The sequence below is a fragment of the Camelus bactrianus genome, chromosome 5 (genome assembly GCF_048773025.1).
Source record: "Camelus bactrianus isolate YW-2024 breed Bactrian camel chromosome 5, ASM4877302v1, whole genome shotgun sequence".
NCBI classification, from domain to species: Eukaryota; Metazoa; Chordata; class Mammalia; order Artiodactyla; family Camelidae; genus Camelus; species Camelus bactrianus.
In genome coordinates, this window is record NC_133543.1 from 95,279,587 (window position 1) to 95,423,765 (window position 144,179).

Sequence of the window (144,179 nt, forward strand, 5' to 3'; positions counted from 1 at the left end):
CTTGTGGTTAAAGGCCCGGGATGCTGTTCAGTATCCGACAATGCATAGGATAGCCCCCACTCCCCAAAATTATCTACTCCAAAATGTCGGTAGGGGTACGGTTGAGAAACCCTGCTGTAGAGGGAACAGGAAGGGCAAGGGTACTGAGTCCCAAGTAATGTGCTTGGCACTGTCAGCGTCGCAGCAGTAACTCCTCCTGGCCAGCAGGGGGCGCCATCCGATGCTTGGCCTCCGGCCGCCCGGGGCGGGCCTCCTCTTGCCGTCCCCCTTCCTCGTCTTTTCCCCTCAGGAGAAGTCGGGAAGGTGGCGGCGGTGGCGGCGGTTGTCCCGGCCGGGCCGGTTGGTGTGGCCCGTCAGCCCGCGCTCCGCAGCGCTCGCGCCGCTTCGCCCCGCGCCGCGCCCAGCGCAGTCGAGTCGAGCCGCGGCGGCCGGTACCGCGCGGGCGGCGCGCGCTGACGGAGGGCGGCGGCCGCGGCCAGGGCGGCCGGTGGGACCGCGGGTCCCCGGCGCAGCGCCGCCCGGCTCCCGGCCCTGCCGGCCTCCTCCCTCGGCGCCGCGGCCATGGCGGCCAGCGCGAAGCGGAAGCAGGAGGAGAAGCACCTGAAGATGCTGCGGGACATGACCGGCCTCCCGCACAACCGAAAGTGCTTTGACTGCGACCAGCGCGGCCCCACCTACGTGAACATGACGGTCGGCTCCTTCGTGTGTACCTCCTGCTCCGGCAGCCTGTGAGTGCGGGGCCGCCGGGAAAGGCGGGGGGCCCTTCCCCGGGCGTGGGGCGCGGGCGGCGGGCGGCGGGGCGGAGGCCCTGCGGGGGTCGGGCCGGGGCGGCGGTTGGGGCGCGGGCTCGCGGAGGCGGGGGCGGCCGGGGCCGGGGCCGGGGCCGGGGCCGGGGGGCGGGATGCGTTGGGCCCGGGCCGCCGGGCCGGGGATGCGCTTTCGATTTCTCCGGGCGAGGGTCCAGGCCCGGCAGCCTTTGTGGGTGGGGCGTGGGGGTGGAGTGGGGTCAGGCGGGGGCGCCCCGGGTCAGTCTCTAAGGTCCCCGCGGAGCCCTCGCCGCCTCCCTCGGGCCTCGGGCCTCGGCTCTCCCTGGCGCTGACTCGGCGGGGCTGCAGGGGAGAGACGGGAGGAGGCTGGGGAGGGCTGTGCGGGTCCTTTGTGTGCCCCGCCTCTCGGCGCAGGGGCGCGGCGGTCCCGAGCGAGGCACCTGCCGGGCGCCGGTAGTGGGGGTCGGGGGAGAAGTTGGGGTGAGAGAGCAGGGACGCTTAGCCTGGGTTTTTTCCTTCGGGTCGCGAGTGAGAACGCCGGCGCTTAGAAATAGTAGAGGGTTAAAATGTTTTGATGGCAGAGATGTGAATCCCAAGGGAAAAGTTAGGCTTAATTGCAGGAGAGGGAGGCAGAGAAAGCAGAGGTTAGGTTGTGGGGGCTTTAGCTTTGTGGTCTAAAGAGAGTCTTGAGGAGTTTGGGGAAAGTTTTAATGGAAATAAGTGGGAGCTGTGTCATTGTTAATATGGTGGGAATATCTGTGAGATTTCTCCATCAATGCCCAAGTGTCCTGGCCGTGTACAGGAATGGGGAGAGATGAAAAGACAACATTATTTTAAGACTACCGTCTTGAAGTACTGGAACGGTTTGTATTTGTTCTTCTTTGCTTCATTAAGCTTTATTTTGATAAGACTTTTTTTTTTTTTTTTGCTGTGATTGAAGTTTTTTTTTTTTTTGGAGAGTTTACAGATGATTTTCGAACCTTATATGTTGTTTTTATGTACTAATTATCTTGTAATCAAAGTAAGTTATTGACGAAGTGGTAGTTGCTAAATTAATAAAATTCAGGCTTCTAAATTAAAATCTTTGTTGTGCCAAACATCTACTTAACTTCTTTCATTTGTACCATTTCTTCAAATAATGGTACCCTCCCCCCAAAAAAAACTTTATAAGGTTAATACTGAGACAAAGTATATAATATATAAAACTCATACTTGGAAAATGCGAGGCATGCCCAGTAGTACGATTTGCTTTTTTCTTAAGTTGGGCAAGTTATTAGTTTTAAACCCTGTTATTTTTTCTCAGTGAACATTTATTGGGTACCTACTAGGTTCTTTGTGAAGCCTTGGGATGAATACAGCAAAATCATTCTCTTGGTGCTTACATTCTAGTGGGGGAGATGGTGACACAATGAATAAATGAGAAAAATGTCACGGGTAAGTATGCACTAAAATAGTATGATAGGAGAGACCTTGTCTAAGAGGTTACTTATAGATTGTAGAGTCATGAAAGCACTCAGAGAAGCTGATAATCACTGATGTTACTGAATTACAGCAGAATTACAGAGCGAGGTGGTATCTAGGAGATAGTCCGGTTCATGCTCTTCATTTACAAATAAAGGTGGTGTTGGGCAACTTTATTTCTAAAATGAAGCCAGTAGTCCAATTTGTTTAAAGTACACTTGACTTTTATTATGAGAGTAATAAGTATGTCCTGTTTTTACTAAACACAAGGTCCTTTGATACATTTAAAGTATTTGCTTTGAAAAAATATATATATCCATTGATCTGGGATTTCTGACATTTCTTTGTAGCCCTTTATAATGATAAATTTAGTTTTTTACAGCAAATATGTAATATCAAGAAATATTTACAAATTGCTTCCTAGATTCTACATTTCAGAAACATATGCAAAAGGATATCTCAGTATAATGACAATTGTTCATTTTAATGGAATTTCATCTCTAATAGATGGGACTCCATATCTCTGTTGACTGGTGGGTCAACAAGTATCTTTGCTCACTTGGCCTGTGTCACCATACTGTGGGAGGCGTTAGTTCTATTTGGATCCGGCTATCCTTAAGGAGCTTGATTCTAAGTATGTAAACATAGTCATGATACATTGTAGAATTTCATTTCTTTGAATGAGCTATCCCTGAAATACATAAATAGTTAGGGAAAGCTTCAGAGATTTGATGCCTGAGCAAAGACCTTTAAAGACAAGATCCACATGGCAGGCAGTTTCATGTAGTTGAAAGAACAAGTTTTTAGGAGCAAGATAAACCTGGTTTTGAATCCCGACCCCACTTACTAGCTGAGTAGTATTGAGAATGTTGCTCAGTCTCTTTCAGTTTGAATTTTCTCATGAAAAGATGAGGATAAGGTTTACCTTACACATTTTGGATGTAGATTAGTTAGGTTGGTTTGTTTATTTTAATGGAAGTACTGGGGATTGAACCCATGACCTGGTGCATGCTAAGCACATGCTCTACCACTGAGCTCTCCCATCCCCTCTATTGTTTGTTTTTAAAGAGTTTATCCAGTGGCTTTGTGATGTTGCCTAGATTTCCCTCATATGGCTGCCTTGAACCAGTGCCCTCAGTGAACTCATGTTCTGTGATGATATCATTGGAACAATAGGGATCCCCTATCAGAGTTCCCAAATCAGAAATCTGGGATCCTAGTGAAGGAAAGATTGGATGCCAGATCAAATGTCTACTGTAGAAATACTGAAGGGATGATACATCCTGAAGATTTTTTCTTTGAAAAGCAATAATGCAGGAAAATAATTGAAGAATAATACAACTATTGAATTTAAGAATAATTATGCTTTTGTTATTTAGATGACATGGTATAATTGAAAGAATATGAATTTTGAAGTCAGATTTTGACACCACTAGCTTTGTGACTTTGGGCAAAGTATTAAACAGGGCTGCTGTCTGTAGGTTGACTTGGATCCATTCTCTCAACCTCACTTTATTTGTGATAAGATGACAATAAATAGCTTAAGGTTGTTCTGAGGATTAAGTGGTACAATTCATTGAATATTGAACATGTATTATTTTGAGGATGGGGCTAAGCAGTGTATACACAAATATGAAATAAGGTATGCGAGCTGCCACTCAGAAACCTTAATGTGCCAGGAAAATGCTGATACACAGTAAATGGTATCTACTATTAAGAATTTTAGATTTTAGGATAGTCATATCTACTGTTAAGAATTTTAGGATGGTCACATGCCTTTTATCATTTATTTAGTAGTATCATTGTTTAAATAAATTGAACAAGCATCTTGTTTATATTACTAGACTCCGCTAATCTTTTTTTTTTCAGATGACTGTACTCCATGCTTGTATGATGTTCATTCTGAATATGTAACTGAATTCATATTGTGAAACTTTAAAATAGACCTTAGATTTAGATGCAGTTAAACTGTCACTGAGGTAGAATGAGGGTGTTCTAACATTGACTTATCACTCTTTTTCTGTCTACAGAAGTACTTAGAATTATGAATGGCACTCCATTACAGCCAACAATAAAATACTGCCTTCATGTAAAAGAACTTTTAGTTAATTTAAGTACTAGGTTTAGGCCAAATTATTTGTTTTGTGGAGATTGTTAACATTAGTGTAATTCGTAAATAACAAGATAATTGTCTTATCCTTAAAGAATGATTCATAAACTTTTCAGAGAGAATTTAAATAACATTTGAGAAACACATTTTCCTCCTTAATACCAGCTATTTTATGTGGACAGTGAGTGCATTCAAACTTGGAATTTCACAGGTGGATAAAAGTAACCAGATAGTAACTTACACTCTATTAGTTTTGTGTGCATTTTGACTCTATAGTGAGTCTTTATTATAAGAATTTAAACTTAAAAATTAAAGTTGGAGAGATGGAAAGAGGCATTTAATTTGTTTTTATGCCATTACGAATGTTAGAGTGGATTGCAATATTCAGTACCACATGAGGTCACAGTGGGCAGTGATTTATATTCTTAATTCCTTTTTTTTTTTTAGTACTCATAACGTGACTATATTCAGTGAGAGATTTTGACAGCATAGTACAATTTCAATTTAGTGTAAGTGGGAAAACTTTTTGATACTGTTTGAATTGTGCAGGATAGAGGTTTTTTTTTTTTTTTTTTTTTAAAACAGTTACTCATTTAAGTCCAGGCACTAGTACATGTGTTGGGGATACAATAAAATATTTATTGAAATGAAAAATAAGGTAATAATTACTGGTTACAGTTACTGAATGTTTGCTATGTGTCAGACATTATTCTAGTAAGAAACATATGAGAAAAGGGGAGGGTGTAGTTCAGTAGTAGAGTGTGTGCTTAGCATGCACAAAGTCCTGGATTCAATCCCCAGTACCTCCATTAAAATAAATAAGCCAACAAACAAAGAAATAAACCAACCTAACCCCCCCCCCCAATTAAGATACTAAAAAAAAAATCCTATTAGGAATGTACTGTTACCTACCAAAACTTTAAATTATAAAATTAGCTTATATTCTTATTTACAATATTTATTGTAAATTGTTGTGAATTCTGTACTTGAGGGATTTAAATGGTAGATTTTACTTCATTGGGTTTTCAAATGCAGGACAGGTAGTTTATGGGTGTATCATGCATTTTTGTTTTATGGTTATGTCATGCTTTTTTAAAATTGTAGCTTTGATTAGCTTCAAATGTATATTATTTACTTTGAATTTTATTCAGAAGCTACTGTTATGTATTGTGAGTGGAATGAGATATGGTGCTGACCAGTTCTGTTACTGATTTTTTTTAATTTGGCACATCTGTACTGCCATGAATTATTTTGCTATTTTCTGTGTTGAACTGTAATTAAAACCCCTTATCCTATGCATTCAGGGTTGATAGTGGTTAGATTTATCAAAAAAGGCAACGAAGGCAAGCAGTCATAAGAAAGATAACATACACACACACATCAAACTTAGATTTTTAGATTTTAACATATAATTGTCAATTTTGCAGAGCTCTTATGTAACACTTAGGGCATTTCTTTGAATATGGTTCTGCTGATTAGATGCTCTGTCCCCGCAATATAACTTAGATTTACTTTGTGTTACATAAGATTTTTAGAATGTTAAGTTACTTTTAAAGCCATTTTCTGAGTGTAGAATTGTTCTTGATCTTTTTTTTTCAGTGTAGATCTTTTATAGTTTTTGTTAATATCAGTTAAATATCAGTTTTTCATAGTGACTCAGTTTTTAAAAGACTTCACTTAGTTTTCATGGAAACAATTCTCACTCATGTGTCATTGTTTTACATAATATTTAATTAATTTATGTGTTTACCAAATACTATACGAACTGTATTACCAAGTATTATACCAGACTGCCCTTGATAGGCATAAAACTCAGTCGGAAGGAACAGGAGAGAGGGCCTTCTAGCATGAATGTTTATTGTGCAGTAGGTGTTTGCTGGAGGTTTTTCAGCAGGAAGGACAAACATGGATTCATCCAGCAAACTGATTAAGAGAGACTCTTCTGAGGTACTTGTGAACACCTTCTGTCCTTGGAAGACTTTGACAAATGGGTTGGTGACATCGTTTGATCTTAACTTGTTACCAAGGCATTTCCTCTCAAGTTCATCTCTTTTCTTCTCTCATTTGTCTATGATTGTGGCTCAGTGTGATTGTAAACACTGACCTTTAGTCAGTTTTAAAGTAGTGGTTGTACAACTTACCTGGATTAAATTTGTGTTAAAAGTTTAAATATTATTAGCATGTTGGATTAGAAGTAAAAAGAATTGAAACATTCTTTTAAGGAACCTGCCGACCTCTGGACCTCAATTTAAAACTTATTGCCTCTTTAGACCTCTGTGTCTATTTCAGTACACTGGAAGACAAGCAAAACCCCAGGCTGATCATTTTTAGTCTTTTCTGTGCAACGTGCATAATGCTCACATTTTTTTTTTAATGTAATCCGTACCTTTATTTATTGATGACGTTTGGTGGATTAATGATGGCCATGGTTGCCTTGTTTGTAACTCTCAATAATGCTCACAGTCTTGAGAAGCTTCTGTGCAAATAATCGGGACGAGGTGCCGTTACCCTTCCCATGTTTTCTCCCACTCAGTAATGCATTTCCCAGTCCCTGTAGTCAGATCATGATTGTCCAGGAATATACATTTTGGATTCCTCTAGTGTGTATAAAAAATTCATAATCTCAGGTACTTTGTTAATAGCAGGTTCCTCGTGACAACCTTAACAGCCTCACACATGAGAGCTGTTGCCATAGAGACACCTGGTTGGACAGTGATTAGAATCAAATTCTTTAACTTAGAATAGGGATGGGAACCTTATTTGATTTGTTTGAAATACGATGAATGAGTTTTTGTTTGTTTTTTAAGTTAGAACGTTGTATTTTTCCAAAGACTCTTGAGTAAGACAGTCTCTTTTTGATTGGTACCATAGCTGTTTTTTAGAGGGAGGGAAGTCATAATAATTACACTTTGCTTGTATTCTAGTTGCTTATTTTATGAGTGAATTAACAAACTAGATCATTGTGTAAGGAATTTGATTAGGATGATGAGGAGAGTTGAAATTCTGTGTAACAGGAATATTTGCAGGGACCAGAGTATTGTTAGCTTAAAAAAGAAAAGACTATGGGGTGGGGATGGGGAGCGGTACATATGGTCACTATCTTTGGGTAGTTTAAGGCCTTTATGTGGAAGAGGTAATAGGTTTGTTCTGCAGGGGGAGATATAAGACCAGATGTGGAAGTTATAGAGAAACATAGATGTTTAGAAAAGGAAGAGGACTTTTCCTTGTGTCAGATTCTAAAAATTCTTGTTCTTCCCCCATTTTTTTGGTTAATTTTGCAAGATCTTTGATGGGGGAAGTACGAAAATCAGCAGAACTAATAATGTGGGAAGATGTGAAAACTTCCTCTTTTTTTCTTCAAATTTTTCTTTATGAATCTTGGCTCTAACTTGGAACAGTTGTTTTCAGTTAGGTACTTCTATAAAAAACATTACTAGTGTCAGTAAAGTCTAGATATTTTTGAAATTTAAAAAATTTCTCATGTTTTAAGAAAACAGCCTCCCCCCCATATATATGTCAGTTAAATTTGATTTTGAAAAGAAAGAACTTTATTTTTTATTCTTTTTTATGTTTACTTTTTAATTCAGTTTTTTAGTTTTAATCAGAAGAATACATGCACATAAAGCAAGTGCCTTTAAAAATCAAAGGCTTACAATGATCAACAGCATTCACCTGTTTTCTTCCTCCATTTCTGATAACCATAGACAGTGACTTTGAACTCTTGTCTGTTCCCTTCTATATTTACCTTAGTATTTCTAACATGCTTACAGCTATTTATTTATTTATTTATTTATTTATTTATTTATTTATTTATTTATTTATTTATTTATTTATTTAATTTTGGCTTTTATCTGTTGACTTCTGTACTGTACAAGGGGAAAGATAAGGCTTTGGCCCTCTTAACATTCTTCTCACCCTCTCCAGCTATACTCTGCATCTGTTCCTTCAATATACTATCACAATTTTTGATTAAATACTTAGTTTTTATTGCATTATGTGCATACTGTTCTCAGCTAAGTTATGTAGTATATTACTGATATGTTTTCTTTCTTGTACAACCCTTTCCCCCTGAAGTTTATAATTGTGTAGTTTTCTTCATTTGCTCTGTTTTCCATGCACATATCATTAATGTATCCTCAGGTAAGTTATCCCTGGCTGAGGTAGAAAACTTTTTCAGTATGATCAGATGCGTCAGGTGTTTGGTTTTCCTGTGTCCTGGGTACTTCTGTCATCCTCTGGTCTGGAAGTGCTGCTCTCTGGGCCTGCTCTGCAGCTGTCATCCTGAGACTTTTCTTCTGCCTTCTTTCTGGAAATTCCCTTTATGCCTAACCTGTGTTGAACCCTCTCTTTCCAGGACCCCCACATTTCCATTAGCCTCCTGATTAAAGGTTAATGGGAGATCATTTTTGAGAGCTGGATGGCTGAAAATGTCTTATTCTGCCTTCATTTTTAAATTACCAGTTTGTCTGCATTCACAAAGGTGAAAATATTTTACCCTTGGAATTTTTATGGCATCGCTTCATTGTCTTTAAACCTTCAGTATTGCTATTGAGAAATTTGATGCCGTTCTTATTACTCATCTTTTGTGCCCCATTTTCCACTCCTTCTTTGGGAGTATATAGCCCCTGCTATTCTGAAACTTACATTGAATTATTTTGGTTTAAGTCTTTTTGTTCAATGACTTAGACATTTTTTTGTACTTGTTCGCTTGGAAACTCACACATTTTTTTTAGTTCAGAGATGTTTTCTCCAACTTCTTGTGTTTTATTAAAAAGCCTGGCTGCCATTTTTCTAGGAACCAAGATGAGGGAGGCAACTGGGGGCATAGAATCTGTCATTCAGTGCGCAGGGTCTCAGATAAGCCCCCGTTTTCAGCGTAGCGCCCAGCAGCAGTCCGCAGCTGTGCTTGAGTCCAGAGTCTACTTGGTATAGTCTCTTCAGATTAAGTTTTCCCTCAGACTTCTGCCTGGTGCTTGGAGGAGTCTTTTGGATGTTGGGGAGCTGGGAATCTACTTTTGACCCTATGTAAATCCCCCCAGCCTGTGGCTTGATTCCTTTTGTGAATCTTTCAGGGGCTCTGTGGTGGGAGTTACCTTTTAGTTGGCTTCTCCCACCTCTGCAAGGGCTTATACTTTGGCTTTCTCTTCTTTGCAAATTCAGTTACTGCTGCTGTATTTTCTAGGTTTTGTTATGAGAGAACTGTAGTGTGCCTTTGGGTTGCTCCCTTGTTCTCTGTCACTCTTTGTGGGTTACTGCTGTTTTATTTCTTTACTATCAGCTCAGTGGAGTTTAGCGAGGTAGTGGAGACATTTTTGGCTTTTATCTGGAATACCTTAATTAGGTTTAAATTGTTACTTGGGTATTATTTTTTTAGGTGCTTGCCCTAAATGTTACAAGGACCTTACAGTGTAGTATTTCTGACTTTCAAAAATAAAACCCCAGAATAACAATTATGGCTTGCACATAGATTATGTGTGTGTATTTTCAGTGTTTTAACTTTGGGGTCTGGAAGATTAATATTTTGGACTATCTAACACATGCAGTATCTTGTCATCAAAAGTCTGTAGATTTTTGATAACCTGTTAAAGGCGTCTTCTATCTGTTGTAGATTTTAAATGTATTATTTTTATAATGTGAAACATCGTATGTAATATTTTTACTAAGTAACTAGGATTGGGATAGATCTAAATGTCAAATTAGCTTTATTACTTTATGCCAACATTAACAGTCACATAAATTTCCACAGCTTAATAAAAAATTTAACTGGCTTTTCCCCCGGCAGGAGAAAAACAGTTAATAAAACTAGCTAAATAAATAAGCTTTCTTATTCATCCAGCATGCATTGTTATTTGAGTTGAACAAATGGCTATTTGCAAGAGTGTTTGAGACATAGTTAAGAGTAGCATACTGGTGTACATATGGAATGAGTCACACCATCTGGTTGCAGTCGTACCTGGGTGGTGGTCGTTAAAACTAAAACTCGTGGGGATCTGCATATGACTTAATTATACTGCAAAAACATATTGGGCTCCACCAGTAGGTGACTTTGGAATTTCTTGAAACCAATTAACTGGGAAACATGCTTTCAAAATATCAATACTGCTGTTATTAAATGAGTCATTAATTTATTTTTTTCACAAAACTGGAGACTTAGAATGTGTGTTTTAGGATACAGAATGGGTGGTACTTCAGTATTGGCACTGTAAAAATGATGTGGTTTACTTGCCTAACACTTTCATCCAATAGTTATGACTAATGTCATTACAGTAGAGTGTTTTATAAACACTGAATTCACATGACAGCTAGACTAGGCTTAGCAAAAAAAGAGGAAGTGGCACCAACTTCCAGGAATACACCTTACAAATAACTAGATAAATAATTCAGTTTTGATTGAGGATTTCATTCAAGTGATCAAACTTGGTAGATGGAGAATATGATCTGCTAATGAGAAAAATTTATTGTAATTTGTGTAAAAAATGTGGTTACTGTAGATAGTAACATTGAATCTTAAGTTGACATACGTTAACACTGACTTTTGTTGCACAGTTCTGAGTCTTAACACCTGTATAGATTCATGTAACTACCACCACAGTCAGAACGTGGAACAGAACTGTTCAGTCACTCCTCAAGACTCTTCTTAACCCTTGTCTTTTCTTAACCCCTGGCCACTACTGGTCTGTTTTCTAACAATATAGTTTTTCTTTCTGGAAGTTTCATGTAAATGGAATCATACAGTATATATAGCCTTTTTAGACTGCCTTCTTTACTTAGCATAGTACCTTTAAGATTAATTCAGGTTAGTTGTTATATATTCTAGTAGTTCATTTCTCCTTATTGCTGAGTAATATTTCATTGTGTGTTTACTCATTTTTCATTTGAGGGACATTTGGGCTATCTGTAGTTTTTGATGTACATAATAAAACAACTCAGTTGTTTCATACAGCTATTTATATACAGATTTCTGGGTGAACACGTTTTTGTTTCACCTGGGTAAATATTAGGGGTAGAATTATTAGGTCATATGGTAAGTTTAATTTTATTTTAAAAATGAAAGTGTTATTGTTTGATTTGATGTCCCCTTTATACTGGTTTGGAAGATATAAATTCCGTGTTATTTTATGATCAGCATTGAAATTTTTTTTCTCCATAATAACATTCTATAGTTAATCAGTATTTTAACCTTCCCCTAATAATACAAGTGCTTTAAAAATACAAGGTAGTCTCCCTTATATACTATTGTGGTCAGAATGTTAAATTTACTCCCTCTCTGCCACCATAAATAGGATGTTTTGAAATCAGGTGATTTTTGTTTAGGTTTGCCAACACATTCCCAGTTTCTTTGCTCTTTTCTTTGCTCACTTCTTTGCATCTCAGGGCCTTCTTGTCATTTTTCTTCTTAAAATGTATACAGTATACAGTTATCCCTCGGTACGTGTGGGGGATTGATTCTAGGATGCCCCACAGACGTCCAAATTCAAGGATACTCAAGTGCCTTATGTAAGGTGCATATAATTTACACACTTTGTTCTGTATACTTTAAATCATTTCTAATTATAGTTCCTAGCACACTGTGAATACTAAGTAAATAGTTGTAAATGTAAAGTGAATTCTGTGTAAATAGTTGCCAGGCACATGGAAAAATCAAAATTTGCTTTTTGGAACTTTCTGGAGTTTTTTTCTACAATATTTTGATCTACAGTTAGTTGAATCCCTGGATACCGAGGGCCAACTGTATGTTTCCTTAGTGAAGATCTCCTGGGGGCACACTGCAGTTTCTGTTTATCTGAAAATAACATTTTTATCCTACACTTCAAAGGTATTTTTGCTGGGCTCACAACTGTCATTTTTTTCTTACCACTTAAAGATAATTTTCCACTGTTCTCTTGTTTCTGTTGAGAAGTCCACTTTCAGTCAGATCTTGTTTCCTTTGTCTTTTCTTTCTGATTGCTTTTAAGGTGTTCTCTTTATCTTTGAAGTTTCAACAAAATGTTTCTAAGTATGAATTTTATTTGTCCTGATTTTGATAAGCTGTTCTTCCTGCATCTATAGATGCATGACTTTCATTTGCTCTGAAAAATCTCAGCCAGTTGTCTCTTCAAATATTGCCTCTCCTTCATTATTTCAGTTCTGTCTCTCAAAAGCAAAATTATTTATTAGACCTTGTAATAGCCACCCCTCCCCCCTGTTTTTTTTTTTTTTTTTTTTTTCTAAAAACCCTTGTCTCTTCTGTCTCCTTATGTGCCTTTGCAGCTTTTTGGATTATTTCCTCTTTCTGTCTTCTAATTCACCAGTTCTCTCTTTTTGTGTGTCTAATCTGCTCTTTAACTGATGTGTTGAATTTTTAATTTCCACATTAATAATTTTTCATTTCTAAAAGTTCTGACTTTTAAATTTGCCTGTTTATTCTGATAATCACATATTTTTGTTCCATCTTTTGTTTATTTTAACATTTCCTATATGCTGTGTTTATATTTTGTATTTGATTACTAAAGCCTTAGGGAGAGGTGATATAAATCGATTATTTCTACTGATGTAAGCTTAGTGATTTGTTGTTTTGTGATGATTTTTATTGTTAATCTCATCTTTTATTGAATTTAGTATTTCCAGAGCCTGATAGCAGAAATTAGAAATTAGAAATGCATTTCTTTTGAGTGAATTTTCATTTTCTTTTGCTGGAAGCTAGGGATACTACCAACCTGAAGCTACTTAATTCTCCATCCAGGGTCTTAGGTTTAACAGGGATTTCTCAGGTTTACCTCTCTCATCTTGTCTTAGCTATTGTTGTTAATTGCCATCTGAGCAACATTAAAATTTTTGTATAACATGGGCTACTCTTCCGTTTTCAGCTCAGTTTTTTATTTTTTTGTCTTTTTTTCTTTTACTAAGAGGGGGTCCTTAGAGATTTCCCTTACTTTCTAGAAATGTTAACAATTATGATTTTCTTTTCTTTTTTAATTATTTATGAAGTATCATTTTAGCAGAGGAACCTTTTCAAAATATTTAGTCTGCCGAAAGTACCAGTCTAGGTATTTTATAAATATTAATGTCCTTCTGCCTTATTAACTTATATTTTGCCTACCAATTTGTGTTAAGTGTCTTTGATATTATATAGTTTATTCTTGGTTATTTTTTGTGGACACTTTCCTTAGTCTTTTCTAGTTTAAATTTTAACATATACAATGTAAACTTTAAATTGTGTACTTTGTTATTTATACTTTTATAGAAAGAAGTATTCATTTCTATTTTCTGTTATTCTGGAAATAATAAAGTTATGGGAAAATGTAAAATTTTTGTTGGAATTGGGGTGAATTTTTCATTATCTCGCTGGCATGGGAATGCCACCAGCATTTAGTGGGTAGAGGCTGGGGTGCTGCCCTGCATCCTACAGTGCCCAGGACAGCCCCCTCATGATAAAGAATTCTCTGGCCCAAAATGTCAGTAGTGCCTGATTTTAGAGAAATGAAGTGAATATAAATTGTTGATGCTGGTAGGTATATTTGGGAGGAAAGTTTTCTAGGGTTTTTTTAAAAAAACTGAGAGAAAGCCTTGGAAAGGAAAAAATTCTCTTTCATTTTCTTTCTTTAATTCTTCAAGAGACATTCATATCCAGTGCTAAAAGTCCATATTTTTTGACTACAAATAGTTAATTGAATTGTCCATTTTTTTTTTTTGCTTTTTTTTCTGTTACAGAATAATGTAAATTCATTGTGGAAAACTTGGAGAGAATAGAAAATTATAAGTAGAAAAAAAGTCATTCAGTCCCATCATCTATAGGCAAAGACTTAACATTTTGGGATGTTTGATTTCTTTGCAGTTATTTTAATACAGTTTTGAGAAAACTATAATTCTCATCTTTAAAAAATTAAAGCATAAGCATAAGTATGCATAGTTACTCAGTTTTGCTGTCACTTATTTAACCACTTCCCCTTTGATAATGAAATGTTTATTATTTTTCTATCATGGATAATGTTTGATGAACATCTTGTACATAGTTAAGCTTAAGATTCTAAAGAATAGATTCGTAAAAGGCTGTTACTTGATCATAAGGCATGAATGAGGTTTTTGATACAGGTTGGTGAATTTTTCCTACTGTCATAATAGTGTATGAGGCTATTCATTTTCACTGCAGACTCATTCTGCATTCTTAAGAGATTGATATAGAGATGGCCTTTGATTTTTTTTATTTTAACTAAACTTTTATAAACATGTAGTATCCATGTACAAAGCTTTTGGAGGCTAAAAAAGGAACAATTCTTGCCCTGAAAATACAATTAATCTACCAGAATTAATGGAATATAAAAGAGCAATTAGAGAAAGCAACATGAACAAATGTAAAAGTTTGGAGTTACTCAATTTATGTAAGTATGTGGCCTTGCAAAATCATCTACCAGTTTTGTAAATTGATTCCTGTTTTGAGTGCACTGAAAGAGCTCATTTAAAGAAACTGTAATAAGTGTTCCTGTTACTTTGGAAAAATATCCTTTCATATTTTGGTTATGAATATGTTCCGGTTGTGTTTGTTTCATAACTGCAAAATTTTGTTCACTTATTTAAGTAATATGAATACATTCTTTATGCAGAAATGGACCTTGTGACATGGATGGGCCTTGAGATGTAAGAGGGAATGAGCTCTACACTGCTGTGCTTTCATGAGATTACATCTGTAGAGTACAACTTGACAAGAGTCCAGGAGTTCCCTCATGTAATGATTTGAGAAGTAAAGGGATACAACTCAATTGTTCCAGAATTTCTTACCCAAAACAAACATCCTTGTAGCAGTGCTTGACACTTCCTGATTAGAAAGTTATTCCTTTGCGTTTTCCATTTTTTAAAAGGATACTCTAAGGGAGGTGGAAGAGTAGAGAGTTGGCTGGAACAAGGAGTTGGTATCAGGGAATAAGGAAAGACAAAGTTGCTAATTGATAGGGAGGGAGCAGAGGAATGAGAGAACGCTAATAAGTTAATTCCTTCTTAAATTGTAAGATAGGACATAAATAAATAAATATCATAAATTAATAAGCTTCCCTGAAAATGATGAATTTAATCTTATTCCCATGATACGGATGAATTGGAAAACAAAATGTCATGCTTTAAAGGAATAATGACTTTCCCAAGTTTTCACTTTTGGAAGTTTAGAAGATACCTTTAAAGTCTTAATTTGTGATTGCTAGTTGTAAAGGTACTTGAAAGTAATTCATACTGTACTTTTTTTCTTTATAGTTAAGCTTGAAAGTTTTACTGGGATGAAATTACTGTGTTCATTTTCTTGTACTGTGCAGTCTTGTGTTTCTGTATTTTGTGACTTACCAGGAGCTGGAAGGAAAGTAATTTATCAGTTTAAAACTTATAGCAGAACGACAAAACCCAATGTTTCTCTGCTTTGAAATGTAAAACGGATAAGGTGCAACTTGTAATTTAAAGCATGATCTGAAAGGTGTGCCTACCTCTGACAGAAGGGAGGAGAGTCAGCAGGATATAAAAACTGAGGAGCTTCTGTTAATTCTGAAATACTGTTTTGAGTTAAAATATTTTTAATTTCTAGATTATTACTTATTTAATTATTCAAAAATGTTTCTAGATTATTTTTGGAAGAATTTTGGTTTATTTATTATTACATATCAATGTTAACTCTCATTATCATGGATGATTGCAAAATGACTATGACAAATTCTGTAAAAATATTAATAATCTGCTCTAGAACCTGCATTCCAAATGAGGTCTTTAATGGAGGATATGACTCCAAATTGATTTTATGAAACTTTGCATAGATCCCTTCTTACTATGCATAGATTTTTTTTTTAACCCTTATTCTTGTGGGTAGAGTAGGCCACTTAGTGACAGACAAAATGTAAATAGTTCTTACTCTCTGAGCACATTTCTATTTAGTTCTTCATATGCATGATAAAACATCAAGAAACTTAGAGATACTATCTTCTTAAGGCCATTTATACAGAAAAGGTTTCAAGGTTGTAAAGGGCCTTAAAAGTCATTTAGTCATGTGTCTAGGTATTTCTTTAATCCCTTCGTGTCCCCTACAATTTCCTTTTAAACACTTAAGAGCTCCTGAGGTGATTGAAAATGTTCTTTATTATGAACCCTTATTTGAATCAGTGGAGAGATGGAACTTTTTTTTTTATTGGTTAATAACTTCAAGGTTCTTTGGGTTAATTTTCAGTTTTTTAAAATCAGCCTCAAATTTAAAGGTAGTGACTGTTTGATTAAAATATTTGTATAGCTCCAAACTTGACACGTCATAGACACTTTCTTAGGAAACTTTTTGAATTCTTTACCATTGAGCTGGTCATAGATACATATTCTGCTTCTGTCAGACGTAATCTAAAACAGTGTTTCTGTTGCCTAGAAGCTCATGTGTTACAGGTACTGTGTGTTTCTAACTAGGTGGTTACTTGAGTTTATCTTTCAATATTTAGTGTGGGTCTAACCAAATTTACCTTGCCATATTTATTGTGAGGATTACTAGTTTAAAATAATTTTTAAATACTTTTAGTTTATGGATTGGAAGCACTGTTCCAAGTTTAAATATACTAATTAAAAATGTTTTACATTGATATGTAATTTTTTAAATACTACAGTATGTAATAGTAAATCTGTAAAATATTTTATCTTTTAGGCGAGGGTTAAATCCACCACACAGGGTGAAATCCATCTCCATGACAACATTCACACAACAGGAAATTGAATTCCTTCAAAAACATGGAAATGAAGTAAGTTTTTTTTTTTTTTTAACAGTTTTCAACTTTTGTTGGCAGTCATTTTAATAAAGAATAAGTTGTTTAAAATGGTGCATTTTCACTGTCTAAAAAAGTTACTTTTGTATTCAGTATTTAGGTATTTTAGAATGTACTCATTTAATAACATTTAGAATTAATGTCTACTACATAAATACTTTACCTTAAACCTGAGGTGAAACCTGTATTTAAAATTTGTCAGTATTGAATATAAAAGGCACTTTTGGAGGATGTCTAGTATTGAAGTAATTGTTAGTCTATGCTTTAAAAGACAAAAGAGAGAGAAAAAGAGAATAAACTTTGTGGTACTGTGGTACACTTTCGTTAGGGTGTTTGATCAGCTTTCACTTGAGGTCCCCTCCTTCCTTTTTGTTATAACTTCTTTGTACTCTGCTTTCATGGGCTTCCAGGAATTCCATTCTGGTTTTTGCTTTCTTACTTTAGTTCCATGTTTTGCCTTTAGTAAAAGTGGTGGTCTGGTATTAAAAAAAAAAAAAAAAAAGATTAACAAAGAAAGCAGGCTTATTTTATAATCTTGGGTCAAGGATGAACCAGTTGACCCAATTGATTAACAATAGCCCCTATTTTTTAATAGGAAAGTTTTATCACTTCCTAGAAAGGAAATATTACTTTATTGTACTATTGTGGTTGCATGTGTTTGATAGGAGACAGAAAAGAAGTTAAGTCTTAAGATTGTATTAGATTCAGTCTTTTTGCCATCAGAAGATGTATGCAGGCATTTTGTACTCTACCTCTCTTTCTTCCTAATACTTTGATAGTGATGATATCTTAAAGTTGCTTGCCTACTTGTGATGCATGTGTGTATTTGGTTCTAAAATAGTAAAGAAGTGTAAATTCAAGATATGAAATATTTTTAAACAAATGATTTAGGGAAGTGAGCGTACACTTTGAAGTTTCCAAATTTTGCCCATAAGAATTATTTTGAGTAATCAAGTTTCAGACTGATGTAGGTGCCTTATAGGAAAAGCTAAAACAAAATGAAAGGGCAGAAGGTGTGTAATGATAATAAGAGTAGAAATATATTTTCAGATTAAAAGACAATTTGAACTGTTTGTCTAAAGTTTGGGATTAGCCTGAAAGTGCAAACTTTAAATTACTTTTTAGAATTTTGGCCTGTAGGCAAAATTTTGGACATCAGAATGGAGTCTGAAATGAAAGAATATTACCCTATCCTTAGATTAAAAATCCAGTAATCGTAGTTAAAGTCAAAGTTAATAGAACTGGAAAGATAACAAACAGTCCATTGGAGAATTAAGTAAAAAACATTCAAACCTATCAGTAGATAAAAGTTAGGTGGAGACTGCCCCAAACATACTATGATTAAAGGAACTTTTTTTAATAGTAAATTCTTAACATGAGATTTACTCTCAAAAACTTTTTAAGTATACATGTAGTATTGTTAACTATCGGCAAAGCGTTATAAATAGAGCTCTATAACTTACTCATCTTGTGTAATTGGACTTTATGTCCATTGCATAGTAACCACCATTCTACTTTCTGTTGCCATGAGTGTGACTCTTAGATACCTCATGTCAGTGGAATCATTTAGTGTTTATTCTTCTGTGACTTGCCTACATCACTTAGTATAATGTTCTCAGAGTTCATCCATGTTGTTGTATATGACAGGAATTCTGAAGGAACAGTTTTTAAGACTAACGTCAAAATAAATTTAGAATATATAAAAGAAAATACTTGATTTTAGGCAACTCATTATATCAAAAAGTAGAAACAAAATACGGACAATAGAGATGACTTCAATGGATTTATGAATTTTAAGTCCTAAAAAGAGTCAAGAAAATTGATAGGCCATTTAAAGCCCTTACCATGACAGTCACTGCCCTAGATACTTGGGTGAAGTTTACAGAAGTGTCACACAGGCTTAGCTGACGTAGAACGCATCGTCTAGTTACGGAAGCAGATAAGTAACAAGCAGTTATAACACTGTTAGATAATGAATGATAAGAATAAGAAGTTTCAGAAGTAATAAGGAAGAGGAACTCAATCTTCTGGTGAAAAAGAGAGGATTGGGAAGATCTCACAGAAGAGTAAAAACATTTGTTGGCTTTTAAGGATGACTAGAACTTAGCCCGGCAGGAAAAGATATTGAAGGCAGAGCAAACAAAAGTACACAAAGAAAAAGAAATTTACAGTGGTTCTGACTGCTGGAAAGTATACCAACCACTTAATTACTTGTTAAGGAGGACAAATATACTTTCTTGTGTCCCTAAGGACATATTAGAATCAAAATATTGGACTAGGTATATTTGATTCTTTATAATATTAACAGAATCTGTGTTCTTAAAAATTTAAGAGATGTGTGGAAGGTGAGGATTGATACTATGAAATGCAGGACGATTGGCACAACTTGATAAAAAAAAGTTACAGATCTCAAGTGCTTTATTTTCAGTGTATCTTAAACATTTAAATCTTAAGTGTAACATGCGTAGAGAAAAGTATCTAGATCTTTATTTTTCATTTCAAATTATGTTGCCATATTTGCACTATGTGTTATACTTAAGTAGTTTGCAAAGGACCACACTCAGTCATGTCAATTTTGGATTAAAAAGGCACTATCATACGTCTTGGCATGAATGAGTGCATGCCGAAGTTAAAAGATTGGACAGTATATACTGACTGGCAGAAGTCTTGGATCTTCTACCCACACAAGGGAGTTTTAATGTTCTGAGGGGCACATTTGGTTGTCACTGGGGAGTGTTGCTGCTTAAGCAGTCAAGCACCATGATTGCTGGATGACTCACAATATGTTGAACAGAATTAACCTACATTCCACATGCTCCGAATATTCCTACAGATGTTTGTATGTGGGGAAACCTGCTTACCATCATCTGCATGTATAGCTTAAATCTGTTTCACGTGCTTTCATTACAGTTGTGAGCTACTTACTGCCAGAGAAAGTCATGCTGCCATGTCCAGAATCCAGTGTGGGAGAGTACTACCAATTTACAGGGCAAAGGGCAAGGATACAGGGAGGCCATTAATTGAGACTGTCAGTGCAATGACTTAGCACATTTGGTGTACAGATACGGTTTACAAGTAACTTGAGTACTACTTTAGTATTCTCAGACTAATATGGAGCAGACATATACATTATTAGATTATAAAACATATATGCCGGATGTTAGTATTTTACAGCAAAAGTACTTTGTATTTATTTATTATTTACTGAGATGGTTTTGATGTTTTTTCCAAAAGTAAAATATTTCGCAAAAAATTTCTGCATAATTGCCTTGTAATGCTTTTTTTGTATCATGTTACTTTAGGGAAAAAAATCTTTAGTGTTTTCTTGCATATATCCTCTTTTGTGATAGTGTGGGTAAATCATGGTCCTATAGTTAAAGGACTTTCACTATTGGGTTAACTTGTGATTATCAAACTTAATGGAAGGAAGACTGGCAAATAGTGCTGTAGATTAAAGTCAATAAAAGGAAAATGTAGAAGCAGACTGAGAGTAAAAGGGTTACTCCTGATGCTCCACAGACATACAGTGTACATGTAGAAATAAAACCATGCATTGACTGACAGTATTTGATCATCTTTATGCTAGACTAGAATAACCCCCAAACCAGAAACTATAGCTTTAAAAAAAATCCTTCTTAAACAGCAGATCCTCAGATGTGCTCTTCCTCTGTTGACGTTCATGACTGACTCGTTCTTCCTTCTTAAAGCAAAGATTTGTTAACCACCTACCGTGTGCCAGGGATTGTCCTTGGGTGGTGGGGACACTGCCCGTGATTCCTGCCCTTGTGTGCAGCTTGTAGCCTGAGGGGGAGAGAGACAATAGGAATTATTTTTTTCAGTTCCATTTTGGTGTAAGTGTGAGAAGGAGCTTCAGTTTGGAATTGTAGATACATGGGATTATGGAGACAGTATTTTTCAAGAAGTTGTGCTTTATGGTTTAAATAGGCCTTATCTTATGAGATAACTCTTCAGGCATTTTGGGCAGTTGAATTGCATCTTTCAGAAAGATTGGAACCATTTTATAATCAGAAACAAGCACTGCCACAAAGAAAATTATTATTTTTTAAAATAATTTTTAAAAAGCTGCATTTAATTATAGTAGCATTTAATTACTTAGTTAATTGTGATTAGATTTATTTTTAGTGGAGGTACTGGGGATTGAACCCAGGACCTCATGCATGGTAAGCATGTACTCTACCACTGAGCTATATCCTCCCCCCAAAATTATTTTTATATCTAAATTTAAAATACCAACTTCACATGCTGTGACAGTTTTGCTGAAATATTTAGCCACCATTTTATATGTTATATACTCAGTCTATTATGAGGTTAAACAAGACGCTAGTTATTTCCTAAATCATCCTGTATTATAAACTGTAATAAGTGATGGTCGTTCTCAGTACAGAATCTCTATAAAGTGGAAGGCCAGTATAGAAAGAATCTAAGCTATTCTCAGAGCAAAGACAATGAGCTTTTGAATGAATCTCGAGTCACTGCATGGAACTATCATGTAGTTTCAAAGTGTGTTGTATTAATTCCTTTTAAGTTCAATTAAAAATGAAACAGTCTAACTTAAACTGCAGCTCTGTAGGGAAATTGATAAAATTAGCACCAGGCTTGTAAAATATTACTTGAAGTGCAGTGGTCTTGTGAAGAAAGGTTCAGATTTGGACTTGATGAATTGAGAATATTGGACAAGGATGCCTCTGAGCCTTAATTCTACTGCTATAAAATAGTAACACTATCTTAATATAGAAAGGCTGGAATGCTTTGAGCTCAGGCAACCTGTGAACGTTCCCAGCGTATTTCTTGTCGAATGATAGAGATACTCAAATATTTGTTAAATCAGAATCTAAGATAGTTGTAGGAGAAGGATCAATATATTTTTTTAAACTTCTTGCTTAGAGTGGTTTCATTAGGGATTTTTCAGTCTTTATAGAATGCAGTAGTGTCATTGACATTAATATTCAGGTTATATATTTAAACTCTTGGAGCATTTTAACTACATGCTGAGCTTTAATAATACTAGTAAAATTTGGCAGTTATTTTAGTAACAGCATATTAAATGTTATTCTTGAGTGGCCAAGTCTCATTATTCCAGGGTCTATAATTACCTTGTTGTTTGTAGCAGAGGTTGGGGAAACTGTTCTTGTAAAGGGCCAGATAGTAAATATTGTAGTTTTTGTAAGCCACTTGCATAAAAGTCTTTGTTGCATATCCTTGTTTGGAAAAAAACTTAAAAAAAAAAACCCTTTAAACATGTATAAACCAAATGATCAGGGGAAGTACAAAAACAGGCCTGTGGCCCAGTTTGATCTGCAGGTGATTGAAGACTCCTGGTCTGCGGAATTCCAAAGTTTTCAGTGCTCAGTATAAATCCTTTTATAACCTTAGTTTTTTTTCCTAGTTAATCTTTTTCTTGCTTCATTCCCAGCAGAAATGTTTAAACTATAGTGCTCTCTCGTTTGTTTTCTGTATGTGCTGTCTGTATCCCAGTTTTCTTGCCATTTTGCTCAAACCATTTATCATGAATTTTTTTTTTTTTAGTTTCTTTTTAATTGCCCTCATAGTTTTTCTGTATTGGTCTTATTAATCTCAAAACATAGACATTATTTAAGAGGATATTTATTAAATTTCTGCATGTTTATGAAGAAACACTTTAAGTCTGGCTTCTATTTTGAAAGATGAGGTGTTCTTTTTTAATTCTGCTGAATCTAATCGGTGGTAACATAGTAATCTTTAAAATGTTCAGAGTGCATTCTTTGATATTAGTTCTTGGCTTTCAGAGAAGTATCTTACAATACTAATTAACAAAAAGAATGTAGAAAATGTTATCTTTGTTTTGTACATATTGTAACATGTGGATCTTTTTGAAAGATGACTGAAAACCCAGAGTATTGTAGAAGGAGCTGGATGATGGTTTGTAACTATTCTGAGCATTTATTTAACTTTTTGTTGCATTGATATCCCATGTCACATTATTTATTTCTTATACCTTTTGTTGTGGAAGTGTTCATATATCTATATCTACACAGGTAGACAGAAAAATATAACAAACTCTTATCCCTTTTTTATTACATGAAGCAAATGTGAGTATACAATTTCCTCTGTAAATTCATGAACTAGCTGTTATCTCTAGAAAAGGACTTTAAAAATATATATATAACCCATACCATTTTTACATCCATAAAAATTAATAGTAATCTAGTTACCTAGCCAGTGTTCAAGTTTCCATTCATTCCAAAATTTCCTTTTTTCTGTTCCCTTAAGAGTTCGAATCGAGATGCAAGTAAGGCTCACATATTACAGGTGGTTAAATGGGTTTGAAATTCTGACAAAGGATTGGAGGCTAAATGGGTCAGAGTCCCGCCTGCACAGGCCTGGCTGGGACCAGGCAACTTCCTGGGTCCTGTAACACTTGGTCTGTGGGATAGAACTAGATTTGTCCCGGGACAGTGGGGGCCTCAGACCAGGTGATTACTCCAGGACTAGGTACCCTGTATCGTGGGGGCCCTGCCAGCTCAAGTCTCTGGGAAACACAGCAGTTCAGGTGAATTCTAGGCCTGGTAATCAGACTGTCAGTACAAGTTCCCCCTGGTACACATCTGAGTTGCAGTCTTTCACATGCCTCTCTTCCACTCCTCCAGCATCAGCTGCTACCAGGCACCTGAAAATTGTTGAGTTCTTGCTACAGAGCAAGAATGCTAGTTGGTTGCTAGCACAGCAGCTGGCATTTACCTTGTCAACAGAGGATGCCATCTGGATGTTGGGTGCTTTTTTGACCTGGTAAGAAGAAACTTGAAACAAGCTCTAAGATCATAGATTCTTGAGGAATTGGTGATGACATTGAAGGTTTCTTGGTTCTGTTTCATGAAAGTCAAGCCATCCTGCACAGGCAGGATCAGCTTTGGGTAGGAGTAGCCAAAGGTCGTGCCCGGCAGGAACTTCTTGGAGATTTAGGTGGTATCTTTGTCATTCTTCTACGGGGTCATGAACTCCACCAGTTCCCCAGGGATGATCTTATACTGGCCTATGATGCTAGAATCTTTGCAAGGATGGAGCCAGTCATCTTCTGGCACCAGAACTTGTCCTGCTTTGTGCCATCTAACTGCAGCATGGTGCCATGAGTCTTACTGCGGGTGAGCAGGGACTCCTGGTAGTGTGAGTGCAGCAGCTGCTCTGTTTGAGGGGGTCCTGGTTGGGCTACCTGCTGCGTTGTCTTAGAACCCTCTCTCATGGGTGGCCATAGCTAGATCTTGTCCCTGGCAGAGGCTTCTCAAAGCCACAGCACAGTGGCCATATCTGCCTGTCTTCTACCTTCCACCTCCCAACATTTTATTATGAGGAGTGCAAATACACATACAAGTTTAAAAATTTAAAACTGCAGGGTACTTTAAACGTTTTGCTATATATGTGCTAGCGGGTATCTGTGGATCTCTCCATTTGTCCATACATCTTACTTTTCTTGTATTTCAAAGTAAGTTGCAAACATTAGCTTATATTACCCCTAAAATCTTTTGTATATCATTAATTAGAATTCAATATTTGTTAAAAACTTTCTGAAGTATAATTTACATACAGTAAATGTAAAAATCTTAAGAGTACCTTTGGAAGAATTTTGATAAATGCATCCAGTCTGGTAACACCAAGCCTTATAAAGGTATAAAGTTTCTTGACATCTCTTCCTATTCAGTCCTTCCCCCTTCCAGAGGCTACCACTGTTTTGATTTTTATTCATACTTACATAAATAAAATGATTAAGAATGTCCTTTTGTGTAAAACTACTTTTGAGAGTTATGTATGGGGATGCATGTAGCTTTCCTTTTTTATTATATGAATATATCAGAATTTGTTCATTCTTCTGTGTCAGATACATGTTTAGTGAATATTTTCTCCCAGTCTGTATCTTTCTCATTTATTTTCTTATTGGTATCTTGACAAACAAGTTTATCTTTTTGATGAAATGTGTGAATTTTTAGTTTTATAGTTACTTGCTTTTTCCTCTCTTTAAGGAATCTTTGCCTACTCCCAAATTATGAGAATAATAGCATTTTGGAAGTTTTGAAAACTTTAACTTTTACATCTTTGATGCATCTCAAATTAATTTTAGTGTATGCTGTGATAGAGGTTGAGGTTTATATTTTTCCATGAATATATACAGTTGTTCCAGCTCCATTTGTTGAAAACATTTTGTTCAGTGGATTGCTTTGGAGCCTTTGTCAAAAATGAAATGACCACTGAATTATGGGTATGTTTCTGTGCCTTCTTTTTGATTTCATTTATGTATTTGTTGGCGTTATGCTTGTACCATACTGTCTTGAAGTAAGTCTTTTTTTTTTTTTAATTGAAGGATAGTCAGTTTACAATATTGTGTTAATTTCTGGTGTACAGCATAGTGATTCAGTTATACATATATGTATATATTCCTTTTCATATTCTTTTCCATTATAGGCTATTACAAGGTATTGAATATAGTTCCCTGTGCTAAACAGTAGGACCTAGCTGTTTATCTGTTTTATATATAGTGTGTATCTTCAAATCCTGAACTCTCAGTTTATCTCCTCACTCCCCCTCTTCCTTCCATGGTAACCACAAGTTTTGTTTTCATTCTCTTCTGTAAGTAAGTTCATTTGTCTCATTTTTTTAGATTCCACATAAAAGTGATACATGGTATTTTTCTTTTTCTGGCTTATTGAGGTAAATCTTGAAGTCAGGTAGTGCAAGTCATTTTAATTTCCCTTTTTTTTTTTTTTAAAGATTGCTTTACATATTGCAGGTCAGGTGTTGGCAAACTCTGGCCCCCTAGTCAAATCTGATCAGTTGCGTGTTTTTACACGGCCTATTTGAGTGATTTACTGGAGTGACATGGAGACCAAGCCTGTTTGTCCCCCTCTGCCCCTGTGTCCAGCACCCCCACCCCGTCCCCATGCTTCCACTATTGGCAGTGAGTACCAGGTGATGGAATCTTATTTGGAAGTTGATGACTCATCTTTGGCTAGCAGCTCAAATTGAGATGACTAGACTCTAGGAGGATGGAAAGGAGCATTGGGATCTGAAATGTCACTGGGACAGAGAATGAAAGTGACCGTGGTGGCTATTTAGATTATCGTTTGTTTCTTACATCAGTTTTGATGAATTGCAGTTTTCAGGGAATTTGTCCACTGTATCTAAGTTGTCATGTTTATTGACATTGTTACTCATAATAGTCTCTTTTTTAATGTGTATACATTCTATAATTTGCTTTTTGTTATTTTTTTCTTCTATTTACTCTGGATTATTTGTTTTTTCTTAGCTTGTTAAAGTGAAACCTAAGGTTACTGATTTTAAAGCTTTTTTTTCCTTATATTTTATTATTATTTTTAGTCTAATAATATTTTAAAGAAATCTCTAAGATCTGCTTTAACTGCTTTGTGCAAATTTTGTTATGTTGTATTCTGTCATTCAGTTCAAAGTATTTTCTAGTGTCTCTTGTGATGTCTTCTTTGATCGATGGATTATACAAAAGTGATTGATTTCCACATTGGGTTTTTCCAGGTCACTTACTGTAGTCAATTTCTAATTTACCTGTTATTTTTAGTGAACATTCTTTGTATACTTTAAACCCTTGTTTAGTTTTTGAGACCTTTTAGTGTTTTAGTTTTTGTTGTATGGTTTTAACACATAGTGTGTCTTGGTGAACATTGCTGTATGTACTTGTAAAGACTGTGTTTTCTGAAGTTGTTGGGTATAGTGTTCTATAAATGCCAATGTATAGGTTTTTTTTTTTTTTTTTTAATTGAAGTGTACTCAGTTACAATGTGTCAATTTCTGGTGTACGGCATGTTTCAGTCATATATATACATACACCCTTTTTCATATTCTTTTTCATTATAGGTTGCTACAAGATAGTGAATATAGTTCCCTGTGCTATACAGAATAAATTTGTTTTTTTAAATTGATTTTTTTATATAGTAGTTAATATTTGCAAATCTTGAACTCCCAATTTATCCCTTCCCACCTCCTTTCCCCTGGTAACTGTAAGATTGTTTACTATGTCTGTGAGTCTGTTTCTGTTTTGTAGATGAGTTCATTAGTATCTTTTTTCTTATTTTAGATTCCACATATGAGTGATATCATGTGGTGTTTTTGTTTCTTTCTGGTTTACTTCACTTAGAACAACAATCTCCAGGTCTATCCATGGTGCTGCAAATGGCATTATTTTATTCTTTTTTATGGCAGGGTAGTATTCCATTGTATAAATATACCACAACTTCTTTATTCAGTCATCTGTCCATGGATATTTAGGTCATTTCCATGTCTTGGCTATTGTATTTAGTGCTACTATGAACATTGGGGTGCATGTATCTTTTTGCATTAGAATTCCCTCTGGATATATGCCCAGGAGTGGGATTGCTGGATCATATGGTAAGCCAATTTTTAGTGTTTTGAGGAATCTCCATACTGTTTTCCAAAATGGCTGCACCAAATTACATTCCCGTCAGCAGTATAGGAGAATTTCCATTTCTCCACACCCTGTCCAGCATTCATCTTTTGTGGACATTTTACTGATGGCCATTCTGACTGATGTGAGATGATACCTCATTGCAGTTTTGATTTGCATTTCTCTGATAATTACTGATATTGAGCATTTTTTCATGTGCCTATTGGCCATTTGTATGTCTTCTTTGGAGAATTAATTGTTTAGGTCTTCTGCCAATTTTGGGATTGGATTTTTTGTTGTTGTTGTTATTAAGTTGTATGAGCTGTCTGTATATTCTGGAAATTAAACCTTTGTCAGTTGCATTATTTGCAAATATCTTCTCCCATTCCATACGTTGTCATTTTGTTTTGCTTGTGGTTTCCTTTGCTGTGCAAAAGCTTATATGTTTAATTAGGTCCCATATGTTTATTTTTGCTTTTATTTCTCTTGCCTTGATAAACTGCCCCAGGAGAACATTGCTAAGATTTATGTCAGAGAATGTTTTACCTATGTTTTCTTCTAGGAGGTTTATAGTATCTTGTTTTATATTTAAGTCTTTAAGCTATTTTGAGTTTATTTTTGTGTGTGGTATGAGGGAGTGTTCTGACTTCATTGATTGACAAGTGATTGTCCAGTTTTCCCCACACCACTTGTTGAAGAGACTGTCTTTTCTCCATTGTATATTCTTGCCTCCCTTGTCGAAGATTAATTTAATTGACTGTAAGTGTGTGGGTTTATTTCTGGGTGCTGTATTCTGTTCCATTGATCCATATGTTTGTTTTTGTGCCAATACCACGCTGTTTTGATTAGTTCTATTAATTTATATTCAGGCTTACTATTTTTTTTCATCTGTAATCTCTAGTCATCAGATTAAATAATTTCTGTTTATCCCCACCTGACTCTTCTGTTATCTCCAACCTCCAGTTTTTTATTTGGAGTTAATTTGGTATTATCTTTTCCAGATTTAGAAATACATTTGGTTCCTTTTTATAGTTTCATTTCTCTTCTGAGGTTTCATACTGTTTTATTCATTGTAAGCATTTTTTTCCTTTATGCCCTTGAATATAGGGATACTAGCTGCTTTAAATTGTTGTCAGCTAATTCCAAAGTCTTACTGTTTCAGATATGTCTCCCTGATTGCCTTTTCTTTTGATTATGGATGACGCTTTCCTGTTTCTTTGTGTATCTAGTGGCTTTGGATTGCATCTGGAACATGGGAATGGTAGGTTGTAGAGCTTCTGGATTCTGTTTTGTTTATTCAAAAAATACTGGTTTTGTTTGTTCACTTTTTACTTTAGCAGACTCTGCTTCTTTTGGTGGGTGCCAGTTGAAACCTCTGCTCAGTTCTTTTAGTCTTTAACTGCTTTGAGTCAGCCCTGCACGTGCCTAGGTCATGGATGAGCCAGAGATTTGGGCAAAGTTGTTGTGCAAATTTTGCAGCTTTCCTTTTTTGGATGTATCTCTCGCTTTCTAGTTACTGTGGTTGTGAACTCTGCCTTTAGCATTTGTGTATTTCTTTTTGAGTCTTAGCAGCTCTGCTTGGCACAGGCCTGCTTTGAAATGATGATCCTTAAAAAGAGAGCAAATATCTAGAGCTGTTTCTTTCTTACAAGTGGTGACTCCACTGCAGTTTCTGTTTACTTGTGGTTGCTCTCTGGTGTCCTCCTATAGTTTTTATAACGTCCACTGAGTGTGTAGTTGTTATAGTTGTATTTGGGTTTTAATATGAGCTACTCTGACATTACTGTAAGTGGAACCTGCCCTGTATGCCTTTTAAGTCTTTTTTATTCTATAAGTGTCCCCTTCAGTTGTTTACTCCTATTCTCTCTCCTGCTCCCTTCTCCCCTCTCCCAGTTCAGTCACTTGTTCAGTAGTTTTCCTACTGCCGGAATTTTGCTGATTACATCCAGGTACTGTCAGTGCTCCTCTGTCATCTCAGTTACCTGCAAATAGGTAGTTGGATCTAGTAGCTTCCTAAGGTTCACATTTAATTTAGGCAAGGGGGAGGACTCAGTGTTTCATAGGTTGGGTGGTATGTTCTTTTGTGGAGAGAGACACATTTTTGTGTGTTTGTGTATGTTGGGGGTGGGGTCCTAATACTGTATGCCTACATCAGTTAGTAGAAATTGTGAAATAATGATAACTTTGTGATTTTCCAGGTCTGGGGACCTGTGAGGGGATCCTTGAGACCTTTACAGTGGTTCTATAAAGACAAACAATTTTTAATAATAATTCTTAAACTCAGTTTGGTGTATTTACTCCCATTCTCATCATTCTCATGAGTATATAGCAGAACTTTCTAGAAGCTGCATAACATAAAAATACAGAAGCTGATGAGAAATCAGCTGTCTTCTGTTTGAACAGGTATTAATGAAATTTGCAAAATGTGAAGCACTTTTTCACTAATTTTTTGTTTTAGAAAATATAGCTATTTTTACAGTTTAAAGTCATTTACATTACCGTGCAATAGTTTCATCGTTAAGAGTATATTAAAACTGGGGGAGGGTATAGCTTAAGTGGTAGAGTGCATGCTTAGCATGCATGAGTCCTGGGTTCAGTCTCCAGTACCTCCTCTAAAAGTAAATAAACCTAATTACCTCTCCTTGCCCATCAAAATAAAATAATTAAGTAGTACAATAATAAATAAACTATTTTTAAAAAGTGTATTAAAACTATTTCTCATAAATATCATGTACATAAACAAAGCCATTTGTGGTCCTAAATACTTAACTGTTTTCAAAATGAGTTAGTTCCATAGCATCTTCCAACAATGACCAGTTAGGGTGTGGGTGTGAGTGTATATGTATAATTACATATGATATATATATATATGTATGTATATCAGTAGCAGTTTCTTATTGATGTTCAGCTGTCCTCACTGGACAAAGGAATAATCTGTTTTGGAAACCTACATAAAACTTACCTATTCTGCAGATCTCCTTTTTACTTAGAAGAGCTTTGCCTAAATATTCCTTTTTTTTTCCCTCTATTAACATGTAAGCCATCTGTATTTTGCAAATATTCAAAGAAAACTAAATGTTTCTTCTTCTCATGATTGATTTATGTAGAATATGGCACATACCAAGTTTACTTCAGAGACTTGTTTTGCATTTGGGCCTGTTAGTCTCTCTGTTCCTTTGCCAAGGGCTACATTCCCAACCTTAGTCAGCTGCCTGGCAAATGCATGCCTTCGGTCACCAGGACAACCAGACAATAGAGTGTCAGTCCAAATCAATCACTATCATTGAGCCTTAGATGGAGCTAAACAATGGGTGAGTAGTGCTCATGTTAGAGGTGGCATTCTGGTATTGACGATTCCCCTAAACCATTGATAATTCACAAACAGTTCTTACTTCATATCAAGACAAGTGAATAAAACTGTTTTTAATTTTTAGTTCTGAAGGAAATATCAGGCCAACTTGCCCATTCTACTCACTTGCTTACCTCCTCATTTTTACTAGCTACATTCCGGAAAATGTAAAAAATGTAAAACTTGCTCTGTAGAGAAACAAACACAAACCTTTGGTAATTTTCCCTTCTTGGCGAGTTTCCTTGTTAGATTCTTACTGTCTCAGGGAATGAGAATACTTTGCTTTAAGAGACTTCACAAATTAAGTTTAGAACAAATGTAACCAAAACATTGGTGGGAATTTTTTTTTCTTTGTATAGAAAATGGTCCAAAGCTCATCCAAAAGATCAAAGAAGTAAAACTAGCTGGGAAGAATTTGTAAAGCAAAGAGTAAATAGGATTGGCTCTGGTGGACACCAAATATCTGTTTATAGGCAGTAATTTGCAAAATAAACTTGAAGTAATTAATTACAACAATCTGAAACTAGTGCAATAATAGGCCAAGATCTGTAGACTGTATCCCGGGATATACTATAATCTTTATATGTATTATATATATGTATGGAGTTACTATAAAATAAATGAAGTTTGGCAGTCCAGTGTGGAAAGAATTGGTTATTCAATAAATGGAGGTTCAATTAGAATGTACTGATAAGATATACCAAAATAAATTTCAGAAAAATTTTAGAGTTATAATTTAAAAGCCATAAAGGAAGCCATAAAATATAGAAAATAGCATCAGAGTATTTTCTACAAGATACTTATTCATCTTAAAGGGAAAAATGGTGACTTTACTATGGAGAAATCTGACCTATATCATTTTAACCAAGTGATTAAAATGAACATCACCAGGAATGGGACAAATTGACATGTGCCTCCTGATGTGATACACTGAGGAGGATACAACATCACTTACGTGGTATTCCTCCCCCAAATGCATAAATTTAATTATGAGGGAACCTAAATTAAGGGACATACTATAAAATAACTGGGCTGTACTTTCCAAAGATGTGAAGGTCATTGAAAACAAAAACAGACTAAGAAATTGTTCCCAATTAAAGAAGACTAAGGAGATAAGACAGTGATGGAATCCGTATCAGGAGAACCTTTTCCTTTTGCTATAAGGAATATTGTTAAGCTAATTGGTTAGTCTCTGGATTGGATAAAAACAGTATGATTTCCTGATTTTGATAATTGTGTTATGGTTATATAAAAGAATGTCCTTATTTTTAGGAGATACACATTTAGGGGTAAAAGGTCATGTCTCTAAATGGGTTCCAAAAATGTTTTTGGAGAGAGAATGATAAAGCAAATGTTAACCTTAGAGATTCTTGGTAAATAGAATATGGGACTTCTTTCCACTGCAGTTGCAACTTTTCTGTAAAACAGATCATTTCACAACTGAAAAATAGGCAAAACTAAATGGTAGTGTTTAAGGATGTATACACTTGGGAGTCAATGTTCAAAAGAGCACAAAGAAGTGATTACTATAAAAATTAATAGCAAATAATAGCTGACTACATATTTAACATTTAAATGTGCGAGGACTTTATGGACTAAAAGCAATGGAAGAAATCACAAAGGTAAAAATTAATAAACTAGCAAAAACATGGAAACTTGTTAAAGACATAGCATACAAAATTAAAAGACAGAGCAATTGTTTTGTTACACATACAGGGTACAGGGTAATTTACGAATGTCATTTTAGTTTGATAAAATAATAATCTTTCTCCAAACTACTGCCACTTCGCTAATGTAATAAATCTTATATTTTGAAGTTCTTTGTAATTTATAAAGCATATTCATGAATAAACGTGTGTTTAGGAAGTGGGGGTTGCTTACCAAGCTCACGCTCTTTACTGAAGGAAGAAAGGGGGAAGGCTCCCTCTCCTGGGAGAACCACAAAACAAAACACACAGCTGACTGAACAGGAATGGATGCCTAACCCTAGGGGCCAGTGACTGATCAGATCCCTCCTCTTTTAAGAAATTGAATTAAGGCACACAGAGGTTGGACTGAAAAGATAAATCACTTGAACTGAAAAGGCAGTATGTAGTTGGACCATGTGTAGTCTTAACAAGTGAACACAAAAAGAAAATTTTTACTCAGATAAGCAAGACCAGGGATTAGACATAGTATGAAAAGCAAAAGTGATAAACTGTGTTTGCGGGGACAGGGGTGTGGAGAAGTGCCTAGGAAACAGGTAGTCAGGTTGCCTGGGTCCCAGATGGGTCCGTTTGCAGCCCAGGTTCCCATAAAGTTTTCGTTTTGTTTTAAGTGTTACCGTACACTTGGTGTAAATTTGTTTGATCTAGTGTGGCTGGGTTTTGGTTCTTTGCAACCTACCTGGAATGCAGTTCTGTCTGATGTTAGAGACATTAAATGAAATAAGGCATGGGAGTGTGCTGTGAGTTGTGCATACTGACTTTTACTAAGTCTCCACCGTAGGTGTCTGAATTAAGAGCTACTGGTCTCCATCACAACTCAGACACTTGCAAGTAAGTTTTATTACTATTTCCACTTTATTTAATTTCTAGTGTCCTAAATATTTGCTGCTTTTATCTTTTCTATTTCTTTGTAATTACCAGTTATTTTGAAAACAAGTGTTAAATACTTTTTAATCTTTCCCTGATACTTAAAATCTGGTACTTTTCTCCTTTATTCTCAAGTGAATGGGTATGTACAATAAACTGGCCCTTAGATAGTCCTCACTCTTAAAAAGTTCTTCCTCTAGGGAAAAGCTTTCATTTTATGTTCATCTCTGTTACTCTCCATGCACATTATAGCACATACCTCTAAACAGGCTTTTATTTATTATCCTACTTAAATCATTGTTATTCTTGAATGCTAGGATCGTATCATAGTAAGTCCATGTTGCAGCTAAGTCAGGGGTTGATAGACTTTTTCTCTAAAGGGTCAGTAGTAAATATTAGGCTTTTGGATCAGTGTCTGTTGCGACTACCCAGCAAAGCAGACGTAGACAATGGATAAACAAGCGGACATGGCTGTGTTCCAGTGAAACTTCAGCTGCAAACACAAGCTGTAGGCCACATTTAGTCTGGTCGGTATAATTTGCTAACCTCTGGCCTAAATATGGTGTAAGAATTTGGATCAGTGAATTTTTTTTACTTTTGCATGAGTAAGTTGGTAAGTTAAATGTTCTAGGTCAGCATGTATATTTTAGATGGAACAAAGGGAAAAAAAGATAATTTCTACAGTTCATGTATTTCAGGGCTGTTAGGAAGTTACTTTCACTCATACACCAGATATTTATTTAGTGTCAGGCAGGCACTAGAATATGGATAGTGGTGAATCAGAGAGAAGGGTCCCGGCACATAAAATTTACTTATGGGGAGACTGCCGGCACATAAAATTTACATCTAGAAGTTGTGAGATAAAGGGCATGAAAATAAATAATACATCGTGATAATGTGTATCTGAGTTTTGGTGTGGGGAATGCTGCCCCTTTGAATTAGATGATCAGGGAAGACTCTCTAAGGGGGCCTGTGTGGCTGGAGTGATGATGTAAGATGAGGTTGGAGAGTCAGTCAGGGGTTAGATCCTGTAGGGCCTACCACCACCCGCTGGCAGTGGAGGTGGGAGGAGAGGAAGTGGTTAGCAACCTTAAAGAAGGCTACTGGATGGGAGTTTTCACTTTCAGTGAAAAGACGCAGCCAGGCTACATAAATGCCACATTGAAGACATTAAGAAAATAAATATCCTAACCTTTCCCACCTTCTTTTCTTTGACGTGCTGACAAAGTTTCTGATCAGCTGGATCAGCTGAACTCCACCAGAAGCTAGGAGGCAAGAAAGTCCAGTTGTGTATCCAGACAAGTCAGGTGCCTGGAGAGAGAGTAGGGTAAGAACTAGAGCTGGAAGGGCAGATGACAGCTCCCCAGCACTGCACCTGAAAGTGATAATAAATATGCGCAGTGCAAGCAGTTTAACAAACTCGGCTATAAACACCGAAAGTAGGGAACATCCTTACTAATTCTCAGTTACTCACATATTAAAGGAAGAGTAAGCAAACAGTGTTGCATCAGGCAAATACATATGGGTAGAGGTAAGATGTTACAGTTTTGTAATCCTCTCAGGGACAAAAAATAGAGTGGAAACTTGCTAGAATGGACTTTTACTTTCATTTAGACAACCCCTTATTAAAAAAAAAAAGATACGAAGAATAAATGGAACACTACTCTGCTTGCCACCTCTAGGTCCAAAGATATAAAAATAATGAAAGGAAAAGGTGCTCTGGAATTAGAGAAATGTTTCCAATTAGCCATCAACTAGGGTTCAGCCTCTTTTTTATCTTTTCTCTATGGAGACGAAGGATTACTGCTTTCTTCTGTATATGAGACATAATTACAGCAGTTAACAATACCACCCATAAAATACAGGAACAAATAATAGGAAACTTAAAGAATTGAAAAATTCATGAACAAGTAACCTAGTATTTACTTTTTGGGAGCAGAGAGAAAAGTTTAACAGAAATAAATATTAACAGGAAGTAACATTAGAAGCTCTCTGGAGAGTTACTGTTGCTAACCCTGGGACACGATACTCTCACTGTGATTTCCTTACAGCCTACCTACGCGTTAAACAGTCTCTCTTAAATTTCTCAAATTGCCCAAATTGAGTGTGCCATCTGTTTCCTGAGGCAACGCTGATTGATAAATACACTTTAAAATATTTTAGATTCTGTCAGTGGTTATTGTGATTGCAAGTCTAAAGTAGATTAGCACTAGAATAAGGGAAAAGTTATTCTGACAGTTTCACTAATTTATTCCATTGGTTGATATGTGATTTTATTTTTAATTCTTCCATAAGATCTGGTTTTAAGTATTTTCAGTGTGTTTGCTGAACACTTAATATGGGACAACCCATTGTTTGAAGCATTGTGGAGAGTTCAAAAGTAGATGAGACACATGCTCATAATTCTAATGAAAGTCAGTTTGTTATGAGTTTCACGTGAGAGGTACAGAGTGATATAGAAGTTCAGAGAGGGAGATTATTCCATTAGGACAATTTTGATTCTGTCTGCAGCAGGAATGAAGAGAAACCCGCAGTTTCCTGTGTTTCTGGTGAGGCCTCTACTTCCCAGTCCTTGCTTACTTTATCACTCTCTAACCCACCACTGCAAACCACGTAAGAGACCAGGCTCCAAAGTAATAATAACTAGTACTATTTAAAATTGACTGTATATCCCTATTCTGAGTGGAAAACTCATTTAACCCTTTAAACATTGCAATGATACAGGTTCTGTTACTAAACTGAGTTGGAAGTCAAGTGAAGGCAGTCTGATTCTCTAGTCCAGGCTAATAACTACCATAACTGCCATGTTATTCTATAATTAAACCTGATTATCCATCTCCCCCCCGCCCCCTGCCCCAAAGAGACCATCCAAACTAATTTGCTCACGAGTGCAGCCCTTTCAAACTGATGGCTTTGGGATATCCTTCTGGTTCCTCAGTGGTGGTTGTAGACAGCGGCCCCATGGTCCTCTTGTCAATAGATTTTAGCACCTGCTGTCTCATCGTGTTATAGTCATACTAGTCAGCCCCCCTCATTTGTTGTAGATTTTAGAACCTTACATAATAAGTGTCCTTTTTTCACCATTGTTAATAATTTCTGCCAATCTCAGTGTCCACATAGATAATCTGTCCTCCTGAATTCCTTGACTTCTTATTTCCAATAATCCTTTGTTGTAGTTTAACCTTTTTATTTATTGGTAACTATATTACTTCTCAGATTTCAAGTTCAAGCACCCTGTTCTCTGACCACCACTGCTTCCTTCTTTCAGCTCATTCCTTCTAATTTCTAACTCCAACAATTTGGGGACAACCATTTAAGGCCTCCAGTCCACTGATGCTGAATTTCTTTGTTGTGCAACAGCCTTATCATGTTTTCTTAACCTAGCTTTGATTCCATAGTCTGTTGTTAAAACCGCTCCCTTTTAACTCCTGTTGTATTTTGCCTGATTAAAACCAACACTCTACCTACTTTGTACTTAAACAGCCGGATGAGTCTGGAGGAAAACTCAACTGTTTGACTAGTTTCACTTTAAATACTCATGATCCCAGAATGGTGGTGCTGCCTGCAGTTTTAGTTGATTCACTCTCTCATTTTCCTTCGTCTCTGAAAAACCTTCCCTTTTTAGTTGATGGTGTTTATTATTTTACTTAAAAAATAAAACAAACATGGAGAAAAGAGAACTTTATGCTTTCCTATCAGAAGATCTACAAACGTGAAAGAGTAATTTCAGTAGAATGATGGGAGCAAGAGCCAAGTTTCCAGGGACTAAAATGTGAATGGATCACAAGGAGATAGAGACCATAACATTTTCCCAGATGTATTCCTGGAACACTATCTTTGTTAAATGAATCTTGCCCTATAACAGGTTTAGTGGCTAAGTAAATTTGAAATGCTAAAAACTATATATAGTATATATATGGAAAGGAAGTTTCCATCTGCTGGCCTAGATTTTGCTAAGGCGTTGGTTTTCAAACTTTGGCCTATTTCACAATCACTTGAAGGGCTTGCTAAAATACAGATTGCTAGGTACCACCTCCAGAGCTGCTCATTTCACAGATTTGGGTGGCCCCTGAAAATTTGCATTTACGACAAGTTTTTAGGTGACGCTGATGCTTCCAGTTCAGGAAATTGGGAAATCACATTTTGGGAGCCACTTCACTTGACTAAATATTCAACTGCCAAGAGTGATGGGTAGAGTTAGGATTTTGAGCAGTATAGAAAATAGTTATTGTGGGGTAACATAGTCAGAAATAGAGCTAGTATCATGGAACTTGGATAGTGAGGTAGCACGAATTTGTAGTGGACTCCAACCGCCAGTTTAAGTAATTTTCCCTAGCAGTTTGGCCTGTCAGAGAGGAGTAGAATTTTAGCAGCAGTTAGTACAGAATTTTGAGGGACTTACAAGCTGCTAATGTGAAATATCTGTGAAATTTACCATCAAACACTTTGTCTTTGCTTTGCATTATGATGAGTGCCAAAACAGTAACTTACGATCTGTCTTTCAGCCCATCTCCCCATTAATACAGTTAATGTTTCTTTGAGCATGCCTCTTGTTTTCTCTCTTGGGAATTTTTAAAATAGAAAAATTGGAAACTTACAGTTCTCTCTTTATGAGTGTAATTGTAAAGCCACAGAATCCTTCAAAATTACATTTTAGGAGAATCATTAGTCAGGTTTCTGCCGTGTGTGTGTATGTGTGTGTGTGTGTGTGTGTGTGTTTTAATAGTTAATATTTATTGGAGAAGCTGGCCGTCTACAGGGTTTATATAGTATTTCTGGCAGAGCTGCATTACCATTCCTGGGTGTCTGCACTTGGGCTTTTTCATAATGAGATTGTGCCTTCGCCTGGGCCTCACTTGCGTCAGCTGTACTGCCTTAATGATTTTATAGTGTCTGTACTGAGCCCAGAGTAGGAGAGAACTGCAAGCAGTGTTCCTTTGAAACATACTTTGGGTACATGCTAGGAGAGGAAAAGAGTATTGAGCAGGTAAGCTTGAGAAGGATGCTGCTTTTCCTTCTCTGCTTTCTCAAATCTTTGTCAGGCTTTTGAAGTTAGATATTGTATTCTTTTCACAGTGTTACAATTGGTTATTCTTTAAAATAATATAAATTTGGAACTTTGTGGACTTGTTTTTTGTAGCTTTACTGAGGAATAATTAATTATAAAAACTTGCATATGTTTAAGGTGTACAGTCTGATGAGTTTTTGGCATATGTGAAACCATCATTACAGTAACAAGCTAACATGCATTTTCATCATTTCCAGGAGTTTTTTTGTACCCCTTTGTAATGGACCTCCTGATCTGCTTTCCATCACTATAGATAAATTTACATTTTATAAAATTTAATTTATTTTTACCTTTCTATATATATTTTATTAAAGTATAGTCAGTTTGAATGTTGTGTCAATTTCTGGTGTACAGCATAATGCTTCAGTCATACATATACATACATATGTTTGCTTTCATATCTTTTTTCACCGTAAGTTACTACAAGATAATGAATATAGTTCCTTGTGCTATACAGTACGAACTTGTTTATTTTATATTAAAATTTTAAATGAATTACGCAGTATGTGCTTTGTTGGGGGGTGGTTCTGACGTCTCTCAATCAGCATAATTATCTTGAGGTTTATTTGCGTAGTTGCTTCTGTCAGTAACTTGTTCCTTTTTATTGCTGAATAGTATCCTATTTGCATATTCCAGAATTAATCCATTCACTTGTTGATGGATATTTGGGTTGTTTCCAGCTTGGAGTTATCAGTAAAGCTGCTGTGAACATTTGTGTACAAATCTGAGTATAGACATGTGCTTGAGTAAATACTTAGAAGTGTTTATTCAAAAGAGCGTGGCCAGGTCATATGGTAGGTATATGTTTAACTTCTAAGAAACTGCCAGTTGTCTTCCAAACTGGTTGTACCATTTTACATTCTTGAGAGTTCCGGTTGTTCCACATTCTCTCACCAACACATGGTATGTTCCGTCTTTTTAATTTTGGCCATTCTGGTGGTCTTATATGGGTGTCTATGCAGGGGGTCTCAGTGTTGTTTTAATTTGCATTTTCTCCATGACTAATGATGCTGGGCTGCTTGTTTGCCATCTGTGTATCTTTAGTGAAGTGTCTGTTCAGATTTTCTGCTCACTGTTTAAAAGAATACATTGGTTTTTTGGTCTTTTTTTCATAGTTGAGTTTAAAGAATTCAAGGTCTTATACACTTTGCAACTACTTTTTATCAGTCGGTGCCTTGCCTTTTCGTTTTTTCTTTTATGTCTTTTGAAGAGCAACAGTTTTTAATTTTGATAAAGCCCACTTTATCAGTTTTTTTCTTTATAGTTCTCTTTAGTCTTTGTGTCCTATATGAGTTCCACATCACTTCATTTCTTTGATTTTACTAAAAAGTTAAATATCTCAGATTCTCATTTTTTAGCCATTAGGAAAAAAGCATAGGAGGTAGCTATAAAGCTAGAGTTGTCTTTGCCTTGTATATTTGTTATTGTTACAGTTTAATAGCAAATTATTTATGATTTTAGTACTTTTTATTTGTTCTTTTTGGTTGATTTTTAAACCTATCAAGGAAATTGATACTGGTCTGATTGCTCAGTTTTAGGGGGTGAGGGGACTGGGGTTCATAAAGGTTACGTGACTTTGCTAATGGTTTACAGTTTATGATTATTCCAAGACTAAACAATCCCAGGTCCTCCTAAATCCCATTTCACTATTTGTTTCCCTGTGAGGTGCAGTTCTTTGTGATGCTGTTGACAAGATTTTATTGCATACTGTAACAGATTCAAGTAAATTTAGTTTCTTCGTTTTTTTCTTCATTGCTCAGTGTGATAAGTATCCATTGAAAGCAATGTTATTAAAATTAAGTAGGTTAGTTTTCTGAAAGAATCTTAATTTTCCCTTAGAATTTCATTAAGATGTTGAATTTAACACTTTTTTTTTTAATTCTTTCCAAAGGTCTGTAAACAGATTTGGCTAGGATTGTTTGATGATAGATCTTCAGCAATTCCAGACTTCAGGGATCCACAAAAAGTGAAAGAGTTCCTACAAGAAAAATATGAAAAGAAAAGATGGTGAGTCAATAGTTTGTATTTAGAGCAAAGGTTCCACAAATCACATGAATTGTGGGTAAGAATAGTATGACAGGAAGGAAGGAAGGAAATAGGTAGGTAGGTAGGTAGGAAATAAGGAAATAGGTGGATACTCATTGTACTTCAGCCTTTTATTGGATTTGGTTTCCAAAAACCTTTACTTCTGCTTTATGTTAACTCATCAGTGCCTAGCAGTAGCCTGTTCCTTGTCAGCAGGCTTCCTACCCTTTTTTCGGAAGTTAAAAATTCTTCCTTCTAAACCTTATCTAGCCCTGTTAGCTTCTCTAGACATCTTAGTCTTATAAAGCCTCCTTTCTTAAAATCTTCCTTCATTTAACAAGTGTTTGTTTAGTATCTTTTGTATAGTAGACACTGTGCTAGAGCAGTCGTGTAGTAGTCTTTTCCCTTAATTGCGTGTTGCGATGATTCTTTGCTCAAAATACCCCTCACTGCCCCCCCAGGAAATCATTTTACCACTTGATTAAGAAGGAAGTGTGTATACTTCTCTAACTAAATCTGTCAGATGTTAAATTTTTTTTAAGTTAAAAGAGGCTGGACATAATGGCTCGTAAGCCTTTTAAAGCAGAGCAGGGAATGTATTCGTAGAACTAGTAGTGCTCAGCTACTTTGAGCTCTTCGTTTTTAGCTGTGAGCACAATTTAAGTCAGTTTACTAAGACTCATTAATGATGAATTCTTGGTTGTTTATCAATATTCAATAATGTGTATTTCCTTCTTGGGTTAAGATCAGAGAGAGAGTTACAAATAGAGGGAACAAATAATGAGAAATAAATAGCCTCTTGTTTCCCTGAGGAGCTGTATTTTAACGCAGAGAATAATACCTTCAAAAGCCTGTTTTGGTTGAGGGAGTACTGCTGTGAGTGAGATACCTCTACTTTCATCCACCGTGAGCATATTAGAAAGAAGTGGCCCTGATTTGTAAGTTCTGTGAACTTTGTATTCTTACTGCTCTCTGGAGGAGACTCTTTTTGCCAGGGCTGTATTCAGCATTACTAGAAACATTAGGTGTGAGTGTAGAAGAAAACATACTAGTAAGATTTTAGTTCAGGAAAGAAGAAAAAAAACTTAGAAGGTAGGGTGATAGTAAAAACATGGTGCCATAAATGATTCTCTTAAAAGGAAGTATATAATTATCTTTTTATCACTTTAGTTCTTAATTTACTAGACCTTTTATCTCGTAGTTAAGACCTTTCTCCTTACGTAGCCCTGGTCTAATTTTTGATTTTCCCAACAGTTTTACCAACTCAAAGTTGAGTAGGACTTAACTGGGATTTCAGATAGTTTAGCTTCAACTAGCAAAAGAAAAGTGTGTGTAAGAGTTGATACAATTAAAACCGGCAACCCTGCCATTAATAGTAGTAATAATCAGCAGTAATAAAAATTATTCATTCAAACCATAACCAAATAATTATAAACTTCAAATAATTGTAAACTTCAAATAGTTATGTTTCTTGTTATCTTTTCTGTCCTGAAAAACAAGATAGTAATAACAAGAGTAATACAAATACAAACTTTAATTGGTGGGTGGGGGAGAGGGAGTGACCAATATTAAGGTAGGCCAGGCCTGTGCATTTGAAACTCACACTCCTGCATACCTGTGACATGTAACTAGAGAGTGGTGCGGTGGGTTTTTAACATGGCATAAGCACTGTCCAAATGCAGTCCCCCTAAAAATCCTCACCATAGGCAACTACACTTAAAGCACTGAGGTTGTTGCTGTCATCTAAAGGGATTTTGAAATTGTTCTTATGACCAGTTTTCAAACTCACTTCCTGTGCTATACAAGCTTAGCTTTTTCACTTTTGATTAAGCAAGTGTTTGAGCCAAAGACTACTATCTGGTTTTATCCTTTAGTAAGACTTGGCTGTACTCAAAAATTGGCATCATCATTGATAGATCAAATTATGGGAAAGTGTGACTTCCTGTTTTCTTTATCATATCCGTCATCTCTCCTATTTAGTGGAAAAAAACAAAGCAGTTTCATTGTGATTATTACATAATTTGATAATAGCTTACACATACATAGCTAACACCCGTATCAGAAAACTGTTGTAAGTACTTTATAAATGTTAACTTGTTTATAACTCACAGCAACCATATTTCAGCTTTATAGATGAAAATTTGGACTTCACGGAAGTTGAAGTAGTTTGCCCTAGATTTCATAGCTATTGAGTGATAGAGCTGGGATTTGAACTCTGACTCTGGAATAGCATAGAAAAGCAGAGTTTTTCTACTTCTCCCACTTGCGTGATATGGGGGGTGCAGGAAGGGTAGGTAGAACAAACCCCAGAAATACAGAGAGCAAAGCTCTCACGTGGTCCAGTCCTGGAAGTCAGCATTACCAATATTTGGGCATTATGTTCTTGCTACCTCCCTTCCTTCCTTCCTCCTTTTATCCTGTGAATCCTTACATGACTGGGATCAAACCTGGAAGACCTGTAAAGTCTTGTGGACGTTTTTCCACATCAAGACAGAGTTGTTATATAGTGTTATATTATATAGGTGTTAGCATAATCCCTTTAAGTGTTTTTTCTCCTGGTGGATTTTGGTTTGTTGTCCAGTTTTTTGAAATTTTGAAGAATGCTGTGGTAATATACATAACACATGTATCTGTGTGCACTTACCCAGTTATTTCCTAAGGATAAGTTTCTGGAAGTGGTACTTCTGGGGCACAGAGTGTACCTATTTATGTATTTTAATAGATAGTAGCAGAATTTATAAAGTTTATACTCAGATCAAATGTGAATGGTATTTTAATTTGTATTTTTATTAGGTTATAAGTATTTTGATTTTTGTCTCCCTTTGTGAATTGCTTCTGTCCATTTAAAAATTGGGTTGTTAATCTTATTCTTATAGATTGATAATAAGCCTTTATATTAGGCTATTAACTATAATATAATAAATGTTTTTCCTTTTGCTCTGTTTTCAAATATTATTTGTAATCTTACTATTACTTGTGATCTTACTTTAGTTTTTAAAAATTAGAATTATTAACTATCATCGTGATTAACTGCAGGTCCTCTGTTTTTAAAAAGAACAACTATTTAATAGATTTTATTTATTTTCTTAGAAAAACTGTAAGTAAATAATTGAAACAAGTTTTGTGGTTAGTCTTCATTACCCTTTCTCTGAGTATTTCAATTAAGTTTAGTCTTAAGCTATCAATTCTAAGAGGCTTTTGAAATATGATTAATATCAAAATATTCTATAGAATTAGAATTAGAATTAGTATTGTATAGAATTAGAATTAAGCTTATCATATTTGAGCTTTCCTACATCTTTCTTAGTTAACTGCCTGTTCAACTTTTCATGTATTTTAGGTATGTCCCACCAGAACAAGCCAAAGTGGTGGCATCAGTTCATGCATCTATTTCAGGGTCCTCTGCCAGTAGCACAAGCAGCACACCTGAGGTCAAACCACTGAAATCTCTTTTAGGAGATTCAGCACCAGCACTGCACCTAAATAAGGGCACACCTAGTCAGGTGAGTAGTCTTTAAGGCTTTGTAGAGGCTTCTACCTAAGGAGAATTGAGTGCCATGAATTTGGGAATTTTTTAAGACAGTAGCATAACCTTGTATACCAGTAGCATTGTGTCTTAATGGTTTTTAATACATTAAAGATTTTTGGTTAAGTGGTTGGAATGTGTTTTTTTGTTTTTGCTATTGCAAATACGAGTTTCTTCTTCATAAAGATTCACAGGACCATTGTTATAGCTATCTGTCATATAACATATAATGGTAAAACATAAATCTGTCATGACCATCAAAGTTAGAACAGTGTAGCCTCTGGTACATTTTTACAGGAAAGGATTTCTCAAGCAGTAGAATTTTTTCCCATCCTGATTGTGAAGCATGTTTGTCACTGAAATGCAGGTGGCTTTGCATTACATACCTTATTCTAAAAAACTGAATAGACCTGAAGTCTTTTCAGAAGTTGATGTCTAGAGTTTATGCTTGTGTACTTCATGACAGTTGACTGAGCTGTGACAGATCTGTTACTGTGTGGCCCTGGCATTAAAACATTTGTCCTGCACATGAATGGTTCAGAGACATGGCGCTATTTGAATTAAATTCCACTCTTTTTAATAATGTATATACAAGGGCATCTGATAAATTGCTGTTTTCACCAAAGGTTTGAGTAAACAATGGAGAGAAGGGTAAAGTCAGTATACTGTAACTTTTCCCATGGATAAAAGATGTGTTCTGTAAAAGCCTTGTCATGCTGTCTTAGCAGTAAGTCTCTCTTGCATCATGAGATGTACCAATTGTTAATAATTATATTTCATTGATTTTTGACTCTATACTTACAATTGAAAGATAATTTGGGAATAGATGTTGAAAATTTGTGCTTTCAAAAAACAGCAAAGAACTCAAAACTACAAATAAGAGATTATGTAATATTTAAATTGTGTTTTAAGCTTGATGAATTGGAACTAGTTTTATAAAAATTTAGATCTGACTGGAAGCTCTTCATAGTTAATATGTGGTTTATAGTCCCCTGTCGTAGGTCGCTCTCAAGGGCAGCAGCAGGAAAAGAAGCAGTTTGACCTTTTAAGTGATCTTGGCTCAGACATCTTTGCTGCTCCAGCACCTCAGTCAACAGCTACAGCCAATTTTGCTAACTTTGCACATTTCAACAGTCATGCAGGTAAGTGTTTTTTTCCAAACAGCTTTTGCCAGAGATACATATGTAGTACCAAGAGACATCCATTCGTTTTTAAACTTAAGTATCAGTAAGCTAGTTCTTTTGAGAACATTTGATTACCCATAGCTGTTGATGTGTGATATGTAATCATGTAATTCTGATGCTTTTTAATCACAGAAGAGATTGTACTTAATGTTAGATACTGGTATGACCCCTTTCCAAAGAAAAATGGGGAAAGACTTAAATATTTTTTTATCCTTTTATTATGGAACATTGCAAATATTCAAAAGTGACCAGATAATATAAACTTCATGTACCAATCATTCATGGCTTATATGGTTTCATGTAGTATTCTACTCATTTCCTCCTCTCATATTATTTTGTAGCAAATTTTAGACATACTAGTTTATCCTTAAATTTTTTATATATGTAGAACAGAAGTACGTTGTTAAACATAACCACAGTAGTATTTTACTGCTCCCTAATTAATAGTAGTAATAAGTAGTCAGATTTCAACTTTTCATTTCAGTTCAGACACACACAGTTTATTCAAATTGGGTTTTAAATAAGGTCTACACTTTGCGATTGTGAGATATTTCTCAGTCTAGTTTCTTTCTCCATCCCTCTTTCTCCTCTGCAATTTATATACTGATGAAACCAGGTTATTTGTCCTTTAGAATTTTCGGCAATCTAAATTTATCGATTGCACCACTGTGGGATCCTTTAACAGGTTCCTCTCTTCCCTGTATTGTCTATAAATTGCCAGTTGGATTTAGAGACTTGGTTAGTTACAGGCTCTTTTTATTGAATAGGCAGCGATGGTGGAGGGGCAGGCCTGCAACTCAGAGTTTAAGAAGTGCAGAATACTGATCGTTTTTGTAATGTTAGCTATTGATACTCTGCCTAGATCTATCATGCAAAATGATGATACTCTAAATTTATCATCCCTTCATTTATCAGCTGAAATACTTCTTTAAAAAATTTTGGTTAACTAGTGGTATACTTAATATAGGAAAGTCAGTGTATGATTGATTCCAATAAAGATTTTAGACTGAATTGATTCCCTAGCATTTTTTAATGGTGATCTGATTTTTCTTTAGTTTCATTATGAATTCCTAGGTTTAAACATTTGGTGCATCTTAAGTTTGTTGTCATTGTTACCTTTATTAATGCTCGGATTAGCCTGCCTTTGGAGTAGGAATATCTTCAGGTTGGCGTCTGAAGATACAACTCCTTCTTTATTCCCAGATTTAACATGTTTGTTACAAAGAGTTTAATGCACTTCACCAGAAATTAGAAATTACAGGATTCTTTTGTTAAGAATATACAAACTTTATAGCGTTACCTAGGTAATATTTAACAGTTGATTAGTGAAGTAGTTTAGATGTAGTCATTTGTGCCTCTCTAGTGATAATAGTAACGGTCTATGAGACAGTGAAGCCGCATAATGTAGTGCAAAGAAATGAGCTTTGGAGTCAGAGTGACCTGAGTTCAAATGCTGACTTTGTCCCTTACTGTCTGTTTTAGAAGGTCTGATGTAAACAATCTAGAAGCATACACTGTGTTTATAAGAGAGATATGCATGAAATCTATTTTGAATGCCAGTAAGTTTTGATGTGTATGTTGTAGAAGGTTGACTCATCTACATGTGTGAGTGATTGAATGAGCATCAAATAAAATGAAGAGCACTAATTTAAGAACTGATCTGGTCATTTTGAAGCAGTTTTATTTGATAATTTGAAACTTTGCCATATACTTTTGCATGTATATATTTCACTATTTTATAAGCATAACAAAAACCAGTGCTTACAGAATTGATTTCCTACTTGAATTTAAGGATTTATTTTACTTTTACTCACCTGTGAAATTGTGATGCTATCCCTTTTTTCCTTTCCTTTCAATTTGATGTCCTAGATGATAATGGTACAAAGTGTATCATGTATATATGTACCCAAAAATGCACTGAGATAGTTTGGAAAATTGTAGAGAAGCTACTTTTCATCCACATTTCTTTCTATCAAACATGGAACTTTTTATTTTAACTACTAAAAGCATTTCCTAAGGATAAGATGCTACAGAAGGAAATTATGGTGTAATTTATGTATGTTTGTATGTGTGCTTGCTTTAAAAAGGGATCCTAGGATAAAGATTTCTTTCAGGAGAGATTATACTGAGAAGGGTAGAAAATCAGGAACCTTAAGTTGGGACTGTGGTAGGTTTTTTCCCTCTGCCTACGTTAACTAAGCAGCAAAAGTCCAGAAAGAGACAGAGGAGACTCTCTTTCCTTCCACTCCAGCTGGGAAGTCAGTTCCCTCTGACCAGACGAGAGCCCCAGCTCTCTGTTCCCACCTCTTGCTTTTCGAATGGTGGCCAAGAGAGTTGGTGGAAGAATCAGCAGATAGAGAGTAAACCTTGTGTAATGTAGTCTGCGTTTATCTCAATTTTAGATTTATTGAAATACAATTTGAAATGATGGGTAAGTAACTGCCAAACTTTTTTTTGTAAAATTTCAGCTTAGTTCATGTTTCTCTTGTGGATTTTTTTTTTAAGGCACTTTGTGAATATTTGCAGATCAGGGTATTAATGTTATACTTTTCTTTGTAGCTGTATTAGCCAAAAATGGACAACTCACTGCAACTCCACAGACTAATATGAACCATGATTATACTCATATTTTTAATAACTTCCTTAAAATGCTTTTTGAAAATAATTGCCATTATTTAATTGTAGAAAATGTTAAAATTATAGATTTTTTTTTTTATCAGATTGATAGATGGTTGTAGATGTTAACCATTTGTCTGCTTTCCCCATACAGCAGAAATGGTAGGACAGATGAGTCTGCGAGGAAATGGTTTAATAACCATGCAGATTAGGTCAGGTTGTCTGAGAGCAGTAGTTTTTTAGCCTAACGTTCTTTCTTACTTATGAATCACCACTCAGATCACTCTTTTCTTACTTCATTTGATTCCAGGAGAATAAAATATATATGGATATTGCAAGAACAAGCTAATAAAACTACTCATTTTTTTCCCCATCTAGTAGAGTTACATTTTACCTTAAGTAGTTTTTAAGTGTAAATCAGTATCATGGTTCAGTCTGAAATGACTTTTTCCAGAGCCTTTGCAAGCACTCTGAATTTTTATTTTTCCATAAATGGTTCACAGATGTAAAGTCATTGATAGGTGAGTTCTCACCCTGAAGTTCTCATTTTAAAAAAAATATATTAGGTGAAAATTTTCTCTTGAGCAGATTGATGTGACAAATGGAATCTTTAGTAGCAAATGATAATTATTCAGATATGTCGATCTCGTTAGCATTGTTTTATAGGAAAACCTGTTCTTTTGCAGATAGTTTAATGACTCAAAAGCCAAAAGTCTTTACCCTTCTTTATTTGAACATTCTGGCTGAGATGGTGTGTGTGGATGTGTGTCAGTGGTGGGGTCATTGTTGTGTTCAGGAAAAGTCATCTTCTACAGAAACATGCATGCAGTTAGACACATAATTAACTACAGGATGTAATAGTTATTTTGCCTGGTAATAAACATATCACAGAACCTATAAACTGTAAACTGTAATTGATTTTTGCCACACCTTATATAGGGATGTCAAACTCAGTTGCCTTGCCATCCAGTTAACACAAATGAGTATTATAATGAACTGTGGAAGGAACCATGGTGACCCTTTCAAAGGAGGAATGTTCCATAATTCCCTGTTGCCACATGGAAATACAGGCTCAGAATTATTAAATATATTGATTTTCTTTTAAGAGAAGCAAGAAATATTATTGTATAATGTGAAGTACTCTTTTTAAGTGTTAGGAATTGATGAAAATAATCTAAAATATTGTGTGGGTTAAGAAAGTATATTTGTTAGTTGAATTTGATGTGGGCAGCCAGTTTCCATCCTCTGGTCTCCAGACATTTCTTTTCACCCTTTTCTCATAAGTATCTGTTTCTCATTGAAGAGAAAGGACAACTCTGGGCAAGATTCAGGCTTGTTAACTTGGTACCTTAAATTCTAAACTGAGTTGACTCCTTTGTGCTTTTTGAAATAAGATTATTTAAGAAGCATCTTTACTGTTTTTGTCACATTCTTTTTAGTTTGGATTTTTTTTGCATAGAGATTGCTTGAGGTTCCAGATAATAAGTTTTATTTATTGAATTTATTAGTGTTTAATTTCCAAAGTTGTGTTTATCAAAGTTTCATTCCACAACACTTAAATTTTTAAAGTTACTATATCCAGTTGTTGAAGACAGTGAGTAGATTCAGTGTTTACGAATAAAAAGTGATAGGAATATTACAAAACCCTGCCTTGCTATAACGAATAGGAATTTGATTAATGTACTTTGTGCTTTGGTTGGAAAACATTGGGAAAATATGAATGTGATAAAATAGACTCGACAACAAAATGGATTATGTTAACTTGTTTTTTCTTGATGATGTTTAAAACATGTTAAGTGTAATTTTTTCCTCAGATGATGTTCTAAATATAAATGTAGAATGTTATTATCATCACTATTATTATTATAGACTACATAGTCATATATGTTCAAGGCTATAAGCCATAAACTAGCTTAGGGACCCAATTCCTGTTTCTACAGGGGACAGATGTATTTCATTTGTTGTTCTCAGATGTACACCTGAAGTGTTAAAAAACTTGGAAACTTGCCTTTTGGAGTATAACGCACTCTAAATTTGGCCTTATAAACTTATTTTGTCTCTTAGTAGAATTTTCTTCTCTGTCACTTAGTATTTCAAAACTCTTAAAGAATTTTTTCCTAGTGTTTCATAAGTTACAGAATCATAGTAGTCAGGGTGTTGGATTTGAAAGTAGAGACCATCTAGTGAACCTTCGCGTTTTGTTAGTGAGAAAACTGGTAGAGCCAGAACAATTGAGGGACTCCTCTAAGGGTTTGCAGTTACTTATGCTAGGATGGATTCCTCTGATTCTTATCTTAGATTCCCTTTTCACCAAACTGTCCTTGCTTACTGGTGTTCTCAGCAATGCTATATGGTAACTGTGTTTAAACTTCATTATTTTAACTGGTATAGATACTTTTTCCAAAATATTTTTTTAAAAATTAAATTTTTATTACGTACTAGTATTTCTTCCGTTTTATTTATTTTGGGGACAGTAAAATTTCAGCCTGTAAAGAAATTGAATTTTGAATTTTACCATATTAAGTAAAAACAGCTAAAATATTGCAAGGAGTCCAGAAAATACAGAATTTCTATGTTAAGCAATAAGCAGCCTTTTAATTTAGGTACTTCTGTGTAGTGCTTGAGAGCTAGGACAAAAGTGTTTTAAAAAGGTTTTCAAGAAGAGTGTGAGCAGTGACATGTGGGATAGCACTCCACACGTCAGAAGTGGTCGGTGTGAAGACACAAGAAGGGAAGTGGCACAGATGGGGAGTAAAAGGCAGGGTCTACTTTAGGTACATTTCCTCCCCTACTGTCCTACCCATTCAGATATATCCAGAACAGCAAGTACATACAATGCTGTTAAGTTCTCTTGATTTTCTTCCTAGAATAATGTTTTACCTTGTTAATGGGCCTTTTTTTTTTTCTATGCACGTAGTACTATGTTTAATGAAATTGGGAAATGAAAATGTATCTGGAATTTATTAACCAATTTATCTGACTAACTTTGCTATAAGCATTTTTGTATAGGACTAAATATTCTTTTATACAAGTTTTTAAAATGGCTGCATTGTATTCCATCTTATGATGTTCTGTAATATATTTAAGTGATCCCTTATTGGTAACCATTCTGATTTTTTCAGCACTATTAAAAAAAATTGTTTAGCTGTTAGATTCAGCCATGCTCATTTGCAAAATTGTCTGTACAAAAACTACCCAGAAGTAGAATTGCCTGCAAAGGATTTGAAGTGGCTAACTCACTTTGTTGATGACATTTAATCTTTCTCCCATCTTCTGGACATGCTTTTCATTCTTACCACTTAGCATTCCCTTACCTGTATACTAACCACTTCTTACTTACTCTTATCTTATCCTCTATAAAAATCCTGTCCAGCATCTGTTTTGGCCTTAAAAAAATCTTTTCAATCATTTTATCTTACTTAGATATTTAGGTTGGTGACCAGTTGGGAAATGCCAGTTGGTCTTTTTTGCTAGATAAGAGGTGCATTTATGCTGTAATTTTTACTAGCTTTCATTGTTTCTCAAATTTTAATATGTGTTTTAAAATGAGAGGCTTCTAATAAAATACGAGTATCTGCAGTTTATTTGGTGATCATGTCTTTCTTGTTACACATTTCAAGTTTTTTTTTAACATGCTGTGGTGTGACATAGTTGTAAACTTTAAAAAAATACCAAGAAGAATATTAATGTAATTAAACTATCTTTGTATCATTATTTTAGATTCACATAGCTGATAAATCACTCATCACCATTTTAAATCTGAATTTTCTAAGTGTATCCTGTATCCTGCATCTCTGTCTGATTTATTATAACTCATATGTTTAGTGCTCTTAATTCAGATTTTCCTCTAATAGAGTCACTTTATAGTACTATTTCTGAGGTCACTTAAAAGAGTATTGTGTACAAATTTATTGCGTGAATTGTTTTGGGAAATTTCTGAATATCCTTTAGTAAATTGCTTGAAATTGGGTGAAATAAACACTGGTAAAATTTAAAATCTGATTTCTAAATGAATTCTCTTTGGAGTAAGTTGTGAGACATAGAAACTTTCATAAAATTCTTAAATTCATCTATCATATTTTTCATTTATAATTTTCATATTCATTAACATGTGTTGTTCCTTGCCATTTACAGCTCAGAATTCTGCAAATGCAGATTTTGCAAACTTTGATGCATTTGGACAGTCTAGTGGTTCGAGTAATTTTGGAGGTTTCCCCACAGCAAGTCACTCTTCTTTTCAGCCCCAAACTACAGGTAGAGCTTCTCCAGCATTATGCTTAAATGTTTACTTTATAAAATAAAACTTGCTAGATACAGTTTTGGAAAATTACTCTAAACTTAAATTCTATGATTATCTGGTTTTAAAATGGTTCTATCTTACAAAGCTCTGGGGAAACCTGATATCTTTCTATTTTTGTTTGTTTGTTTGTTTTTCTGAATACTGGTTATTTTTGTCTAAGTCACATCTGTTCTCCTTTTCCTGCACGTGAATCTTCCTTAAATTTCCGATGCACAGAGGCATTACAGTACTAAAGTTTCTTAGGTTCACAAAACACATTATGATTTAGCTTCTGAATAAAGGAAGCTAATTGATTGCTTCCAGAGAACTAAAAATGTAAGTAATTTTCAGGGCAACAAGCTTTAGAAAATAAGTGATATTAGGTTAGTAGATTGTTTAAAGATCACTGTAATAAACTTGAACATACTTTTCTGTGCAGGAATTGTTCTTAAAGCATTGAATACTCTCCCATAAACTATTGTTTTCAGAAACTCATTGAACCCTTGTTTAGAATCTTTGGCTGATTACTTTTTGTTCAACTTTTAACTCTGTGTATTGTCTTAAAGCCTTTTCTTTCAGTTTTCTTTTTTTTCTTTAAATTTCATCATATGCATAATTTCTGGCTGTCCAGCATTTAGAATGCTTTCATCTAGCCGCAGTTTTGGTGAATTTACTTCAGCTTTTCCTCTCCAGGCTACCAACAGTAAGTTCTGTTGTCTAGTAGGCATCTTTTACTAATTTGTGTGCTTTATGCTATATTTCTCAGGCTTTTCAATTATAGGATGTTAATCATCTTTTAATGATGATCCTTCATACGTTCTCACTTTTACCTTCTCTCCACTATCGCTAAACTTAGGAGAACACAGTAGTGTGCGATAAGAGAGTTAAGTTAGTTGATCTAATAATTCAATTTTTAATACTTTGAAGTAAATTTCATTTAGATTTTGAAAGCTTAGTATATACTTTGTTCATCAGCTCCTTGTAACAGATCAGTCTTTTAAATACAAACATTACTTGGTTTTACTTGAAAGCAACTGAAGTTTAATTCCTGAAAGAAATTTTATCAGTATATTTTTGTTTTAGAATGTCTAAAACAACTGATTGATGGAAAATGTTTTATGTTTGTTTTTTTTTTTAAATAGGATGTAATCTTTCTGTTTCTGAAATAACCTTGAAATGTGCTTTACTGTCACTTTAATATATAACTATATGTATATACTATCTTGATTACTGAAACTAATGTTTAGGCATAAAGAACCAACATCAGAAGTATAGGATCAAAAGCGTAGACTGAATATATACTAATTTTAGTATTTTGGTGATACGTTAGGGAAGACTCTAAAATACAGAACAGTCTTTAAAATCTTCGCAGGATAAAGTTGATGTAGTAATTAAATTATGTATTGTGTGCTGTAATTTTTTCCTTGAACTATATAGCAGGGCATAATTTTACTGAAGATTGTGGTATTATGTTTACATTAAATTACTGTGTGCAATTAAATAATAGCTCTTCAAGTGAAATAAGTCTAAAGCTCAAAGACCACCTTTTAAGAAATTTTGGATCAAAATAGTGCTTCTTACATATTTTAAATCTCTGCCCTGAGATTTGTTTCAACCAGGTCTTCATTGGAGCTAAAAAAGCTTTTGTAGTGTAAAATATTTTACATCTTACCTAGTTTTTTTTTTTTTTAGGGAAAACTAATAAAAGGTTGTGGTATATAGCTAATGTCCTGTAGAGTAACAGCTCCCAGCGAGGTCGTGGGAAGACGCTCCCCTGTGAGTCACACACTGGAGACTTGTTGCCCTGCGTGCTGCCAGGGCCTTTGAAAATCTGGTTTTGCAAATTCTAAAAAGTCATGTGTAGATGATTATAGTTGAATGCCATTTGCCAGATTTTAATTTTAAGAACATAGAATTGCTTATAGAACACTTAAATTAGGAAAAAAATATCATATACTCTATCAAAGGATATTGGAAAAAGTCTAGCAATTTCAAGTTTTCTGTTTATTCTGTTACAGGTGGAAGTGCTGGATCAGTAAATGCTAATTTTGCTCATTTTGATAACTTCCCCAAATCCTCCAGTGCTGATTTTGGAACCTTCAGTACTTCCCAGAGTCATCAAACAGCATCAGCTGTTAGTAAAGTTCCAGCGAGCAAAGCTGGTCTACAGACTACAGACAAATACGCTGCACTCGCTAATTTAGACAATATCTTCAGTGCTGGGCAAGGTATCGAGCTTTAAACAAACGAATTTGAATATACATATTAAATAGTTCTCTAAATTTGATTGTATTTAGTTAAATCTGAGGATCTTACACTTTTCTTAGTTGTGTAGAAATTTTGTCTGCACTAAATATTCATGGCTATTTGGCACATTTTGGATCTGAATACCCAATGGAAGGCCTAGAAACTAATTTGTAAACTTCTAGTTTTAAAAGAAGATAATTGACAAAAATTTAATTTTTGTCTTAGAAAGCTTTATTGTTCTAAGGTCATAAAGGGCCAAGAAATCTTATTAATAGAGCTGATTGGAGGATTATTTGGTGATTTCTATGATATATTAATTTACAACTATTTTCTGTTACTATTTTGGTATTTATTAAAAGACAAAACAAAACATGACATTTACAGTGTATTTTGATACTCAGTTTTGGTGTAAGACTGGTATTTTGCATAGTGCATAGTGCAGTGGGGAACAGCAAGGGTCTACTTTCAGACTAGATTTTGCTTCCTGATTTCAGAGCTTGCTTTCTCATTTACCCTCCAATATAAGGGTGATAGAAACAGCGTTGAACTTACAGAGTTGTATTATATGTGTTATTGCACTTAAGGCATTTAGAACAGTGGCTGGCACATAGTAAGTGTTCTGTAAATATTTCCTCTTACTACTATCTCTAATTCTTTCATTAACAACTCTGGGAAAATGAGGTCATTAATAGGTTGTTCACATAGGTCCAGCACTTTATGATACATATATATGTTCACTTGAATGAGATGTCCCATCTTGCAGATGTTAACGTAGCACTCCAGAGAATTTCTTCTTCATGTGTAATCTAGACATGTTATTGGTACTGGGTATTAGTTTTTGTTTCAGAAACAGTATTTTGTCTTTATCAGAGTGGTATGTATAGCAACAAATCTTGTCCAGTATTTTCTAGATTATTTATTAGGTAAGACTCTTAAAATCATGTCCATTTATTTGCTTAGCTCCAAATCAGTTTTAAATTTACACGTGTTTCACTGCAGATGTATTTGCTAAGTTGAAAGCATAAGTTAAAATTTTTGATGTAATTTGTTTTTGTTTGTTTGCAGGTGGTGATCAGGGTAGTGGCTTTGGGACCACAGGCAAAGCTCCTGTTGGTTCTGTGGTTTCAGTTCCCAGTCAGTCAAGTGCATCTTCAGACAAGTACGCAGCCCTGGCAGAACTGGACAGTGTTTTCAGCTCTGCAGCCACCTCCAGTAACGCATACACTTCGACAAGTAATGCTAGCAGGTACCTTGTCTTAGTCTGTGTTCCTGCTTTGTGTGTTATCTTTTGAGCTTTTTTTCAACTCTGAATAATAATGTTAAATAATGACTAGACTATTTGGGGCCTAATTTAAAGATACTTAAATATTTTTGTAAGTTTGAGGAAACTGAGTTTAAATTTTTTAATTAGAATATAATCCTTGAGTAGTTGCCATAATTTTATCTTTTTAGTTAATTGAAGGTTTTGTTACTTTTCTTCCTTGAACACTAAAATGTAATTAAGAGTATGTACACATCTCGAAATGGACAGTTATATACATATTTAACTGTATATAACTCAGCAAAGAATCCATTTATAAAATTACTTACTTTTAAGGTATAGTTTTCAGTCATGAAGACTAAACACTGAAGGTAATGTCTTGTAGCCTGGGTTTTTAGAAGTGTTTGCACCAGAACCCAAGACTAATTCTATATCTCTTTTGTCATACTGGTATTTATAAATAGACTTATTTGTTACTGTGTTCATATGTATCTGGTGTAAGGAATTCTTAGCAGCAGGAAGTCTGTCACATTTTAACAACATTAGATCTTTAAAAACTTCTAGTTTTGAGTTCTTCGTTTTTGAGTTGAGGAAGCAGGCCCAGAGGTACAGGTGACTTATCCAATGTTAACCATCTCTGAGTTTTCCATTCCTTCATATTGTCTCCTTTTTTTTTTTTTTTTGTTATCCGAGTAGCTTTTTATTTCCCTTTAGCACCTTTTCCAGAGAGAAATAATAGGATTCTAACAGTAACTACTTGAGCCCACCCTCCAGTAATAAATTTTCTGTGTGGCAGATGGGAATAGTTGAACCCAAAGAATAAAATTTAGAGTATTTATGTTTTTTTTGCCTTATTAATGTTGTCTGCACTAGGCATGTGTAATAGTGAACTGTAGCGCGGTGGCGATAAAATCTGGAAACATAGACAGGTATACATAACAGAATGGTTTATTTGGGACCACAGTATACTACGTAAGTGGTCCACAGAGTGTGATCCTTGGAATGTTTGAAGTACCTGAGACCCATTCAAGGGGTCTTTGAGGTTAAAACTAAATTCATAATAATTCTGAGAGGTTATTTGTGTTTTCAATAATTGACATTGGTATGATGGTGCAAAAACAATGGCAGGTAAAACTTGGTGGTGCCTTAGCATGAATTATGGCTGTAGCACCAAGCTGTACAAGTAGACATCTAGTAGTCGTTGCATTCCTCACCGTCACACATTCAGTTTTACCTAGGAGTTCTTTGGATGTAGTTTTTATTATAAATATACTTAATGAAGCAGTGAAGGAATTAGTTTATTAAATCTTGACCCTTAAATATATCTTCTTAATTTTCTGTGTGTTGAAGTAAGATACTCATCAAGTAGCTTTGCTGCATATTGAAGTATGAAACTGTCTTGAGGAAAATCAGTTTGTGTGGTTGTTTGAGTTGTGGAATGAACCAGCCACTTGTCTTATGGAACACTTTCTCCTTGAAAGTGTGACTATAGACAACCATGGTTATTCAGATACGGATATTTGGTACACAGTTTCTCAGAAATGAAATTTTAAGTTTTGTCATTTTAAGGAAAATAACTGATGAAATACACACTCTCAAGCAAATACTAGAATTTTGAGAAAATTAATTGGCCATCATGAGTTTAAAAGCTTCCCGTTACTTTTCTGATGAGATGGGTGATACTATTAGTGATTATAATTTTTTTTTATTTTGCATAAGGAAATGTTTTGACATTTTGAAGATTGGTGTCAGGTTTTTTCCAAATGATATAAAATTAATAAAAGATTCATTTAAAGTGCAAGGTAGACTAGTGGATAGTCCTTTGAGAGGGTACATAAAATTTCATGAATATAGTTTAAAATTCCATAATGCAACTATCCTTTAGGAAACTGTCACTGTCATTTTTGGTATGGTATCAAGGAAAATATCCATAGTTATCTGAAAAAGCTATTAAAATTCTTCCGTTTTATTCAACTATGAAACTATGTGAGGCCAGTTTTTCTTTATGTAAACAATGTATCACAGCAGATTGATCTTATGTGAAGCCAGCCATTAAAGAGATTTGCAACAGTATCAGTCTCATTAAGTTCCTTTTGTTTTAGAAAATATAGTTACTTATAAAAGTGCTACTTACGTTAGCATATAACGGCTTTATTGTTATTTTTAAATGAATAAAATCTTTTAATTTATATTTTAATTGATGTATTATATATATTGGTAAATATAGCAACTTAAGGTTCTTTGGGGTTCTCAGTGATTTTTCAGAACGTAAATGAGTCCTGAGACTTAGGAACTGATGTGTGATACATAGTATGTTGAATATTACTTGTTTCCACATTCTGTGACAACCTTTAGATTACCCTTGCTGTATTTATTTTTCCTTAAAATATGAACTCTTTCAATATTTATTTTCAGTAATGTTTTTGGAACAGTGCCAGTGGGTGCTTCTGCACAGACCCAGCCTGCTTCTTCAAGTGTGCCTGCTCCGTTTGGAGGTATGTGTTTCTGGTCCATACACCAGTTTTTACAGAGTCCAAATATATGTAGTATAGGTCTTTCTTAGGGATAACGGAAGACAATTAAAGCAACAATTTATTATCAGAAAGCTCTAGTTTTCTGTCTTCATAAATATGTAAACAAATACTTTCAATAATTGAACACAAATGTATTAGGATTTTATAGTGTATTTTATAATTTTTTAAAGCTACACCTTCCACAAATCCATTTGTTGCTGCTGCTGGTCCTTCTGTGGCATCTTCTACAAATCCATTTCAGACCAGTGCCAGAGGAGCGACAGGTAAGAAATAAATATAAATTACAGAACAATAAGCTTTGGAAAAGGTATATATTATAAAGACACCATGTGAAGAACATCAGAAAATAAGGTTTCTTTATTACTGAAGTGAATATAAAGTAGATGAAATAGTTTGTCCATAAAGACATATACTAGCTGAAAGTTTACAAAATCCTTGAATTTTAGTATTTGAAAAGGGACCCTAGAAGTTATCTAGTGCCGGCCACTTCCCAGTCAGAGCTTTCATTTTTTTTCAGGTGAGGAAGCCCAAGCATGGAGATGAGAGTGGAATTTGATAATAAAAAGTAACGATGTACTGATCCATGGCACAACATGGATGAACCTTGAAGACATTAGGCTCAGTAAGGGAAGTTAGTGGCAGAATACCACTTAGTGTATGGTTCCATTCATATGCTCTGTCCAGGAGGGGCCAATCTATAGACAGAAATCGGGAGGGGAATGTAGGTTTGGAGTTTCTTTTAGTTGGGGGTGGGGAGGATGTTCTAAAGTTAGATTGTGATGGTGGTTGTACACCAAGTGAATATGTTGAAAAACACTGAATTCTATTTTAAGTGGACAAACTGTATGATATGCGAATTATATCTCAAAAAAGCTTGTTTAAGCAAGTGTAAAATATTGTTACAGCAGCCTAGAACTGGACCTTAGCCAGGGCATCACTGTTGCAGATTGAGGTGCAGTAATTATATTGGGTTAACAATCACTGTTGACTAAAAGTCAGTTTTTGCCAGTGTGTTTTGTAGAATATGTGTCCTGAGATGCTGTTATCAGTACTCCATGGAAGGGGTTCTGTACCCAAATACATGGTAAATGCTGGGTTAGACAAAACTGGTATCGTTAATGCAGAATTTCTGAGCCTTTACTGCTCTCTAAGAAAGGCGATAAACACAGTGACCAGACTTGTTTATCACAGAACCCTTTCCCCTCAATTAATAACCTTTTATTGAATTTAGAACATGCTATTGAAAAAATCTTTCTAAGTTAGCAAGAAAAAAATATATTCATTGGATATTTACTCTGTAGCACGTTTAATCATAGCAGCTTTGCCAAGTAGGTGTTTATTATCCCTGTCCCTTCACTCCCTGTTTGTGAATGAGGAAACTGAGGCTTATTACAGAGTTAAATAATATCCTGTAATTAGAAAATGACAGAACTAAGACTCAACTGCTCTAGTGTCTCAATTGCTTTATTTCTACAAATTCAGTTGGTTAATTTTGCTAATTTAAAATGCATAGGCATAATTTAGAAACAGTCGCACTGCAGATCGCTAAAACAGACATAAGACAGTTCTAGTACTTAACAACCTAAGTTTGCTTTCTATTAATTACATTCATTTATATGTAACCTGTCTGACCCCAGGCATGCCAGGTAAGATCTGCACAAGATGTATTTTTCTTCTCTCTCTCTTCTCAGCCGTAATGTTTTAAACTGACAGTGCTGCTCACGTTTCTGGTGAGCTACACTGAATAATCTCCCCTTCGTGATACGTAATTAGTTCACTTGAGTTATCGTTACGCATTTCTGGTTAATGTATGGAGTTGTAAATAAAACAAACACTGTTTAGGTACTTCCTCCAGGATTTGGCTTTTTAGACGTTCAAGGTAGATACTAGATCATTTTAGATGATCCTCTGAATTTTTGAATGTAACTCGTGAGGCCTAGAAAAGTCTTTTTATTGATACAGTTGTATCTTCACATGAAAAAAAGGTGACATTTATTTAACAGGTAGACTTCATAAATGTTTCTTCATTTGATGCTTGTTTTTCTGGTATTACTCTAATCTCCCGTTTATTTCAAACAGTGTAAATATTAGTGTCATGAATATAGTTGAAATAAAAAGACTGTGGATGTGTTTTTATTACATATTTTTATGCTACCCACTTTGTAATAGTACATTTTAATTTTAGAACTTTTCAATGAAACAAATCTACTTTTATTTTGACAATGGTTATTCATAAGTTAATTGACATTGGTCTCTCTGTGGCTTTCCGTAAGGCCTTTCTGGAGCAATGCATTCTCAAGTGTTTCCTCACGCTCATTTTGGTAGGTGGCCACAGCTGATCCCTAGATTTGTGTGGCGATTTGTCTACCTGCTTGTGGAAGCTTCTGCTAGTGTTCTGGATCCCTGCATGTGGAATTAAGTTTTTCCATGTTTTAAAATGGAGTGGGCATGGATATGTGGCATTGGGAATACATTGTATTAAAGTTACATGAAAATCTTGTGGTGATTTATGTTTTAATGCTGAAAAGCTATTGTATTGCTTACACATGGTCACATTAGAATGTTAATAGCTTTTTCGATTATTTTTCTTAAGTTTGAATTCATAGTACTTTGAGTGACACCTTTTCAATGTACCAAACCATTTGACCACATTATTCCATGGAGTTTGGTTTTGCTTAACTGTATCCAACTTTTGCTTTTTAGTGCTTTCTTAAAAAGCTGTTTGTCAGCCATGTCAGTGCCTGTTGTCTGTTACGAAGCCCTCCTGTTCCTTTGCAGTGTGCTTATTAGTCTAATTCACTTGCTTCCCAGTGGCTTATTTCCCCTTTTCTCTTATCAATAATAAAAAGTAGTATTTAAAACTTGACAGTTTAACTAGGTCCTTTGAGGAAAATTGCACTGTTTTAAAAATTAAGATTATGAAGATTACTTTGGGCAACATCTATAACATGATTTTTTTTAATAAAAGATAATTCTTTGTAGCTTTTTTAGTATTAATTTCTGTGCCTTTAATCAGTGATCAAATTGGTAAATTTTTTTAAATCAGGAAATTCAGTGAATTATGTTTTTTGATAGCATCATGCTGAAAATGTCTCACTTTGTAATTACTAGTACTCTGTATTAAAAGCAACATTATTGGCTCTTAGTTCACTGAGGCCTTTCCTGGAACATACCGTTGGAAGGTTCTGTTTTGAATCTTTACTAGCAATAAGTAATACGTTGTTCTACTTTATGTTTTATATAATGTGAATTAGTTCATAAAGTAATTCGTAAATGGGGGAGTGACAGCAGCATACTGTATATGTAGCTCTAGTTCACACATGAATTTCCCCAACTTGTGAGTCAATGCTTTATTCCATCAGTAGTGGCTGGACATAGTGAGCCATGGAGCAGTACTATATTGGACACAGTGTCGTTTACCCTGCATTCTTTGTCTTTTCTAAGAATGCTTATTTCACTTCCTTTACAATCTTTGAGTAGCTTGCCCCAATTTCTGTAACTCATCAGTCCTAACCTTCTTTTTACCCCTAATCCAAAGCAGTCTTCATTTACTTTCCAAAAAAGTAATAGTAGTTCGTATATTATAAATTGTACTACTGTTTTCCTTAGGATCCTTACCCCTTTTTTTAATTTGGTTACAAAGCTGCATAGGTTTTCTGTGGCCTGCCTCTAACCCTATTTCTCCTATAAGTATTGTTATTTTTAGTGAACTATTTTGCAGAGGTTTTACATTTTTTTCCAGGAACACATATATTACATTATAGCAGACAGTTCACTAGATACAATGAAATATTTGACTATTTACTGTGGGCAGTAGAACAAAACGTAAAAATGCATACGCTAGTATACATGTGAATTGCCTGATGATGGGCTTGAAGAGTAGACTGCTGCTTTGACACAAACTTTAATTACTTAGAGAAATTTCCTTGTGATTTCAAATAGTTTCATTCTGATCATTGGGTTTAAGGAGAACAAATTTTATAAATTATGTTTAAATGTATGGTGCTAAAACTTACTACAAAGTTTGTTGGAGTTTTGGAATTTAAAATACATCTCAACTGTTTTTCAAGGTAGATGATACCTATTGTATAATGTTGAGTATGAGCAATAAAACCTACCCTTCTGTATGTAAGTGACCAGCCTTTCTTTTCTCCTGTCAGCAGCGACCTTTGGCACTGCGTCAATGAGCATGCCGGCAGGGTTCGGTACTCCCGCTCCCTATAGTCTTCCCACCAGCTTTAGCGGCAGCTTCCAGCAGCCTGCCTTCCCAGCCCAGGCGGCTTTCCCTCAGCAGACAGCTTTTTCTCAACAGCCCAATGGTAAGACCTAACATTGGCTATCTGTAAGTGAACTTTAGGTATCCTTTATGTATCATTAAGTTACCTGTTTGGGCTGAAAGGCTTATCTAAAGAATGCTGTAGCATTACGTGTTGAATGTTTATTACCACACACACACAGAAGCTTTTGATTATTTGGGCCTCAGAAAATTGAGTGATATAGTAAGCTTTTGTGACTAGATTACAGATTTAGGCGAAATCAGAGACTAAATAGCACCTTCTTTCTCAGAATCTCCAGTGTCTTTCTTACTAATTTATCTTCTGTGTTGTAATATGCCTCTTGATGTTAAAAGGAAACTTTATAGAGTGTGTGTTTTACATCAGAGAATCTATTGTTTCTGCTATTTTGTAAAAGTTTTTTTTTTAAGTGACAGACTAATTTTCTGAATAGGTAACTGTTGTGGTTAGTTTATTACTTGTTTTTAGGAAGATTCACTAGAGACCAGTTTTTGTTATTTTGTTTGTTTTTGCCCATTTTGCTCATTTGCCAAAGTTTGAAGTCCCTGGATTTGAACATTATTCTTGAATTACAGTTAACACATTTTCTTTTTAAAAGTGATTTAAAAATGTTTGGAAATATGGTCCACGACAGAGCCATAATGACAAAACATTTCCTAAGGAGTACTGTGATGTTCGTATAGAAACCATTGTGTTGTCTTCACAGCCCCTCTCAGTCACAAGCTCATCTCTTAGTTAAATCCTTTGTCAGCAGTTTACGTAGCTGAGACAAACTGGAATGAATCATTTCTGGAGAGTTACTGTAAGCTCTTTTAAGACGTGCCACTGGAAGTTTGCTATTTGAAAGGGCATGAGACCCAACAAGCTAAGAGTGATGTTTTATTATTGTTACCCTGGTAGGAATTTCTCTGAAACTCATTATGAAGCTTTATAAGCAGCAGATCGTCTCTTAAAGGTATGGGTTATAATTGGTGGTTCTGTTTTAATAAGGTGCAGGTTTTGCAGCATTTGGACAAAGCAAGCCAGTGGTAACCCCTTTTGGTCAAGTTGCAGCTGCTGGAGTGTCTAGTAATCCTTTTATGGTAAGTGAGGTGTAAGCTGTTGCATCGTTTTCAGATTGGGAGGAGCAGGATATGATTCCTCCTAGATGCTCTTTGGTAGTCGAGTGATGGATCGTACAAACTGAGGTAGCCATTGTGCATGGTCCCTTTTTGACTTACGGAAACACACGTTAATCAGTTGCAGATCAAAGCATTGATAGTAAATAAGCTATTTTATACATGAAATGTATCTGCTTTCTTGTTGAAATAATGCTTTATGAAAGGCTGTAGATTTAGTGAACAATGTGAAAAAGGGATGTTAAGTCAGGTTTGGTTTGAATCATAAATGCATTTTTTAGGGCCAAGTCCATTCTTAGAATCTATTAGGAGCATGTAAAATAATGGCTCTAAAAGGCACAGCACAGTGCCTGATACCTATAGCTTTATTACAGTATGTTGCTAATGACAATAATGAATAAATATCATTGTCAATAATCATAGAATCTTTAAGTATTAAATAAAATTTAATTAAATGACATTTAATATCATATTTCCCCCACACACTGCTCTTATTTGTCTGTTTGTTTATTTTGTCTTATGTTTTCCTTTAGACTGGTGCACCAACAGGACAATTTCCAACAGGAAGCTCATCAACCAATCCTTTCTTATAGCCTTATACAGACACTTAAATGGGACGAACTTTTACGTGGTCACATTACATCTCTCCGCCTCTTGCACTGTTGTCTTGTTTCACTGATCTTAGCTTTAAACACAAGAGAAGTCTTTAAAAAGCCTGCATTGTGCATTAAACACCAGGTAATATGTGCAGAACAGAGGGCTCCAGTAACAACTTTTAACCTGTGAATTGGCAAAAAAAAAAGAAGAAGAAGAAAGTAGCGGTATCATGTATATTACAAATTGGCTAATATTAAGTTATTGCAGATACCACATTCATTATGCTGCAGTACTGTACATATTTTTCTTAGAAATTAGCTATTTGTGCATATCAGTATTTGTAACTTTAACACATTGTTATGTGAGAAATGTTACTGGGGAAATAGATCAGCCACTTTTAAGGTGCTGTCATATATCTTGGAATGAATGACCTAAAATCACTTTAACCATTGCTACTGGAAAGTTACAAAGTCAAAATTGGAAGGTTTTATTCATTCTTGAATTTTTCCTTTCTAAAGAGCTCTTCTATTTATACATGCCTAAATTCTTTAAAAATGTAGAGGGATACCTGTCTGCATAATGAAGCTGATCATGTTTTGCTACAGTTTGCAGGTGAAAAAAATAAATATTAGAAAATATGCTATTGTTTTTGTGTTCTTGCTGCAATGCCTTTACCAAAGTGGCCTTAAATATGAGTAGTGAATTGAGAACATCTTGAATTCTTAAATTAGAATTTCAGAAGACTTCTAGTGACTAACTTTTATGTCTAAAAGAGAAAATTTTATAAAAAGGCCATGTAGAAAATTTATTAAAACTACTATGACTGCTATATTCAGGAATATGTCAGTGGTAAAGCATTTAAATGTAGCTTGTTAGATTCACCATAATCCTTCTAATTTCTTTGCAACTTCTTAATTTTGTGAAAATTTGTATATATGAAGAATTTGCATGTATGTGTATTTACAAATTTTTTTTAAGTATCTTGAATTCTCAGACTGCAAAAGGCTTATTTTAACTTGATTTTTTTTTTTTTAAATATTGTCTTTGAATGTATTGGAAGCAGACATGCGTTAACTGTGACATGATTGCACCTCAATTTTTTTTCCTTTGGACAAGCTGATGTTAATAGGACATTTGTTTATGTTCATTTCTGGGGGGAAAGAAACTGGAACCCAGTGTTATCTTATAGTATACTTTGAAAAGGCAGTGATACTAATGTTTAGTTATATCTTTATGTTAATATTCAAATGAATTTGTTTAAATATTTATATGATGCCTCATTCATCCAGTGATAATCTAGCAATCTTATCAAAACAGAACACAACTGAGAAACTTGTAATAGTCTTTAAAAAAATGCCTTTGAGCAGCCCACATTAAGTCACAAAGTTTGTATGTTAGAGCTCATGCATTTGTTCTTATGTGAAATTCTGATGAATAGGTTTCCCAGCCCATAGCTGATTAGCAGTTCAGAAATGATGGCTTGAAAGGAGGGAGTTAGAAAAATCTGTGAAGAGCATACACTGTTGAAGACCAGTTAGTGTAGGCACAGCCCGCCCAGCCTAGAGGACATCACTATTACATCATCTTCTGATAGTTGTCTATTACTGTAACTCTGTGTCATCAAGAAAAGGTGAAATCACATATATAAATATGTGATACATGTTTGGAAAGTTTTGTTAGAATGACGAAAACTGTGTTTAAAGCTTCGGTATTAAAAGAGGTGAACATGAGTTTCCTCAAACATCATGCATTCATGTTGAGTACCTTTTCCAGTGGTGACTACATGAGTTATTTTCATACTATATTAAAATCTGTGTCGAGTTTTAGACTTGTTAAAACATTGTTCATTGCATATCTGGCTGAATGTATGGTTGTCTGAACTGTTCTGATAAGCAAGAAGACTGGGAAATTTCTGCCCCTTTTCTGAGCAGTATGTCTCTTCTGTTAGAATTAAATGAATGCTGCAAAGGTTTGGGTGTGTGTTGATGTATACTTGAATTGTCTCTGCATTTTGGGGTCTCCTTTCAGACTCCTTCTCATAGAGGGAATACTTAAGAAATGTCTTTGAATTTTTATGTTTTAGATTGTATTGGGTCCCAATTAACTCATGTACAAAGTTATGCTATACAGTTGTAGGCTGTTACCCAATCAACCTACCAGGCTTTCCATCTAAGAAATAAGTAAATTAAATGGTTATTATTAAAATAATTTTAAAGACTATTTTTTTCTGGGTAAATCTTGAAGTTTGTAATTAAGTGGGAACTCTTATTGACTTTAAATGAGTGCTTATAAAATCAAAATGTTAGCGTAAAAAGTGATTCAGCTTTAATGTGGATTTAAATCTTCTGTTAGACTTTTGTATCAGATTTGCTTCTGGTCTTATATAGACCATCAGAATTGTGTTGAGTGCTGAAGAGGAGAAAATACTCAAAGGTGACAAGAATGAAGACTCAAGTTCCTGACGTACTGGCTGAATCTGATCTTCTCTCCTGTGTTTGCTCAGGAAAGAAAATTGTCTTTTCTTTTAGGGTGGCAGACTTTACTGATATAGTTTAAAGGCATGTTTTACTCTCATTTTTGTGAAAATAGAGATTAGGTAATCATTTTCTTCCATAAAATAATTCTTTCTGTAAATTTGAAGAAGCATCTCAGTGCTCCCTTTACTTGTGAGGTGCCCCTCCTCCCCTGGCTGGCGCAGTGCCTGTCCGTTGGAAAAATGGAGAGATAGTGGCTGCTTTCACCCTGTCACAGTACCCGGGGTTCTGAAACATTCTGGTCTCAGGACCATCAACTCTTAAATTATTGAGGATCCCTAAGGAGCTTTTGTTTATGTAACTTATATTTATCAGAACTTGCTATGTTGGAAATTAATAAGACATATTTATAAAACATGCTTATTCATTTAAATATAACAGTAATAAACTCATTATATGTTAACATAAATACCATTTTGGATGACAACTGTTTTCCAAAAACAGTTACTTAGAATGCCGTTATTGTACATTTTGCACATCTCTTTAGTGCCTGGCTTAATAGAAGCAGTGGGATTCTCATACTGTTTTCACATTGCAGTTCTTTTTGTATCATATGGCCTGTGGGCACTGGAAAAGCCCACTGTGCACTTGTGAAACCATGAGTGAAGCAGACATACAACATTTCAGTAGTAGTATGAAAATAGTTTTGACCTTGGGTTCGGGGGACCCTTAAGGGTCTTCAGACCACACACTGAGAACCACTGCATTACACTTTAAATTTCTGTGTTTCTGGAACAACAATGTTTAGTTGTAGGGCAAACATCCTACTCCCTAAACTTCTAAGTGTTTTTGTTGGCTTAGTGGGGAAAATTCCAGTTGAAATTGCAAACTTAATTTCAACATTGTTTTCTGGGTTTTCCTCCTTCTATTTTTATTTGAAAGCTTTTCAATAATGATGAAATTGGTGAATATCTCCTTTTTTTTTAAAAAGGATATTGCGAGTTCTGACTTGGTGTTTATTTTGGAATCATTTACTATTCTGACCACTTAGAAATGGTGTAATTGTTTTGTGGGAACTATCAAATAGCTATTTTTAAAAAACCACCTTGCTGAAGAAAAGTTTGAAATGAAGAATAGTTTATTTCTCCCATGTTTATAGTTAAAGAATTTTAGCTCTGTTTGTGTATGTATACTCACACACACACACATACATTTTTAAAAATAAAAGTTGGATTTCTCTAACAAAAATCACTATCCTCCAGGAAGTCAGCTATAATTATAGGACTGTGTTTACTTAAGAAAGAGGTTTGCAAGCCTCCCCTCTCTCCCCACATGGCTTTTAATGCCTTGTCCATTTTTAGGGGAGCACTTCTTGTTGCTTCTCTTTTAAACAAAATGTTTTAAAATTCTCTTGAAGACATAGTGAGTATTTGAAAAGTAGTTTACAGTAAGTAGGCACCACAAGCTGTGGCTTTGTCACTGTTACTTTGGCACACTGAAACGGTGCCATCCCCAGGCAGGCGTGGGCCTTGCTGCTTGGGCCTGTTTGTCCATACGTTTGCGCTCCTGTCCCTAACTTGTGTTCAGCGGCGCTTACCTTGTCTTTGGCCTCCTCTTGCAGTGTCAGACTTGTATCAGAAATTACCCTCTAGGGGACCTTATGAAGGGGTTTTTTTAAAAGTAATGACTTCACAGTAACATGGTGGTATTATGGGATGTGGGTTTATTTAACTCTTTCAGTATGTCAGAAGCTTGCTACGTGCTTTCCATGTGTTATATAGCCCTTCAAGTGGACTCAGACTTTAAGGATGAAAGAAGCAAGGTGTAGGCCAACGACAGAGCTTTTGCTCTGGGGAGCACATATTTTATTGTTGGATTAAAATGTGCCATTTATGTGCAAGATAATTTTAAAATCTTAAGAAATTCCAAGAAAGTTGCTTTCTTCTATATCTTATATTCCATAATGTAACCATTTTTAATTTGGGTTCCATTCATAATTTGATGGAATCAGTAAGTATTCTCTAGGATTTAAGCTTTACTAGTAAATCAGTGGGGTAATTAGTGAATCAGGTTTTAAACTAAAGAGACAGCTGACGTATCACAGTGACTTCTGTTTTGTGAAACGGTCCAACTTTTAAATTAGCCTGTTGTATTGAATTTATCCTCATTAGTTTTTCTTTGTCTATTTTAACACATAGTATGTCATTTAGTAAAGTTCTTGTTATGTATTTGAACAAATGAATATATGACCGAGATGTAATCCAGTGTTGTGCTGGTGAATGTTTTTCTCTCATGAAAAAGTGCCCTGTTTTGTAGTGTTTACGGACATTTGTAGTATAAATACTCTCACCATGGCTGATTTCACCTACCAGTCTGATGTTATTAAACTTGAAGTTAGAAAGAGCGAGTCACCGGTCTCTTTGCAGGCTAACTCCAGCACAGCACTGATGATGTAATTCCACAACCCAGTTCATTGAATTTATTGGTTATTTGGTGATTGTATCCAGTATTTGAAGAACCTTTTGGTTTTTGCTGTTAACTCAGCCAGAATTGGGACACTAGTTTATTTCTAGAAGTGTTCTGGGCACCGAGGTATTTAATTTGGAAAGACCCAAATATTGTGAACCCTGGTTTTAAAAAGTCCAGTTATTGCTTGTGCTAATGTAGAGGTTGCACATTCATGGCATATACTCTGAATTCTATCTGCAGTTGTGTTTTGTTTGACCATTGCAGTGTTTTAAAAACTTGAATTTTGTGTAGTTTGAAGGGTGTCCATACTCTCAAGGTAGCCACTAGCTTACCATTCCCAATTGTATGAGCCTCAAGTGTTCAGATGCGTTCTAAGTTCTTTGAATTGGCCTTGGCCAATCTGAGTAGGCACAGAAGGGCTCTTACGCCACTTTTACCTGTTCTGATTTTGGAGTCCTGTAAGGACTTAAATTTATGATGATATTTTCTGGTGAAGACTTTTGCCAAAAATGTATTTCCTTTCCTGATAGCCTCTGTGCGGTCTGCATATTTTATGCCAGTGGATAAGAATTCATATGTTTAGCTGTATTTTTGAAATCTGTGCTTGTTCAACTCACACAGCTCTGGAGTTTACTGAAAACAGAGGGCAGTGGTTGAGGCTTCTGTAACAAGGAAAAGTGATCTTGGATGAATTATTTTAATTGGTGATTCAGATGCCCATTGATTAATTTCTTAATTGGTTCTTTGGAATTTTGAATAGATGTTATCCAAGTTAGTTTTAAACAATGAGAGTTAATTTTAAACTGAATTCTCAACATTTCCCCTCATTCTTGAGTTGGAGGGACAGAAGCAGCAGACACCCCAGGAGCCTTCTAATTTTGACTAAATGACCATGAAGTAGAAGGTAGCAAAGGGTTGTGAATTGATGTTATACAGTGTTTCATCGAATGCTGTGGGTACAATCAGGTTTTTTAAAGACTTTAAAGGTTTTTTTATATGTTACCATAAGATAATAACATGTTTATGATTTTTAAAATCATGCAATATACAAAGGGTATAAAGTGAAAAAGTATGTCTCCTTCCTGTGACTTGATTCCCACATCCCAGGGAAATGTAGTTTCTTGTATTCTTGTATCATCTTTCAGAAATGTTAGCATTTATTTTATATACCTCTCTCTATATATATATGTACGCCTCTCGCTGTCCTCCCTTATTTTAAATGTATGGTTTTGTAACTTGGTTCTCTTTGTTTAACGTGGTTTATCTTTCCATATTACCACATCCAGCTCTAACTCATTATCTTAATGGCTCCAAGATTTCATTATATGGATCTCCCTTTTAAAGAATATGTTTATAGATTTTTTCTACTAAAAACATTGTTAAAATGAGAATATCCTTTTGCATATATGAAGGTTAGTCTTGATTCTGCTTGACTGTAAACTCAATAAAATAGACATCATTGAATTTTGACTCTCACCTGCTGATTCAGTATGATCTTATGCTCCCATTAGGAAATTCTTCCATTTAAGGAAGGAAAAATATCCCTCAGATTGACTGTCTTAAAATAAGATATTTGAAAAATCCTGTGCTTTTTAACTGAACTGTGAAGGCATTCAGTTAGTTCATTGAAAGATTGCACAAGTTCCCATCTATTTTGCACCTTAATTTTTCATGACCGTTGGAGCTTCTAAAAGTGCATTTTGGGACTGTTTTCTATTACTACTTGGTATCGTGCCTTTCCTTGTCTCCATTAGTTTAGGATATGCTTTATTTTTGAGGTGAGAACATAAAATTTAGCTTGGCAAAATCTGCATTTGGGCACAACCACATGTTTTACTCATTATTCCTTCAAAATTAGCTCCCTTTGCCTTAGAAAAGATTTGGGTAATAACTGAAAGTTCAGATTCTCATTCCTCACAAGGTTAGAGTCCATAGAATTTAACATGTATTTACCATTCGTCAAGGATAGGACTTGCTTTCTAAAATAATTTATGAGAAATAACATCAGCCCTGATAACTGATAAAGTATCTTAGCACTTAAGGCTAGGAATAGAGAGAACTTACTGAGAAATCTGAAAGAAAGAATGAGGCCCTTTTTAATCAGCAGGGCATGTCTTGGAAGATGTGTTAATATGCCAAGATTTATGAAGACCGGTCTTAAATGAAGGAGGTGGCCTTGGGTATTGGACAAAAACAGGTTGATTGCAATTTTCGTTTCAAGTTTATGGTAGATAAATTTGGTTAAGTTCTTGTTCATTGTGAAATACCGTTGGAAGAAATTTTTCAAAATAAAGACTCCTGAATTTGTGTACCATTTGAAAGTAGCCTCTTTCCTTTGTCACAGAATACGATGACATCTGGAAAATTGGAAGAATAACCTTTACTTTTGTAATGCACATCATTGCTATTGCTGCCAGGCAGCTCATGCACCTGCTTCTGACTTTTTCCGTTCCATAGTTACACATTGATAACAGCTTTTGTTACTTTTTTGCATTTTAAGTTACAAAACGTCCATTTGTTAAATGCACGTATTTACTGGGAGGAGGGCATAGCTCAGTAGTAGAGTGTGTGCTTACGCATGCAAGAGGTCCTGGGTTCAATCCCCAGCACCTCCATTAAAACCAATCAATCCTAATTACCTCCCCCCCCAACAAAAAAAAATTTTAAAGCACATGTTCATTACTGAACTTTCAATATTAAGTTTTTTTTCTCCCACAGAGGATGACTTTTTTCTTGAAGTACGTGTTGGTCTAGCTTGGTTTTACGTCTTTTTTTTTTTTTTTTGTAATTGGATTTTAGTTACTCTACTACCTACTGAAATTTAAAAGACAAACAGGGAACTATCTTTAGTCCTTCACACCCCTCATCTTATTTCCTGGTAGTAGTCCCTATTATTTTTTGTGTATCTATCCCAATTATTCTTTACATTTTTGTTGTTTAAATTATTTTCATTAATCACCAGAACCTGGAAGGAAATGTACTTTCCTTAGAATCAGTATTTCCACCATCACCACCACAACTGTCCCCTCCCCTCCCCCTGGGGGAAAACGAGTTTTATTTTAGTCTCACTTATTTAATGAGGAAATATTCAAGCTCTTTTTTTTTTTCCTTAAACAGTATGCTGATAATTTTTACTGAACTTAAGGATTAGGGCTCAGAAAAGTACTAACCCAGAGTTGAGTTTCCTGTGTTTTGGTCTTGTAATTCTGCCATTAGCTGGCATTCAAGCAAGTAATTTAGATGCTTCCAGTTACTCAGCTGTAAAGTGAGATCTCTTCCAGAGGGTCAGACATGATTCCCATCAGCCATTTAGAATACATGTTTAGAGAATAATTAGCTTTGGAAATTGGAATTAACCATTTTAGGGTAACAACTGTTAGGTTGAACTGGTGTATTCGTAAGTTGAAAATATCAAGTATCAGCAACATACAGTTTAATAGTATGGCCACTATTTGTTAATTACCAACTTTGTGAGCTACACATATAATAGCAGTTAATGGCCACAGCTGCTTCCAGGCAGAATTTGTCACAAGAAAATTGGCTTTTAGGTATTTACTTGGCCAAGATTACACAGCTATTTAGTAAGTGGCAGGAGTAGAATTCTGCCTGACTTTAAGATTCATCCTCTCCTGTTAGATTTCTACCTTGAAGCTCTTGGTTCCAGTAGTTTTAATAAGAAGAGTGTGAGTTTAAAACAAAGCAAAACAAAACACTTTCACAAACATGAACGGAATTAAAACTCAAAACTTATCCCCCAATGATCCAATATTTTTTTCTTTACTTACCCATATAAAATTTTGCATTGTGATTATAACCAGTTAATTTTTAATACTGTACTTCTCCCACATAATTTTCATCCACACTGGAACTACATACTGTTTTTCCTGATTGTGAAAGCAAGTACTTCTGGATTTTGTTCCATGTGTAAGTAAATACAAAGACCTCTTTCAGAATGGAGTCATGCTATGCTTAACTATTTTGTAACATTTCCCTCAATATATCATGGATTCCTTTCAATTTTAAATATAGATCCTCATTCTCTTCCAATGAAGTTCATCCTTACGATAAACATTGAGATTGTTTCCAATTTTTCAGCATCAGAAGCTTTACCTGTACTTCTGCACACTTGGGATTTGGCATCACGTTTCTTAGAAATGGAATTGCTGAGTGAAGAATGTACATCTTAAGAACCTGGTACATCTCAAACATCTTTTATATTGATTGCTATGTAGTCTTCATGGTTATCATTTTTCATAGTCCAATGTTAACTGAATATCTTGCTGTGTATAACCTTCATTTGTATTATTTCTTGGAGTAAATTATTTTTTTTTCATAGAAATTCCCTTTATTAAATGTGTGGTGGTTTGTACCATCCAGAAAATATCCTCTTCTACCAATTCTTGGAATAAATTCTAAAATCACACTAATGGCTTGTAACGCTTAACATTTTATTCTTTCAACTAAATTACTATTTAAAGGGATTATTTTATTTTTCACAAATACCAAAAAGAGATGTGGGCCAACCTCCAGCTGTCAGAGGGAGTTCTTTTTAACGCTTGCTAGTTTAAGGCATATGAAATAAGACCTCATCTTTTTTTATTGGCGGGGCTAATTTCCCTATGACTTACTAGTTAGATTTTCTCATTTATGAGTTGTTTAAAAAGTTAACTTACAAATATTAATTCAGTCACTTAAATTTGTATTTTTATTTATTACATTCTATTTTGTTTTGGAATTACAGAGGCACAATGGAGGACTTTCCAAATTTTTTTTGTCGGCTTTGCTGTTTTTTTTCTTTTAATACTTTATTATGGTATGATTCCTGTACAGTAAACTACATATATTTCAGATGTACATAAACAGGTGTATACACCAGTGAAACCAACACCACAATCAAGTTAGCTAACGTTTCCGTCACTCCCCAAGAGATGCAAATTTCAAATTCCCTATTTATATCCCCTAACTGCCCCGTTACCATAAGTTTGTTCTCTGTGGCTGTGACTCAGCTTCTGTTTTGTAGATGAGTTCATTTGTGGGAGACTTTTCTGTTGCTAATGATGGCATTTAACTTTAAGGCTCAATAACCTCATTAGTAGTGGGACTACAATTTTCCTTTTGGTTCTGTAATTATTTTTTTCTTTAAATCAGTTAGAGAAGGACTACGTATTCAGATCCTCCAGCTGAACTGATCATTATTCAGGCTCACAGGCTTATCTTTTCTCCCTACCCTGGATTTGCTACACGTAGAAATGGCTAATGGGGAGCGGGGTAGGGTATTAATTTCACTACAATGTGTCTGGATGTGGGTGTTTATTTTTATGTTGTGCTTGGAATTTGATGGGCTTCTGGACTCTGGATTGCTCTCTTTTACCAGTTCTGCAAGTTTCTCGTCTGTTATCTCTGCAGTCTTCCCTTCTGCAGTAAAATTTAAGGTTTTTAAGAGAGAAAAGTTTTGATGAAGGAGCTAAATAAAATGTCATGGAATCATAGAATTTTAAACATTGAAATGTTTATGATTATAAATAACAATTCAGAATACATTTCCATAAAGTTACCACAGAAGAGTATTGTAAATTTGTAAAATACACTACGATTTTGGAATAGTACATTTCCTTCAAGCCTCATTGTTCTTTTCAGTTATTAAGTATTTCTGGGTCACTCCTTCAAGAGAGAGGAGAGGAATTACTCAGGCCTTTCAGATCAAATGTCCAACATCCTTAGCTGTGGGAATTTTAGATTACAGGAACTTGCAAATCCTAGTGGGCCATTCAGACTTCCAATATTTTGAGCTTCTCCTATTTAAAATATTTTTTAAAATGTAGAACAATTTTGACTTTTCCAGGAATATTTGAGAATTGCCCGCGAGAAGGAAATTACACTAAATGCTGATGTCGTTGTCACGGTAGCTTCCATGTAGTTGGTGTTAATTTGGTGCCACTTTGCTTAGTCTTTTTTAAACATTACTTCCTAGATTCCTCACAGCCTTCTGTGTAGGAATGACTTCTGTTTTACCGGGCGAAACAGGCTAAGATGGTGATTTTCTTGTTCAAGTAATAAGTGGCAGAACCGAGCTCTGAACCCAGCTCTTGAAGCGGGTGTTCAGAACCGCTCTACCACAGTGCCCTGGAGGAGCTGAGTGTCTAGACGGGGGAAGGCTGATGGGTACACAAGTGCAAATCAAGGGCAGGGAGAGAGGGTTCCGGAGGTAGGAGAGATCTCAGGCATGCCTAAAGGAGGAGCAGCCTTGAAGGAATAGCAGAATTTAAAGACTGAGGGCTGAGGGTGAGCAGAAGTCAAAGGAAGCAGGAGGGAGAGGCGTTTGTACCTTGCGGGTTCTCCATATTGATGGAGAAGCAGCTATTTGAAGCACCCACAGCATCTGGTTGAAGGATGGGGTGTGTGTTGAAGGGGAGTACTTGTGGCAAATACTTCCAAGTTCCTCGGGCACGAAGAACACGGAAAGCAGTGTAAGAGTCAGTAATAGTAATTGTACCTGAAGTTAGTGTAAAACAGTTTTAGTTTGGAATTCTCTGAAGCATGTACATTGCACCTGTTACATTAAAGATGATTCTGGTCACTTGCTGCTCACACTGGTCTGAGGACCTACAGCCCGGACGTGGCCTGGGAGCTTGTTAGCCCCACAAATTCTCATCCCGGGATAGTGATCAGAATCTGCATTTTAATAAATCTTAGGTGACTTGTATGCATATTCAAGATCAAGAAGCACCGATTTAGGTGCTATTTATGTTAGATAAATCATTTTTGTGTTTAGCTTTTAAAATTTTTATGAAAGTCAGTTTGTTATGCAAAAATTGTTCTAGAGAATCTTAAAAGTTAGATTAAGAAAAACTCTTCAAAAGAAATTATATAAAAGCACATTTTAATTAAGTTCCCTCTTAAGAATGTTCAGTTTTAAATGTTACTAGGAGTCACTGCGCTGGCTATTTTATTTATTAAAAAGAATTAGTATAGAAATATGCCAGTATGGAGCCCGTTAATGCATCAAGGTGATGCTGTTAAGATGAGGTTCTGTGTGAAGAGGTGAATTTGAAAAGCACGGGTTTCACTATCACCATGAAGCCAGTCCCTGGGAACGGGAAGGAGGCTCTGCAAACAGAGCAGAAGCACCTGAGGACACCCCAGTGTCCCTTGGTGGCGGTAGTGGAACCATGGCAGTCCACAGTGGAGTAGCTGGCTCAGAAGACTGGTGGCTCAGGAGACGAAGATACATGTGTATCACATCCCCTGCTGGCCCAGGTCTGGCCCAAGCACTGGAAACTGGCTGAAGCGGGTCGGTGGTTCCTATATTGATTTTAAAGAAATGGTGTTTAGAATTGTTTTTCTTTAAAAGCAGGTACTTCACAGCTTATTGTCTCGCATTTTTAAAAAAGTAAAGATATATTTACTGAAGGAAAAAAAAATTTTTCCATCAAGGAAAACTTTTCAAGAGTCCCCCACCCTCGGGAAAAATTAGATGGCCAATGTCAAACTTTCGGTGTAGAATTCTTCCTAACTATAACTGTTCATGTATATAATTTATGCAGCTAGTCTATCGTCTGCTTTTAATTTTTCACAATTGACGAGTATCTTTCAAAGGATGTATGAAGTCATTTCTAATGGCTGTAATCGATGTCTGTCTCTTTTTGGTCAGACGATATATTTCTACACTAGTCCTAAGATTAGGAGTCTGCAAACTGTTTCTTTAAATGGCAGTTAGTATGTATTTAAGACTGCAGGCCGTGAGGTCTCTGTCCCCAGTGCTGGACACCGCCTTGGTGTGGCGAGAGCAGCCCTAAGCAATACGTGAACGAGTGGACTAAGTTCTGTCCCAGTGAAACTGGACTTATGAAGCCAGGCCTGCAGGCTGCAGTTTGCCCACCTGCTCTCACTGAGCCTTGAGGTTGCCTGCCTTCTCTGCTGCGTGATCATGAACCACACTGTCAGCATCTTTGCACAATTGTAGTTCCATCAGTTAACCCTTGGCATGGATATTTCTGGGCCAAAGGGTTTGCAAAACTTTAACTCGTCCTGTTAGAGTTCTCCAACTTTGGGTTCCCACAAGTTTTTGAGTGTTTATTCCTCTGGAATATTGATAACACTGGTTATTTTTTTCAGATCTGTCAATTTGGTAAGCCAAAGATGTTATCAATATTTCATTTTTTTCTTGGATTACTGGTGAGGTTGATATCTTTTCATGCTTTGTGAATTACTGTTTCATGAAGTTTCCCTCTCTTTTCTAGTGAGTGCATCTTTTAAAAGATTGTTTTGTTAGACCTTTTTGTATATTGATATTGAGTAAAATCACTTAGGTATTTTTGCAAATATTTCTCCTAAGTTTTATGTTTTTATGAAGTCAAATCTGTCTATCTTTTCTGTAATTTCTAATTTTGAATTCATGCTCAAATCCTTACCAAACCAATGTTGTATAAATAATCACCTGCATATTCGCATAGGGTTTCTGTGATTTAGTTTTTATGTGTAGATATCCAAGGTTGATAACATTTTTGAACTTTGGGTGAAGGTAATTAGGAGTGATACTAGAAAGTTCTGTGTTGATCAGATAGTGTCATACAGTTCTCGTGGATTTAGAGGTCAAGGATCTGAAGTTTATATCAAAAGCCCAAACAACTGTAAAGCTGTGATCTCCTGCAGCATGAGTTCAGTTTTGAAGTTTTCAAGTACAGAAGAGAAGTGAAGCACACTGGAAGGAAATTAAATGGATATATCTTGAAAGGGATGGGGGAGCTCTTAAAATGAAGGGCAGGTCAGAGAGGTAGTAGGATGAGTGGAAGATAGAAGACTGAGTATAGGGGAGAAGGAATAGGCTGAGAGTAGCCAGCTGAGAGTAGCCAGTTTTCTTCATTGTATTAAGAGAATGTGTTATCTTTGTGGGCAGACAAGACACCAAAAGTGCCAGTGTTCTAAAATGCTTATGCTGTCCACCAAAGCCTAGAAAAGCACTTTGTTATCGATAATCTTGGAGGCATTTAGCCATTAATGTAAGGGAACTTCAGTGGTTAAAATGGTGATTCGCTGGGAAAGGTTGACAATGTAGTGGGACGTTTACATTAGGAAGAGCAGGGCAAGGTTGCCTACTTAGCTGCTTTAGAAAATCCTCAAGGAATCGTGTGCACCCCATAGGTAAAGTCATCTTCGCTACAGGAGCATGACTCTAGATTCATGGTAGGTTCTTCAGAATGAAAGTGGAAAATAATCAGCATTTATTTTTTAAAAGCAGCAAATACTTCTTGAGAATAGCCAGCTCATAAAGAGTGTAAGGATTAAAGGGATGCATGAAAGAGATTACAATTCACTTAAAAAGAGAACACAGAAACATGAAAAGATAATCAAGAATAAAAAATTCCATTTTTTCCCATTTTCCCTTAGTCTTCTAGAATCATTAAAAGGAATAATTACATGTTTTACTATAGAAATACACATTCGTGCTAGGTCAGAGGTCAGCAGACTGCTGCAGCTGGCGAGGCACCTGTTTCTGTAAGGAGGTGTTATTTGTTTATATATTGTCTATGTGGTTGTCTACGTTGCTCTTTCCCTATAACAATGGGAGTTGTGTAGTTGTGACAGAAACCTATGGCCCCTGAAACCTAAAATCTTATTTACAGAAAAATTTTGCCAACCTCTGCTCTAGATAATTTGGTAAATGCAGGAGATATAAAAATTTTAAATTGTCCACAATTTCACCTTCCAAAGATCACAGTTTGTAATATGATTGGATCTTATTACAAATTGTATGTAATTTGTATATGGATTTGTTGTTTTTACACCCCAAACGTAAAATGGTTTTGTGTAGTTATGCAGTGGACTGAATGTTTGCATCACCTGCAAATGCATGTATGAAATCCTAGCCCTCAAGGTATTTGGAGTTGGGCTTTTGGAAGGTAATTAGGTCATGAGGGTGGAGCCCTCATGAAAGGGATTAGTGCCCTTTTAAAAGGGACCCCAGAGAGCTCGCTCATCTCTTTCCAACCACATGACGTCACAGGATGGCACATGTCCATTGCTGCACCAGCAATGTATGAGGATTTCAATTTCTCTGCATCCTTGCTAACACTTGTAATTTTTTTATTACACAGCCTTTTTTATTACAGCCATCCAAGTAGGTGTGATGTGATATCTCACTCTGGTTTTGATTTGTATGTCCCCAGTGACTAATGATGCTGAACATTTTTTCATGTGCTTATTGGCCATTTGTATATCTTCTTTGGAAAAATTTCTATTTAGATCCTTTGCACATTTTTTAGTTGGGTCATTTGCCTTTTTATTGTTTTAGTTAAGAGTTGCTCCAAACTGTTAACAGTACAAAATGGAATGTATTACACTTACCCCGGGTTTGAAATACATATTGAAAACTCATATATAGGCATAATATTTTGTCTTGCAATTTAAATAGTTTTATGAATATTTAGAAAATTAAGTTCTATCCATGGTTATAATAAAAAGGGAAAATATAAGAAGTGCTAAAAGCTCTACCAACTCTTAAATAGACAGTAACAAAAAAGGGCCAAATACATTAAGATTTTATTATAAGAAAATAAACGATTTCTCTACTTTTTAGGCTAATTAAGTGATATTTAGTCACTTGACAAGCTCTTCGTTTGGAAAACAGATTTGGAAAACAGTTTGGCAGTTCCTCAAAAAGTTCAGCATAGAGTTACCATATGACCCAGCAATTCCACTGCTAGGTATAGACCCAAGAGAAGTAAAAACATACGTCTGCACAAAATCTTGTACATGAATATTCATTGCAGCGTTGTTCATCATAGACAAAAAGTGGAAACAACCCAAATGTTCATCAACTGGTATATGGAAATAAAATGTCGTATGACCACACAATGGAATAATTTTCAGCTGTACAAAGGAATGAAGTACTAATTCATGCTGTAACATGAATGAACCTTGACAACATGCTAAGGGAAAGAAGCTAGATACAAAGCCCACATATTTCTGATTCCATTTATTTGGGGTGTTCAAAACAGGCAAACCCCTTAAGACAGAAAGTAAACTAGTCGTTTCCAGGACTTGCGGGGAGTATGGAATAGGGAATGACTGCTAATGGGTACAGGGTTTCTTTTGGGGCTGATAAAAATGTTCCAAAATTAAATAGTGAATTTTGTGAATCTATGAAAACCCATTGAATTTTACACTTTAAAAAGGAAATATTTATGGTATGTGAATTACATCTCAATTAAAAATGAACAAACAGAAGAAGAACAATGTACATGGGTAAGTCATTCAAATATTTAATGTCACCTAACTGGACTATGGGGACTTTATCTGATCCCTGGAACCAAACCAGTGCTAGCAAGTAGGAGGCACTTTTTTCTTTTTGGAGCAATTAAACAAGTGAACTAAGTACACATGTCATCCTAAACTGAATTCCTTTGACTCATTTCCCAGGAGTGATGAAGTGGGTCCCTGTGACTCATTTCCTGATGACGATGTGGTTGCCCTCCTTGCTGGCGGTTCCAACCGCTTCCCTTCCCGGAGTGGCTTTTGCCTCCAGCCACTCACCAAATATTATCCACTTGCTCAGGTCATGTGTGATGAGCAGAAGAGTAATAACTGGTTTTGTTCCAGCCCTTTATTGACGAGTATCCTAAAATGTCATATAAGATGCCAAGATAACGTGGATGAAGAAACCAGCTGGGCATCACATACGGGCTGATGTGGCCTGGAGGCGAAAGAGAAGATAGGAGTGGCAGTGAGCAAAGCAAGGGGTGGACGAGCGCAGGTACAAATGGGAGCTTAGGGAGACCCTGGTATCTATGTTTTTCTGCTGCTTCAAAAGTGATTGAGCAATGACACTGCTCAAATCAAGGAAGAATTTCATTGTCCTTCAGATATTTCCTCACAAATTGATTGTCCTTATCCAGAGAGAAGCAACGGGGCTAGTGGTTCCTGCTAAAATACACGAAGGCATCGAGTCATCCCCACCCCACCATTTGCCCTCGTTTACCCAACAGCCCAGTTCCCGTGACCCTGCTGGTGTTTGCAGCGCAGTAACTAAGAACATATATGGATTCACATCCCAGCTCCACACCTCAGAAAGCCTTGATCCTTTGGCAGCATTTAATTTCCCTGAACTTAATTTTTTCCTTTGTACAGTGCAGATTTTGATACTGACTATCCAGGATTATCACCTGAGTTAGCTTGCTGTATACATGCCGTCCGTAAGTGGTGACTGTTAACTGTATCTTCCTTATTGTCATCATGGGTTTTATGCCTAAGTTTTATCTTGCTCAGGGTCAAAATTTCTTTTAGATCTGGCCTGATTTTTAAGAATAAAATTTGGGTCTATATACTTTCATTAATGTAAGTAAGTCTAGCATTATCTGCTTGACCTCTCCTAAAAATAAATTTGAAATCACTTTGCACATTAATTATATACATCAAGTTAATAAAAATGAAATCTTCAATCCAGATCAAATAAAAGTAACTCCTGCCCTCTTTAGATAAACCAGTAATTCCTTTAATGACCATATATCTAGAGGCTACTTTGTAGTTAAAATGGATCATTCTGTATTATCACTGAACTCACTGGAAAATTTAAGAGCTGGAAGGACTTTTAGGAGCGTCTGAGCCCAATGTTTATGAGGGAAGAAGTGGCTGTTTAGAGAGGGTTAGTGACTTATCGACAGACAGACAGCTGTACAGTGATATGGACAAAACCAGGTCCCACTGACCCCCGTTTCCAGCATTGTTCCACAGCATCAATTCCTTTGATAAGAAAAAGACAAATGATGATACTGATCAGTTGCCCTTAAGGGCTTACCTTTTGTTACCCCTTCAATTATCTGAACTCTCCAGTGTACATCTTCTCACATCCTCCTGACCCATCCTAGCCCAGCAACCTTACAACACTCAGGCTCTTTTCTGACCTCAAGTTCAGAGGTCTTCCTAGAGCTGCCAGTGGTAATTACAGCCTCCCACGCTGTATTCCCAGAGTCTTAGGAACAATTACAGAGCTGGTTATTTCTGGGTAAAAATACTTGGCCCCATATCCTATGGTTCTCACTGAGAAGTGTTTGATGAAGATTTTGGCCCTACCTGCTGGCTCCTGGTGGGTTAGCAATGTGTCCCAGACACCTCTTTTATGTTCCCTTTAGTGGCTCTTAATTTCTAATTCTTTATTCTGTTCTGGGTCACAATAGTTCAAAGGGAAAAGAATATCCACTAACACCCTCCTTGAAAAATATTCAAAAGCCACTTTGAAGCTCTTAGTTCCCGGAGAATTAGGTTTATCTCTTTGTTCGTACCTTGGTTCTGCTGGCAAATCTTTTTTACTCCAGGATCAAGATGCTGGTGACTCAACTGAGCAAAGACCCTGTTCCCAGGGGATAGCGGGGCTGGGAGCAGCACCATTTGCAGGTGTGGGGCTAGTGGGGGGCACCAGCTGGGGGCAGGTCTTCTGTCTGGAAGCTGAGTTTCTGGCCTGTTGAGAACCTGTTGAGACTCTCAGATGAAGGGTGTTAGAATTAACCACACAGATTAGACATTTTAGGTTCCTTAATCCAAAGGTTTTCTTCTTATTGTCCAACTATTGGGCCTGTGGGGTTTTTTGGTAGCCCAATTCTGCTTGTATCTGATTACTATAATTTTTTTGGTAATAAGCAATAAAAACCACAATAACAACAAACACTCTAGATGACTAGGGAGATTATTTTAATGTCTTTTTAAAACAGCGTCAGCATGATCTTATATTAGCATGGATTAAAAAAGGGAATTCTTGCTTTCCAGGTGACTTCATTCCGAGTTTCCATCATCCGCTCTAGTGACCTCCCAGAGGCACAGTCACTTGGGCATCCCTTATGAAAATCACTGATTTAATTTTGAATGAAATTTGTTCTTATTATGGGGCTTTCCTTTCCCTGCTGTTTTAGATAATGTGTCTTTTAAAAAAGTGTTCCCATTTAAAGTCTCTCTAGAAGACACAGTTGTGCTTTTGGTTTTCATCTTTGCTCCTCCACTTTGTGGGTTTTCTGTGAAGAATGTCTTAAGGACACGGCTGCTTTGCAGACTTTAATGAGAAGGGAAGTGTGAGGTCTTCTGTGTCTGCTCCCCATGCCTCACGTGAGACACCGTTCGATACCCATCATCGCTGGCCTTGTCAATGGCCGTAAGCGGATTCTGGGTGACGTGGCCATCTGGTGTCATCCCCTGGAAAGAGGGTGAAGTCATTCATTCATCAAATATTAATTGATGCCTTATACTTTGAAAGGACCTGGGAATTCAAAACCAAAATATATGGTTCCTGCCCTCTAGAACCTCCAGGTAAACAGGCATGTGTTGAGGTTCCAGTAAGGTCGTATAAAAGGCAGCTGCTCAACACAGGTAAGGGAGTAACTGACTCCGTCTATGATGGGGAGGACAGCTGGTCGGGGAAAGCCTCACAGAGCCTCCTTGCTTTCTTTAAGTGGGTGTTTGCTGAGCGCCTGCCGGCACTGTGGCAGGCACCAGGCACACAGCAGGGTGAGCAGGTAGGTAGTTAGGACTCAGCTCTCCTGGAGGGAGAGAGAAAAACAATAAATAAGAACCAACGGAGAAGTAAAAATCCAATGTTTACAAACAATGTAACCTAAAGGGCTACTTCAGATCGAATGATCAGAAAAGATCACTTTCAGGGGTGAGATTTAATTTTAGACCCAAAAGTTGAGCGGGAATCTATTCTGCAAAGATTAGGAAACCATTTTCCCAGACAGAGAAGATGGCTATCCAAGCTGGCACAAGCTTATGTGTCTGAGAAATGGAAAGAAGGCAGGAGGGCTGGTGGGTGAGGCTGACGGAGAGAGGGCAAGGGTTGGATCATGTAGAGCCTTGTGAGTTGGGCTAAGCGATGAAAACAAACCCAGAGTGTGAAGGGAAACCACTGGGGGGTTGTCAGCTGGGGCGTGATATGGTCCAAACCCCAACCACTGTGTGGGAATTGAAATTTAGTGGAGTAAGGGTGAAGTACGGACAGTAGTGGGGAGATTCCACCAGCAGCTCAGAAAAGAGATGGCGGCTGGTACTGGGGCTGATGGTCCTGGAGAAAGAAGTGGATGTTTTCGAAAGAGGAAAGGAATTCGCCAAGTCTACAAGGTGAAGGTAGAACAATCAGACAGAGAAATAAGAATGGGAGAGTCCTTGTCAGTTCTTCATAGTCTGGGATGAGAGAGGAGCTGGGAAGGAGGGCTTTGGGGGTCTCACTCAGCCCAGGTGCCACCACGTTAATCTAGACGTGTTCCTTGCAGCTTTATTTTGTATTTATGCTTTAAACATATTATTTAGAGAGAGTTGTAGATCACATGCACTTGTAAGAAATAAGGCAGAGAGGTCCTGCGCACCCTTCACCCATTTTCCTGCAGCAGTAACATCTTGCATAACGATAGTACAAAATCACAGCTGAGAAACTGACGGTACACTGATGGTGTTCAGATTTCACCAGTCTTACAGGCACTCATCTGTGTGTACTTACTTCCATGCAATTTTGTGGCATGTGTAGATTCGTGTGGACACCGCGGTGAAGACACTACTGTTCCATCACCGGGACCCTATCACCCTTTTACAGTCACACTCACCCCCTTCCGTCTCTCCTTTTCTAACCCCTAGTAACCACTGATCTGTTCTCCATCTCTGCACTTTTATCTCGAGAATGTGATATAAATGGAATTACACAATGTGTTTCCTTTTGAGCTAGGTTTTTTCACTAAGCATCATTCCACTAAAATCATCCAAGTTTTGCATATATCAGTAGTTCATTCCTAGCAACAAGTTCATGCTATGCAGTACAGGGAACTATATTCAATGTCTTGTAGTAACTTATGGTGAAAAAGAACATGAAAATGAGTATGTGTATGTTCATGTATGACTGAAGCATTGTGTTGTACTCCAGAAATTGACACAACATTGTAAACTGAATATACTTCAATAAAAATATATATACTAGAAAAAAAATTCATTCCTTTTCATGGCTGAGTGGTACTCCAGGGATGGAGGTACCATAGCTTGTTTAAACCTTCACCTGTTGAAGGACTTCTGAGCTGTTTCCTATTTGAGTCTATGATGACCAAAGCTGCCATAAATATTTATGTATAGGTTTTTTTTTAAAAATGACCATTAAATTTTCATTTCTTTCAGATAAATGTCTGAGAGTACAATTGCTGAATTATACTGTGAACACATATTTGCCTTTGTAAGAAACTGCCATATACTTTTCCAGAATGGCTCTACCATTTTACATTCTTGCTCACAGTGTATGAGTGACTCAGTTTCTCTGCATCCCTGCCAGCTTTGGGGTTCTCACTATTTTTTATTTTGGCCATTCTGGTAGATATACTGTGATATCTCATTGAGGTTTTAATTTGCATTTCTCTGATGGCTAATGATGTTGAACACCTTTCCATATGCCTACTTGCTGTCTGTATATCCTCTTCAGTGAATTGTCTGTTCGTGTCTTTTACCCATCTTCTAACTGGTTGGTTGTTTTCTGACTGTGGAGTTTTGAGAGTTCTTTATGTATTCTAGATATAAGTCCTTTGCTGGATATGTGGTTTATAAATATTTTCTCCAACTCTATAGCTTGTTTTCTCATCCTCTCAACAAATTCTTTAACAGAGCAAAACATTTTTAATTTTGATGAGGTTCAATTTGTCAATTTTTATTTTATTGTTTGTGCTTTTGGTGTCAAGTCTAAGGAACGCTTCATCTAGCCTTAGGTTCCAAAGATTATCTTCTCTATTTAAAGAAATCTTCACTGGAAAAATGAGATAACAATAGTGAACTAGATGCCTATTATAATGAGATGGTACTCCAAGTCCAGATGGAAAAAGTTTCTTCCCCTAGACTGATACAGTCCAAAGGTCCCAAACTCGAGCATGCGTCAGAGTCACCTTGTTGGAACACACATTACTGGGCTCATCCCCCAACTCTCTGAGAATTAGTATTTCTAGCTGGTTCCCAGGTGTTGCCAGTGCTGCTGGCCCCAAGGGCTACACTTTGAGATTGACTAATGTATTCTATCTCCACTGAAGGCTAGAAAAATTGAGGTTGTTGGATATTGTACACACACACACACACACACACAAAGACTGAAGACTGTCCTCACGTCTACTAAGAGTTTTGATGAACAGACCCCTAGATGTTCCTCTTAGGTCTACCGTGGACCAGAGAAACATGAGAGCAGGGAAGATTTCAGTTGTACATCTGGAAGATGTTAAGTATCAGGGTAATGGAGCAATAAGATGGACCAACAATGGAAGTCATGGATTTTCTATACCCAGAGCTGTTCTAAAGAAAATGGGTGAAAGGACATCTTTGCCCTGAATTATTTAGAAAGTCTCCTGTCTGAAGGTAACTGATGACTTTTCTAAAAGTGCCACAAATCACTGTAGATTTGTTCTTCCCAGTTTTTAAACCTACTAAGTGTATTCATTGAATTCTTCAGTTTTATAGATGTTATATAGTTTTATAGATCTATGTTAGACTCATATTCACTTAGTTACACATAAGGAGAGATTTCCTGGGTGTTGGCAATCAGGTTCTCATGGCATGCTCTCAGTCTGGCTTGGCTAAGAGTCATTGCAGTCCTGATTCCCGTATCACACAGAGATCTCACAAACGTCAACTTCTTGCACATTTATGTGCATAAATAGTATGGGGAAGGTCCTAGAGCAACATCTTAAATCCATTTTGCCCATTTACTTTGTTTTTTCTTCTCATATGAGTGGAGAATCACTCTCAGAAACTGACAAATACAAAATTAAAACATTTTCACCATTTCTAAGAATGATGCTGTTGCTGTCTATGTTCTTGTCTCACTGCAGAACGAATTCAGAGACAAGACGCAGAGGTTAAGAAAGTAAAGTGAGGATATGTTAAGGGAGAGATAGTCCACTCTCAAGGGGAGAGCAGGCAGACTCAGGTGAGCAGCTGTGCTGAGTTTCTTTGGCAAGTTGGTTACACAGGGTGTAAAAATGAATGGGTGGAATATTCATTGGGAAGGGAAGGGTTTGAGGTCATATTCCCTGATTTCCATCCCAACTCCACCTTCCCAAGGGGAGGAGGGATTTTTGTCCTTATTTTATCTGAATCAGAAGTATCATGGCGTCAGTGCATGATACGTACTTCAAATCTGCAAGGCTAATTCTATTGTAATGAGACCATAATGAGCAAAAGGTTACATTCAGACTCTAGAGATTCCTGCCTTTCCTCATCTTTCTTTGCCTGCCTCCAGGCCACTTGTCACCCCAAAATGTGTGATTTCTTATCAGTCCTGAGGTTCCTGCTTTTCTCTGTCTTGTTCACATGATACATGGTCTCCTGCCCTTTGGCCAATGACCCCTTTCCCTGCTTGTATCTAGCTATCTGCTCGCTCTAACAATACTAGACTGAAAGCAAAGAGATTGGAACCTCAGTCTTCAGGCATAGGCCTAACCTGGGGCCAGGGAACGTGACGGCACCTGCACGAACACCTGCTTCCAATCCATCTCCACGCATCCTGGCATGGAGCCACTTCTGCAGAAGAGCCAAGTGCCTGCTTGCCTGACCTGGTCATGACCTCTTCCAAAAGTCACTCTCTGTGATAAGCATTTTGTCTTAAAGTCCACATACTCCCAACTGAGATTTGAAGAGGAAAGATTTAAGGCAGATTTGAAAATGCATTACATTTGTCTTAGAATATCCTTCTCAGGGATATTGTGAGGCCGATTTGGGGTAAAACACGTGCTGTTCCTCTGGAGTGACAGCAACTCAAACTGGGTTCATGTTCCTTCAAACCAAGGTGAGATGTAGGCATTTTGGGAAAGAATAATAACATTCCCATTGACTTCAAATAAATGAGTGTCGCAAACAGGGAGACGAGGAAATGGAACGTGGGTAAATGAGGCTGCTCTGAGACCTGCTTGTGATGGTGTCATAATGCATCTCAGTGTGAAGTGGTCTTGAGAGAAATGAATCTGACAACTAGGGCGATTCTTCCCAACAAGGGTTTCTTTATTTAGCTTGCCTGAATTTACAGAACACAGAAAGTCCTTTCATAGTAAGACAATAAATAAAACTAAAAAACCCAGATCTTTAGCCATCAATGTATGGTACATTATTCTATTTATGATTTACTTTTCAGCAGTCCAGAACTGCTGGGCAGAAGATTACAGAAGAAAGGGCATGTAATTTAGGGGCACCGTGAAAAGAAGTGGAGGCACTGAAGTTGTGTGAAAGAATTTCAGGAAAGCAAAAGAGTTAGTAACTGTGATTCAATTTTCAGTTTGTTCATTGTGTGAATTGCCTCCAGCAGCTGGGCTGTCTTTTCACAGTTCTCGTTGCTCACATCCGTAGCAGGGTCTCCTGAAATTAACAACTTATGACGCAAGAGGGGATGACATCCAGGTGCAGACCTTGAGTCCACACCAGTGACTTCCAGGTCAGGGAAAGGGATGAGGAGGGTTGGAGGAAAGTCTTACCAACAAACCCATTCCGGCCAACTCTACCTGATGCTGGACCGGCCCCCTAGTGGCAGCACTGCTTCCTGCAGCAGCACTTCTGCTGACAGCACGTCTGCTGACAGCAGCCCTTCCCGCAGCCGCAGTCACACGAGTGGCGGCGGCAGGTGCGGCGGTGGCAGCAGACCACGGGGGTGCTGCAGCAGCCCCCACAGCAGCCGGAGCAGCAGGGGCAGCAGCCGGAGCAGCAGCCCACCCGGTAGCACCTGCACGTGGTGCAGCTGTCACAGCCGCCACAGCCACCGCAGCCACCACAGCCACCACCGCAGCCACCGCCGCCACCACAACCACAGCCACCACCGCAGCCACCACAGCCACCACTGCAGCCACCGCCGTAGCCACCACAACCTCCACAACCACAGCAGCCCATGGTGTCAGTAGAGAGGACTCAGGAGAGGGGAGGATGGAGACTTAGGAGGTGAGGGGGGTCTGATGCCGCCCTCTGCCCTGGGAGCCCTTAAATACCCAACTAAGGGGCTTGGCACATGGTGTGTCATCACTTCCTTGTTGCTGTTTTGATCAGTTTCCGTGGCAGATGCTTCCTTCCTGTTTATTAACACCCTTATTCATGCACATAACTTGATTTTTTTTCTGTTTTAGCAAAACTCACTTCTGTTGCAAAAATGGAATCAGAACTGATGGAAATATTTAATAAAACCCTGCGTTTTCCCAGCACGTCTGCCTGAGTGCAGTTCTTTCGATCAGTGTGAGATGGTCGAAGCCGAGGGAGACCAGCTTCCCCTCCTCTCTCACAGATCAGTAGTAGCCTCCTGGAGGAAGGAGATCTGACTTTAATTTTATCTGTATTTTAGTCTACTCAGATACATTTTATGTACATTACCTCATCTAATCACCCTTAAAAAAACAGTAAATTAGATCTATAGAGTCTTTATTAAAATGGATTTTATAGTCAAATAAGCCTAGGAAATGCTGAACATTATGTCTCCATTTGGGAAATTGGTACTAACATCCTAGAAGTAATAAGAAATCCTGGAGGGGAAAAAAACCCTTAAAAGCATCAGTACTCAGCAATAAAGAAATTTCTTACTCATCAAGTAGAAAATGTAATTTTAAAAAGAACACCTTCAAAAGAGCAACAAAATTTGTAATAAAACAATGAATAAATCTAATGGTCTGCAAGACCTTTATGGAGACTATTATTAAATTTTGTGAAGGGACATAAAAAAGAAATAAAGACAGGAAGAAAGGGAGAAATATGTAGAAAGTCGCAATAGCTAAAGATGTTGTAAACCTCTTGCCTGGGCCAAGGCGTGCATGCACAGATATCTGGTAAAACATTATTTCTGGGTGTGTTTGTGAGGGTATTTCCAGAACAGAATTGCATTTGAATCAGTAGACTGAGTAAAGAAGATCTATTTTCATATACATCTACACAGAAAGAGAGAGAGAAAGATAGATAAATATATAGATATGTCAGGGGAATCAGTAGATAGACAGATGGATAGACAGACAGGTAGATAGATAGATAGATAGACAGATAGATAGATAGATAGGAAAAGTATAAGGAGGAGGTAAATTGAGGAGTCATGGAGAGCAAAATTTGGCATATGATAAGAAATGCAAGCCCATTAGTAATCAGAGAGTTACTAACTAAAACCACAGTGTGGCACATTTTTATACCCAGCTGATTATCAAAATGTTCAAGACCAATGATATCAAATACTGATGAGGGTGCTGTGTGAATGGAATTTTCATGCACTGTTGGGTGAGGGTGTAAATTATTATGATCACTTTGCAGAGCAATTCAGCAGCATCTGGTCAGGTGGAAGCTGTGCATTCTGCCATTTACTCATTTAGATCAGTGTGGGTTAATGGGGAGAATAATCCTATTCTATTGAATGAGTTATAATCTTGTTACTATCATTATTTTGATGCCCAAGTTGTCCCAGATTTTACCTGGGGCCACAACTTCAAGCTGACTTCTGTAGCTTTTAAAAATTCCTCCATCATTTTTTGAGCATTGACTTGAAGTCTGGCACAAGATGTTTATTTCAATCTTTCCCAGCCCCAGGCTGGAATCAGGCTTTTCTCCAGGGAATCTGGTTCTTTTACTGGGCAGTGGTATTTAGAATCCAAGCTCGAGGTGCTCGGAGTGCCCATTGCTGGGATTATTTTCTGAATCTATGGACAGTTCTGCCGTCACACAACACAGGTGTTCTTAAACATCATGGCCCTTTACCAAACTGTGAGATTAAAAACCACAGGGCTATGGGGGAGGGGGGGTGCACTCAAAAACCTCATTAGTGATTTATTAACAAAAATAGAAGCAATAAAATTCATGATCCCCCTCCTCAATCCCTGTTTTTATTTTGTTTGTTTTATTTTATTTTATTTTACCCCCCCACCTCCAGCTTTATTAAGGTACAACTGATGAATAAATTGTAAGACATTTAAGTGTACATCATGATGGTCTGGTGATGCACCCACTATGAACCGTCATCATTCTCATGCCCGTTATCTAGAGGGAGCTGGGTTTGTGACAACGCTTTTTCCAAGTGTCTCTGTCAAGGCGGGGAGAGACAAGAGGCAGTAGCAGCAGGGGGAGGCAGACAGGCCCGGGGAGGTGCTTTCTTGTTCGAAGATGGGAGAAATGCCACCCTAACGGTTATGATGCCGATGAGAAGGATCCAGAAGGTGCTGGAATTCCCCACTGTGTCTGCAGTGCCTACGACAGGGAAACACTTAGTAGGTGCTCAACAAAGACCTGAGGAATGGAGGACTGAGAGGAAGAAGAGGCTTGAGGAAGGAGATTTGAGGGGGGGTGCAGTTTGGAGAGCGCAGCTGGAGGCGCTGGCCTTTGATGAGAGGAGGTGGGTGGCGCTCCTCCTAGGTGGTAACGGAGGCAAGAAAGAGACGGGGAGGGTGCAGAGTCAGGCAGATTTATAGATTTGGTGGTCGAAAGTGCCTTCTCAGAGTGAAGGGGCTGGAGGAGGCATCCGACATCTGAAGAAAGGGGGCAAGCTGGGAAGTGGTCATTGCAGGGAGGAGGGCCAGCAGAGGAGAGAAACGGAGTGATCGGGGGTGCAGCCGTGTTGCTGAAAGCCATTCGCAGTGGTGGTGGTGGTGGTGCTGACAGGTCTCAGCTCCTGCTCCTCCTGTATTCTCCTGCTACACCACCATTCCCTCCTATTTCCCCTGCCCTGGCTCTTCCCTTCTTTTATTATAATGTGACAGAGATACAGCCAAAACAGAAGGGATGACAAAGGCACCTTTAAAAATGAGTAGCATTTGGATGCTAGAAGAGGGCATTTTCAGCTAAAAGCACAGCCACAAGGGAGGTTGGGGAGGATAAAAGTTCAAGGTGTCGCCATGTGGCTGGTGTGTTTCCTCTATGAAATCAATAAGGTCTGCTTTACTGGCGTGACCTAGTGCTGCTCTGCATTCGCCACTCTTGCTCTGTTGACACAGTTCCCTCCTGCCTGCTCCTTCCTGAGTCCTGCCCGTTTCACTGCTTTTGTCTCCAGCTCCTTTCTGCTACTGGCTGGAGCCTGAACCGGTCTCAGGCTCAGCCACTCATTGCTCAAAAGGCAATGTTTGAGAGACAAGTGTTGGTAGAAAAAGAAAGATGCTTTATTCAGGAAGCTAGCAACCAACGGAGATGCCAGACTAGTGTCCTCAAAACCATCTCCGAGTTGCCACTTAGAGGAAAAAGGGAAAATGGGGAGGCTTCAGGGGAGTGCAGGTGGGAGCTACATGCAGAACAGCACAGTCACCTCGAGCGATCATCTTGAAACTGGTCATGCAGTGGTCTGGTCAGTGTCATCCTGATTGTTTTAAGTGCAGTTAATCTTTAACTCCAGGGACAGCCTATTTTCATTCCCTTGAGGCCAGTTCTTAGAATCGTGCAAGCCACAGATTCAGTACTGCTCAGGATGGACAGCTTATGTCGTGGTTACAGTCTGGTCATCATGCAGTTAGCTTTTTCCCTCTGGTGGCGCTTTTAGTATCTGCAGAACAACTCAGGAATGTGCATCAGATCTATGTCCTTCAGGGAGGAACTGAAGATTCTGTGACTCTACTATAAGGCTGATCCATTGTTTAAATTATCACCAGTTCTCCTGGCCCAACTGCTATCTTGTGTTACTACATGTTCATAGTCTTCCAATCATAAACTTGTGGCGGTCTAGGGCACTAAAGCTTTTCTACAAACAAGAAGAAGGGAGAGGACATAGTGGGTGGGGAGTCCGTCTCAGGAAGACCCTTAGGATCCTGCTCAGTTCCATGTCTATGTGTCTAGTGACATGGTCAGTGCCTAGTACTCGCACCATGACGATTAACCACCATTACAGTGAAGGTGGTGCTCGTTACTCAGCTCTGCCTTCTCATAACGTCTTGCGCTCCGCTAGAGCCTGGGACAGAGGACTAGGCTGTAGGGTCAGTTGAAGACACAGGTAGCTCTTTTAATATCGAAGCATTTAATTTCTGTAAAGTGGTGTAGGGATTTATGCTTGATAAAGTGAATGTTGATAGTTGGGAACATTTTTAAGTAGTCTGTTTCCTCAGGGACCCAAATTCTCTGAACCTCTGCCCAGAGCAGTCCTCGAAGGCTGCCTGGATTACCCTAGTGGGATAACCCTCCTTTTTCAACTGCCTGTCTGCACGAGACTGGGTTTTTTTTATTTGCTTCAACCAGAGTAACAAAGCACGGTGGATTCAGGGCAGGGGTGGATGGGAGCTCCCAGCCATCTCTAAGCCACCATTTAAGCCAGACACTAAAGAGATTTGCAAAAAATGTAAAACAATGTCACCATGCTCACTCACTGTTTTTTGTTTGTTTTAGAAAATGTATTTGTCCCCCAAATGTGTTATATATGTGATCCTGTAATGGGATTGCACTGTTATTTTTAAATAAATTAATAAACAAATGTTTGAAAAGATGTCTCAGTGTTAATCTCTAACACAATGAACAGCAGTCGATACGAGGAGCGCAACAAGAACCCTTGGGTCCTCAGTGCATTTTAAGAGTGTAAGGGGTCCTGAGACTATGAAGTTTGAGAACCACTGCTCCACCCTTCCTATTCTCTGCGGTCAATGTGCTTTTCTAAACCCACCGCCAAAATCTGAACTGAGGGCAGTCCTGGGAGCTCTCCCACCTGAGGGATGAGGGAAAGCAGTGCTTTCTGTGAAAGTGTGCTCAGTGGTCTAACAGGTTTTCTGCGTTGAGAGTCACATGACTGCTTAAAGCTCTGAGGGGCTCTGTAGTCAAAACGCCTGCCTAGCTCTGTTTAAATGTATTAATTTCAAATGTATTTGCATTGCTCTGTGTTGTGGGTTTTAACACCCTGTGGAACCAGTGTTTCACCAAACACATTTGGGGAGGCCCAGTGTTGACTATCACTTCTGCAGCCAACGATCTGATGTGTGCCCTGTGCGGTGCTGCGGAAGTCAGCCGACAGAGGCGGGAGTCCTTGGGGCGGACAGATGCGCTTCCTGGGGCTTTGGAAGCCTCACTTCACGGTTGCCTTGTCACCTGCTCTGTCTTAATCACGACCTACAAACATGACTCATGAAAGAAGAATTAACTAAAAGGCAGCAATTCGAGGGTGAAGGGGTCCTGAAGATGGATCTGGAAAACGGGGACTTCCCCTGCCGTGAGGGTAATTTTTATAATTTGCTGAGTTCACCGTTTGCAATCAGGGCATCTATCCCAGGGGAAGGAAACAGACAGTATATATATAGCTTCTTTGATCTGGGACATTCAGATCAATGATGGCAATACAGTGATGTTGAAAGTTACCTCCTTTATTTAAGGTTCTAGGTTCTCTTTCTCCCACTGAGAGGACCCCAGGGAATTTCCCTGGAGAGGTGTCAAGGGAAATATTACTGAGCAAGGAAAATGCCAATGGCCAGGTGGGTGTCCCCAGCTCACCTACTCCAAGACTGGCTGTATCTGAAAATAGGGATAGGTCCTTTGCTAAATAATCCTGTTGGGTGAAACAAAGGTAAATTTAGCTCAACCGGAAAGTCCTGACATAATGAGATGAAGGTGTCTAGCAGGCAAGTGAGTAGAAGGAGGCTAAGGACTTCCTAGAGACACTGAAACAAACAATTACAGGGAAGTGGTCATGTGTCTGCCCTCCCCTGTCCCCAGAGTTGCTATATAAGGGCACCCCCAGCAGAGGGCGGCATCAGACCCCCCCCCCTCCACCTCCTAAGTCTCCGACCTCCGCTCTCCTGGGTCCTCTCTACTGACACCATGGGCTGCTGTGGTTGTGGTGGCTGCGGTGGTGGCTGTGGCTGTGGTGGCTGCGGCGGCTGCGGTGGTGGCTGTGGTGGCTGCGGTGGCTGCGGTGGTGGCTGTGGCGGCTGTGACAGCTGCACCTTGTACAGGTGCTACCGGGGTGGCTCCTGCTCCGGCTGCTGCGGCTGCTGTGGGGGCTGCTGCGGGAGCTGCTGCAACACCCCCGTGGTCTGCTGCTACCACCGCACCTGCCGCCGCCACTTGTGTGACTGCGGCTGCGGGAAGGGCTGCTGTCAGCAGAGGTGCTGCAAGAGGCAGTGTTGTCACTAGGTCGCTGGCCCGGCCCCGTCCTGCCCAGGAGCCGGGAGGCCACACTCTCTTCTGCTGGTAAGACTGCTTTGCCCCCTTCCATCTGCTCCTTTCCCCTAACCATCTTGTCACAGGCTTTTCCTCTCGGGCCTCCTGGGTCTTGTGCTTTGTCCTTCAGAGATCTTCCTTTGCCCAACCTCAGTGCAGATTCACCCAAACCACGCAACACCGTGTGCAACAAATACGCACCAAGAGACTGATGCTAAAAGATCACGGGGCAAAGCCAGCGCGCACGAGAGCCCTAATTTATGAATTAACCCTAGTTTATATGCTGTTTGGCTTACTCTTTTTTAAAGATTCAGGCCTGGATTTTGGTCGTTTTGGAGTTTTCTGCCTGCGCACAGTCCTTCCTACTGCTCTGTCTACGTTTGCTACTTCCCATTGCTCAATGAAATGACTTAATCCACAGTCACATCTCTTCATTAGCTGCGTGTTTTGTCAGTTCCTTTGTTAGCAGGGTGACCTCGGCACTGCGAATCCAGTTTTGGCCCTCGCCTCCCCCATCCTCCTGCAGCCGACCCCGGGGTGGGACCCTCTTCCAGAGCCCTTTATCAGAGGGGTGCACAGCCCCCTTTGCTGCTGCCCTGGGGGGTCTCCGTACTCAGACTCTCCCAAGGATCTTCCGGGGGAGGGATTGGTGATGGTGGTGGGTCTTTGTTTCTTTTGTAAAACCTAAGAAATGAAAAATGGGCCCTACAGGAAAGCAGAACGCCTGCAGCCCCTGCCCTGTGGTGCCTGGTGGTTTCCAAGGAGACCGGGAAGCACTGGCCAGGGCGGCGAGCCTGAGCGCTGTGGATGATTCTACGAGGCTCTCGTTTTTGCTGGAGTCCTTGGCCTTGCCTCCCACGGCTGTGTATTTTCTCTCTGCTTCTGTCAATTTTGTTCAGTAAACCCACTGAGCAGACCCTTGGGGAGGGGAGACCTATGCTGCCCGGCTGCTGATGGGGGGCTTTGTTCAATTCGGCAGGCAGGAATGGGAGCTCCACTGTGATGTCTGGTCCAAGCCCTAGTTTCCAGCCCAGCCCCCCCAGCAGGCAGCAGGGGCTCCTCTCCTTTGCCCACTGCTCCACTACCCAGTCCATTCAGAAAAGAAGGGGTGAGTGGTGAGCTCGCCTGGACCCCTCCTTCCACACATGGCTACTTCGGTGCCAGCTCTTCCAGGGGAGCTGTATTAGACCCATTTCACAGGTGAAGAGACTGAGGAGAGGGCAGTTAAGAAACTCACCCAAAGAAATCCAACTGGTAAATCCTGATTTAATCCCAGGTTGACACCAAACCTGACATTCCTTTTCCAACACCATATTGATTCTGGAAGTCTGGACTCGTTTCCTCATTCATTTCCTCTTTTCCCTTTTTATAATCTCCCTAAGTTCATGCATACAAGGCTGTTATCTGGTTGTTCCTCACAAGGCCAGGTGGTCCTTGAAGCCTGCTTCCTGGATGAGAGCCTCACTGCAGCTGGCTCCTCCTCAGCCTTCCTCAGGGAGACTGCTGGGCTGGGCAAGGGCATGCTCTCTGGTTACCTACCCTGGTGATGGCTACTTTATCAGCTCCTTACTGATGGGATGCAGTTGTCTCCTGATGCTTGACATTGGAAGGAAGATGAGTCTCTTAACTGTCTCCAGAAGTGGTCTTCGTTCTGGGTTCCATACTGCATGTGGAGGAGGTGTCCCTGCACCATCTCTACCTAGGAGATCTGAGTCTTGGGCTGGTGGAATTCGGCTATTTTTAAAGTCTATTTGCTTAGGCTGCTTTTAGAGGTGGCATGGTTTCAGCTTGAATCCCATCTCCCCACTAATGTCCCACACCTCTACCCCAGGGCGTTCTCTCTCTGTGCTCTTAACTGTTTCTTTAGAATCAGATAACATACCTGCATTTTACTATTGTTATGTGTATATATATATATATACAAATCTTTATATATAGACATAAATCTATCTATTAATAGATAGATAGGTAGATAGTTAGATAGATACATCGATCTCCTGTTCTGGTCCACTGATGTACCTGTCTGTTCAGACTCTAGAATGAATCTTATCTCACTGAGCCCTGTACTGTGCTGGGCACTGAGGATGGAAGATGGTAAGTGATGGCTCCTGGCTCTGTGGTGCTCACAGTCTGATGGGCGAGGCACACAAGTGAATGATCAGTACTATACAAGGTGAGAGTGTTATGGCTGAGAGCAGCCCGGGTTTTAGGGAGATGTAAGAAGGTACCTAACTCAGGCTTTGGGTGGGGAGAGAGGGTCATAGAAATCTCCTGGAGATAGTGAGACTTGGACCAAGTCACAAAGGATGAAGGGAACCTCTGGGATAAAGGTGTGTCAGGAGACCTGGCCGAGGGGATCTCTTTCAGGCAGAGGCAACTGTGTGTGCAAAGAGCAGAGGTGAGAGGCAGTGTGACCAGTGGGGAACAGCGGGGTTCAGAGTGACTGGAGAGTTGAGTGTGAGTGTGTAACCTGTGTGAGAAGAGGCTGGAGAGGTGAGCAAAGTCCCGACTGGGAAGGACCTCGCTCCAGTGTTTGGACGCTGTACTCCACACTATGATGGATTCTTTGAAGGACTTGATGGGGAAGGTGCTGCCATACTTTGTAGAAAATATCAGTCTGGCAGCACATGGAGAATGGACTGGAGGGAGGTGAGTCTTGAGGCAGAAAAGCAGACAAGAAGCTGCTGTAGGGATCTGGGCTTGAAGTACGGTGCAATGAAGAGATGTGAGGAGTGTCTGAATGCAGAGTGGGAACTAATCACGAAGCAAGTGGTCTCGAGCAGAACTCAGGAATGTCGCGACCAGCTTTGACCCGTGGGTGGATATTAGACCATGGGTGATCTTACCTGGACACGTGGGGAACAGGGCGAATGGGTCACTGGGTCACCCACCGAGACGCTGATGATGAGTGCAGCGGCTGACGTTGCCAGCGAGCAGCATCCTGTTTGGTCCTCAGCCGTCTGGGAGGAGGTGCTAATATCATCATCCCACTGTTTAATTTAGGAGATCAAGGCTGTGAGAGGAAGACTCTTGGGCATCACACGGTGGCGCCAGGATTCAAATCCACTCTGCTGGACCCCAAAGCTCACTTTCTTCACTCCCAGACTTGCAGGCTGTAGAGGACGGGTGGGGCTGGAGGGAAACTTGCCTCTGCGGCCTTTCAGTACGTGACAGTATTCATGTATTCAGTATTCATGGTGGAGGCCTCCCCAAAATTTTTCTTGGTTATAATTGAAGTGTAGTTGAAAATCTGCTCTGCGGGAAATGGGACTTAAATTTTTTGGATTCTGGTTTAACTGCATTTATCTTCCCTCCTGCCATAGCCTTTAACAGGGTGGAGGTAGGGCCATGCTTATATCTGTAGAATCATGGTTTGTTTTATTTATTTATTCACTTATTTATTTTTAATTTTTAATTGAAGCATAGTTGCTATACAATATTATATTTGTTATAGGTGTACAACATAGTGATTCCCAATTTTTAAAGGTTATCCCTCTATTTATAGTTATTGTAAAATATTGACTATATTCCCCATGTTGTATAATATATCCTTGTAGCTTATTTTATACCTGATAGTTTGTACCTCTTAATCCCCTACCCCTGTCCGGTCCGTCTCCAGTGGTAGCCACTAGTTTGTTCTCTGTATCTGTGAGTCTGCTTCTTTTTTGTTATATTCACTAGTTTGTTGTATTTTTTAGATTCCACGTGTAAGTGATATCATACAATATTTATCTTCCTCTGTCTGACTTATCTGGAAGCAACCGAAGTGTCCATCAACAGATGAATGGATAAAGAAGATGTGGTATAAATATACAATGGAATACTGCTCAGGCATAAAAAAAGAATGAAATTTTGCCACTCGCAGCAATGTGGATGGACTTGGAGGACATTATGCTAAGTGAAATAAACCATGGTACTATTGAAATATCCAGTCGGTCCTAAACTGTGTCAAATTCTTGTAAGTGAGAAGCAGGGCTGGGACTAGGGGAGGCTGAATCAGGCAAGTGCGGGGTCCACTTCTACCTTTCTGTAAAATTCTGATACTTTGTTCATCATAGATTGTTTTTGCACTGATTTTGATTTTTTTTTAAAAAAATTGCATTACAATTATTTACCTTGATGACTTGAGGGTTTTAGTGCCACCTTAAATTTTGCTCCCCAGGCAAGTGCCTCCTTTACCTCACCCCATTCCTGGCTCTGGAAAGAAGTATTACATGGATCCAAATATTCCCCACCCATCCCACCATTGTTATTTCTCTGCAGGTTTAAACAGATTCTATACATGGAATATTATTCATTTGTTGGAAAAAATGACTAGTTCAAATTGGTTATGCTCAGACCATGACCAGGCATGGGTCTAAAGACTGGTAAATAAATAGGAAATTCACCCTAACATTGGCTGTAAGAACAAACAGATTCTAATGGCAAACGCTCAGAGCAGCGTGTGGCTTGTTAGAGGTGGGCAGAGAAGGAAACTGACAAACTTGCGTTGTGTTACACCTCATCACATTGTATCAGGTCAAAAGAAATGTGCTTGCACTCAAAAATCCCTTTCTGACTAATCATTCTGCACCATCCGGACCAGTGTTTGGCCCATATTTCTGTAAAGGACCAGATGGTAAATGTTTTTGACTTCGCATCCCATGTGGTCTCCATTGCAGCTACTCAGCTCAGCCATTGTAACTAGAGACGACCAGAGACCACACTTAAATGTATGAGTGGCTTTGTTCCAGTAAAACCTTATTTATGAAAACAGGTGGCAGGCTGAAAGCGGGCCTTAGTTTGCTGACCCCTGATTTGGACATTGAACTTTGAAGACACAAAGTGTAGTGTCGCACTGGGGTTGGGAGGGTCGCCTCCGAGGTCAGGTTGCTGGACTTATTTCTTGATTCTCCAGCTTCTTTGGGATCTTAGACAATTAACGTTCCAGTATCATTTTCTTCAACTGTACAATGGCAGTATTACCAGTATATACTTTGGAAGGTTTTTCTCAAGAATTGAGTCAAATGATACATGTGAAATATTTAGAATTATACCTGGAGCTTTATGAGAGCTCAAAAATATTGGTGCAGAGATCCAAAAAAGGGTTAAGCATTATGAAGGAAGTACTTGTAATACAGACTTGACTTTCTTTGCGGTTGGGAAAAGCACATTCTTTGTGCTTGAATGTGCTGGGAGGGCTGATCTTGGCAAGACCATGCAGGAACCCTGAGTTCCCTCAGGGAGTTCCTCAGGGTTTGTTCTTGTTTTTTTGAAGTGTAGTTAATTTACAATGTTAGTTTCAGGTGTACAACAAAGCAATTCAGTTATACATATACATACACATACATATGCATATTTTCTTTTCAGATTCTTTTCCATTACATGTTATTACAAGAAATTGAATAGAGTTCAGGGTTTTAGCTCAGGTCTCGTCTCCCTCTGGAAACTGGGTCCTGTCACTACTCTTTCCTGAATAAGTCCTGTATTTTTCCTTACAATGTGTAGCCAACCTCGAAATACTAATGATGGCTAACATGTATTGAACATTTATTATGTCCCAAGCCCTATTCTAAGTGTTTTATATGTGTTACCACGTTTATGTTTCACCATAACCTTATGATTTAGGGTTTCTGGGTGCCAGGGTGTTATTATTTTCATCAGGAAACTGAAGTAGAGCAGGATCAGTCACACACTGGAGGTGGAGGCAGGAGGCATCTCAGGTAGGATGACTCCAGACAGCGTCCTCTCACCTGTTCACGTCCAGCTTTCCGTTCAGGTCCCAGCCCGAGCTCAGCCTTCTTCACAAAGCCTTTTCTTTCTTCGCTATGTAAGTGGAAGTCATTTGTAACTCTTGGAACTTTTCTAAGTCTTAATATTCACTTGGAACTTAATCAGCCTGTACTTCGAGTCAACTCTTCTTTTATTGGACTATCAGTTAAATCTTTTTTTCTTCCTAATTTGCCCAATTATTTTTGCTCATCTCCCTTATTAGTTTGGAATTACTTAGAAGTACATTTCTTTTTTTTTTTTAAATTGAAGTACAGTCGATTTACAATGCTGTGTTAATTTCTGGGACACAGTGAAGTACATTTCTTTGTATCACCCATGTTGCCTGGCACGTAACATGGGCTCGACAAATGTTTGTTGAATTGCTTTGCTTTTGCTCAAGTGTTTACCTCTGGAAACAGAACTGGAAGCAGGAAGTTAATTGATAGATGTGCTATGTAGTCTCCTATATTTAGGTCAGCAACACCTGGTTATTTTTAACTGGGATGCTTATGTGTCGGAGCCATGCTTTATGCAGGAATTTACTGTCTAATGGGTTGCACATGTGAACCCCCTGTGGGGGGTCCCAGTGACCTTCGTTGTACAAGTCGGCTGGTGGGGGTTTGGGATTATGGTCCATGCCCATGGAGTGGAGCTGAGCTGATGGCCCCGTAGGTGGATGAATCTGAACACAGATAAACTTTGAATGAGTTTTGATCATTGCCCAATGTTCTTTTTTTTTCCTTCTAATTTTGGTTAAAAAGTTCAAGAAAAGCAAATAACTCGTTAGACAGTATCTGTTTGGGGGTTAGCGTAGTCTTTGGGTAATTACTGGGATTCCTTCATTCTTTTGCAATGGAAAGTGTTGTCAGGATTAAATATGATGGTTCAGAATCTATGGATGATCTCAGTTTGCTGTGTCTTTATCTCTTTAAACTCTAGCTGCCTTTTCACAGTGTAACCAATCCTTTCCATCACCTCTTTGGCTCTGTGACATGTCCCTAACAGACACCTGTTTTTTCACCACGTCCCTCAACTTCTGGTGTTTCTTCTAGGGCGGTGTACAGAACCTATTTGCCCTTTCCTGTGTGAAGGAAAGAGAGACAGATTACTCTTTTTTTTTCATGTAAGTGTTCTCTCATTTTTTTCACTCACAAGATACAGGGGAAAATTCAGTTATAATGTTCAAGATGAAGAGAAATAATTCAATTTCCTTTTAGACAAAAAGAAACCTTTATTTGTCACTAATGCATTCTATATCAGGTCTACTCAGAGCAGATCTTCTGAATGAAGGCGTGTTAATGTCTCTTTCATTTTCTGAATACCTGGTGTGGAAGGTGGCTGCGAGGATGAGGGAACATAATAAAGCATTTCTCCATACTTTTTTCAACTTGACTTTCCACAAACAACCTTTGAGTACATGTATACATACAGGAATTTGCATTTTAACCTAATGGTATGGAGGACTGGTACAAAAACAGCGAGTAGTAACAAGTATGCGAGGAGAAGTTATAAAGTTGAATAGCTTATTAAGCCAGAAAAAGTAATTGGAAAGCCATTTGGGTAACCACAACTTTTAATCAATTCTACTCCCATGATGTCATTTACACTTAGGCAGTGACTGTCCCAACTTGAACTTTGATTCTGCCGATCAGGAGATGCTGACTTGTCTGGTGAGGCTTAGAGAAATGCTGAAGTGGGATTGCCAGGGGTCCCTTGAGATGAAGACTGAGGAGCATTCTAACAAAAACAAAAGCCAGTAAAGTCATTTTAAAGGAAATGGGTCAGGCAATGAAGTTTGGCTCTGTGACAATGCCCGGTTACTAGCCATCTTTTGAGTATTCCAAGCCGCGGACCTATAATAATTGTTTCCTGCTATGGACTCGTGCCTGAGTCATGCAGAGAAGAGGCAATGAGAAAAATGCCTTGTGAGTCATGGAGAGTCCGGGGCAGTATTTAGGGACCGTGTAACAGAATGTGGCATAAGGTGGGGGGAGGACATTCTCTCCATTGCAGCAGAGTGACATCAGGGTAGGGTGACATGCGTACAGATGTGGCCAGGATGTTGGCACTGGCAGAAACTACAATGTAGCATGGTAGCTGGTGACAGTGGTGGGCTCCGCTGTGGTACAGCTTTGGCTTAGGACCTTTAACCAGTACCTGTAGGTGGTAGCACCCACCATGTGCTTTCGTGGTTTTTCCTGCTTATAAACCTTTGGAGTTGCATCACCACTGGCCAGGAAGACTGCCTGGGGTAGACAGTGAAGCAAATGGAAGGGTCACTCCATAGGGCAGCTGAGCATTCTGTGTTCCTGAGCACGCGGTTCCCCCAGGAGCCTCGTGGAGTGATGGTTGTTGGGGCAGGAGGGCTTTGAAGAGGGTGAGAGGACCCACATGGAACATAATGGTGGATTCATTTCAGCCAACTGATCAGCACATCAACAACTGCTTACTGACCCCTTACTAAGTGGCTAAATAACAGATCTAGTAAAAGACTGCTACCTTAATGTGACCCCGTTTCCTCTCCTGCAGGGATGCTCCCTGGGGAATGCTCTATGCCTGGCTTATCACTGTTTCCCTCCCTTGCTTCCCCAGCCTTTGCCCACTGGGACCCGTACTCGATCTGGCCAAGACTGTTGCAGACACCTTGTAACTCGCCCTCATCTTCAGTCTTACCTTCCCAAGTCCTGGTTCTGCTGTCACTTACCTTCCTGAAGCATGAATCCCAGTTCCTGTTACCAAGTTTGGTACCTAGATCCACAGTCACCCGGACCCGTGCCAGGGTCCTAGCCAGGGCTGAGACTCCTTGTCTCAGCTGGCGAGGCTTTTCTGCTTGGATTCGCACAGGCACAAATGAAGCCGATGCCGAGGCTGGAACAGCACAAGCTTCAGTCCACGGCCAAAGAACGAAGTGGGAACTTAGTCCACAAATCAACTTCTCAGTATTATTTGGGCTGAGACATCATACGTAGGAAGATAAAGGTGAAAGGGAGGAAACTGAGTAAAAAGAGGGAGAAATATCATGACTTACCTGAGAATAGGGTGTGGTTTTGACTGGGAACTGAGGCAACGCATTTTTTAGTTCTTGTATGGGCTTTTCCGGTTGTTGTCAAGGCAACCGTCAACTGCCATGGCACCGGTGGGTGTGTCATTTAGTATGTTAGTGTTACAGTAAGCGTGTAACGAGGCTCAAGGTCTACTGGAGGTCAGGTCTTCCGCTATCTTGGTCTGTTCTGACCAGTTCTTGTTTTTTCTCTTTGCATTTTCCTCCTTCCATAATTGAGCCTGAAACCCAGATAAGAGCAGTTACTTTCCATTCAAGGCAGGGGCAGGAGGTATGATTCTGGGGCAACAGCTTTGGTAGCATTCCCACTGATTTCCAAACTGCCAATGCATCTTCAACGTGGTGCCCAAAGATTCCTACCTTTTAATTCCACCTGTGTTCCCAGGCTCTGCTCTGACTGTTCTTAGGCTCCCATGCCCTCCCCCAAGTCCCATCCTGTAGTACCCCCCATAGGTCTATGGCAGGTGCTGCCCGACCACACCTCACATTTTCCTGTCTCCAGTCTTTACTGAAGTTCTTACACAGAAGACCTTCTCTTAGTCTTCCCGATTCCCCTTCTCTCACTTAAACTCAAAATCAACCTTTCTCCCCCCATACCTCTAAGAAAGTCAATTTATAGGGTTATTCTGATTCTTGTCCTATTGTATTAGAACTTGTTTTAACATGCATTTTTTATCAGACTGAGAGCTTGTGGATTCATCTTGTTTTATTCTCACAGTGCCCTGCAGAGTGACTTCCTTATAAGACAAGGCTAATTCAAGAACTATTTATGAAGCTGAATACACTGCCCCCCTCCTCGGTTTATAAGATGGGAAAGTATTAAGGTGCATGAAAGCAGAAGTTCATGTGCCCTTTTAATAAAAACAGACAAATCCTGAAGATGAGAGTGTTGGGAAGAACCGTATACTGGCTGAAGGCATGAAAGAAATCTTGCCCATGGCATTCTCCAGAACAGCCATTTAAGGAAATTTACTGTCTATCTGTGCTCTGTTACAGGACAGAAAAACTACCAACGGAAATGATTACATTCCAAAATTTCAGCCAAAAAGTATCAACAGAAATGAATTGGCTGTTTTACGCCGGGGTTATCCTAGACGTGTAATGGCTAATGCCAGGTATGTGCAGGTGGGGTTTAGAGAGCTGTGCAGCGGAACCAGAGCATTAAACGACTTTATTCACTTTCTGGTTTGATAAATATTACACGGAAGTCATCTTCAAGACTTTTTTTTTTTTTTTTTTAAACAGTAACTAAAAACTTACCTGAAGAGAGCCCAGGGCTAAAGGCCAGATCATAAGATTATTCCAGGGGAGTTGCAAGCTCCTCCCACTCAGGGTCCTGCAGGGGCCTGGGCGGACACCTGGCTTTCCTCAGCTGTGTGCTGCTCGGGCAGGCTCAGGGGACCTACCAAGAGCTTTTTTATATTCTGAGAAAGGTCAAGAGAACCTGACTGCCTTCACTGTTCACCTCTAACAGGAAAGGGTGGTCTGTGCAGGGACAGACAATTAAGAGCAACCATTTCAAGTAAGCGTTCCACGGAGGACTGGTCCCTGACCGCCCCAAAGACACACGGCTGTTGGAAATATGTCTTTAGGTTGTCCTTTCTTAAGAGGCTGATGACAGCAGAAGTGTCCTTGAATTTGGCAGGTGGCTTGGGAACGTTCTGTCCAGGATGTGCTTCTATCATCCAGCTCAACGCAGAGGATGCTCCAGAGTAACCCTGATAACACAGTATCCTCTCTCCTCTGAGTCAGAGCCCTGACCGATGTGACAGGATGGGGAATTACCCAAGGACGAAATAACACTTTCCCCTTCGACTTTCAGAATACTCTCCTCTATCTAAAGTGATGTTTCACAGCTTAGTAAAAGGTTATAAATGGTGTAGGAATGAAAAAATCCTTGTCCTGGGCTGAGACGGCTGAGAGATGTAAAGTGCAAGGGAAATTTTGACCCGCTCAGACGCCGACAATCACCAGAAAGAAAAGGGGGTTAATAGTCATTTCCTGTTCTGTTCTAAAGAGGGCTTTAAATAGACAAGTGAGAGCTAAATTTAGCAAATATTTTAAGTGGGAAGGATCCATGAAGGAAGTGCACAAAGGCCATGTGAGGTTCTGCTGTGGATACTTGCATCAGCAACGGGGAAGTGGCCTTGAGCCTTAGGTCAGTCCTGTGCCCAGAGTTCCTATATAAGCCCCCCCCCCCCCAGCAGGAGGCGGCATCAGACGTCCCTCACCTCCTGAGTCTCCGTCCTCCCCTCTCCTGAGTCCTCTCTGCTGACACTATGGGCTGCTGTGGTTGTGGTGGCTGCGGTGGTGGCTGCGGTGGTGGTGGCTGCGGTGGTGGCTGTGGCTGTGGTGGCTGCGGTGGTGGCTGTGGCGGCTGTGACAGCTGCACCTCGTACAGGTGCTACCGGGGCGGCTCCTGCTGTGGCTGCTGTGGGGGCTGCTGTGGGGGCTGCTGCGGGAGCTGCTGCAACACCCCCGTGGTCTGCTGCTACCGCCGCACGTGCCGCCGCCACTCGTGTGACTGCGGCTGCGGCTGCGGGAAGGGCTGCTGTCAGCCGAAGTGCTGCTGTCAGCAGAGGTGCTGCAAGAGGCAGTGCTGCCACTAGGGGGCGGCTCCCGCCTCTGTCCCTGGACCTTTCTCTACCTCGTTCACCTGCCCCACCTGACATCATCTGGTTTTCTGAGACGTAACCATCTTGGGTTGTAACTTTGCTCCTGGATTTGGGTTCCTGTAATTTCTGCTTTGGGTATTTTCAGTTTTCCTCTCTGTATTTCCTTGAAGTCGATTAGCAAACATCCGAAACAGAAACCCGAGTACAGCCCGGCTCCTGGCGAAGGGCTGCCGTCCCTGGGCTCCTGGTGTTCTTTAGATGTGCTGTATACTGTTTTCCTTCCCATGTAAGTGCTTTGATCCCTGCCCCTTTTCTATCTCGTAGTCCTATTAATCAACAGCTGTTTTCTAAATTTCCTAATAAAATAATTAAATTTATCATGTAAAAATTTCTCTTTGCCTTTATTGTGGTGTGACCATGTTCCACCTCCCGGAAGATCTCAGTCTCTTAAAAGGCCCTTGGTGGAGAGACAGTGACAGTGGGGCCAGGAAGGACCATGAGAATAACTTTCCTGCTGTCACTGTCCCTGAACTCCAGTTACCAATGCAAACTGAGCACTCGAATGCATGGCTTTATCTGCAATTTGAGTTTTGCTTTGAGGTGACAGCTTCATTTAGAGATAGATCAATTTCCCTAATTCATTAAAAATCCTGTTTTATTCACAAAGAATCAATTCAAGCAAAATTTCAGAAACACATCTACTACCAAAATATAGATGATTAAATTTGCTTTAGATTTCCAGCTCCTGGGGCCATGTACTCTTCGCTGGGAGGGCAGGCTTCCACCCCTGCAGCCAGGCCCTTTCGTATTTCCTGCATATGCTCAGCCAGCAGGGCACGTTTAGAATTTTGCTATTGTTGGTTTAGCTTTTCCTTCCCCCTGACTACACAGAGCAATGCCATTGGGCGGTGCTAAATGAGTCAGCGTTGTTGCATGTCGTCTTTGTCTTAGTTTTCTTGCACCAGCCTTAGTCCTCACTGGTTCTTTTCAAATAAATTGCTGTTTGCTTTTCTGTTTCTGTTCATTTAACCTCGATTGGGGCATACTGTTAAGACTGAGGTTTCTTTTGAACTCATTTCAGATCTTACTCAATAACTTAGACTGAGATTTATGTTTTTGTTTACTTATTTCCATTTTTTAGATCATAAGCCTAGAGGAGCTTTCAGCAGCCATCCAATCTGTGGGCGTCCCTTCCTGATAGGAAAACCATTCTGTGGGTCAGATCTGTTCCTTTTGTGCCTAGAGGAGACTGGTCCTCAGTTAATCCTCGATAACCGTCATTCACTTTGAAGATACAAATTGAAATACAAATGATATTTTATGATTCAGGCCATGAGCAGTATTTAGAAGGATTTAAATATTTTAGAAGAGCTTGCCTTCTGTTGACAATGTTCACTGAGAAACTCCTAGCTATAAACACAGGTCTAAAGGGCTGAGGACAGTTCAGAGATAGAGCAGATCCTGCCTAGGAGTGTTCGGGTGGGATGAATTGTACACAAATAACTATAATCCAAGGCCAAGTGTAATACCTGCCCTGGGCGTTTCCATCAGAGGTGAGAAGACAGGTCTTGAAAATACACAGAATGCTTTCACGGCACTGAATCTTGCGGCTCCTGTTCCCTGACTTTTCAGTGTAAGTTCTCTCTGTCACGCTTGGTCTGTTTTGCACCAGAGGGTGGCAGAGGCTGTAGTCACTGGGATGGGAAGGTCATAATAAACATCGCATCACTGTTTTTGCAATAAGTTTCCTCATCTCTTTGCCACAGGCGTGAGCTTCTCAGAGGGACTAAGTACTGAAAAGAAAAAGATGGGTCGCAATTTAAAGAAAATATTTCTGTCATTCAGTTGAGCTCAGCAAATATTTTCATCTGTCAGTCTACTATTCTCACTTGGTCTCAAACCCTTGTAGGTCTTGCCTGTACGTTTCCCACCGTAAGGCACGCAGACCACGTTTATGCCAGTTATTCAAATAACTAGTGAAGACCCCAATTCACAATTGGGTTGCAGAGAGGAATGTACAACCACTCGCCATATAAGGTGAGATGCAGAATGTGAGCACGCTGAGTGTTGTCCCCGTACTTCCAGCCCCTATCCTAACCCCCCATGCACAGAGCCTGTCTGCTTTCCTTGTGAATTTCACAGTAGCTTCATGCGGTGAGAAGTGTGGACTGTGCTCAGAAGGAGGGAGAGAGATGAATGTGTCGAGGACAGCCAGGAACCGCACCGGCCACCTCATGGACAAACAGCAGCATATTTCTTGCACTGAAACATCAAATATTCATGGCACAGATGCACCTAAGTCACAGTGTCTCCTTAGGCCCTCAGCTCAGCATTCACGCAGACACGTGTTTGGTCAACACTGATCACTCATGGCCTTAAGTGTGTGTTTGTTTGGGAAGGCTGCCATAACCAAGTAGCCCGGACCGGGTGGCTTAAGCAACAGGGATTCACTTTCTCACAAAAAATTCTGGAGGCTACAAGTCCGAGATCAAGCCCAGGCTCCTCGACTAGAAGCCCAAGGTCAGGAAGCCAGCAGGCTGCTTCCTCTGCAGCCGATTTCCTTGGCTTGCTGGTGGCTGTCTTCTTGCCTCGTCCTCACAGGGTCTTCCCTCTGTGTCTGTCTGTGTCCTAATTTCCTCTTCTTAGAAGGACACCGCTTATATTTGTTTAAGACCCGCCTAATGACCGTCTTTTAACTTAATCACCTCTTGATCGATTCTGCCTCCACATATAGTCACATTCCGGGGTTCTGGGAGTTAGGACTTCAGCATACGGATTTGCTGGGAAGTAATCAGCCCATGACAAAAGAGTAACACTTATGTGCTTTTACTAATGACCTATATTCAATATAACATGCCCTTTGCCTTTTATTTTCAATGGTCATTATGGATTTACACTAATCTTTTCTATATCAAATTGTCACCTATCTAACTGAAGACATTGTGTCTCAATGTCCCCCTGTAAGACCTAGCATGATGCCTGACACATAAACATTCAATTACTGTTACTAATTCGCCCGCTACCTGGATCCTTTCCTCGCCAATCGGTGTCAGCACTGAGTAGGACACCTCATTCATCTCGACAGACTCAGGTCTTCTACTTACAGCGACTGAAAACAAGCACACATACCTAGAGCGAGGGACGGGGGAACAAGAGCCTAGGAAGGGCTCTGTCCTCCATGCTAGGAGGGGCCTCATGTCCAGAATCCTGCTGGTCAGCCTTACTTTGTGGGGAAAAGCTGTGTAAGAAAGATGAACGGGACTTCTCTCCTGATCACTCCATCCCAGCCAAGAACAGCACCTAAAATATGATTTTAAGGGTGGAGTCTGGGGGGGAAGGATGAGTCAGAAGGTGGGGCCCCCAGGATTAATCCTCAATGCTGAGTAACTAAGGGGTGCCAGGTAGCCCGAGGGCACTAGAGACTCAGGGCTCTTGGAGGTGGGAAAAGAAATTGAAACAGGGACAGATGGATGCCAAAACCTACCTTGTCAACTTAGAATTTGGGGAGACTCATCTCACACCCCTTCCTCAAAAGCTATCTTCTGAATTCCAAGTAGGGGGCAAGAAAGAGGCCTTTTGGGAGTCTTATTGGACATGGTTACTCAACTCACATCTCCTTTGGTTATTTCATTCCATTTGATCAGTTCAACCTGTTTAAGCATCATGTCAAGCTCTGCTTAGAGTGACAAGATAGCACCCCAAGTGGGCCTTGTGCGGTTGGTGCAAGAATGTCCTTCTTCTGGGAGACAGTCCCAAGGGGCTTGGCGTCCCTCAGTCTCAGCTCCACTGCCCGACCCAGCTGGGAACACCCACCTCCTCTCCTTGCCTTGCTGCTAAACCAACAACAGTCAACCAAGAAACTGGAGCCCACAGAGAAGGGCCAGGGAAACTACAGGAAATTAACCGCAGGCGTGTGTGGGGACACATTTTAACGTGTCTGTGGACTTCTTTGGAGAACACTAATGGGGTGATTATGAAGTTGTCCATTTTGATTTTTTTGATTTTGATGCTCATAGTCTCATGTTATCAGTGAAGGCTGATTTGTCACTGGAGTAGCAGATACCAGACTTCCATGGTGCTGGTCATGGCTGGAGCTGAACTTCATCCTCAGGCTCTGGGAGAGCTTGGCTGGAGGACACAGATGCCTAGTGAGGGGCATGGCTGCGTGGAAGGCACACGTGAACTATAGAGCTGGTGGGCAGAGGAGTGCATGGGACCCACGGCCTCCATTTACATTGCCTTGTTGGGTAATTCTCAGCAATGGGGCCAGGACAGTCATGATCATCATGCAATAGACGGAAAATGAGGAAACAAAAAGTGACCAACATAAATGATGTGCCTAAAAGAGACCATGCTCTTATGACCTTGGTCATGACCACATGGCCACCCAGGGTCTGTACGAATATTCACACACTCAGACTTCTGCTGCTCAGACTCTATCAAAGGAGAGATTTGGGAAAGGATGACCTTAAAATACTAAGACTGAGGATGGCCCCCTAAGTCCCCTGCTTCTTGATAAACTCACAAGGGATTAATCACTCACTAGTTTACCTACATCCATGACAAACAATTTACCTAGCTTTGAGAAGGTACCGAGAATTGAACCCAGGACCTCATGCATGCTAAGCATGTGCTCTACCACTTGAGCTATGCCCTCCCCCCAGAAAGACAGTTTAGAGACTGGAAAGAGAAAAGTGATGGCTCTTTGAGGCTGACTTAATGTAATTTTTTAAGATAATAGTTGCTTTGTGTGTACAAAGATGCCCAGGCAATAGTAAAACAGGACACAAATAGACACAAACTTCGAGGCATTTCGAGAATGTGGAACGTCAGCTATTGACTCAGTTTTTTTGAGAACATGATTTGAGCAGTAATTGACAAAGAAGACAGAATATTTATTATTTTGGTTCGTGTTTATTAAATGCAGTCAGGATCACAGGAATCCCAGAAATGTGAGATTCCCATGGATTAGCAATAAGGATCCAATCATGCTTGTGACTTAGAAGTCAAAGTGGAGCAGACAGAAAGGGAGGGGGGAAATCTGACCTAAAGTGTGGTTACCTGTCACACTGGCTGCACCTGCCCAGAGGCCGGGTGGCCCCCTAGTGGCAGCACTGCTTCCTGCAGCAGCACTTCTGCTGACAGTGCTTCTGCTGACAACAGCCCTTCCCGTAGCCGCAGCCGCAGTCACACGAGTGGCAGCGGCAGGTGCGGCGGTGGCAGCAGACCATGGGGGGTGCTGCAGCAGCCCCCACAGCAGCCGGAGCAGTCCACCCGGTAGCACCTGCACGCGGTGCTGCTGTCACAGTCGCCACAGCCACCGCCGCAGACACCGCCGCAGCCACCACAACCACAGCAGCCCATGGTGTCAGTAGAGAGGACTCAGGAGAGGTGAGGACAGAGTTTTAGGAGGTGAAGCGGGTCTGAATGCCACCTTCTATTGGGGGGGCCCTTATATACTGACTCTGGGGACGGGGGGGCAGACACGTGACCACTTCCCTGTTGCTATTTGGCTTAATTTACATGGAAGAATCCATCATCTCTTATTTACTTCCCTTTTAGACTTCTTTGTTTTCAAGATATTTCAGTTTTGTTTATTTTTGCATAAAACTATATTCCAAAGCAATCTGAAAAGGACTAAAATTTCTAGGGAAACATTCTGGGAACCAGGCTGTCAACAGGAAGGGGCCGATGTCTCCCCGTGATGCCCAGGGAACATTCCTATGTGTGTGAGCTTGCAGACCAGACCCATCACTGGGCAGCCCCTAGGCTGGGTGATCCATGAGCTTCCAGGGGGGTTGGTACAAGTGAAGTTTAAGGTACAATCCCTGACCTCAAAGAGTTTGTAATCAAGTGACCTTGGGAGCTGAGGATGTGAAAATAACCACAGACTCAAAGGCCACTGCCGAGGCCAGATGCCATCCTTTTGCATCTCAACCAGTGGGGACTGCTGAGGCTGGAAACTTACTCCCTACCTCTTCATTCTAAGCATACCATTGTGATTTGTCTTCTCACACTGAGTTGTAATGATTATTTTATTTTATTTTATTTTTGGAGAATAAAAATGAATATTTACTAAATTACTGGATAAAGAAGAACTTTCTAAGCTTCCCAACAGTGAGGAAGAAATTACAGAGAAAAATATACGTAGATCGGCCTACCTAAAAATTAAGATTCATATATATTTAAAAGTTATATTCCCATTGTTTTATACTTCTTTAATTTTTTATATTATCTTTTATTAAAGTATAGTCAGTTTACAATATTGTGTCAATTTCTGGTGTATGCAATGTTTTAGTCATACATGTATATACACATATTCCTTTTCCTATTCTATTTCATTACCAGTTACTACAAGCCATTAAATATAGTTCCTTGTGCTAGATCATAGAAACTAGCATAGAAAATAGATAAACTTGTTGTTTATCTATTTTATATATAGCAGTTAGTATCTGCAAATCCTGAACTTCCAATTTATCCCTCCCTACTTCCTTTCCCCCCAGTAATCATACATTTGTTTTTCTCTGTCTGTGAGTCTATTTCTGCTTTGTAAATAAGTTCATTTATGTCATTTTTTTAAGATTCCACTTATAAGTGATATCATATGGTATTTTTCTTTCTCTTTCTGGCTTACTTCACTTAGTATGATGATCTCCAGGTCCATCTATGTTGCTGCAAATGGCATTATTTTATTCTTTTTTATGGCTGAATAGTATTCCATTGTGTGTGTGTGTGTGTGTGTGTGTGTGTGTGTGTGTGTATGTGTGTATATGTATATATATATATCACAACTTCTTTATCCAGTCTTCTGTTGATGGACATTTAGGTTGTATCCATGTCTTGGCTATTGTGAATAGTGCTGCTATGAACACTGGGGGTGCATGAATCTTTTCCAATTAGAGCTTCCTCTGGATACATACCCAGGAGTGCTATTGCTGGATCATATGGGAAGACTTATTGTTTTGTTTTTTTTTACTGAAGTATGGTCGGTTTACAACGTTGTATTAATTTCTGGTGTACAGCATAGTGATTCAGTTATACATACAAATATATGTATATTCCTTTTCACATTCTTTTTCATTATACGCTATGTAATGATTATTTTAAAATAAATCCTTTGAAGTGTCTGCATTTTAAAGATGTAGTTCTTGGTGTGTTTAGCTTTGGATGAGGGACTAATTTTAGTCTTTGATTATATGACATCAGTTGATGTCTGAGAGAAGCACCCCAAGCCCGACTCAGGGGACTCTGAGAGCAGGGCGGTACCCCAAGTAGTGCAGGTGCAGAGGCCAGGGAAGCAGGGGTTGTAGGGAAGAAGGAGACCATGGCTATGAGCTGACGCATGTAGCTGTGGATGCTGGTGGGATTTGAGGGTTGGTGACCAATTTGGAGGCTGTAAAAACACACGGCAGGAAAAATTATAGTGCGAATGGACTCCTTCACCACGCAAGGTGATGTGGGAGCGTCTCTGTCCATCACTGAGAGTTCAGAGACTTTGGTGGGGATATTTGGAGGCTGATTTTCCCCCAAGCTTCAATTGTTACAGTCTTGTGGCTCAGAGCCCGTTTTACTGATCTGGTAAGATTGTTCTCCAGGAATTTGAATGAGAGGAAATGCTGTAATGTCCCTAGGGCTGATTAACGGTGTTATTAATGATCCCAAACCGCTTCTGTGGCATGTGGACCAGGGAACACTTCTGCTTGAACCGGGGTGAGGGGCGCAGTGGAGCAGAGATGTGTGAATAGGGGTGAGAGCTTCTAAAGAGGCAGAATCAACAGAATTTGGTGAATGCCTCGCTATGGGCGGAATTACAGAAAGGATTCAGAGATGCCTTTTTTTTAATGGATTGCCACCTTGAGAGGCGAGGAAGAGTGGAGGGGAGATTTACTTTTTTTTAGCAGAGCTGGTGACTGGGCAGGGAAGATTATGACTTGAGTCTGGGGCAAGTGACTTGGAGGGGCCCCTGAGATACCTGCGGGGAGAAGCTGGAGTGTGAGTTGGCTGAATGTGGATTTGGAGTATGAAGAAGATTCTAAGCTGGAGGTGCGCATTCAAGGAATGAATCCAAGAATATACATGTAGACACTGAAACCAGGGGTGTGGACATGAGCTTAGAGAGATAGTGTGGAGTGAGAGAGGAGCATTGGATCAAGGCTTTTAATAGACAACTTTGGAGGTTTAAAAAAAAAAGAGGGTCATTTAGTGTAAAAAATAATTTTGGAAATATACCTGTGAACGTGTAACTTCACGAGAACTAAAATGGCCAATTTAATGAGGAGGAGGGTATACAGTAGTAACAGATGGGAAAATTTTGAAAAAGAGTGACTTGTTCAATTTGGATATTCATATTTATTCATCTGCATCTCAAAGTTTCCATTAAAGCAGAGTGACTTCAACTGAGTATTTGGAGAGAAAAACCATTGAAGAGAAACAGAACCAGAGCTGGTAGCAATCCAGTGCCTTCTTATTTCAAAATCTCAGATTCCATCGCATTTCTGCAAAAATAAAGATTCCCTCCAAAATGTTAGCATTTCTTGGTTTGTTTCTAAAATGGCTTTAAAGAGAGAAGCTAAAATTAGCAAGTGTATTGGGTTAAATATAGTCCATAAGGATGTAAACAAGGAATCACCGTAGACGACCCCAGGTGGAAACTGCTATGGCAGCAATGAGGAAGTGACTACTGGTCATGAGTCCTGGGTCACTCCCTCTCCCTGTCCCCAAGTTGGTATATAAGGCCCCCCCAGCAGAGGGCAGCATCAGACCCCCCTCACCTCCTGAGTCTCCATCCTCACCTTTCCTGAGTCCTGTCTACTGACACCATGGGCTGCTGTGGTTGTGGAGGTTGTGGTGGCTGCGGCGGTGGCTGCGGCGGTGGCTGCAGTGGTGGCTGCGGTGGTGGCTGCAGTGGTGGCTGCGGCGGTGGCTGTGGTGGCTGTGGCAGCTGCACCTCGTACAGGTGCTACCGGGTGGGCTGCTGCTCCGGCTGCTGCCCCTGCTGCTCCGGCTGCTGTGGGGGCTGCTGCAGCACCCCCGTGGTCTGCTGCCACCGCCGCACCTGCCGCCGCCACTCGTGTGACTGCGGCTGCGGCTGCGGCTGCGGGAAGGGCTGCTGTCAGCAGAAGTGCTGCTGCAGGAAGCAGTGTTGCCACTAGGGGGCCGGTCCGCAGGTGCTGCTGGTTCCCGCTCTGTTGGTAAGACTTCCTTCTTCCCTTTCTGCCGGTTCGGCCCCCCTCTATGGTCCTGGACTCCCTTCCTGACTTCCTTTGGTACCTCAAGTCTTTCCATCTGGAAAGTTTCCAGACTAATAGGAAATATCTAATGGAAAAAACAGGTATGTAGCCCAGGACGCGGGGAATTGCGCAAATCAGTAAACTCGGTTGGACGAAATCATGATTCCTCACGGTTGGTTTGACGGATATCAGTACATCCAATTCGCTGCTGTTTGCTTCCATCTTTGCGCCATTTCTCCCATCCGCATTCATGATTTCCTTTTTCTCCTTTTGTGTTCTTGGTTGTCACATGATATTGTCCAAATTTTCTAATAAAACAAAAACTAAATACCCATAAGAAAACATTCTTTCTGTCTTTGTTGTGTTTGAGTACACAGAATCCTAGTTTGTCTGTTCTGAAACTTTAAGAGAGAACTTACCTCTGAACAAAGCCTTTTAAAACCCTCGCAGGGGTAGCATCACAAGGGAAGGTCGTGTAAGAAGCTCTGCCAGGTCTGAGGGGGTGGGGTGGGGTGGGGTGGGGGCAACCTCTCCTTCAGTGAAACATGGCTTTGCCTCAGGGACTCCTCCCTCCCTCACACCCCAGTGTGTAGACTCCTCCCTGATTTATTGATGCAACACTGCACGTCCCTTCAGCAGCTGCCTCACAATGCGGGGACCATCAAAGAGAAAATCTGTGAATTGTAAAATAGATATGAAGTGTTCACTCAGCCGACTTCAGGAAGAGAGGCCTCAGAGAGAGACTGAAGTCATTTTTCTCAACAGACTATCTAATCAGAGAAGAAAAGTTTTGAAAACATTCCCAATGGAGCTGCCTCCAGTGGCCAAGCGTTTCTTTCCATTACCCTCAAATTTGTTCACCTTGGACTTCAGTTCGAGATACCCTGGGTGGATTAAGTTTCAGGCATCTTTTACCCTTGGGTGGATTAATTTGGGGGAAGCTTTTACTCTTAGTAGAAGTAAACATCAGACTCCAAATTATTACAAAGCAATTGATATCAGTGTTTTCCCTTATAACTGTTAGTTAATATTGAGTTGCTTACAATTAACTACAGCATCTCTGCTTAGACAGATCAAGTAAGAGTTTAGTAGCCTGTGCATCCATTTCTTACTGTTGATGTGGAGACAGTTTTAGTGGTCTGGACAGAAGGTCAATCCAGCCACATCATCTCTTTAAGCCAAGCCTAATCCAGATCAAAGTCCCAACTTGTCTTCAATTCTCTGAAGATTGAGAGAGGTGAGGAAGCTACAGAAGACAAGTTTGAAGAGAGCAGAGGTTGGTTCATGAGATTTACGGAAAGAAGCTGTCTTCATGATATAAAAGAACAAGTGAGCAGCGCGTACCAATGTAGAGGCTGCAGAAAGCTGACCAGAAGATCTAGCTAAGATAGTGAGTAAAGGTGGAAACACTAAACAACAGATTTTCAATGTAGACAAAACAGCCTTCTATTGGAAGAAGATGCCATCTGGGACATTTCTAGCTAGAGAGAAGAAGTCAATGTCTGGCCTCAAAGCTACAAAGGACAGGCTGACTCTCTTGTTAGGGGCTAATGCAGCTGGTGACTTTAAGTTGAAGCCAATGGTCCTTTATCATGCCAAAAGCCCTAGGACTCTCCAGAATTATGCTAAATTGACTCTGCCTGTGCTCTACCATGAAAAAACACTGTGTGGGTGACAGGACATCTGTTTACACCATGGCTTACTGAATATTTTAAACCCACTGTTGAGACCTACTGCTCAGGAAGAAAGATTCCTTTCAAAATATGACTGTTTATCGACAGTGCACCTGGCCACCCAAGAGCTCTGACGGAGCTGTACAATCAGATTAATGCTGTTTTCATGCCTGCTAATACAATACCTATTCTGCAGCCCATAAATGAAGGAACAATTTTGACTTTCAAGTCTTATTATCTAAGAAATACATTTTATAAGGCTGTAGCTGCCATAGATAGTGATTTCTCTGACAGATCTGGGCAAAATAAATAGAAAAAAAAAGATGCTAGAAAAGATTCATCATTAGATACCATTAAGAACATTCATGCAACATTAACAGAAATTTGAAAGAAAGTGACTCCAACCCTCATGGATGACTTGGAGGAGTTCAAGACGTCAGTGGAGGAGATAATGACAGATGTGGTGGAAACAGCAAGAGAACTAGAATCAGAAGTGGAGCCTAAAGATGTGACTGAATTGCTGCAATCTCATGATAAAACTTTAACGGATGAGGAGTTGCTTCTTATGCATGAGCAAAGAATGTGGTTTCCTGAGATGGAATCTACCCCCAGTGAAGATGCTGTGAAGATCGCTGAAATGACAACAAAAGATTTAGAAAATTCCATAAATTAAGTTGATAAAGTAGTGGTAGAGTTTAAGATTAACTCCAATTTTGAAAGATGTTCTATGGTGGGTAAAATGCTATCAAACACCATCGCATGTTTAAGAGAAATTGTTCATAAAAGAAGAGTTAATAGATATGGCAAACATCATTGTTGTCTTATTTTAAGAAATTGCCACAGCCACCCCAGCCTTCAACAGCCACCACCTTGGTCAGTTAGCAGCCATCAACCTCAATGCCAAAAGACTACCACTCACTAAAGGCTCAGATGATGGTTAGCATTTTTTAGCAATAAAATATTTTTTAATTAAGGTGTGTGGAGATATATGGTACAATATGGGGAATATATCAAATATTTTACAATAACTACATATGGAATAGAACATTTAAAAATTGTAAATCTCTATATGCCTGTAACCTATATAATATTGTATCTTCACTATACTTCAATAAAAAAATTAAGGTATGTACATTGTTTTTAAGATCTATCGCTGTTGCACGTTTAATAGAATACAGTATAGTGTAAACATAACTTACGTAAACTGGGAAACAAAAAAATGTGTGTTTCGGTTTATTATTATATTCACTCTACTGGGGTGGTGTAGAACTAAACCTGCAATGTCCAAGGCAAGCCTGCAGTACCAGTATAATGATTGTTACTGCCCATTGATTGCTAATCGGTATCAGACCTGTGCTGTGTATTTCTTTATCTATTATCCAATTCAAAAGACTCACGCTTTTATGTGGTAGGTCACACAAAGCTATTGTATACAATTTGCTCCAGGATATTTCATGTTTCTGCTCTTGGATGATCCCAGTTGTCTGGTTTCCAATTGTTTTGGGGGAGAACTTGAAAGTGTTGAAATAGTATTTGGGGTCCCAGTTATTATTTGAGGCCATATAAATGGCTTATTTCAGTTTAGTTAACTCCATCTTTCAATTGTACCCACTGCTCAATAGCTGAGTTTTGAATGTAGTATTGATGAGGTTTATGATGGGCCTGTCTTTCATGGGATCTTAATCTAAGACAAAACATTAAAAACCATACATTTTAGCACCATATATTTTCAGGTAGCCCATCTTCTGAGTCCACAGTAGGAGAGGCCAGACTAAAACTGTTACTGTGCTCACACCAGAAGTTGAAGCCTCTGATTCATTTAGATTCTGACCAGTAGTAGAACTATATTTTCCCCTTCTGTATTTGGCTGAATAGATTATTTAAATGCTTCTCATTAGAAACATTCCAGCAATGACAGAAAAATAACTTTCATAAACTAAAAACTAAAAAAGAAAAAGAAAAAGAAAAAGAAAAAGACATTAGTGAATTGCATAAACCTGACACTGAGGATATATAATGATGCTTTCTTATTAGCTGAGAGATCTTTAGCAGACCTGATTCTCTCTTTGTCTTGGTTTTCTCACTTGTAAAATTAGAATAATAACAACATCTACTTACACATGTTTGAGGATTAAATGAGTTATTATATATAAGGCATATAGAAGAGTGCCTAGATATTATGAATTGAGTAAATTTTAACTTGTATGCTTTTGAAACTCTCCAAATGTTTATACATTCTAAAGCCATAACCACATCATTATACATAATATATGTAGTTATAATATGTATAACTATACAGTAGTGTAGTAGTATATGCTACTACACTATGTACACTATATGCTATATAGTATATATACTATATGTACTGCATGCTATATACTGTATGCACTATAGTATATAGTACATATATAGTACACATATACTAACTTCCTTCCTGCTTTTCTTTTATAGATCACATTTTGTATATGAAATTGGGAGTTTATTTTTTCCTAGAATGTAATATACTTGAAAAAAATTGCAATGTTTCTGTCTAGAAATATTAAAATTATATTAATGATGCATAAAAGTTTAGAATTCATATATATTTCTAATGAATTAATTGAACACTTAATCATTCTAATGACTCTCTATACATCTAGATCGAGGTCTTAATTATATTTTGTCATTATAAAAATTTAACTATATTAACTTTAAAAAGTTTTTATTTGCATGGAAACTTTCCCTTCCCCCCCACCCTAAGCTTTAGCTGTCTTTGTATTTTAGATGTGTTTTGTATAAATGGAATACGGTTGCAATCCTTTTAAAATCCAGCCTGACAATATTTTATAATATTTTTGTTTTTTTCTGGTAGTTTAGCTTAGAATTGTTTGAATTTTATTTTTTGAAGATTAAAAATATTCACAAAAGTAGGCAGAATATTATACGAATGCTCATATATCCATCACCTGCCATCATCAATTACCAATTCATAGCCAATCTTGCTTCATCAATGCCTCAACCACTTACCCTCTCCCTTCATAGATTAGTTTAAATCCTGCATCATATAACTTAATAAATATTTAAATTTGTATTTTTAAAAATAAGGACTCACAAAAGCATAGTCACAAACTACTATCACATCTAAAAACACTAAAAATTCTTTAATACCTCTATTATTCTAATTATTATTCTAATAGAGATACTAATTCTAATTAATCTTATTTCTAATCTTAATTCTAATTAATCTGTCAGTGTTCAGATTTCCCTGTCTCATATTTTTAATTTCTTGGTGTGAATCAGGATTCAAATAAGATTCACACATTGCAGTTGATTTATTAATTTATCTCTTAAGATACTATAAACCTGTTTCTTCTTCTGTTCAAATTTTACTTGTTGAAAAAACTTGTAGTTTTCCAGATTCCTGTGTTTTGGTGTGATATCCCTGGATGTCATTTAATGAGTCCTACTTCCTCAATCTAGGAGCTTGTTTATTATTTGTATTTATTTCTTACTATCATATTCTTCCTCTTTTTCATGCTCCTTAATTTCACCCTGCCTTTCTTGAATTCTTTTCTGTTAACATTTTCCCTTATACAATGTTTTATTCTTCTCCTCTTCATAGAAATTGTGTAATCTATTTCTAATTTTCTAGTAGTTACATTTGACATACTAACTCTGAAATAAACAAAGCAGGAGTGTATAAGGGCGATGGTGGCGGTGGTGGTGGGAGTTGTCTGCCCTGGGTAAAGGCAATAAGGAGGAGAATTGTCTATAGAGAGTTTAAAAACAATAATAAAACTGATGAAAAGTCTGCTCGTGTTTTACTATTGCCATACCCCAGCTATTCCAAACAATGATGGTGGAACAGACGCCTCCCCAGCAGATGGCCTGCTACCCTACCCTGCTTGGCATGCCGCCCTGGCAGAGCCTAATCAATGTAATTTTTGTCCTTCAGAACCGTACAAAAAATCTCTCATTGTGAACAGTCTTCTGCTGACTTATGTACTAGTGTTGTCTGGTGTTTAGTCATCTTTCAAAAAAGATGGTTAGCGTTTGTTTAGATTTACTCACATGTTTACCTCTTTTTTCACATTCCTTCATTTGGGAATCCCTTTTTGGGATAATTTTTCTTCTTCCATAAGCATATCCTTTAGAAATTGCTTTCAAGAAAAGGTCTGTTGGTGATAACACACTCACTCCATTTCTTTTTGTTTGAATATATCTTCATTTTGCCCTTATTTCTGAAACGTAATTTCTCCTTGTATGTAACTGTAGGCTGGCAATTCTTTTCTGCAACACTTGGAAGCCATTGTTTTTCTAGCTTCCATTGTGTGCTCCTGAGAAGTCAGTTGTCAATCTAATTGCCATTTCTCTGTAGCTGATGTTCTTTTTGTTTCTCTTTTTATTGGTTTTCTGCAGTTTCACCAGTGTGTTTAGAAATAAATTTCTCTTCACTTACCTTTTTTTTTTTTTTTAATTTTTGGGACTTTCTAGTTCTGAGAATACATGCCTTTTATTACTCCTGAAAAAAATCTCAGTGAGTATTTTTTTTATCTGCTTATATCACCTCTATTATCTCCTCAAAGAACTCCAAAATTTTTTTGTTAAACATTTTCACTTTAATCTCCATGTGTGTTAACAATTTTCCCATTTCTATTTCTCATAGAAAAGTGACACATTCTAGGTGATTTTTTCCAGTTCTATAATTTTCCTCTGTATATGTCTAAATCACTCTTAACATGTTTATTAAGTTTCCAGTTCTGATTAGTTCTATGTCCTCCCCCCAAATTTCATGATCTTTTTTGAGTCTTGTTTCATTCTTATGTTATTTTCTTCTGTGTAAAAACATACTACACATCTCATTTTATATTCCAATGCTGATAATTCCTCTCTCTCAGATCTTTGATGGTCTGATTCTGCTGTTTATTACTTCAGTTGACTTGCTTACAATATTTTATATCCTTACGTGATTTTGAATTTTTTTTTATCATAAACTCATATTTGATGTGATTTCATCTGTTTGCAATTTTTTGATTCCTGTATTGAGGGACAGTCTTTCAGAGAGCATTTGGTTTCAATACACATATGTGCCTGGGGCCATTACCAATCAGGACAACTTTAAATTCTCAGCTTTAAAAAAAAATAGCTTGTAGGAATTGGGCCCCAGAATTGTGTGAGTGCTAGATTATGAAAACAAATTCCTAGGGTAAATTCCTCCAACTCCACCCCGATTAGTCTTCTTTGTTAGGGATTCCACCTCTGTCCCCCACCCCGCTGTTTTGTTCTGTTTCACTGCTCACTGAGGATGTAGCCCGCTGGGAGTGCCACCAGGTCCAAAACTCCAGGTCACTGGGAGAATCAGCAGATGCCTTGAGCACATGACAGACTCAGTACTTCCTTATCTATCTGCTTTCCTGTCCTGCTTTGGCCTCTGAGGATTTTTCTTACTTGTTACCAATTGAGACATTTATATATCCAAGACTTTTAGGTGTAGTGTAGTGCAAAGATTTTTCTGATATCTAGTCTGCCAGTTGCTTTAACAGAAATAAGCCCTTCTTATTTTAATATTTTTAAAAACATGTGTTGAAATGTGTTTACATTTCAAACATTGCTCTCTTCTCCTTCTTCAAGTTAGGTCCCTCAGTCCTGTTCCCCTGAAGGTGCCTGTCTTGAGGCCATCTCCATGAAAATAGAAAAGTAAAAAAAAAAAAAAAAAGAGGAAGAAATCTTAATGATCAGGACCCAAACTCATTGAAAAGCCATATAAGTGTCATTTTGTTTGATGTTGAAAACCTTTCAACTTCAGTTACTCTTCAAGACTCCAAAATAGTTTATAAAATAGTGAAGCTTAAGGCTGACAAACCACACACATCATAGATCTGAATTAGTGAGTGTGAGGTGAAAACACTCATCTGAGCTATCTGGGCTAGCAAATATTCCATGTTTTAAACACATCTGAAATCTTTCAGTTCTGATGTATGTGAGACTGCCCCAAATTTGAACAAATCCTCATTTCATGCACTTAAAGTAATAGCATCACTGTTTAGGTAATCTTTCTGTTTAGAGTGCCCCATCCCTGACTTTCTGTTTAGAGTGCCCCATCCCTTTGAAGTTACCACTAGAAATCTATTTTTTCATGATTCTAATTTTTATTTATTTAGGGTAGACAAAAGCACCAGTTATCCCAGCTAGATAACCTAATGGAGTGTAATCAGGGTCCATCTGGCTGGTCCTAGAGTGGCTGAGGGCAATGGCTTCCTGCCAGGAGAGCTGGAGGGGATCTCTGTGCATTTCCCAGCGAGGATGGGAAAGCAGCTGTGGTTTACATGATAGCGAGGGGCCACTTTGCGCCACTGGCCTTTCTCTTTTCTTTTTCATCTATACTTCCCAAACTTGGTGGTGATGAGGTTGAGGACCCACTACCCTCAAATATGGCATCTTAGCATACTAAGTATTTTTAACTGGAGGAATCTGAGACACCATGGGTGCAGGAAGAACTTTCTGATCTTCCCCTGAAGCAGGTCACAAGACCCTCATGTGAGAGGTGCCCTCCCTCCACCCAGAGGAAAGGAACATCCTTACCTCCAGAGATAAGGGACACCGAGAGGAATGAATCTGAATAATCTGAATGAATAGGTCATGCTGAGTTTCCCCCAGTTTACTACTCTTAGCTCATATCCTTTTGGCCTATCACAGTTTTTCATGACTCTCCACTCTTTTTTTTTAATTTTTAAAAAATTTCTTATATTTTTATTGAAGTGTAGTCGATTAACAATGCTAGTTTCAGGTATACAGCAAAGTGATTCAATTATACATAAATATATATATATATATTTTCAGTTTCTTTTCCATTACAGCTCATTTTAAGAAATTGAATATAGTGACTCTCCACTCTTCATCACATCTAGGGTAAAACCACTCAGGTTTAACAATTTCTCTGGGTCTTCATTTCCTTATGAAGTCTCCCATGTCACATAAAACTTACGTCAGATGAATTTGCCTGCTTTCCTCTTGTTAATCGGTCTTTTGTTACAGAGACAGCTGAGAACCAAAAAGGGTAGGAGGAAAAATGTTTTTCTAAAATTACAGAGTGGCTTTTCACATCTTAAGCCTCAGGCCATCCAAAGAGGAGGAGGGTGAAGGCAATGAGATTCATGAATGGGAGGGGTTCTTGCTGTCAGCTCCCTTAATCAAGAAGAAACGAATGTTCATCCAATCTGTTCCCCATTCAAAAGAGTATCGTTACAAATTGGAGAGTGGAAATATGTGTGTGTGGTGGGGTGGGTGACGGATGGAGAAATATGGTAATAGGAAACCAGTTTGTCAATAGCTGGGTGTTTGGTGTGAAACTAGGGGGCGTTATTACTCATTTACACAACTAAAGGATTATTTCAAGAAATCAACCTTTACTGAGAGTGTGTGGTTATTCACCCACTCCTTTCAACACCCACCCTCATATTTTAGACTTAGGAATTTCATCTATTTTTGTTAATTGAAGTATGGTTGATTTACAATGTTGTGTTAGTTTCTGATGTACAGCATAGTGATTCAGTTATACAGATACATATATATTCTTTTTCAGATTCTTTTCCATTATGGATTATTACAAGGTATTGAATGTAGTTCCCTGTGCTATAAAAGTAGGACATTGTTGTCTGTCTATTCTTCATCTACTTTTTTTAAAAACAAGATTTCCCCCCAGGAAATTGTATCATCTTTATACCACAATATATTCGTATACTTTCAGGAAAGATAGAGACTTTATGGTTACCACTCCCTGCATAACCAGCTATATATTTAAAGATTATTACTAAATTACTCCTTAGCTTTTTCTAGACGAGGTAAAAAGATTCTTTCAGCTTTTCTCATGGGCCTTTTCCCCCCTTAGCCATTCAGTAATCTTGAAAGATGTGTTTGAAATCTCTTTTTAAGCTCTTCATGGCCTTTTTAAATTGGGATATTTGTAAATAGCCTATGTTGTGATAACAGTTTGAGAAATGCTAAGAAAATAGAAGAATTAGTTTAAGAAGTCTCAGTGCAGTCTTCTCTCTGATGAATCTCTGTGTTGTGTAAAAATGCTGGCTCAGGCTGTATTTTCAATTTTTTTAGATTCCAGTCTTTTAAAATGGCATTCCATTAAAGAGCTCATGGGATCCCCTAAGTGCAAAATCAATGATAAATGAGCATTTATGATGGAGATTTGGGAGTTACTCATCAATATGTCTCTGTCTTCTTGGCATTTAGAAGTTTAATTCAAGCATATTTAATTGAAGTCCAGCCAAAAATCAATGTTTAAGAAGTTTGCTTTTCAAAACCAGGGATTTGCAATAACACATTTTTGTCTAGGGAACTGTTTTATAGAAATAGAATTTGTCTCCTGCTGTGCCTTTGGGTTGTGTGTTTTTGCTTACTCTGCTCTGGGACCTGGGTTAACTAGTCATTTCTTTGGGAGCTGAGTTTTAAAATAACTTTTCATGGAAGAACCTCAATGAAAATTGTTCTCGCATTAAGAGTGTTGGCAGAAGACAGAAGAGAAAATATGACAGGAATACAAAGAGATTTTAGAAAAGTTTCTTAAATCTACATTTCCCTTGGCTGAGAAGTTAAAAAGTTTAAAAATCTTGAATTATCAGAGGACACAAAGTGAAGCTTGACTTTTTTGGCTAAATTTAATTATTTCCCCATCTTTGATGTCTGTGTGAACTCCCCAGAAAGGTCAAAATGTATTGATTTGCCGACAAAGCAGGCATTAAAATCAGGTTATACAAAATAGTGGCAGAAGGGGGAGAGATGCTTTGATGGGTAATTTTCATATCAAGTTCTGTTGTACCTGTTTCAGTTACAGGAGTACATTAATTTCAAATTAAGCCCTAATGGATTCATGGAAAACTAAAGGAACTATCTGGAGATGATTAATGTAAAAGTCCTTAGAAAGACAAAGTGCATCCAAACGGTGTGACTAATGTGAATAGACATTATTTATTCAATTAGAAAAAGAGAGAAATGCATCCATGTATTAATTACACTATGGGCCAGGAATTATGTGTTTAACAGGCTGGCATTTAATACGTGTAAAACCTCATGAAGTAAGTGGTGTAGTTTCTATTGTATTGATGAGAAAGCTGAGACATTAAAAAAATGTTACATCTCTGGGGCACAGGTGAGGAATTGCGTGGGGAGGAATTCATACAGATGAAACAAGACTGGCCATAAAATGAGAATCTTAAAGTATGGGTGATGTTTCATTACACTGTTCTATTTTTTTAAATGTATTTTAAATTTTCCAAAATGAGAAGTTTTAAAAAACTTACTAATGAACTTGAAGATTCAAATCTATGTTTTTCTGATTTGAAATTTGTTCTCTGTCCATCACACACAAAAATTTCTGAAAAACAGGGGAGCAAATTACAAACTGGATAATAAATCAGAAGTTTCAATTTTATTTTAGCAAGTAACAATTGTTTGTTTTATCATCTCAAAAAGTATTGAATTTACATGAACCTCAGTTTTAGTATTTAATAAATAAAGATACCCCTTCCTTCTATTGAACAAGTGGAAGACTAAAATAGATTTTAAAAAAGTATCTCAATGTTATTTAATTTTGTGAAATGATTTCTTTTGATCTTTTTTTTTTAAAAAGAAGATAGCTCAATGTTACAAATGTTTTGTATTGAATATTTATAGAGATAGGTAAGATTGACCATTTTGTTCGTGAGATTGAGTAGGTTTATGGAATTTTGTGAACTAAGCTTTAACAAGAGTAAACTTTAGCCAAGGCAAGGAAGAGCCTTAGCTGTAGGTAATGAGGACAACTTAACCTGGAATGACTTGACGGCTCTATTTAGGTAGTTCTTTTGTTCTTTCACCTGTTTCATAAAAAGGTTACCTATTTTAATGAAAACGTTTCTTAAGAAATAGAATGCATCTTAACTGCATCATATTTGTGTTTCTCAATACAGAATTATTCCCTCTGAAGACACTATGAGAAATGAAAGAAGCCAGAAACAAAAGGCTTTACACATGATACAGATACCTATGATTCCATTTCTATGACTTTCTAAAATGATAAAGCTACAGAGATAGAAAACTGATCAGTGGTTGCTGGGCAGTAGGGTTGGAGAAAGGGGATTGACTAAAAGGGGCATCGGGCACCATCTAGGGGGAAGAAATTGTTCTTGATTTTCATTGTGGTGGTGGCTACACAGCTGTATTTCTGCTCAAATTAATAGGACTGTACATACATTCATTTATGTGTACATTTATTGTATGTCAATTATATCTCAATAAATCTGATCTAAAAATATATATATATATTTTAAAAAGATATGCCTCTGTGTCAATGCGGACACAGAAGCAATGCCCTTATCTGAATGTTGACGGAAGCTCCAGTCCCTGGTTGTCAACCACGGCCACAGTCACAATGGTCTGGATCACCAAGGCAGTGGAAGTACTAACTCCCCATATCAGGGTGGAGTGTTCCATGCTGAAATTAATGGTGATCCGAAATTTACTATTGTACAAATGGAAAGAGTCTTGAAAGAACATACATGTGGGCTTTAAAATACAGAGTGATAAATCGTGTTGCCCTGCTCAGGAAGCCCAGGCTTTTGCTGATAGTTTCTTGCGAAAAGGTCATGTTGCAGAGAAGAAGGAAAGAACGGTGGATGGAACAGTGAAATGTTGTATTTTAACATTCCGTGGGATGTGATAGATCATGATAAGAATTTAAAACTAGTTAACCGTTTCTAAAATTAAGACAAATATTCCAACTGCTCTGCAGCTGGAGAACATTGACCATTATCTGGTGTGGTTGTGACTCAGCAGCCACATTTGTTTACATTTTGTTTTTTATTGAAATGTAGTTGATTTACAATGTTACTTTTAGGTGTACAGCAAAGCAATTCAGTTATACATATACATAAATAAGTAAAAAAAATATATTTTTGGGTTCTTTTCCATTATATGTTATTACAAAAAATTGAATATAGTCCTCTGTGCTGTACAGTAGGTCCTTGTTGTTTATCTATTTTATATATAGTAATGTGCATCTGTTAATCCCAAACTCTTAATTTATTTCTCCCCTGCCCTGTCCCCCATAGCTTGTTTTCTATGTCCATGAGTCTACCTTTGGTTTATAAATAAGATTTTTAACTTTTTTTTTTTTTAGATTCCACATATAAGTGGTATCATATGACATTTGTTTTTCTCTGTCTGACTGATTTCACTTAATATTGATAAACTCTAGGTCCATCCATGTTGCTGCAAATGGCATTACTTCATTCTTTTTTATGTTCAGCAGTCACTTTTTAAATGAGTCTTGTCAAAGAGTGAAAACACAGGTCAATTTGATAAATTTTACTTACTTGGAGATCGGTCACTGGATCATTGTCTAAATTAGCAGTTTCGGAGTCTAATAGGTGAATTTGTCTCCAGGAAGCTCACAAACTATTTCCTTTCACAGTTGATTCAATCTGGAAAATAATGTATTTTAAATAATTACATGGGGTTTTAAAATTTAGTCAAGCAAGACTGACATATACGCATCAGAATTCTTCTATGTAATTTAGCTAAAACATTTATAACTTGAATCTATTTAAAAACATAAAACCAAATGAAAAGTTTTAACTATTTTTATATCCCCTCCCCAAATCCTTACATGAAAAAATAAAAATAAGCATTTAAAAAATTATGTGATTCAATGAAAATGTGTTAACTTCAGTGCAAAGAGTTACCAACTAAATATAACAAAACCCACAAATAATCGTAGGTCCAACAAAGTGAACAGAACAGGTGGTCCAAATGGGTCTTATAATTTCAAGTGTTTCTTCTTAAACTAAAAATTTTTCCTTGAATAAACACTGCACTAGATTGGTGCTTTTGAAACCTAGATTAAATCAAATGGCAGATTCCCTTTTAGTATGCAAATTATTCCAGGCTGGAATCTTGATTTAATTTGTACAGATGCTTAAACAGCTTGTCAGTGATGACTTGGTTTTGGATAAGACCTACGCACATGGTGGATTTGGATGAAAACATAATTCTGAAGGCAGGCTGAGAGTGGCATTGAATTTTAAGATTTCTCAGTCTAAATGCGGAAGTTACTTTCCCAGATACCTGAAATTACATGTCATCATACGATCTAAAACCTTATTTCAAAATTCTTGCTGGATCATTTCTCAGTGGCATCCTTTTGTTGACTGTGGAGCCGTAAATCTTCCACACAGACTACATGGCCCAGTCTAGTAAGTTCTTGGAAAAAGAATTGTGTTCATGTTTTTCTGTTGACCATTTAGCACTAAATACAGGTGAGCTTTTGGGATAGTCTATAATTTAAAAATAGAACCATCTTGAGATTTATTTGATCATTTGTGTCCCATATGTTATGGAATTACGGGATTGGCATTTACCAGTTTACTCTGTAACTCAGAGGAAAGTAAAAAGAACATATTCTAAAGCATTAAAAAGACATTAATTTGTGCCTCTGTAAAAATAGAATAGTTAGGGGGTGGGGTATAGCTCAGTGGTAGAGTGCATACTTAGCATGTGCGAGGTCCTGGGTTCAGTCCCCAGTATTTCCATTAAAAAAAATAGAATGGTTAAGTTTTTAAAAAATTCAATAGCCCAAAGTTTTTAAAAAATAGTGTATTCATTCTTTTTTCTTCCTTTAGAAATGCTAACCAAGTGCTTACCATAGAAAAAGAACCACGGTAAGCAGCAGGTGTGTAATCATGAACAGCCTGACTCCACCCTCATAGCAGTCCATCGGGGAGTAATTAACTGGTACTAGGTAACTGCTTTGACTGATATTTAATTAAACTGATCACTTCTTGTATCATAAAAAAAGACATGCAAGGAAGTAAACATATTCTTATAGAAGAATCACAATTATTTTGTGCAAACTTCTTATATCACATGATGGTTTAAACCACGGTCAATAATTTTAGAATTTCTTCCAAATCTAAACACTAGCCCTTTGCATTAGAGATATGTTTATCCTACACTTGCTAAGTTTGTTTTAAAGTCTGCCTGGAAGTTATAGTAGTAGTTAGATGTGAATAAAGTTACAGAGATTGGATTCACCTATAGAGGAAATGATCTTTTATCAGGATTCTGAATTTTATATGTGAGTGATAATTTTATTTAGCATCTAACTTCACACATCTATGAGGTCAAGTGTTCTACATAGCCAAGATATGGGAGCAACCTAAATGTCCACTGATGGATTAATGGATAGGGAAAATGTGGTATATATGTACAATGGGATATTATTTAGTCTTTAAAAAGAAAGAAACTCTGCACTACAGGACAACGTGGAGGAAACTTAAGGACATTACGCTAAATGAAATAAGCCAGTGATTGAAGGACAAATACTGCCTGATTTTATTTACATGAAGTATCTAAAAATAATCAAACTCAAAGAAGCAAAGAATAGAACGGTGGATCCAGGGACTGAGAAGAGGGGAAAATCAGAAATTGCTGATCAAAGTGCATAAACATGTATATTTCAGTTTTGCAACATAAATAAATTTTAGAGATCGGATGTACAACATTGTGCTTATAGATAGCCAAACTGTATCGTACACTTAAAATTTTGTTAAAAGAATACATCTCAAGTTAACTGTTCTTAACAACAACAAAGAGGGCTATGAAAGAAAAAAAATTCAGTAAATGACTCTGTTAAGTACAAAAATAGAATATTGAAGATAAAAAAATCAAAACCTGAAGATAGATCACTGTCAACTGTAAGAACTCTAAATTTTTTTGCCTGATTAATAATCTTAAGTCTCAAGTGAAAATTGGTTAAAATAAGAATATAGTTCTGTTGCCTCTTATATGAAGCTTTAAATATAACAACATATTTGGCTGCTCCAGATTTAGATAGTTAAAGAGAGAAATGACAAATACTTCTGCTCCTATATTCTTAGAAAAGAAACATGTAACTTGACTCGGATATCAAAAGACCAACCTAGCCCACCCAAATGCTAGCTGTGAGACGCATGAGAAATGAAGAACCTCCGTCTGCTGCTGAGATTTTCAAAACCAACTCTCCCAGAAGATTCTAGTTGACTTTCACATGCCCCACTGCCATGTGCCCCTGAAAAGAGAGGAAACCACAATCGTACTGTCATTCTAGGCATGATAAAATAGCGCACCGTTTTCTTAAGATATGCATCATATAAACATGGAGGCGTTTCCAGGCTACGGTAAATACGTTTGACTTATTGTGAACTTTAATTGAATGAATAATCACTTGGGCCAGCTCTGTAAACTGTATGTATGAACTTTTTTCTCTTAAAGTTTGAAATGAACCAACTCAGTTTGGGGTTTCATAAATCACAGGCTGGAAAGGACCCCTAGAGGCCATTTGTTTCTTTCCTCTTTCCTTTGCAGAAGATAAAAGTCAGGCTCAAAAACCTGGTGTCAAACAAAGCAAATCCAGACTTCAATAGGGAGAGGCTTGTTTATAAGGAAGGCGACTGGAGTCGGGAGAATGCTGCAATTGCCCAAATCTGCAAGTGTCTTGAAATCAGACAGAAAAAAGGGGTTTTCTTTTAAAAAATAATCCTTTGCTATTGGGCAAGCAGAGGTAAGCAGGATCTTTGGAGGGGAAGCTGGACAAGTTAGGGGAAATGACCAGCAGAGTCAGACAGGAAAGCATCCCGCTGCGCTCAGCCAATTTCCAGGAGAAGCTGATAAGGCGGGGTGGGGTAGGGGGAGCATGGTCCACATTTTTTTGTGCTTGTTCAGAGTTGGGGGTGAGCAAAGTGGAGAGGCCTGTAGGAAAGAGAGGAGCCTGATTAAAGTTTGGTCAAGACAAAGCAATGGGTAAGAAATGGGCAGCTGTGAACACTTGGTGACCGAGTGAGGCGCCAAGTTCTTCCATCCAATTTTCTCCACACTGGGCACGATGCTCCAGCAAGGATGGCCTCTCTCTTTGCCCTTGTCTCTGTTTCCCTCTGTCTTCTCTGTAACATCAAAAAATTTCCTTGAGATCCCTGACAGATGCCAAACTTCTCTTCCAGAATTCTCTCTCTGCACTCTTCCCCATTTGTGTGTTTATTCACCCTCCTCTTCTGTTGTTCACTCATTCCTACATTCACTTATTCACCACCAAGCGCTTATGAGCTTCTCTGTGGGAAAACATGGTGGTAGACGGTGCTAAACAATTCCTTGCTCTTGAAAACAGTCCAGCCTACTGGGGAAATTAGACACAGAAGTTTGTAGTATTACTAGAGTGTAAAACAGCTTGTAAAAGTTCTGGCCTTAACTCAAATCGAACCTAACTCTAACCCAGTGGTTCTCACCAGGGATGTTTTTGCCTCCTGGGGACAGACGGCAAGTATGTGATGATATTTTTGGTTGTCATAACTGGGGGAGGTGGTTGCTACTGGGATCCAGTGGGCTGGAGACTGGAGATGTGGCTGAGCATCCTCAAAGCACTGGACAGCACCCTGCCCGCCCCACTGCCCCTCCCCTCCCCCATCCCACCACTCCACCGCAAAGAATTACCCCTCCCAAAATGTCAACAATGTGAGGAGAAGAAACCCTGACCCAAGCCCTAACCTAACTAACCAAGTGCTTGGGAGCACATGCGGCCACAGGACACGTCCCAGAGGGAGAGCCGTTGTATAACGTGCATCTTATAGACGTACTTCCAGCGTCTTCCTACGGTGTGCTGTGAGCTAAGTAGCCGACTCTCAGACGTCTTACTACCCTCAGCTTTCTTTCTTAAAGACATGGTTTAACTTACGTGAGGCCTTAGGTCAGTAACCCAATCCTACTTCTCCTGGTTTTCCCTAAAAACTTGACACTGAATAGGGTCCTCCCTCTCGCCAAGAGAATATTTGTGTTTAAAGGGCTTCTAGAGACTACGTTTAATGAAAATTTTACCTTTTCTGCACACGCCCTGAGTGAGGGCAATGGCATCAAGAGAAGAGGGTTTTTGCCTGCTTCTCCCCAGGACCAAGTACTTAAGGAGGAAACAAGTTAAGGGGGACCAAATCCTAGAACAGTTTTCTAGGAGTCAAAATAGAATTTCCAGAAAGGGAAATGAGAAGAATGTTAGCTCAACAATGGACCGTGAAATGTTCAATAAATATGTGGGGTGTGGAACGCCCCAACTTCAAAAATAAGAATCTTCAAAGTCTTATTTGATGTGGAGGCTTTGTTACGTCCGGACAATCCATGTGCATTGTTGGGCTCACTTCAAAGACGGCTCTGGACTCTGGCCGCAGAGTATGAGCTCACATCAGCTCACCTTCCCTCTCTCTGTGCATGCTACTCCTTCTGGACAAGTGTTTCAAATTTCACAAAGTATGTTCTGGGGAAAAAGGAAGAGTACTTGGACAAGTCCCTGAAAAAAACCTCAAAGACAGTGGCTTCTCAGCTGGAAGGGAAGCTTTGCCAAAACAGAAAGCCCAGGAGGGTCGAAGGGCGACTCCAGCAGCGGGGGCTGTGACCCCTCCTCCCCTAAGGCCTTCTCAGGGCTTCTCCAGGCCATTCAGTCTCCCTGCCTTCGTCCTGTTGGACAAGATGCAACACCAGAACTCCGTCCGGAGTAAATAAGGATGAAGCAGGCACGTACCAGCCAACTGAAGGAAAGCCGTAAATACTCAGTAAAACCCTCCACATCCTGTTGGAGGGCCTGCCTCTCCCCCGCCGCCACACCTTGCCTTTCCCTTTCCAGAGTGCTCTCTGTCCTCTGCGGCCATTTTCACCAAAATCAAGGATTACTATTTGTTCAGGGTGATTTGTGTCCTTTGTTCTTATTGATGACAACTGAATGAAAGTATTACATGCACGAGAACCAGAGAGAACTATACCTACCCCCAAAGATAAACTACACCTACCTCCAAAGGTGATATTTAGCCTGCATCCCTTTCCTATTTTTTCCCATTTATGTTGCTAATACTGAAAAGTGGGAACTTCGGTGCGGGGTGATAAGCCTTAAGGTTGGCTGACCAAAGGGAAGACTAGGGTATCCTTTAAAAGGCAATCGACAGCTCCAGGAGAAATCTCACTCCCTCAGTCCTTGACCATTTCCTCTCTGAAGCCTCCTGACCCTCACTAGCTTCTCTCCCTCCTTCCTCTGTGCTTCATCTCAGTTACAGCCCTGGCAAGACCTTATGGCATGGTGGTCAAGGGCAGGGCTCTGGAGTCAATCAGGTCGGAGTCTTCTGCTGCATACAGTCACTTGACCTTCGGCAAGTTACTGGATCTCTTTGTACTGCAGATTTCTCATGTGGACAGTGGGGATGATAATGCCTACCTTATGTTGCGAAGATTACAAGCATCAGTAATGTTAGAATAATGCTGTAAGCATGAGCTGTGCAATCTGTAGTACTGATGGCTTTGAAAGGTACTGATGTGGGGATGTGCATGGCTGCTCCTTGGCCTGGGAGCTCCTTGGGAGCAGGGATTCATCTGCGTCACCCAGAGTCTAGCACAGAGTCTGACACATTGAAGGTCTCCTGGAAATGCTTGTTGAAGGTACAGCCACTGGCCAGATGGGGTTTTCTAACTGACCAGACAAACTCAAACTAATAAGAACAAGATGTTTTCCAAGCGCTCAGTTGTGTAATGTTCTCTAGAGTGGGAACTACAAGCTATTTGATTTTTAGGCTTACTGTTAAAGATGTAGGTTACTCTTAGAGCAGATTTGGAACAATGAGAAGAGGATTTCCTGGTGGGAAGAACATGGGCTTTGTGGCTGAACAAATTCAGATCTCTAATCTGACCTTTCAAGTCATGTAATTCTGGACAAGTTTCTTCATGTGTCGGGGTCTCAGCATTCTTCACCTGCACAAGTGGGTTGTGATATCCATCACATGAGTGTAGTTGTGGGGAAATTTCCTGGCATAATGCTTGTCATTCCTGCAGAGTTAGATGCCTGCCTCTACCTGGAGAATTCACATCCAGCTTCTGTGGCTGTGGATCAGGAAAATACCATCTATATAAACAGTGGCAAGATTGGATACCATTGGGCAGGTTTCTGCTGGAGTATGAAAAGCTTAATCTGCAGGTAGGTTCTAGAACCTGGGACAATTAGGCTTTTAGTGAGTGAGTTTAGCAACTGAGATTGTTTTCACACAGACCAGTCCCCCTGGTAGTTAAGGGGAACAGCCAGGGGAGATTTCTTTTCATCAGAAATAATCTGCTGGAATAAAAACAAATATATGTATGTATATGCATGACTGGGACACTGTGCTGTACACCAGAAATTGACACATTGTAACTGACTGTACTTCAATAAAAAAAAAAAAGAAAGAAAAAGGAATAATTCCCTGGAGAGGGACATATTAAATAATTGCATACTTTATACAAATTCATAATGTCTCACTGTCAGACCCATTAAAGTTTGTGAAAGTGTTTTTGAGAGAGTAGGAATTCTCAGAATACTAATAATAAAATGCAGAGTGGAATCAGAAGGTTTCTGATAGAAGTTGAATTGAGGAAATCTCATATCCCCCTTCTGAATCCATACCTCAGGTGTTGGCATGGATGAAATATCATTTCTGACACTAGGCACTTTGGTTTCGAAGAGACCATGTCTTCAGGTTTATATGTTGAAAATGACTTGATTCTGCCCGTAATGCTGGCAGCCAGTCTGTAAAAGCAGAGTATTGAACTTAATATGGGTAGATTGGTTTGAGTAGATTATGGAATCCATCACCACCACACTGAAAAGACTCACATCACAAGGGGTCACGTAGGGAAACAGCTACAACACATCCTCTTGAATGTGAGAATTCCACTGCTCCAGTTAGGTCAGGCTCCACATTTGCCCCCTGCTGTTATCTTTATATATTGCAAAAAGACGGTGTTTTTTCATTTTATCTGTCAATTTTTCTGCCTTCGCAGCCCCTCTGAATTGAATAACTTTGTTATAACTTTAAAAAAGGCCAAGTAACAAATTTACAATCCTAGATTGTCCTAGTGGTGTAATTTTGAATATCTCAAGCAGATAAGTTTTAGTTAATTTTTAACACGTTGCTTCAAAGGTTACTGGAAATCAGTTAAAATGTACCCAAACAAATGCCCTGATTTGCTCCTAATTATGTTAAAGTGCAAACTTCTAGCCTTCCCCAGGGAAGGTGGGTGCATGGAAGGCAGTGGGCTTCTGTTTCTGGACACTAGTGTCCTGAATCCTACTGTCATTTCAGCTCTGGAGTCCTGGAGCCCGGGGCCCTGGCTGTTTGCAGAGCTGACTCACTCCATGAGTGGATGGGCACTAAATAAATGTCCCAGCTATAAGGTGACGTGGGCCATCAAATACATACTTTTTGCTTTTTGCCCCTAATATTCTTTTTATCTTTTTTAAATTGAAGTACAGTGAGTTTCAATGTGTTAACTTCTGGTGTACAGCATAATGTCTCAGTCATACATATTCATGAGTATCTGTTGTAATCATAGTTGGCTGAGCGTGCTCAAATTCCTTAGTGTTTCTGAGTTCTACTGATTAAAAGAAGATAAAAATTATCTACTTTACTGTTTGTGAGGAATAATTGAGGTCAACAGGAGAGGACTCAGGGCAGTGCCTGACACAGTAAGTCCCAGTGTCTTTCCCTTGCCTTTCTTCGAGAGGATCTGATCTAGTCTCAGTGACCCAGGAAATCACAAGGGCCAATGAACAGCTAATCAAGTAAAAGCTTATAACATCAGACCCAGCTAACTTGAATTGTTGATCATTAGTTCAAAATGTATAATTAATTTCAAGGTTGTTTTAAGAAAATAAGGAGATACCAAAAAAGCAAATTAACAGTTTAAGTAAGGTTGTGAGGAAAACGATTTTTTGAAAGAATTATCTTGTCTGAAAGCCCTTAATAAATACTTAATTACACACTTAATTTGCCCTTTAATCATACTTATTTGCTCTTTAAAATCATAAATCATACTTAATTGCCCTTTAATCAAATCTTTGTGGTCTTTTGCTACAAGAAACACTTGGTCAGTTTAATCAGTTTCTGCTCGAAATACATGTTTACCACACACACACTTCTCCATTCAGATGTTTTACTAATTCATTTAGATTTTTCTCTAAATAGTCTAAATCGATGAACATTTACTGTATGTACTTTTTAAAGAATTGAAAGGAAATGGCCTCTATATTCCAGCTCATTGTGACTCAGTGTTAAAAATAGTTTTATCCAGAGTACTTAAATCAGCATTCCACACCACCTTTCTCCATCTGGACCCAGCCTTGCCCTTTTTAACCAGCGGCGTTGGTTAATACACACTGGTGATGCAGCCTCGTCATTTTTTAATGGTGATTAGGCAGATTTTTTTCCTACTTCACTTTCAGTGGTCACATAACTCATCTTGCTGTTTTGATGCTGTGAGCTAGGACTGGGGACTCATTTCAATGGCATGTTTCCCTTGCACCCAGGATATCGCAAGGGTTAATGAGTTGTTGATACCAATTTTGGTTCTGGGAAGTCGGGGTGCTGCAGCAACAAATTCCTACAAATGCAGAAGTCGCTTTGGAACTAGGTAAAGGGTAGAGGCTAGAAGAGTTTTAAGATACTTGATAGAAAAACCTTAGAATGCCTTGAAGAGGTTGTTTGTAGAAATATGGACCTTAAAGTCATTTCTGATGAAGGCTCAGAAGAGAGAGGAGCTATAGAGGAAGTGTCTGTTGTCTTAGAGCACAGCACACATGTATCATCATGAGCAGAATTTTGCTAGATATATGGATGGTAAAGGTGCTTCTGGGGAGGTCTCACATGGAAAGGAGGAACATGTTAATGGATCCTGGGGGAAAGGTGGCCTTTATTATAAAATGGTAGAGAGCGTGTTTGAATTATGTTCTCTTTTTGGGAAGAAAGTAGGACTTGTAAGCAATGAACTTGGATATTTTGCTTGGAGATTTCCAAGCAGTATGGAAGGCAGAGCTTGGCTTCTTTTTGCTGCTTACAGTAAAATGTGAGAGGAAAGATAAATTGAGGAATGATCTGCAAAGCAAAAATAAACCAGCACTTGATGATTTGGAAGATTCTCAGCCTATCCAAAGAGTGTACTTTGGAAACAGGACCGAGGCTCGGCCTGGACAGTCATTTGCTAGAGATTAGATGTGTAGCTAGTGGATCTAATAAGCCATCTCAGGAGAAGCCAGGAATAGAGATGGGGTTACCCAAGCAAGCTGCAGGGGGGACCCTCCTGTCTGATGGCTTAGGCTTCTGTGAACTGCGTGGGAGACTGACAAAGTTTTTGAGAATTTTATACCAGCAGAAACATGACCAGCCTGGGCTAAAAGGGACTGAGACAGCATTAAGGAAGGAAAAATGACTCTAAGGGCAGAGCCATAATATAGAAGCTTGGAATGATGCAGTCTCCTCAGATCAAGAAGAGGAGGCTCTCATCCCATCAGGCTCAAGGGGCGGAGCATCAAGCCATAGAGGATGATTCGTGGACCTTGAAATCCAAGGGAACCTGCTCTGTTAGTTTTTAAGACTTGCCTGGGACCTATTACCACCTTTTCCCTCCCAATTTCTCCCCTTTGGAGTGAGAGTGTCTATTCTATGCCTGAATATTGTATTTAGTAAGCAGATAACTTGTTCTGTGGTTTCACAGGTTCTCAGATGGAGAAGAATTTTACTCCAGGATAAATCACACCCATACAGATTTAGATGATTTAGACAGTGAAATCCGGGACTTTGAATTGATATTTACATGAGATTTGGGACTTAGAGTTGATGCTGGAATGGTTAAGACAGTTGGAAATGTTGGGAATGAGGTGAATGTGTTTTGCACGTGGGAAGGACATGAATTTTGGGAGGCGGGACAGAGGGTAAACTGTTAAGGTGTGACCTGTGCCCTCCCCCCAAATGTGTTGAGTCTTAACTCCTGGTACCTCAGAGTGGGATTTATATGGAAATAGGGTTGTTGCAGGTGGAATTAGTTAAGATGAGGTCATGCTAGTGTAGGGTGGTCCCTTAATCTATTATGAGACTAAGATGTTTTTAAGGAGAACACAAAGACACAGAGGGAGAAGGTGGCCAAGATTGAAGTAATGCATCTGCAAGCCGAGGATCACCAGGGATCACCAGGGAGTGACGGCAAACACCAGAAACTGGTAAAGGCAAGGAAAGATCTTCCCTACAGGTTTCAGAGAGAGAGAATGGTCCTACTGACACAGTTTTGGGCTTATAGTCTCCAGAACTATGAGACAATAAAATGTTCTAAACCACCAGTTTTGTGACACAGGTTTGTGATAGCTGCCCTAGGAAACCAACATAGATTCTGACATGCCTAATTTTCACTTTTGATCATTTGGACAACGTGTATGATGCATTTCACATTTAAAGATTTTCATTAAATATATTCTATCCTGGATTTCCATGTATCCGTATTTTCATTATTGTTCAACATAAGTAGGACAAATGAGTCTTTATTTGCATATGGAGTAAAATTTCCAAGTTTGTTTTCACGGCTACCCATAAATAATTTTTAGCTAGGTAATGAACATTGATTATACCCCATATGGTGGTGGTTTGAAAACTTAAGTGTTCTCATAAAAGACTGAAATATTAGTTTTTTAAATTTAATGTTGTATGAATTACAGAAATGATAAGTGGTTGCCTTACCCTTTTAGGTGAACTGTCTTTTTAAGCAAATTGTAATTTTCAAATTAAAAAATTCATAAATTTCCTTATAGCTTAGTCATTACTCTACTTGTAAATTTATTTTATACTGATTTTCCCCTGGTGATACTAATGTTTATAACCATTGCTCTCCTTTTTTACTGGCTCAGTCTTCTTTATCAAGTTACCAAGTTTTGGAAAAAAGTGTGCCATGGAGACAATGAAGACACCTTTTATTGGGAGGCTGGTGGTCCCAGGGCAAGCTCAGTAGGGTTCATGCTTTTAGTCAACAGAGCCCTCATCCACCCTGTGTGCTCAGGCAGCCTCTGGGGAAGGAAGAAGGAAAAAAGCCATTTTTTTCTTGTAGCTGCAATGAAATTGCTTTAACCCATTCATGGACCTTTATCTGGTTTCGCTGGTCATGACCAGAACATAAATTCACAATGGCTGGCCAGGAAAAAAAAAACTTATGCTGGAAATCCCATCCTGTAAACGTCTTGATACAAGTCAGCTTTTTAGGGTTTCACCACTATTTCACAATGTAAACCCTGATTTTTACAATGGGTATAATCACCACAGAGATTTTCTTTCAGAAAAAAGTCGATCAGGTCCATTGTTTTGTTGTTCTTTTGTTCTTCATGGTCATGCTACAAAAAAACTGGGTCGAGTGGTTTGTTGGAATGAATGTAACTGTTATGGCAAAAAGTGAAAACTGCTTAACAAATGCTAGAAGACAGAAACTCTTCTGTTTGTGAACTTTTTGATTTTCAACAGGTTGTTCCCAAGTCCATATATATATATTTTTTCTTGATTGAAAGCAACTTGGTACAAAAAATTGCTGCTCCACCTGGGGGTGATGTGCTTGCGATTTTGCTCCTCATTTGGAAGGTGTGTTTAAACACTTTTGAGTCCCTCCCGCATGAACTGATTCAGCAGGTCTTGGGGAGGGGCATTCGGGTTGAGACTGAAAATTTTCATTTCTAACAAGTTCCCGGGTGATGCGTCTGCTGCTGGTTGGAGACCTCACTTTGAGGGTCGCTGTGTAGCAAATAGCGGTCTTGGGCACCTCTTAGCCTGAAAGTTTGCAATTTCTGTAGTAGTTTTACTTTTACTTTCTTTGAGAATTAGACACTAGAGGGCAGTGTAACCGTAGCACACACACTAAACTGAGCCCAGTGTTTTCCAGCTAGAGTGTAAACTACCTTTGCTTCAGCCCAGGCATCTCTGATTTAATTTGTTTTGCTTAGTGATGTTTCACGCAGGAATTTATATGTAAGTAAGGTTCTGCTGCTAAAAATAACTTTAAAAGCTGCGCTTTCTCTCCAGTCCCTTCTTTTTAAAGTCATAGATCCTGTTAGCTGGAGAGCTGGAGCTCTGGGAGCGTGTGTGACTTTATGTCCCATTATTCAGACAACTTTAGAATTGAAAGATGAATTGGCTCTTTAAAGCTAGTGGTTTTGAGCCCAAGTGTGTTTGGAAACATTGGGTTAAATAAAGTTATATGGGTTTCTTTACTGGAATGTTCCTCAGAGGCTGTCTTCACTGGAATGTTCCTCAGAGGCTGTCTTTGTATCTTGGAAAGGGCTGGGAGGAGGATGTACGAGGCAGGAGGATGGTGGGTATTTTGCACAGGAAACAGCGATCTGGTCCTAGTGCTTCAGCTTTTCCATAAGGAGTCAGAGACCAGAGGATAAAATGATGTCTGGGCAGTGATAGGACCTGTTTCCTGACTGCAGCCCAGTGCACTTTGCACAGGATCAGAACATCTACAGGACTGTGTGCAATGACAGTACCAGGCCGGTCCCATGCAGCCCCTCTGGGGCCTTGGGTCTTCCTGTTCCACCTGCTGGAATACTCTTCCTCCAGGTGCCTATAGGCTGTGCGCCAACACTTGGTACAGAGCGTGCTCAGATGCCCCTCGTCAGAGAGGACTTCTCAGAACCCCCCTGTTCAGTATGGCTTTTCTTATGTTAATCAATATCTTGCTTTGTCACCACCTGTTATATATATTAATTGTCGGTGGCGTGACATCATGTACACACGAACACAGTGCAGAGAGAAGCGAAGCAGTTCTCTGTTTATTGATTTTTTTAGAAAAGGTTTTATATAGGACATGCATGATGCCCCACACATACCATCTAACTTATGACAATGTTAATAATCTTAAGCTATTTAGGTCCCCAGGCTCCTGCAGTAAGCACAGGATGTTACATCATCAAGGACAGATTGTTTGAAAGTTCGTCACGAAACTTCGTTAAGTAGGCCATCTCTCACCCAGCCGGCTGAGCCTGTCTTAGGTTGTCCTCCTCTGAGGATCTTACCCGTCACTGGCTAGCCAGCCGTCCATACTGGATACATTAAGTAGGCCATCTCTTATCCAGCCTGGATACGTGGCATTCCTCACAGCTTGTTTATCAGTTCAGCCCATGGCTTATTCTCTAGAGCCTTCAGGCGGGGCCCTACATTAATATGCTCAATTGTTTTTGTAATTTAATTTTTCCCACTAAAGTAGAAGAGCCATAATGGAAATTTTTTTAAAATTAAACTATAATTGATTTACAACATTGTGTTAGTTTTAGGTGTACAAAAAAGTGATTCCGTTTTATATAATATATGTATTCTTTTCAGATTCTTTTCCGTGATAAGTAATTACAAGATATTGAATATAGCTCCCTGTGCTACACAGTAAATCCTTGTTGTTTACCAGAAGGGATTGTATCCATCTTGGTGTCTGCTCTATTCCTAGTACTAAGTAGGTAGGATAAATTAACTAATACTATCCAAGTATGTAACAGAAGATTGATTATTAAATCAGTCAGGGTTCTCCAAAGAAAGAGAACCGGTAGGGGTTTTATATATATTATGTGTTAAATGTGTTAAAATGGTAAAAACTGGGGTGCTTTATGAAATAGTTTAAACAGGATCCAGATAATCTGAACACTCTGAATTTATAGGAAAATTTCCGCTTGCATTTTTGAGGTGAAAAGTACAATGTCTGACAATTTACAGTAATTAAGTTTAATGGTATTTTATTTTTATATACTCTGGTTATAGTAGAGAATACTCTTTCAGGCCTCAGGAATTTTGAATTTAAATATCATTAAAATAATGGGTATTTATATTTGTGCAAAGGCCTCTCTGAGAAAGACGTCTACACCGGGTTTGACTATAATTAAGATATAATGTTATAAACCAATGTTACCTCAATAAAAAGGAAAGAAAAGAACATTAAAAAATAGAACTAGCAGGATAAACATAAGGAAAGTGTACAGATGGAAATAATTCAAAGCAGAAAAGAACAAAATAGAAAATAAAGAAATTGCCAAAGATAAGAACCTTATTGTGACTTAATGGGTGTCCTAAAAGACAATGTGCACCCAAATTTTCAGTAAATGTTCAGCTTTCTTAAAAAAATAGACGACTGCCTTGGCAAATACCGGCCACTTAAAAACTTCCCCCTGTCTTGAAAATGAATACATGTATGTTCATGTACGATTGAAGCATTATGCTGTGCACCTGAAACTGATACAGCGTTGTAAACTGACTATGCTTCAATAAAAATATAGATTAAAAAAACCCACTTCCCCATCTGTAAACCTCACAGGAGTGCCCCTAATGGGCAGACTGACCTGCAGCCACACAGAGAAGCGAATCCAGCCAAATGCTTTCCCAGGGTTCTTCCACGCAGGAGGGAGGGGGCCCTGGAAGGTGGTGGCAGCCACAGTGACAATGTTGAGTTGCCAACAAACAAGGACACACAGGCTTCTTCAAAGTTTTTTCTGAGGCCAACTAACTTATGATGATAAGGTCTACCTTCTCTGCCATGCTGAGTCTCAAAGGGTTTTATCTTTTCTCCTTGAATCACAAGGCCTCTGCCCATCTTTCCCTGCTGACCATGAGCTAACGGGAGTGAGGAGTGGAGGGGTGTATGTGTGTGTGTGTGGTCTTAGAAATAAAAGAAAGCCTGAAGATGGATGTGACGTGTTAAAGAACTCACCTGTTAAATACCTGGAGCAATCCTGTCTACCTGAGAGATGAAAGTATTTCTGTAAACGCATTCGCGCTTCCTTGGTGGTAGCAATCAGCTAGCCCTCTGATAATTTCACTTTGAAA

At 38.4% G+C, this 144,179-nt stretch overlaps 3 protein-coding genes, 1 long non-coding RNA gene and 1 other non-coding gene across 17 annotated transcripts; 4 read left to right on the forward strand and 1 right to left on the reverse strand.

Moving 5' to 3' along the window:
* Positions 1-278: 278 nt before the first annotated feature.
* AGFG1 (ArfGAP with FG repeats 1) lies at positions 279-70,586 on the forward strand. Of its 13 annotated transcripts, none has more exons than XM_074364425.1 (15): positions 279-728; positions 16,970-17,063; positions 40,389-40,504; positions 43,863-44,025; positions 45,037-45,190; positions 51,983-52,102; positions 52,759-52,830; positions 54,146-54,355; positions 55,440-55,620; positions 58,051-58,130; positions 58,340-58,432; positions 60,443-60,490; positions 62,330-62,488; positions 63,461-63,546; positions 64,116-70,586. In XM_074364425.1, the coding sequence occupies exons 1-15, from the start codon at positions 562-564 to the stop codon at positions 64,173-64,175; spliced, it is 1,803 nt and encodes a 600-aa protein (XP_074220526.1). In that variant the 5' UTR covers positions 279-561; the 3' UTR covers positions 64,176-70,586. The 13 variants fall into 13 exon arrangements, with proteins under 13 accessions (XP_074220526.1, XP_074220524.1, XP_074220525.1 ...); XM_074364423.1 differs by having other exon boundaries at positions 281-728; positions 63,455-63,546; XM_074364424.1 differs by having other exon boundaries at positions 281-728; positions 62,333-62,488; positions 63,455-63,546.
* TRNAG-ACC (transfer RNA glycine (anticodon ACC)) lies at positions 21,231-21,303 on the reverse strand. The gene has a single exon. It is a non-coding gene; the product is annotated as a tRNA-Gly (tRNA).
* Positions 70,587-94,782: 24,196 nt separating the features above from the next.
* Positions 94,783-99,099, forward strand: LOC141577660 (uncharacterized). The gene is made up of 2 exons (XR_012506894.1): positions 94,783-98,340; positions 98,876-99,099. It is a non-coding gene; the product is annotated as an uncharacterized LOC141577660 (long non-coding RNA).
* Positions 99,100-106,268: 7,169 nt separating this feature from the next.
* On the forward strand, positions 106,269-107,004 carry LOC141577753 (small cysteine and glycine repeat-containing protein 9-like). The gene has a single exon (XM_074364435.1). The coding sequence runs from the start codon at positions 106,269-106,271 to the stop codon at positions 106,596-106,598; it is 330 nt and encodes a 109-aa protein (XP_074220536.1). The 3' UTR covers positions 106,599-107,004.
* An 8,365-nt stretch (positions 107,005-115,369) lies between these two features.
* Positions 115,370-116,178, forward strand: SCYGR4 (small cysteine and glycine repeat containing 4). Its single transcript, XM_074363236.1, has one exon. The coding sequence runs from the start codon at positions 115,424-115,426 to the stop codon at positions 115,754-115,756; it is 333 nt and encodes a 110-aa protein (XP_074219337.1). The 5' UTR covers positions 115,370-115,423; the 3' UTR covers positions 115,757-116,178.
* The last annotated feature ends 28,001 nt before the right edge of the window (positions 116,179-144,179 follow it).

Excerpts from the sequence above, each read along its gene's own strand:
- AGFG1 (XM_074364423.1), top strand. The coding sequence starts at position 562 with ATGGCGGCCAGCGCGAAGCGGAAGCAGGAGGAGAAGCACCTGAAGATG. Across the intron at positions 729-16,969 it reads ACCTCCTGCTCCGGCAGCCT|GCGAGGGTTAAATCCACCAC; the intron begins GTGAGTGCGGGG and ends TTTATCTTTTAG. Across the intron at positions 60,491-62,329 it reads GTTTCCTCACGCTCATTTTG|CAGCGACCTTTGGCACTGCG; the intron begins GTAGGTGGCCAC and ends TTCTCCTGTCAG.
- LOC141577753 (XM_074364435.1), top strand. The coding sequence starts at position 106,269 with ATGGGCTGCTGTGGTTGTGGTGGCTGCGGTGGTGGCTGCGGTGGTGGT.
- SCYGR4 (XM_074363236.1), top strand. The coding sequence starts at position 115,424 with ATGGGCTGCTGTGGTTGTGGAGGTTGTGGTGGCTGCGGCGGTGGCTGC.